Source organism: Lolium rigidum, chromosome 5 (genome assembly GCF_022539505.1).
Source record: "Lolium rigidum isolate FL_2022 chromosome 5, APGP_CSIRO_Lrig_0.1, whole genome shotgun sequence".
In the NCBI taxonomy this organism is placed as follows: Eukaryota; Viridiplantae; Streptophyta; class Magnoliopsida; order Poales; family Poaceae; genus Lolium; species Lolium rigidum.
In genome coordinates, this window is record NC_061512.1 from 205,551,651 (window position 1) to 205,695,829 (window position 144,179).

Consider the following 144,179-nt stretch of genomic DNA (forward strand, 5'->3'; position numbering starts at 1 on the left):
GTTTGATGTTTCTGCCAGTTTTCAGGGGGGCGGATATTCCGGCCTAAGTTTGGGGCGGATAATCCGCCCCCCCCCCCAAAAAAATCCGGTTTTTTGGAAAATCCGGCCAAATTTCCGGGCCCCATCCAGGGGCATGTTTCCTCATGTTCTTAGCCGATTTTCGGGGGCCGGATTTTTGAAATAATCCGGCCCCGGATAATCCGGCCTGGGAGGACCCAAACGGTCATATTTCGATGGGAGGGGGTATTTAAGACCCCCTTCTTCCTCCTTGGGCAGCTACCTCTTCCCCTTTGTGCTCTCCACCATTGTTGACCTTGAGAGCTTCCCTTTCCCTCTACTCCTCATATGCTTCTTGAATCTTTTTGAGGGAAAAGGAAGAGGAGATCTAGATCTACATTTCTACCAATCAAATCCCTCTCTTTGTGAGGGGAATCCACTAGATCTAGATCTTGGAGAAATTTGGTGTTCCTCCTCTTATTTGTTCTCACTCTCTTATTCCCCCAATAGCTTTTGTAGCTTTGTTGGAATTGAGAGAGAAGGACTTGAGAATCTTTGTGGTGTTCTTGCCATTGCATTATTTGGTGCATCGGTTTGAGTTGTCCACGGTGATTCGTGGAAGTGAAAGCAAGAAGGTTGTTTCTCTTGGGTCTTTGGACCCTAGACGGCTTAGTGGCCTTTGTGGCATCTTTATGGTGTTCTTGGGGCTCCAATTAAGTTGTGGGGAATCTTCAAGGGCAAGGCCTTTGTGGCATCTTAGTGGTGTTCTTGGGGACTCCAATTAAGTTGTCGAGATTCTTCAAGGGCAAGGCCTTTGTGGCAATTTTTTGGGAGCCTCCAATTAAGTTGTGGAGATAGCCCCAAGCTTTGTGCGGGTTCGGTAACCTCCCTAAGGTTGCATAGTGGTTCGAGGACATCCCTCTTGGTGGGAATTCTCGAGGAGAATACGGTGGCCCTCGTGCTTTTGGAGTGACTTGTCCTCCACACCGCTCCAACGGAGAGTAGCACTCGCAAGAGTGTGAACTTCGGGCTACATCGTCGTCTCCCGCGTGCCTCGGTTATCTCTATACCCGAGCTCCTTACTTATGCACTTTACCTTGTGATAGCCATCGTGCTTGAAGTTATATATCTTGCTATCACATAAGTTGCTTGTATTGCTTAGAATAAGTTGTTGGTACACATAGGTGAACCATACTATATAGGCTTTGGGCTTGACAAAGTAAACGCTAGTTTTATTCCGCATTTGTTAAGCACATCTCGTAAAAGTTTTAAACCGCCTATTCACCCCCCCTCTAGGCGACATCCGTGTCCTTTCAGGCATGCCAACAAAACAAAGTGGCACCTAGGTATCCAGTGTTGCAACTGAGGCTACCAAACGAAGTGCCAAAAGTGGCATTTGGCTCATTCCTGACGCGCAACAGACCATGGAGCCTGCCCTTACTGAACCCCAAAATAAGCCCAACCTACATGATGAGGACATCTCATCTATTGATACAACCGCTATACCTACAACCCCAAAAATACAAGGACCAATCACTCGAGCTCGTGCCAAACAACTTAACTATCATGTATTTTCGTTTCGTGGAACTATTTCTCACTTATATGAGAATATGATGCTGCCTAAATCAGATGTATTTGTTACTCTTAGAAATGATTGACCTAGCATGGATGAGAAGGACAAACATTGGAGCATGACCACACATGGAGAAGAAGGCAACAAGCATGTGAGGATTAAAGACAACGCCACACGTGGAGATTTCAAAACTTTGAAGCCACCATAACGATGACTGAAGACTTGAACGAAATACACAAGACTCCATAATTTCGTCCATAGCATAATATGGTACCATGTCACTTTTAGTTTTGGGCCAGGCCCATGTTATTTTCGCAAGAATTAAGTCAGCCACCGTTTAGAGTCCGTATTGAAGGGGGAAAGGCCGTCTAGGGTTTGGTTCGGCCACCATACGTATGGCTAGACGAAACCCTATTTTTTCCTCCTTTAAATACCCCCATAGGCGTCACGTTTAGACTTGGATTTTGATTAGACTAAAAGTTAGCCATTGCTGCAACTCTTCGTGTACTTCTTTTGAGGCCAACGTCTAGAACAAGACCGACTATTCGGAATCCCACTTTTTCAATAAAGCTTTCATCTATATCCGCAATAATTCAGATTGCATTATTAGTTCTCGATTTCAGATAGGAATTAAGACCTTTTGGTCAGGCTGATGGTCCATCCGCAAGATCAGTAAAGAGATTGTCCTAGCGATTGCATTGGTGCACGAGCTTTGCAAGTATAGTCGGATCGTCAAGCACGAACTCCACCAACAAATCGACGTATCAACCTCTCATTGAAAGATCGGCCACCTTTGCCCTATCAAGTGGTATCAGATTTCAGGTTGTTCGGTGAGATTTACAGTTTTCCTAGTGTACATTTTTCTTTACCCATAAACCACGAAAAAACAAAAAAAAAAACAGTTAGGATTTTAGATCATATCGTTCAATAAACCAGCTCGGGGCTTTGCATTGTATTTTCAGTTTTGCATAGTTGAACTTGTGTCTGCATCTTCGTGTCGAGTTGCTGGTTTTAGTGTCTAGTTCCTTTAGAGTTTCGAGTTCTGGTCTTATTAGTCACGTCGCCGCCGCACACTCGCATCGTTCGCAGATCATCGCCACCATCTACTTCCGCCACCGTGATGTACACCCACCTATATACTTCCGCCACTGCCATGAATCAGACTTGTCTCGCATGGTCGTGCCAAGAAAAGGGAAATGGATCAACATAACGGAGTTCCAACGGAACCTTGATGGACATACGATGGTAATAATACAAGTTTTGGCTCCAAGCTCTAGTGATTTCTTTATTAAAAAAAAATAGAAATCATCTTTACAAGTTTCGGAAACAACTCAAAAAATTCTAGAAGTTGTCGACGATGTATCCTATAAGCATGCAAAATCGCAATGCTGGATTTTTTAAATTCTAGGCTATACACAAAAACAATAGGTCTGATTAATTCTAGAGTTCTGAAAAACAATAACACTCTTCGCAATACTCAAATCCATACCTTTTTCAGATTGTTGTTTGGAATGCAAAGTATTTTAAATCGAGATTTTTCATGCAAGTACAGGAGTTGGTTCGAGTGAAATGAAGACAAGCCCTTTTGCATTTGTTCAGAAAAAATGTTAAGTTCTTTTCATGCATGGGAGTATCTTTCATCTACAGTGAGATTGGGCTAGCTGGTGAAATAATGCATGTGGTGAGTGTTTGGCCTGGTGGTGGTGGGACCAAAGAGTAACCAAATTAACGTACGTTTGTGTTACTATCAGGCCATCCGAATTTAGCTTCAAAAGGTCTGAGGTTTTTATTGCGCGACATCAACTGGTCAATTGAATAGACCGAAAGATAATCGCGGTTGATGGACACTGGCCACTCCAAAGTCCAAACTCCCAAATGGTCTATTCCCCAACAGGATCTGTCAATTTGATTATGTAATTTTCATTATTTTGGGGTTCTTGCACTACTGTTGAAGATTACGAATAAATTGGTGGACCTTTCACAAAAAGAAAAAAAAATCCAAGTACATAGTTTAAGCTTCTCAGTTCCCGCACGAGTAAAAAAAATCTTGCAAAAATGTACATGCTCGCTAACTTCCTATTTCTTTCGCTATATATGTTTTCATATTGTTTACAGGTGCTTCTTAATTACATACGTAGTATTTGCAACTGCAAGCAGGAAAATCTGACATGTAAGAAACCGAGTGAAGTTCATGCTCGGAACCAATCCAACCGAGAGCTTCTGATTCGGAAGCATCACGCATGGCGACCGGCCGGCACATGAACATGCACCGACGCACGCCACCCACCCCACACAGCTACACTAGCGAGTGTCCGGGGCCGGGCGCCGGGGCGCGACACGTCTACTCCTTGGCCACGGCGATGGAGTTCTTGCAGTGCGCGATGGCGGCCTGGATGGCGCTCTGCAGCTCCTCCATCGTGCTCTCCTCCGACGACGTCGACACCTTCACGGACCCGCCGACGGACAGGTGCCCGCTGTTCACCGGTGACGCGCGCAGCGACGCCGGCGCGGACGACAGCTGCCCGCGTCTCTGCCTCCACCGCTCCCGCTCCCTCGCGGCTGCCGCGGCGGCGCCCGGCCCGCTCCCCGAGAACGAGTGCGGCCTCCGCCGCTGCTCCCGCCGCTCCCTCTCGCCGAGCCGGGAGAAGGAGGCGAGCAGCTGCTCCACCAGGGACGCCATGTACTTCCTCACCCTCTGGCCCACCTCTAGCGGCCCTCTCTTCCCCTTCGCCTTCCTCCTGTCCTCGGCCGCGTCGTCTCTGCCCTCGCCTGATCTCCACGCGCCGCCAAAGCCGGAGAAGAAAGGCGAGGCCCTGTTCTTGGCCCTGTCCCTGTCCTTGAAGTCCTCGCTGCTGCTGGTGTGACTTGTGGTTTGATGACGGCGGTTCGCTTTGGCGTAGTTGTTGTGGCTGATGTCGCTGCCGACGCGGCCGATGGGTGTCCGGGACATGTCGGCGGCGGCGGCCGGAAGTGGAAGCGCGCGGAGGTGGACGTGGAAAGGAGGAGGCGGGGAAGGGAGCGGAGGGAAGGAGAAGGAGAAGTCGTGCGAGGGCGAGGGGAAGAACGGTGGCGGTGATGGTGGGGGAGAGGGAGGCGTGGTTGGCATGAACAGAGGTGGAGGTGACCGTGGCCGTGGTGCGTCCATGGCTTTGGGCGGTAGGGTTTGTGCGCGTCCTCGCGCGCGCGTGGATGGCAAGCAGGTTAGGTTGCCGGCAGCTGTTGTGGGGGACGCATGCTGGCGCGCGAGAGAGAAGATGAGAAGATTAGGAACGAGGCGGTTTGATCGAGGTGTAAAAGCCTGTAAGATGAAGAGGGTAATAAGTACTCCGGTAAGCAAGAAGTGAAGAGCTACTAGCATAAGTAGTGCTAAGAGCAAGCTGAGATGGAGTGAGAAATGTATCGAGTAAATTTATGAGAAGAAAGCTGCGTTAACAGGGACACGTTTGACGCGATGATCTAAGAAACTGTCAACGCATGATGAAATTTTGGTTTCCTGGACAGCGCTATGGCAGTATGGCCTATGATCATTGATCAATCGTTCAGTTGCTCGTTCTAGGAGGCGCCCCGCCTACCCATTCTCTGCATATTTTCACTTGCTCACGTTGTTAACGACATTTTGTATCTGGTGTTTGTAGTGACCTCATCTACTTCCTGACTGGTTGATGGTTTTGTTAATTTAAAGTTAAGCTCATCTTAAACGTATTGGTTATTTTCAATTACTGTATTCACACTTCTAATTTTATTTTTTCCTTGTTGACCAGGTAAATATTGCCCTTTGAGTCAAAGTTTCGGTAGTTCACTGGACCTACAAGATAACTGAAGCTATATCTACTAATCTACATATGCATACATAGCTATATCGAATAATTAACATGAAATTGTTCACCTCCATTCCACATTATCACATGCACTTTAGTTTTGATCAAATTCAAAATTTGTGACAAAGTATACGTGAAAAAAAACATCACATTTCCAGTAATACCAATTTGATACTGTGAATGTAACTTGTTGTCGTATTGTGCATGTTGATGTTATCTTTGTGCTCTCCACGGTGAACACTCGAAAAAATGTAACTTGTTTTCCACGTGTCAGTCAAACTTCTTGATTTTGACTTTCACCTTTTGTCAATCCGCTGCCTTAGGCTGGTGATAGTGCATAGTATCATATACTAGTATCATGCATATGATACTTGTCTATTATACTATCTCTATAGTGGGTGGTATTATAGAGTAGTATCATAAACTTCTAAATTTATTATTTTGTAGAATCTCAATGTAAATCTATGTACAAGATCAATTTGGCATTTACTTTTCTCAGTAACGTCATGCTTATGATACAGATGTCACTCTATGTTACTCTAATCCTATCTCTCCTCCTTAATTGCATGCCACATCATCATTTTTGTGGGCCTAGTATGCATGATACTACCTATGATACTAGCACTATAGGCAGCCTTAACTTTACTGCATGTACTTCATATCAACAGTAGACTGCCGCAATCTAGGATGGCACGCTATCATTTCGTGATAATTTGAAATGGCCCACGCTAATCGGTACAGCTCGATCGGTGGCGCGTTTAATGGGGTTCAATATATATCTTGACGTGGACATGCACCTGTAGCTCCATACGGACCATCATTACGCAATGCCCCCAGCCCAAAGCAACACTACATGATTAACGTACGAACCAACGGAAGTGTTGAAAGTATATAGTACTGTAGTACGTGAATTGGACTAATATATCCTTTACATAAATATATTCGGGCTTTCATTCTTGAAAAAAAAATTGAGGCTTTTGCTTATGTTGTTTAGTGCACCAAGTTTGGCAAGGAATCAGGGCTTAGGGTCTCGATTTTAAGTCATGCCCTATCGTCACATAAATATATACTCTCTCTCTGATCTAAATTAATTGACTCACCTTTTTCTAGATATTATACTAACCTTTTTTTTAATGCAGTTCCTCCATTTCTATTTAAAAAAGAATTAGATAGACAAGCGCTGGACTGTCAAGATTTGAGAGACTGGTCGTTGGTGCTACTGTTGATTAACCAGACATGCAGCATGCAGGGAGAGGTAGAGCCAAGAGGGCGCCTGCAATCAGAGTCCATCCAGGGATGTATGTCACATTGTCACTGTAGGGATATTTAGCGAGAAGCAGCTCACATGCATGCATATCGTGCATGGTTAAGACTGATGCTTTCGTCCGGATTTGCGTTTGATTGATCGGGACAAGAATGGTATCCGATCCGCCGGTGGGGGCCGTCCCCTTTTGGGTCCTTCTCCCTGTCCTCGCTCCCCGGCTAGCTTTCGACAACCTTCTCATCGCAATCACAGGTAGTAGCATAAGTAAGTACATAACATAACATCGCCAATAAAGCTATGTGCCGTACTATGGTCGTTTCTGATGTACGTATCGAAAAGGAGCAAGAGCTGTGACGCACTTCACCTCCTTAACTATGTTTACTTCGGTTGTTTAGCTTCCAATCATTTCCCACAGGGATTTCTCTCTACTGGGATATGGACTTACCGTGTCGAGCTCTTCGATCTAAACAAGCAGCGGAGTGATCCACACGTGGCGTGCATGGTTTTCGCCGGAGTGGCCAGCTCATGAGCACACTCGGCCGGCTCCACCATCTCATCAGTCATGGCTCTTTGCAGCACTGTATCAATTCCTAGTGTCGTCTTGTAATTGTAATTCTGTCTTCTATGAAAATATGATACGCCTTAGCTAGCGTAAGCTCGAGAAAAACCTATCTAGTGTCGCATTCACAGTTTGAACAGGACCGAGCCGAGCCGATCGAGCTTATAGCACCTAACCAGATGATCGATCTACAGATGCAGAGCACCAGGACCAGTAGCACCGTCTGATTTTGTTGGTAGTATATAGTTGGGTATAAAATTCGGCGTCTATATGCTGAGCTGAGGAGTCCCCCATCCATGTCAGGTGTGGCGTGCAAATCCCAGTAGGTGAGCTGTTGTATTGGCGGGTGCTGTAGCATGCATGCGGTTAGTTGCCCGGTCTTTGTGGCATGGTCACTGGCATAGTGGCATCCCTGGCTTTGACACGTCCATTTGCTGAAGAAGAGACACGGATGGACTTGCCAAGTGACAGTGCCTGAGATTCGTTATTTGTCTTCAGGGGCCCCTCATCCGCTCAGCCCATTCCGCTCCCGCCGTCCTTCCCAGCTCCGGCTCCCGGCGGCAACCACTGCTGGATCCAGCTACAACTTCTACCTCCTGTCCTAAGAGCATGTCTAACAGACCCCTTAAAAGGGGCAAATCCGTATAATAATCGTCGAAATACGGGTTTCGGCTCTACCCGGTCGTCTAGCACGTCCCGTAAAAACGGCTCCCGCATCGTTTTTTCCTGTTTTTGATTACGGGGCGGGTCGTCGCCCCCTACTCGTACGGGGTTGAAGCGGGGATAGAGGACCAAATCGGTATCGCCCACTCCACTGCGCGCGAAGGGTTTCGCTGAAGCCAACCGCCGCCGCCCGATCTCCTCCGCCGCGCCCTTCCCGGCCGGATCCCGCTGCCATGGATCATCCGCAAGAGCCGCCTACCGCCGGCGATGCATCTCCTTCGGCCGCGGTGGTCGATGTCCCCGTCGGAGGTCCGCCGAACGCCGGCGTCGTGTCGGCCATGATCTCCGTCACCATCCCGTCGAAGAGGAAGAGGTTTCCGAAGCAATTCTTCGAAGCTCTCGCGGCGGCCGCAGCCTTCGCCGGCCGAATCCCCGCCGGCCGCCAAGAAGGCGGGCCGGATGAAGACCAAGGCGGCCGGCCGAGGGCGCCGCGCCGGCCAAGGTGCGGACAAAGGCAACCGGCCGCATCGGCCTCGCGCCTCCACCGCCCTCCAAGGCCACGCCCTCTCCTCCCTCCGTTCCGTCCGATGCGCCGCCCGCGCCGCCGCCACCCACCATGGACGTAGACAAGGTGTTCGATCTTGAGTCCACAACATCCTACATGGACATGCTCAACAATTCCGCGGTGAATTTGGACACCGGTATCGATGCATTCGATGGGAAATGCAACGTCGAAGAGATTGATGACAAGGAGGAGGACGAGGGTGACGAGGAGGAGGACGAGGGTGACGAGGAGGAGGTGGTTGAGGTTGATCCGGCTGCCGCCGGTTCTTCGTCGACACCGAAGCCACGCACGGCGAACTACAGCGAGATCGAAGACGCCATCTTGGTCCGTGCTTGGAGCAAGGTGGGGATGGATGCGTGCACCGGAGTGGACCAAGGCGGCAAGCGCTATTGGCGGCGCATTGAGGATCTGTACCACCAGCTGAAGCCTCGCACGAAGAGCATGGCGGATAGATCCTACCGCTCCCTTGAAGGCCGATGGAACATCATCAAACCGGCTTGTTCTCGTTGGAGTGCTGTCATGGATCAAGTGGCCGACAACCCCCTAGTGGATGCGTGCCGAAGGACTATGTAAGTTTTCCTTGTGTTGATGATGTGGAAACATCACATGCTATCCATATTATGTGTTGATGATGTGGAAACATCACATACTATTGTTGTGCAGCCCAAGTATGCTCAAGCACGGCACAAGGACATGGCCGGCTCCAAGAACAAGGAATTTCAATTTCATCATTGCTTTTCCATCCTTCAACATCTTCCTAAGTGGAAGTTGAGGGACAACGAGCCAAAGTGCAAGAAGGAGGCACTGCTCACTATGGATGATGAAGCGGAGGACATGAGTGGGAGAAACACCGGCAAGCCCGAGGGCAACAAGAAGGCCAAGGAGAGGGTCAAGGTAGAAGGCGAAGCAGCTAGCTTCCGGGAGAAGTTGGATCAACTCATGAAGTCCAAGGAGGCATTGACGATGAAGACGTTGGAGACCAAGCTCCTCATCAACGAGAAGAAGAAGGAGGTGAAGCTTGCCAAGGTGCAAGCAAGGCGGGAAGATGCCAAGTTGAAGGCCGAGCTTGACATGAAGATGATCGCACTCAAAGAAGCCAAGGCCATGAAGGAGCTCTTGGCCGAGGAGAGGGATATCATGATGATGCGCACCGACGGCATGGACGAGGATCAGCTGGCGTGGTGGAACGAGACCAAGGCGGACATCATTGCGAGGAAGAAGGCTGCGCGTCAAGCTCGTGCTCAAGGTGAGTCTCCGGCGAGTGGTGGCGCTGGCGATGGACTCGTTGATGGTTGATCACATTTGGGAACTTCCGTGGCTTGAACATTGCCCATGATCGCGTTGTGATGTTAAAACTATGAATTATGCATCACATATTTTGGATGTGCTATGTTTGATTTGAACTTGTTATGCAAATTGATGTCTAAAACCCTGTTTTGAGGGGCCGGAAACTCGGACGAGCTAGCAGAACCCGTATCCCCACCCCGTAAAACAGTTCTGTTTTACGGGGTGGGGATACGGGTTCTGCTAGCTCGTCCGAGTTTTTGGCCCGTGAAAACAGGATACAGGGCCATCTACTCGCGTTTTAAGGGGCGGAAAAATACGGGGAATGTTAGAGCATGTCTAACAGGCCCCTTACTTTTCTGCCCCGTATAACGCTCGAATTTCGCCCCGTATAAAAAAAATGGTCGATCAGACACCGCTCCGTCTAGCAGAACCCGTATTTGACCCCGTATATTTGTAAATTTAAAACCCCGGGAAACTTTCATTCATAGTTCGTTGATCATACATAGAAATCGACGTACCTACATACATACAAAATGCGCGATCGGCTCGCGACTTCTAGTCGGAGAGGTAGACGATGGTCGCCGCCTGCGCCTCCCGCGCCTCCGCCTCCTGCACGGCGGCGATGGCCGCCGCCCTTTCTTCCTCCTCCGCCGCGTCCTTCTCGGCGGCGTCCTTGAGGGAGTCTTCAATCGCCTTCAAGAAGGCGGGGTCCTCGTCTTCCTCCTCCTCCCCGGCGAGCGGGGCACCTCCGCCGCTGGTGCTCCCGATGGTCGCCCTCCACGCCTCGCTCACCCGGCGTTGGCGCTCCCACTCGGCGAGCCACGCCGAGAACTTGGGCCCGCTCATCGGCTTGAGCAGCGGGTCCTCGTGGTACCAGCGTCCGCCCCGCGCGAAGTCGACGAGCTTGTCCGGGACGTACGCGGCGCCGTCGTACTTGCAGGCCGCGCGACGGCTACCGGCGGCGGATCTTTTGCGTAAAAGCCGCCACGCTTCCTCCACGGTGTCCGGCGAGCGGGATCGCCTCGATCCGCTCGCCGGCGAGGCGCTACTGCGGCGGCGGCAGTCCATGCAGGTGGCAGCGGGTGGAATGCGGCGCGGGGGAGCGGCTAATTGCTCGCCGGAGCAGGAGGAGGAGGCGGCGGCGCACGGCGGAGCTAGGGTTGTGTGGTGACCCGGCATACCACTGCATGGTGTAGTATGCAAGTCTGATATAACACCAATGAAACACCGTTCCACTAGTATTATATCGCTCAGAGTGGTACAACAGAAACATATGCGGGTCCAAGGCATGTCTATAGAATTACAACATTGACTCGTTACATAAGATCATCACAGCCTCCTACTTTACAATGAGGTAAAACTGCAAATAAACTCCAGGAAAACGACTCGTAGTCTAATCCTAACACGAACTCTATTTGTAGAGTATTTAACTAGCTACGAGAGGCTATGAATAGATTCTAGCTAAATAGGAGCTAAGTTTAGGAAGCTAGTTCCTTTCTATTGCTAATCTAGGTTTCTCCTTGTTGGATGTGGTATCTGACTCCTCTGGTAGGTCCTGTTTCTTGAAGTACTTGTTGACTCCTCGGCCTTCGAGTTGCACTGTAGATCTTCCTTCGTGGCCTCCATATCTAAGCGAGGGATTTAAGAGTGGGATGAGTACGAGCGTACTCAACAAGTTCATTATAGGAAAGAGGTGTTTAATGCACTAGCTATAGCATTAGACCGGAAAGTCTAATACCAATGCAGGTTTTCATAACCATTTCTTCAAGAGGTTGCTTTTATTCGAAGAACTATGTCCGTCGACCTTCACCGGTTTACTAGAACTTCATGGAGCTCCTTTCCGGCCGCGTTCGCAGCTTCCATATCCCGAACAGGGAGTGACAGGTCACGGTTCTTTACACTCTGCAGAGGTGTGTTGCTTTACCCATAAGAGATCTTAACCTTGGTGCCAACCGGGTGATCTTCCCGTCCACACTTCCTATGGTGTGAGGCCCGGTATAAGGTCTAGCCAATCATGTTCCTCCGCTACCTCGAACACCCACCCTTTGTTGCATACCCCGACCCTGGGTCCTTGTCGGTCCTCTTATACCACTTAAGGATGGACCCCGACCACGACAACAGTTTGGGACTCGTTAACCAAACTCCTTCGCCGGTAGCTGCAACCCATCATAGACCGCAATACCGTGGGGACTTTAGGCTTCCCCGACCCACCGCTTGCACTTCGAGCGACAAGTGTCTACGGACTATGCCGTGGGGACTTAAGGCTCCCCAGCCCACCGCTTGCCCTGACAGATACAAGTGTCTACGGTAAAGCGCATCCGTTGATGAACGAGAGGTGGAAACACTTTTGACTACTCCGTCCCACTCCGGATCTTATGGTTAACACGGATATTACGACACAAGAATCACTGGCGACATTTGTTGTTTAATCCTAGATGGATACAAGCCCGTGCAATGGAACCTCCACCATATCAACACAATCCATGGTTCCATTGCCCACCACTTAGTCATATTCATAGTTATGAAAGTAGTGGTTTTGATTTTTGTGCAATAGTGATAACCATAATACTTTGCAAGTAATTTGATAGAAATACTCAAATGACATGAGCAAGTGATGAACTTGCCTTTCTTGACTGCAAGATTATGCGGCAAGGTCTTCGATACGCAATAACTCCAAATTCTGAAATAGCATCATCGTCCGGTAAGGACGATGTTTAAAAGATTGGCAAGGATGCAATAATGCATAAATATGAGATGCAATCGCTCTAAGCGTGACCTAACCCCGATGATTTAGGATTAGTGAGTTATAATGATTAGTTCAAAGTGTGTTGCACTTTTAGAGTGATTCACAAACAAGGTTTTTATTCAATTGTGGTTACTTGGCATCATAAACAGGTAGATAACAAAGCATATTAATCAATTGAGCATACAAGGAATGATAATTGGCATAATGTTAACATATATAGAACAGCTTGTAAGTTTTAGTACTAGATGGCATGGTTAATGATTAATTATCATATACTTCAAAAGAATAACTTTTGAAGAACATGTTCTTTAATAAAGAACAAGTATGATAATTAGAGTTGTGGAGTTCTATAGTTTTCTATGGTTCTAATTGTTTTCTGGAGTAGGTAGTAGATGGATCACAACTTGGTTGGATTCATCAGCTACTAGACTTGTATGGTTTTACTTAAGCATGAGCAACTTAAGAAATTAATTATCCATGGTTGTTATCAAGGTTGATTCATCTTGCTGGTGATTGCTAGCTAAGGTTTATAGGTCCTTATAAGTAGGATTGATGATGATTATTTATTTACTTCAAAAGAATAACTTTTGAAGAACATACTTCTTAACTAATAAGAAGTATATCCATTAGGGTTGAGGTTGTCTAGGTTTTGTTATTGGATTCATTAAGTAAGGAATGGTGGTTTCCTAAATAAGATGTTTAATAATTATCTCACACTAATAGGGTTTAGTGTGTATGGGATGTGATGTCAATATTAGCATGGTTGCTATTGGAGTTCATCACAATGGTGTGATGCTAAATAGGAATGAATAAGGGTGATGGATTTGGGTAATAGGATCTAGGGTTTACACCTGGCTGACCCCACTTGATTATCTAGGTCTGATGAAGATGAACACATGGGGTTCACATATATTAGTGATAGGTCTTCTACATTTTATGTGGCTATGACAAGTATCTAGGTTCTAAATGGTTCTATGATTTAAAAGAAAATAGGATGATCACATGGTATAACCTAGGGTTTAGGTTAGTGGCACATTAGGGTTCAAATGGATTAGTGAAACTAAGGTTCCTAATGAATTAGGGTTTAAGAATTCCACATGAAATGATGAGGTTATCACTTTATTTATAATGGAGCTAGGGTTTCCTAATTACCCTATAATTATTGGATTAATAACTACTTCATTAATAAAGTTGAAGTTATTAATAACTTTGAAACAAAAATAACATTAAACTTTTCATTTTATTATTTTTAAGGAATTAATAATTAAGCTAATTATTAATTAGGGTTAAATCCTTCTAATAAGGATTTGTCAAATTGACAAATAAAGAAAATTAGTTTTAATGTTTTCTTTATTTATTTACTTTTTTTAATTTGATTTTGAAATTTTTCCTAATTATTGAATTTTAATTGAATTTAGAATTAATAAATAAGGCTTAATTCACAAGTATTAAATAATTGAATTATTATTAAAAACATAAATTTCATTTTATATTTTTATTAGATAGAGTTTTCTTTTCTAAGAATTTAATATCTTATTTATATTTTTCTGACTTAAATTGGATTTTCTAAATTATTTCAAAGTTTCAGTAATTAGTGAATTTTGAATTAAAACACAGGAAATGCTAAACCTACCCGGGCTGTCTACTCGCAGGGACACTGACCGGTGGGCCGGTGGCCGAGTTGGCTGCCACGCGGGCATCGACGAGTCAAAATTGATGAGGTGGCCAGGGAGCTTCTGGCCGGCGGTCAAACGGCGACGGCGCCGGAGTTAGGCTGCCCCCCAGGACGAGCGACTACGCCTAATCGAACCGCGGCACGATGGGGAACCTAATGATGGCGGCGCCGCTCTCTATTGGTCATCTGAAGGTGGCCGGCGGCGAGGCGAAGTGGCGGAGCTTGCAGGCGAACGACGCGGCGAAGCTACGGGGCAAGATCGAGCAAAGCGAGCTTACTGGGAGATTGAGGAGCTCACCAGGAACGTGTAGAGCTCGTTGGTGAGGTCTATGGCGGGCGGCATCACTGGAATTGGTCGCTCCCGTCGTCGGGGAAGACGACCAGGTGGGGTCGACCACGGGCGCGTTGGCTTGATTCCTCCTACCTGGTGATGATGTCGAGCATGGCGGTCACGTGGGTGGTCACGGCTTGGCCTGGGGATGTCTCCATCGACGGCGATGGCCGGCAGCTGGTCGCGCTAGGGTTTCATCTGGGATGAAATTTGGGCAGAAGAGGAAGAAATCGGAGACTAGGGTTCGTCGGGGAGCTTTTATACGGTGAGGGATGCGTGCCTCGTCACACCGTCGATCAAGGGGAGGTCGCCAGCGAGAGGGAAGAGGAGCACGCCGTCGTGCCGTCCTCCATGCGCACGAAGAGGATGAGGATGACACCTCCCTCTCGTTATTTTGGCGAAGGGGTATGGTGGGTTGGGCCGAGCCGCTGCCGGGGCTGCGTTGCCGGGCTCGACCGCTCGGGCTACTCGCTGGGCTGTGTCGAGCTGGTAAGGTCCGGGTAAGCCTCCTCTCCTTTATCTCTTTTATTTATTTTCTCGTTTTATTTCTTGTTTTGAATTCTGGTTTTAATTCAAATTTGAATTCTTGTCTGTTTTGCAGGTGTTTCACAATTTGGTTTTCATGAGGTCTAATACAAGGATCATTGTATTACTCGCATTGTTTTTGATTAAACATTAAATATATGTGAGCCTTGTTGCAATTTTTAGTTAGACATGAATTTAGGTATTCCTTTTAATTCCTTTTCTCATTTGTAATATAGCACCATGTTGGATAATTAGAGTTGATTATTCTTAGTCCAAATGTTTTAGAAGTTATTATGAGGACTTGACTTCATATTTAAGAAGTTGGTCAATTACATATGATTTTATGTGAGCACCAATGGATTAGGGTTTTTATAATTTCCATCATAACTCCCCTTTAAGGTTAATATTATCATTACCTTTGAAAGTATCTAAGTAGTTATGATTTCCATTATAGTTGATCTTGGTTACAAAGATAAATGGTTGATCACTACACATATGATTTTAATCATAAAATGTAGCACAAGATTTTCTTATATATGTTCATGAGTTGAAGCATAAGATATTAATGAGGATGCAATTCTGGTTATAGAGATGAGATGACACCATATTGCATTGACTAGGTTTACTCTCCACAATGCATGATAAAAATGGTTACTTGCTTAATATTTCATGTGCTTCTTTAGTTACTAAGGATCTGAGAATTGGTTTTATCTTCTACCAATATACTTCTTTTATTATCCTTAATTTATCATTTAGAGTAACTAAAATGTTTATGGTTCTTTTTATAGTTAACTTTGGTTATAAGGATGAATGGTTTCTCACACTACCTTAAATATTGGGTTTATCTTATGGCTTATTCTTCTATTTCCCCAAAGCATGGTCATGGCATCATCATGAGCAACTTATTCTTAATGTTTATCTTCTACTCCCAATTCTTATTTTGGAATGGATTATTCTAGGTTTCTACTCAAGGAATGATGATGTGGTTAACTAAATATGTGGTTTGCCTAAGAATTCTACCTTGCTAGCTTCTGTAGCTTGTTCTTCAGGAAATCTGCTAAACCTGCATCTTGTGGCATGCCTCCACCTCCTAGCTGCTTCATCTTGTTCCTAACTATTTTATGGAGTGTCTCAATGTGTTGGTCTTCTTGCATCATGGTGCAAGATGATGGAATGGATGAAGTGTGATGCTCCTTTTATAGGCTTGGGCATGCTCTAGTAACATGACACATGGGTGGATGACTCTTGCTTTAAATTGATGAATAAGGTGCTTGGTTGTCATGCTCTCATCCATAGCAATCCTTTAAGCATGAGGTGGCATAGCTTAGGATTCAAGCTATGTAGATATTTTCATCCTATGTGGCATTGAGATTATCCTCTCATGTGATTTATTTTTGGATAGCCAAATGGCTTTTGTTACTAAATATCTTGTGAATGATTTTATGCTTGTGGTTGAGTCACTAGATCATATGTGATTGTATTTATATTATTACTGGGATCAAAATATCAAAGATAAGGATTATAACCCAATTTTGAATGGTGATGTTTGATTTTACCAAGGCATGATCATATGAGTTTCAAAATACTCATAGTTTATTTTATTCAAATAGTTTGAACTATAATTCGTAATGTAAACGAATTTAGTTTTGTGATATTCCACATATTTAATAAGTTATGATTGAAATCAGAAGGTGTGGCTTTTATGCACTTAGGTCCTTGTGTTTTGCTATATTTGGTATTTAGTTTTAAAGTGAATTCAATTGTACCTCAAGGTAGTTGCTTAACTTCTAAATGTTAATACTTTAGAGTGTGCTTCTTATCTCTTTAATGGTTATATACCTCTCCCATCTCTAGGGTTTAATGATAAGCCTTTGTTGGGGTTAAGTTCAAGAGTTTAATTCAAGAAATACCATGAGGTTCATGGTAGGAATATTTATTTGTTAAAGACATGGAAAAGATAAGTGAAGAATGGTTTCTCCATTTATGGTTACTTGATTTCCAATTGAATAGATGTTCTTATGTTATGGCAAGGAATACCATGTTATGATCTTTTATGAGATCAAGCAATTGATCATTGCGTAAAGTGTTGTTGTGTTAATTTTAGTTCTATTTGATCTAACCTCTTAGTTCAAATCATCTTTTCCCAAAACAAGGTTTTAGCAAAGTCACATTGAGGTTTATAGCGCTTGACTTGATGAGCTACTTCAATTCCACCAAGGTCAAGTGAAACTTCAGTTACTCTGACTGTTTTACTTTAAAGCGCGAAAATTACCCAGATTTTCTATGCATGAATGCAATGCACACATCTGTTTCCTCTATTTTTGTAACCCCAATACCTGGGATATTACAGTCTCTACCCCTTAAACTAAACTTCGTCCTCGAAGTTTGATCTCTCTCACGTTTCCGGAGTGTGGTTCTGACTTATGCAGACTTAAACTTTTCTCGAACTCCGTATTGATCTTACTTGATATCATTGCTTATATCCCTTGTCCAGATTCTTCCTGGAATCCTTTAGTGTCTGTCTCTGAACTATGGCTTCTTACTTCAATTCCATGATTTCTTTCAGTATCATAATCTTATTTCCTTTCTCACTGAAGATTCAATGACTGGGACTTCTTCTGGTGCTGCTAGTCTTAACTGGAGACTTATTTGCTAACATATTCCTAGTTGGTAAATAGGTCTTTGTTTTTTTCCTTACTACCAAAGCTGCAATAATGGTACTTGGTAAGGTACTTACCATGGAAATGGTTGTGATGGTTTATTTTCCTAGGAATGGATTAGACTCATTTAGTCCATCCAATCATGGTTTATAAGTGATGCTTATAACTATTTTGGATTCTTTAGGTTCCATGAAAGGAATCATTCTATTCGTCTGTGGTTCTGGTATGGTCAATTTCCTTCGGTCTTTGGGTCTTCTTGAGCTTTATTTGGTCTCCTACAATCCTTCATCCAACTTCCTTAGCCTTAATTTACTTGGGCTATCGTACTTCTGAGTAAATATTACTCACTTTCTCCAGTTATAGACCACTTCTTACTTCCTCGAGGTATAAACCTTGGCTTCTGGTCTGATATCCTTCTGAAAGTAGTGTTTAATAATCTTATGAAAATAAGATCGACTACCTCTCAGTTCAGACCTTCTTCTTTTATCTTGTTCAAAGTATTGAATCATTGTACATCCAACTCAATATTTTACTCTACCCCTTAGAGTTTTCTTATGATCTTCAACTCCGTTTCTTCCAATCATTGGCATTATGGTTAGAATATTAATCTAGGTCTAGCTTATGGTTTGTATTCTTCTAAGATCTTGCGAAGAATATCAGTGGTGTATCCACTCAATTGTGGACATCCAATGTGATTCCTTCATCTAAATGATTATAGGTCAGTGTTATTTGGCTAACAAAAAATTTATTTGTTCACAAACTTTTGTTACAACTAATTAAATCGTGGACTATTAGTAATACCAACTGATACCAGCTGTGGTTATTATACCGACTGTGGCTATTTGATATCTAAAAAAATAATTCTATTTTAGGTTCTGATCAACTGGACGAGACATCTTCTACTCCATCTCGCAGTATTGATCTTATACCAATTGTGGTCTTCTGATATCGACTATGGTCTTCTTATGTCTGCTATGATTTCATATATCACCTTCCTTCATTCGGGGTTTATTTTGCAAGAAAACCACTAGCCGACACTATGATTATAGTATTCGAAGTGATTTCCCATGCATTCCCTCTTCTATGTTGACTATGGATCCGCTTGAGCTTCACCATAATCACCAGACTTTCTCACCTTCATGCTTCTTATGTACTAAAGTACTCCTCTGTTGAGGTAAAGCATGAGTTTAGGTTGGTACTTCCTTCGAGTATTGTGGTTGCTTCCCACAACTTTGTTTCCTTTGTCTGATGAACCTTCTTCTTGTCTTCATAATCTTCAGAAATCGTCACTTCCTCACACGTTTTCCATTACCCTCTAGATCTATAGCATCAAGTAAGAACTTGATATTGCAACATGCATTTGCATATCGAAGTCAAACTTCATGCATGGATCTAGTCAAACAATTAAAATCCAATAAAATCCAAGAAGATTCAGCTTTGTGTTTATAGTACACATCATCATAAGCCCGAATATGATTGTTGAGTAAGACATCTCTAAACATCAGGCTCTGATGTGTAGTATAGAACACCACATAATATAGGTTTATATCGTGATACTTAGCACGAATATAGGGAATTCTACTATTTGTCTCAACCTTTACCTTAATTGCACATTTGCAATGAGATAAACTTGAAACAAAGTGGTCTAGGATAGTTGTGGTTAACCTAATTTTCTTTGGAAGTACTAACAAAGTGTTATACAATATATAAGTGTTATTGAGGACTAGTTCCTATGATATGTCTAGGTTCTAACATTGCTACTCTAAACACATAACTATGAAAATATAGCTCTTATACTTCCAAGTGTTTATACTATCACGAGACTATGGACATGATGTGCTTGGCACACTTCCCATATTTTTGGAACATAATTCTTACACTATTGTTTAGCACTTGGCTTCTTATTGTACTCCTCCAAAATACTTATAATGTTCTATTCCATCACATAATGATTCTCAAGTGAATCATATATGATTAACAACTCTACCATGTAAGTAATCATATTTTATTCATATCTCTCTTCCTTATCTCCCATGATTGACTCATCATGGTCTATACTACCTCACATGACTCATAGTTCTCACTTGTTATTAATTGTTTTACAAGTTGAGATATTTTACTTACTCATTACTTAGCTTGGTCTACATTCTCTATTAGGGTATCTTAATTATCTACATCACTTGTTATTACTTCTAGTGCAGGTCTGAGTAATTCTTATTTAACTATAACATTTGTTGGTACACCTCTTCCAATAGGATATCTTCCTTATGGTTGTATCCTCTCTTTGGACTACCATGTATTGTATACCAACTGTGATCTACTCATATATTGTTTTAAGTACTTAATGGTGTGCTACATACTTGGTATTAACTAACTAACTTTACTTAGGAAAGTTAGGTAAGAAAGGTTGACTCAAGTGTGTCAGGATTATTCTCAATTGAATATCCATCTCAAGTCATAAGAATATTTGGTTTACCTAGGACAACTTCCCATAGACACTACCAATCCTATAGGTCTCCTTTAAAGGGTTTTAATCCTAGGGTCAAAGCATTTGCTCTGATACCAAGCCGTGGTGACCCGGCATACCACTCGCATGGTGTAGTATGCAAGTCCGATATAACACCAATGAAACACCGTTCCACTAGTATTATATCGCTCGAGTGGTACAACGAAACATATGCGGGTCCAAGGCATGTCTATAGAATTACAACATTGACTCTGTTACATAAGATCAAGCACAGACCTCCTACTTTACAATGAGGTAAAACCGCAAATAAACTCCAGGAAAACGACTCGTAGTCTAATCCTAACACGAACTCTATTTGTAGAGTATTTAACTAGCTACGGAGGCTATGAATAGATTCTAGCTAAATAGGAGCTAAGTTTAGGAAGCTAGTTCCTTTCTATTGCTAATCTAGGTTTCTCCTTGTTGGATGTGGTATCTGACTCCTCTGGTAGGTCCTGTTTCTTGAAGTACTTGTTGACTCCTCGGCCTTCGAGTTGCACTGTAGATCTTCCTTCGTGGCCTCCATATCTAAGCAGGGGATTTAAGAGTGGGATGAGTACGAGCGTACTCAACAAGTTCATTATAGGAAAGAGGTGTTTAATGCACTAGCTATAGCATTAGACCAGAAAGTCTAATACCAATGCAGGTTTTCATAACCATTTCTTCAAGAGGTTGCTTTTATTCAGAAGAACTATGTCCGTCAGCCTTCACCGGTTTACTAGAACTTCATGGAGCTCCTTTCCGGCCGCGTTCGCAGTTCCATATCCCGGAACAGGGAGTGACAGGTCACGGTTCTTTACACTCTGCAGAGGTGTGTTGCTTTACCCATAAGAGATCTTAACCTTGGTGCCAACCGGGTGATCTTCCCGTCCACACTTCCTATGGTGTGAGGCCCGGTATAAGGTCTAGCCAATCATGTTCCTCCGCTACCTCGAACACCCACCCTTTGTTGCATACCCCGACCCTGGGTCCTCGTCGGTCCTCTTATACCACTTAAGGATGGACCCCGACCACGACAACGGTTTGGGACTCGTTAACCAAACTCCTTCGCCGTAGCTGCAACCCATCATAGACCGCAATACCGTGGGGACTTTAGGCTTCCCCGGCCCACCGCTTGCACTTCGAGCGACAAGTGTCTACGGACTATGCCGTGGGGACTTAAGGCTTCCCCAGCCCACCGCTTGCCCCGACGGATACAAGTGTCTACGGTAAAGCGCATCCGTTGATGAACGAGAGGTGGAAACACTTTTGACTACTCCGTCCCACTCCGGATCTTATGGTTAACACGGATATTACGGCACAAGAATCACTGGCGACATTTGTTGTTTAATCCTAGATGGATACAAGCCCGTGCAATGGAACCTCCACCATATCAACACAATCCATGGTTCCATTGCCCACCACTTAGTCATATTCATAGTTATGAAAGTAGTGGTTTTGATTTTTGTGCAATAGTGATAACCATAATACTTTGCAAGTAATTTGATAGAAATACTCAAATGACATGAGCAAGTGATGAACTTGCCTTTCTTGACTGCAAGATTATGCGGGCAAGGTCTTCGATACGCAATAACTCCAAATTCTGAAATAGCATCATCGTCCGGTAGGGACGATGTTTAAAAGATTGGCAAGGATGCAATAATGCATAAATATGAGATGCAATCGCTCTAAGCGTGACCTAACCCCGATGATTTAGGATTAGTGAGTTATAATGATTAGTTCAAAGTGTGTTGCACTTTTAGAGTGATTCACAAACAAGGTTTTTATTCAATTGTGGTTACTTGGCATCATAAACAGGTAGATAACAAAGCATATTAATCAATTGAGCATACAAGGAATGATAATTGGCATAATGTTAACATATATAGAACGAGTTGTAAGTTTTAGTACTAGATGGCATGGTTAATGATTAATTATCATATACTTCAAAAGAATAACTTTTGAAGAACATGTTCTTTAATAAAGAACAAGTATGATAATTAGAGTTGTGGAGTTCTATAGTTTTCTATGGTTCTAATTGTTTTACGGAGTAGGTAGTAGATGGATCACAACTTGGTTGGATTCATCAGCTACTAGACTTGTATGGTTTTACTTAAGCATGAGCAACTTAAGAAATTAATTATCCATGGTTGTTATCAAGGTTGATTCATCTTGCTGGTGATTGCTAGCTAAGGTTTATAGGTCCTTATAAGTAGGATTGATGATGATTATTTATTTACTTCAAAAGAATAACTTTTGAAGAACATACTTCTTAACTAATAAGAAGTATATCCATTAGGGTTGAGGTTGTCTAGGTTTTGTTATTGGATTCATTAAGTAAGGAATGGTGGTTTCCTAAATAAGATGTTTAATAATTATCTCACACTAATAGGGTTTAGTGTGTATGGGATGTGATGTCAATATTAGCATGGTTGCTATTGGAGTTCATCACAATGGTGTGATGCTAAATAGGAATGAATAAGGGTGATGGATTTGGGTAATAGGATCTAGGGTTTACACCGGCTGACCCCACTTGATTATCTAGGTCGATGAAGATGAACACATGGGGTTCACATATATTAGTGATAGGTCTTCTACATTTTATGTGGCTATGACAAGTATCTAGGTTCTAAATGGTTCTATGATTTAAAAGAAAATAGGATGATCACATGGTATAACCTAGGGTTTAGGTTAGTGGCACATTAGGGTTCAAATGGATTAGTGAAACTAAGGTTCCTAATGAATTAGGGTTTAAGAATTCCACATGAAATGATGAGGTTATCACTTTATTTATAATGGAGCTAGGGTTTCCTAATTACCCTATAATTATTGGATTAATAACTACTTCATTAATAAAGTTGAAGTTATTAATAACTTTGAAACAAAAATAACATTAAACTTTTCATTTTATTATTTTTAAGGAATTAATAATTAAGCTAATTATTAATTAGGGTTAAATCCTTCTAATAAGGATTTGTCAAATTGACAAATAAAGAAAATTAGTTTTAATGTTTTCTTTATTTATTTACTTTTTTTTAATTTGATTTTGAAATTTTTCCTAATTATTGAATTTTAATTGAATTTAGAATTAATAAATAAGGCTTAATTCACAAGTATTAAATAATTGAATTATTATTAAAAACATAAATTTCATTTTATATTTTTATTAGATAGAGTTTTCTTTTCTAAGAATTTAATATCTTATTTATATTTTTCTGACTTAAATTGGATTTTCTAAATTATTTCAAAGTTTCAGTAATTAGTGAATTTTGAATTAAAACACAGGAAATGCTAAACCTACCCGAGTCTGTCTACTCGCGGGGACACCGGCCGGTGGGCCGGTGGCCAGGTTGGCTGCCACGCGGGCATTGACGAGTCAAAATAGATGAGGTGGCCAGGGAGCTTCTGGCCGGCGGTCAAACGGCGACGGCGCCGGAGCTAGGCTGCTCCCCAGGACGGGCGACTACACCTAATCAAACCGCGGCATGCTGGGGAACCTAATGATGGCGGCGCCGCTCTCTATTGGTCATCGGAAAGTGGCGGCGGCGAGGCGAAGTGGCGGAGCTTGCGGGCGAACGACGCGGCGAAGCTACGGGGCAAGATCGAGCAAAGCGAGCTTATCGGGAGATTGAGGAGCTCACCGAGAACGTGTAGAGCTCGTTGGTGAGGTCTATGGCGGGCGGCATCACCGGAATTGGTCGCTCCCGTCGTCGGGGAAGACGACCGAGGTGGGGTCGACCACGGGCGCGTTGGCTTGATTCCTCCTACCCGGTGATGATGTCGAGCATGGCGGTCACGTGGGTGGTCACGGCTTGGCACGGGGATGTCTCCATCGACGGCGATGGCCGGCAGTCGGTCGCGCTAGGGTTTCATCCGGGATGAAATTTGGGCAGAAGAGGAAGAAATCGGAGACTAGGGTTCGTCGGTGAGCTTTTATACGGTGAGGGATGCGTGCCTCGTCACACCGTCGATCAAGGGGAGGTCGCCAGCGAGAGGGGAAGAGGAGCACGCCGTCGTGCTTGTCCTCCATGCGCACGAAGAGGATGAGGATGACTCCTCCCTCTCGTTATTTTGGCGAAGGGGTATGGTGGGTTGGGCCGGTGCTGCTGCTGGGGCTGCGTTCTTCGGGCTCGACTGCTCGGGCTACTGCTTGGGCTGTGTCGAGTTGGTAAGGTCCAGGTAAGCCTCCTCTCCTTTATCTCTTTTATTTATTTTCTGTTTTATTTCTTGTTTTGAATTCTGGTTTTAATTCAAATTTGAATTCTTGTCTGTTTTGCGGGTGTTTCACAATTTGGTTTTCATGAGGTCTAATACAAGGATCATTGTATTACTCGCATTGTTTTTGATTAAACATTAAATATATGTGAGCCTTGTTGCAATTTTTAGTTAGACATGAATTTAGGTATTCCTTTTAATTCCTTTTCTCATTTGTAATATAGCACCATGTTGGATAATTAGAGTTGATTATTCTTAGTCCAAATGTTTTAGAAGTTATTATGAGGACTTGACTTCATATTTAAGAAGTTGGTCAATTGCATATGATTTTATGTGAGCACCAATGGATTAGGGTTTTTATAATTTCCATCATAACTCCCCTTTAAGGTTAATATTATCATTACCTTTGAAAGTATCTAAGTAGTTATGATTTCCATTATAGTTGATCTTGGTTACAAAGATAAATGGTTGATCACTACACATATGATTTTAATCATAAAATGTAGCACAAGATTTTCTTATATATGTTCATGAGTTGAAGCATAAGATATTAATGAGGATGCAATTCTGGTTATAGAGATGAGATGACACCATATTGCATTGACTAGGTTTACTCTCCACAATGCATGATAAAAATGGTTACTTGCTTAATATTTCATGTGCTTCTTTAGTTACTAAGGATCCGAGAATTGGTTTTATCTTCTACCAATATACTTCTTTTATTATCCTTAATTTATCATTTAGAGTAACTAAAATGTTTATGGTTCTTTTTATAGTTAACTTTGGTTATAAGGATGAATGGTTTCTCACACTACCTTAAATATTGGGTTTATCTTATGGCTTATTCTTCTATTTCCCCAAAGCATGGTCATGGCATCATCATGAGCAACTTATTCTTAATGTTTATCTTCTACTCCCAATTCTTATTTTGGAATGGATTATTCTAGGTTTCTACTCAAGGAATGATGATGTGGTTAACTAAATATGTGGTTTGCCTAAGAATTCTACCTTGCTAGCTTCTGTAGCTTGTTCTTCAGGAAATCTGCTAAACTCGCATCTTGTGGCATGCCTCCACCTCCTAGCTGCTTCATCTTGTTCCTAACTATTTTATGGAGTGTCTCAATGTGTTGGTCTTCTTGCATCATGGTGCAAGATGATGGAATGGATGAAGTGTGATGCTCCTTTTATAGGCTTGGGCATGCTCTAGTAACATGACACATGGGTGGATGACTCTTGCTTTAAATTGATGAATAAGGTGCTTGGTTGTCATGCTCTCATCCATAGCAATCCTTTAAGCATGAGGTGGCATAGCTTAGGATTCAAGCTATGTAGATATTTTCATCCTATGTGGCATTGAGATTATCCTCTCATGTGATTTATTTTTGGATAGCCAAATGGCTTTTGTTACTAAATATCTTGTGAATGATTTTATGCTTGTGGTTGAGTCACTAGATCATATGTGATTGTATTTATATTATTACTCGGGATCAAAATATCAAAGATAAGGATTATAACCCAATTTTGAATGGTGATGTTTGATTTTACCAAGGCATGATCATATGAGTTTCAAAATACTCATAGTTTATTTTATTCAAATAGTTTGAACTATAATTCGTAATGTAAACGAATTTAGTTTTGTGATATTCCACATATTTAATAAGTTATGATTGAAATCAGAAGGTGTGGCTTTTATGCACTTAGGTCCTTGTGTTTTGCTATATTTGGTATTTAGTTTTAAAGTGAATTCAATTGTACCTCAAGGTAGTTGCTTAACTTCTAAATGTTAATACTTTAGAGTGTGCTTCTTATCTCTTTAATGGTTATATACCTCTCCCATCTCTAGGGTTTAATGATAAGCCTTTGTTGGGGTTAAGTTCAAGAGTTTAATTCAAGAAATACCATGAGGTTCATGGTAGGAATATTTATTTGTTAAAGACATGGAAAAGATAAGTGAAGAATGGTTTCTCCATTTATGGTTACTTGATTTCCAATTGAATAGATGTTCTTATGTTATGGCAAGGAATACCATGTTATGATCTTTTATGAGATCAAGCAATTGATCATTGCGTAAAGTGTTGTTGTGTTAATTTTAGTTCTATTTGATCTAACCTCTTAGTTCAAATCATCTTTTCCCAAAACAAGGTTTTAGCAAAGTCACATTGAGGTTTATAGCGCTTGACTTGATGAGCTACTTCAATTCCACCAAGGTCAAGTGAAACTTCGATTACTCGATCGTTTTACTTTAAAGCGCGAAAATTATCCAGATTTTCTATGCATGAATGCAATGCACACATCTGTTTCCTCTATTTTTGTAACCCCAATACCTGGGATATTACAGGTTGCGAGTGAGGGGTTAACCCCTCACTCGCACCTGCGCCCACTATAAGTACGGGGCGACGGGGCCGATTTCCTGGGCCCCGTATTCCGCCGAAACGGGCCGGCCCGAATACGGGGCCTGCTAGACGCCCAAACTCGCGCCGGCCCCGTATCCCGCCGGAATTTTACGGGGTGAGCGGGTTATACGGGGCCTGTTAGACATGCTCTTAGACATGCTCTAACATCGTCCTCCCGAGTCCCGCCATTCCGTTAACCTGCCTTCTAGCTCCACCAACCTGACGTCCGCCGCACACATGAGTAACATAGATTTGTCTAGTCGATATGTTATGGAGACGTGTCTTCCATACCTTCAGTTGAAAAATGTTAAAGCAACTCCACGTTCCACTATCAATGGTAAGAATCTAGAACAGAAAGAAAGATATTGAGGAAAAGAATGCACACGTAAGCTTCAGGCATTCAAACAATCGCCAAACATTTTCCTCTTCTCAACCAACGTCACTGAACTCATCTACAAAAGAATATTAGTGATCCATTAGCCCCCCTATACAATCAAGCTATTCTAATGACTATGCTTTTCTCATTTGAACGACATGCATTTATCTATGTCGGTCCAACTGATCAATGAATCTCCCGCCTACTTGTCAAGAATACTTTCTATTGCTTGACTATAATGGTCAATTTATAAAAAGAATTGAGTGGTCAACTGACTAGCGATCCTGGTAACGAAAAAAATGAATATTTATCAAAGAATGGTTGCAGCAATCAGGCCCCTCTCACGTGACTGAAGGCATCTGCCGCCGATGGATCTGAACAAACAAATAAGCAACAAATAACAAGTTAGCAGTTTATACAAAGTAGAAATAAATATCTAGGTACTGGTAAACACACTGTATTCTAGATAACCAATGAGATCATCAATACCTATTGGACGTCGTTTACCCTCCATTGCCTCCTTCTTTTCATGACAGCTTCGGCAGAGGAAAGGACCTTGCCAACCTTGCATTTTTTCGTGTTGCAGTGGGTTAGCATGTATGGAAATCCCCTGACCATATGCTAGTCTTAACTGGCAAATTGCACAGCTGGAGGGTTCAAACATGCGCTGAAGTGCGTATCCTGTAGTAAGCCTGCAGTTAAGGAACAAGAGAAACATAAATCAAGATTAGGTTTACAAGAGTTCTTGCATGTTACACGTAAAAACATGCCCACATTTCAATAATAGAAACAAAATATCAGTTCAGTGAAACACTTAGGAATCAACTCCTAAGCTTCTGGAAAAAAATATGTTAGCTTCTAGTCCCCATAAATATTAACTATCTAGGAATAGTTACAAGTATACTGCTGGTCATTTCAGAGTTGAAGAGCTGCACTGTTTTGAAGTTATTAGTCTGAAAAAGGAGCTTCAAAGCTAACCATCCGTTCTATCACTCTGAAATTCAGTTGTAGCTTCAGTTCTAAGCTAGCACAAATAAATGGAAGGCTAGAAATCTCTAATTTGTTTATTTTGAAGAACTCCTTTTCATGATGCCGATTATATGTTTTTTAGGACATGCTACTGATAAATCCTGGTAAATGTGATTAATGCTACAGTATACTACTCAGACATCAACCATGTCTTGCTGGTCTTAAAAACATCCATCAATATGTAAATTAACAGAGCAAAGAAGAGAATCCGATGAAGTGGGAATTGGAAGAGGAATGAACAGACACATTGAACATGCAAAGGAACATAAATGGGGTGATGGCTGACACCATCAATCAGCAGTGCCAACTCCTTTAGCAGTAAGAAAGTTCTGCTTGTTGCCCATATGAGACAATCAAATACAATGCAACTAAAATCAAAGACTGATAGTCCTACATTAGCCGAAAATGTCTTTCATTAACATCTATTCTGTTAGAAATTGACAGTGGTATGTTACTCATCAAGACATCATTGTCGCATTGAGACAGTGATGATTAACTAAAAATATGATTTGCCTGAGCTAGTACTTGTTAGTTTCAAGTTGATTTATATCTACTAATGTACATATCTGTACAGCACAATGGAAACCCTGATACTGTACATTTGAACATTTAAATAATATTTCCTTAGAATTAGTACAGAGCTCCTAGCTAGCTCAGCAGTGTCCCAGGTGAAAAAAATAAAGGCCTAGAAGGTTGGTTATAAGTACCTTTTCGAGAGCATCGCCGATCCATCCTCAAACAGTTCTTCTACCACATCTGGCTCAGCGTATTCTGTATCTGTTTTAAAAGACATATCTGGATGTTTTCTACAGAACATTTTATTTACAATCTTCCCCTGCCACTTTGTTGGAGGACTAGGAGCTAGTTTTTCCGGAGGTAGTATGTCTACCACAATGCAGGTAGTATCATCTCTTAGTCCTCGAGGTAGGATTGCCTCCTACAGATAAGGAGAAAGTATATCACGAAATGAGGGGGTAGAAGTTTGAGTCGATCAACCAATGGAAATGATAGTAAAAGTTACATTAACAATTCGATTGGCAGCTATATCGGATGGGTATCCACGAGAACATTCAAGAGCCATTTCAAAACTCAGATCATCCCAAACGCCATCACTTGCAATAATAATTCTGCCTCCAGCATTAGATAGCTGTAACAAAAAAAGTTCAAATAGAAAATCAAAATAGTGTTACAGTGAACTGAGGTGTGCAGTGGTCTGACGTAAAAGCAGATCATATCATGAACTAATTATAGAGGCCATCTTGAATAAATATAAAAATCAATGTAGTATCTGCTGACGAATAGCCACTCACACACACATATTCAAACAAAAAATAAGAGATATGCAGAGGAAAAGTATTCTCGTAAGAGTAAACCTTCACTTGCTTCACATGAGGAACAGGAATGATACATTCACCAACATCTATGTCCCCGATTGATCTAGATAGGCACAAGCCACCTGGCCAGCATCTTAAAGGACCAACCTGAAAAGGGAAACATAAATGTATAGTACAGGGAAGATTGTAGCAAGCAAACAAATACTCCCTCCGGTTGGATAAAATTGACGCGGGGGTACAGAGGGAGTAGCCTACTTATGTACCTATGTTCCATCGACTAAAAATGGACAGAGGGAGTAGATTACACCATACTATCCAATAACAGAGTGAACTGAACACAATAAGTCAGGTAGAGATGCATGGACTTACAATAGTGGGAGATACCCTAAAAAATACAGTAATGGAGATAACATGAACATTCTATAAATCAAACAAATCTGGATTGCAAATACACTACAATTTTACATACATAGCAAAGCAATTGATCAATTGTACACGATAAACAGAGAATAATTCATCACAAACAAAACTGAGAATGATAACCATATCACAAGAAAAAGTCGAAGCCGTGCACCCAAAAATAGGAACTACGTTATGACTGGAAGAATCAAATGATAAGCTGAGACACTGTTTGATAGGAAGTTAACCATGCATCTACATTGCGTATCCCAAATCAAGAGCACATCGGATTCATAACGAAAGAGACGGACCTCTGGACCACCAACAACATTCAGTTGCCCAACCTTGCTTCCACATGCAGTGACGCGTTCTACCCTGTAAATGAACAGGTTATAAATTGAACAGCTCTCGATAAATAACATCTATTACAGAACTTACTCATCTCTGTTGGAGTCAAAGCGGTGATCAGCTGACAAATGGTATAGTGAACCGTCAGCGGACTCTAGTATGCAGCGTGAATCGCCAACTGATGCCACAGTTACAACCCACTCGTCTATGATCACAAATGTCACAGTTGTACCAGAAGTTTCAGCTGAAACAGCAAAAGGAATGTTTCAGAAAATAAGAATGGCACCACTCAACTTTACAGGTGTCAAAAGGGCAGACAAAAGCACAATTTGCACAATGCAACTACATTTTAGCATTACAACTAACTGATGAACACATCTGATGGTGTAACATCTAACTGAACCAACCGCAATGACAACAACAGGTTCATACAGCTCTACTTCGTCCGTAAAGACAAACAAAGTGCTAATTAAGACCCTGCTTTAGGGTACATGAACTCCACAGGAAACAGTTCGATTCCTGCAAGTATCAGGAAAATACTCCAAGTTCAAGTGAGGTAGCACCAAACAGTAACAGCATGTGCCTACTGGGATAAAAACTTGCCATCAATCAACATGGTAAACAAGGATATAAGGATAGAGGCATGATATACCTACTGCTTGCAGATCTTTATCCGTCTTGACAAACGCCGCGACAAGCGAACGTGGAAGCACCGCAAGCCACTCGTCCCTGGTCAGGCCCGAAGGAGTAGCGCGCAGGACATTGCTGAGCAGATTCTTCTTTGCGTATATGGCCGCTCCAGATCCGTTGTGCCCATCGAACAGCTACCGACAAGATATAACACAGTGATCAGTGATGAATCAGCAGGAACAAGTGAACAACAACACTCCCCATTAAGATAGTACCAGTCAGACACTAAATTGATTAGTTGATTAATTAGCGCTGGTCAACGTGGCGATACGATTAAGAGACGAGGACATGTTTGAACTCGATCTAGGCCTGATCATAAGTTGGCTCAAAAGGTATATTTCCCATATATTTGCAGGGGAAAAAAAATCTGAACCGAAAAAACCATGGCGGCTCTGCCGAACGCAACAGAGAAAACGTGGAGGGCGTCAATCATGTGGAGTACTACAGCCTACAGGACAAGAGGAGTGGCCCCCACGTCTCCGGCCGCGCGGCGCGCGATTTCCGGGCAGGCGATTCTAGAACCTTGTGGACATGAAAAGGGTAGGAGTAGAGGTGCAGGGTGCAATGCAGTACCGCGAAGACGGAGAAGGAGGTGGATGGGTCGCCGGCGACGCGGTGCGCGGCCTCGGCGAGGAGCAGCGTGAAGTCCTCGCCCTTGCGGCTGCGCGCGGCCTCCCCGCAGAGCACGTCCGGCCGCTCCATGCGCTCGCTCGTCACCTCCCGCCGCAGCAGCACGCCCAGCGGCACCGTCGCCGCCTCCGCCGCCATCGCCATGGCCTCCGCCAAAAACCCTCGCTGGATTAGCAACTCCCCCACGCCACGCCCGGAATGGAAAGAGCGGAGGATAATTCCACGCGGTGAGTGGACTGCGCGTGATCGTGGGCGCCACGCGGGGGCCGGCGTGGGCGACCCGGCGAGGCGATCGAGATGAGACGCAACTGACTGGGGAGAGAAGAGAAGATGATTTGGGGAGGGGAGAGGGAGATCGCTGGGGTGGGAAGTTACGATTTTATCGGGGGTGGAACAAAAACGAAACGCGCAATGCGGGGCTGATCCTGTTTTTGCGCGTGGCGATTTTCTGCTGCCTGTTCTTCCAGTCCAGGTGGCTGGGTGCATGTGAGCTGGAGACGGTGGGGCCTCTCGCTCGCTCGCGTTGGACAGGTGGGGCTCGCGGCGGCGGCGGCTGAGAACCCGAGAGGGAGGAGGAGGGAGGGCCGGCCCGGCCGGCCGGCGCTGTCGCTTGTTTGTTTGTTCGGGCCCTGACGGATATGATATGGTGGCGTGCGTTTGACGGGGTCGGGCGCACGACTACACGTGCGTGCCTGCGGAGCGGCGCCGGCGGCAGGGAAGTGGTGCTCGCCTAGGGATGTAAACGGATCGGATCGGATCGGATATTGCTCTTACCATATCCTTTACCATATTTTTGTAACGGATTCGGATCGGAGCGGATAATGGTCGGATGCGGATTCGGATGCGGATTATATCGGATTACGGATATGGAGCGGATTCGGACCGGACTCGGATCGGAAGCGGATTATTAAGAAAATATACACATAAAAAAATAAAAGTATGTTTTTTTATGTAAAATACGTTTGTAATTATAGACTATAGTTAAATGTACACACGTATTCATACAACAAAGCAAATTGCGTCCTAATAGCATACATATTTTGGCTGATGAACTAACTATATTGTCTAAATATTTAGGGTTGGGCTAATTTTCTCGGATTATCCTCTTTGTGGACCTCGGATAATCCGCAAAAAATGGCGGATAATCCTTATCCGTCGGATAGTATCAATACCATATCCTCTACCGTATCCGCCGGATATCCTCTTGATCACTATCCGCATCCGTATTCATATCCGGCGGATTTCTAAAAATGCATACCATATCCTCAAAAACGGATACGGATGCGGATTCGGAGCGGAAATTATCCGTACCATTTACATCCTCGCCAGCGCCACCTTCTCATTACACCGGATGGTGGGCCGGACCGGAGGTAAGCACATCTTGACCGGCCCAACAACAAATCAGACAATAAAAGGTCTCGTTTTGGGCCGCTTAGGTCATACTCCCTCCGATCCCTTTTTTTTTCAATTGACTCGATTTAGGGAGTACCATGGACACAAAACTGAATGTGGTCCATCCTTGTTTGTTTAGGGCATCTCCAGCGGCGCGATGCAAACGGACGCTGAGCGATCGTTTTCGTCCGCCGTGACCGGAAATGCGTCTGGCACCATCTCCAGTGGGACGACGCAAAGTGACCGGACCGTCCGCGGAGACGCAAACCTCAGGTTTGCGTCTCCGCGGACGCTCCGCGGTCGCGGAAATTGTCCGCATTGGGTGCATCCGGGCCCGGTCGGCATTGAGTAGGTAAGCAAAAGATTTTTTCATTATTATTGATTGGCTAAAAGGACCATCTTTACAGAGATGGTTAGTCGAGTTAAACTAAAACTGCAACGGCCGTACCTACTCGCCGTCGCGCGGCCTACACCTGCCTCTGCTACTCGCAGTCGCGCGGCCTACTACTGGCCGCCGGAAGGGCCGGCGCCGTCGTCGCAGCGAGAGCGCTTCGCGCACTTCGCGCGCCGCGCACGCCGCACATGGGACACCTCGTCCTGCCGCCTGCGGCGTTCGAGGGCCCTTCCGCGCGCTCTGCCGCCTCCGCCGCCGCCGCCTCCAGGTCCAGCTGCTGGGCCTCAACGCCGGCGGCGACTACCTCCTCCTCCTCCGGGTGGAGGTGGCGGCACATCTGAACAATGTGCTCCCAACTAAGGTTCTGTCCGGCCATGGATGGATTTAGCTTGAGGTGTGCCCGTCGCCCCCGCCGGTGTCCGCTAAAAAATGCGTCCGCACCGCTGGAGGTACCCCAGACGCAAACAGTCGCCCTGGGCCACATGGCGTCCGCGGGACGACGCAAACGGATATTTCGGACGTCCGAAATGCGTCGGCCCGCTGGAGATGCCCTTAGGGCATGTACAAAGGAAGAAACACCAAGTGGTCGCTTCACTGCAGCCACATCAGCACAAGCTCATGAGGCTATCGTAGTGTTACCTCTGCCCAATGCATCAGTCGCCTCATGATGTGAGCATAGAGCACATGGTGACTCACACCCGTCCACTCTTCTTCCAGCTTTTCTCTTCTTACTCTCACTTTTTCAATCTCCCACATGCTTTTTTGCTTACTTTTACATGAGGATCCTGCCTCCTCTGCAGGCAGCTACTTCTCCACTTGAACCACATTTTAGCCTACACGGTGGCATCCGGACCTAGGTGGATCGTTGGGGAAGTAAGTTGGGGCATACCATTGGTCATGCCCTTATTAGGTCAGGGCAGCCCATATTAGGTCAGGGCAGCCCAGCAGCCTGGCGCATAAGAAAGGAAAAAAAATCACCCATGGTCATGAACGGCGTTGTGAGTAATGCGGTGCCATGCGCGCTGTCGTTTCCCATGCACTATAACATCCCAAAATGGCCAAAGCCCAGACCATGCTGGCAGCAGCGGAGAAGCTGGAGGGGCCGGGGTGCATGCGCCCGCGGCCTACGCTTGGGAGGATGATGACAACATCAATGACACGTCCGATGTGAGCGACGTGCAGTGGACTCTGCTCGCGTTGTTCCTCACCGCCAACTGTGACGAGGCCGATCATGGCTGATGAGGAGCAAGCCGCCGTAGAATTGAGGGCGATCATGCGCAATGCTGCTCTGGGGTCCTTGGCGACAGACCCCAAATTTAATTAGACTTTGAATGAGTCGTTATTGATTCGTTGGTCCATTTACGTCGAACCTGTGGGCTGAGGTAGGCGTATAAGTGGACCGGATCGGATTGAATATTTTTATTTTCATATCTTTTATCATATTTTTTGGTAGATTCGTCGGAACAAAAATAATGGTCATATGTGGATTCGAATGTGAATTATATCGATCGTAGATACTGTGCGGATCCAAAGAGAACTCGGATCGGAAGCAGATATTTAATAAAATAAACACATAAAATCGAATATGATTATTATGTAAAATAGTAAGTAGAAAGAGTGTAACACTAGACTATATCCAAAGTTTTACACTTGTTTGTACTCCCTTGTTCCTTAAAAATCTTTTTAATTTTTTTTAGATACGTCTATATACCTCTGTATCTGGATAAAGTTGTGAAGCTTTTTAGTAAAGAAATGAGCAGAACAAATCAACTTGCGTGCTGACATAACATGCATAGTTAGTCCCATAGACTAATTGCACTGCCTACCTATTTAGGCTTAGACTAATTTTATCGGATTATTATCTTTGTTGACATCGGGTTATCCGTAAAAAGTGTTAGATAACCCGTATTCGTCGGATATTATCAATATCATATCCGTTACCGAATCTGACGTTGAATATCCACTTGACCAATATCTATATCCACATCCATATTCGATGAATTTCTAAAATATACCATACATAAAAAAGGATGCGGATATGAATGTCGATTAGAAATTATCTGTATGTTTACCTTCCTAGACCGAAATTCTGTATCATTTTATCCACGTGAACCAAAATGAATAGTCGCAATCCGCAATCAGTCTACCCCTACATGGAGCCACTCGATAGACCAAGACTAGCGCTTAGGCCCATTATGAATGAACACTACGGACAAGGATGAGGACATATCTAGTGACATCACACCTTATTTGATACTTTCTATAGTGCCTATAGATTTTTGGTATTTGTTTCAGAATATAAGCTTGTAGCTTGGCTTTTTGTCAATTACCCTCCCCGTTCAGCTCCCACACAACATGCGTGAGAAAAAATCCATACAAAATTGGAAACAATTAATTGAGATCCTAATGTATGGTCCAACGATTTATTAAAATTAGACAACAATGTTTTACTTTCTTTAATTGAACTTGGTTGCACATATATGGAGAATCAACAAGAGAGTTTTGTGGGATTTGTTATGGTAAGTTAGGAAGATATGGATTTCCCAAATTTTATGTCGATCTCAAATCGTTCAGCTAGGGGATCTTGTGTAAAAAATACTCTTGTGTTAATTTCCGTGCTAAAAAACTTTAGGCACTATAGTAAAAATGCCCGTGCGTTGCACCGGGACATAAAAAAATCACTTTTAGAATAAGATTTGGAACTAACAATTCTTAGTTTTATTAATCATGTAAGACAATCTACGTATCTAGATTTCTAAATAATTATATCAATAAACGATATTGGGAAAGTAATAACACAGATTCAATCATGCTTCATACAAATCTGGAACATATACAAAAGTTTCATTTTAGATCCAAACAAAAATCACACCTATTTTATAGAAAAATTTGGTCGGCAAGCCTATAACGTACGCAAGATACGCGACTCCTCAGCTATTGTCTGAGGTATCTGTGGGCTCTTACCAATTATGCAGTGGACCACATAGAGCATGGCGGCCTACGATAGTAAATGCGGTGGGTGGCGGTTGTTCAGAGCTATGACCCAACCAGCTTAGATGCAGTTAAACATAGGCAAGGTGTAAAACCAGTACGATCTGTTTACAAAGGTTACATGGGTGATCACCATATGGGACAAAAATATATATCAAGCAACTTTACATAAAGAACCCCGCAAGTACAATTACAATTTCACCTTTGGAGAATCTTGTGACTCGTCAAACCATTCTCTACTATGGTTCTCTGTCATCACCATGACAACGTGAGAGAAAGAGTTAGATTGCCGCCATATCCAGATATGAGAGAACGCATTTACATACAAGGATGCTTTTTGAGCCGATGAACCAAACGGCCGCAAGGACGAAACCGAGACTTTCTGGCATGTCGGCTAGATATTTTTCCCATGGTCACCAGATCCAACTTCATTTAATGTAACCGAAGTAGCTGAAGAAGACGAACATCGCCGTCTGCCACCATCCACGTGCCCAATAGCAAAACACCAACGCAACTACGGCAGCCCATGTGATCGTCACCCACGAGAGTGTTGAGCACCGACCACCAGACATAATTCTCAGTAGATCCACAGTCAGGATCTCACCAGTACAATCCGTTGTGTCTGGAGACGCAGGAGTTCTCCGACGCCTTGAACAGCGCCAATTTCCTGTCAAGTATTGTCAGGCCGGAGCAGGTGTACATCAGTACACGTATGACATGGTGTTTCTCCCTCTCGTGCGGAGATGCAAAACAATTGGATGCCGATCATGTATTGCTTAGGCATATCTTTTTCTCAAGAACTACATTGGCATGCGTAGTGTAGGTTGCACGCATGTCTGCAGCGACAAATCCAATATCCACAACAGACAACCCATGGACTCTAAACAATTTAATCATAAAACTGCAGAACGCAATTGATTACATAGAGATATGGTTCGTAGATCCCAACAATAAAACCATGTAACTGCAGTCTGCGGAACAAAACTCATTACTGAAAGCTATAGTTGGATTGGGGATCGATCATTCATACCTGCATGCATGCACGTCTCTTGCTAGTCATGGACGAAGCAGGTGATGAGGAGCCGCTCCTCCTCGGCGAGGATTGCCTGGTCCACCGCCCACATGGAGTGTTCCAAGTCGTCTTTTGGCTTGGATTCCTCGCCTCGCTCCCTATCTGTTGACACCGCGCTAGGATGAGCTTGCTTGCTTGCGGCTCCTCGATGGTCCGATCTTCCTCCTGGACACGTGCGCCCACGCCCGCGGTGGTTCGTCTAGGACTGATCCTTTGTACTCGGCTGTCGTCTACCTCTCCATGGCTCCATCCCCTCGACAACGTCATCCTGCCCCTGGCGGCGCACCGCACCATATATACCTTCCACCTCCTCTTTACACGCTCGTGATAACCGCTGCAGCCCAGATCAATCAAGGCCTCGGTCTCCAAATTTTAGCGCGTTCACCAGTCGGGCGTGAGGCCGGCCGACATGACCTTGCCTCGTCCTTGTCGTCGTATGACACGCGGTGCTGAGGACTGAAACGGGGGCACGTATCCTGGTCCTGGGATCGCCGCCGTGGAATCGGTACCGAGCGCCGGCGCTATCGTTCCCGCCGCCTCGGAGGCTAACAATGATCTTGATCGCTGCTTCTGGTGGGATTATAATGTATCATCTGTTTTGGATTTGGAAAGGAATTCATCAGGACAGGGAATCCCACTTCTATACGTTTTTGCTGCCGAAGGACTCTCCATTATTCTGTAGGAATCATGTTTGTATGATCTGCATCGGCTACAGGGACTCTGCTCGATGTTGATGAACGTGTACGCTGAGGCGGAGATCGAGGAAACAAACCAAATCAAGGAAGAAACGATGCCTTAGCCAACGCGAAGCGTACGAACGGGACCGTTATGGGTTCCTACCATGTATATGTTGGTAACGGGCCTGATATGGATTCCTAGGTTGGTTTGCACACGATCTCTCTTGATGGCATCAGGAGTTAGGGACAGGTCATACGATTGTTGGATGCGGTGACTTAGAAAGGCACACTTTTGGACGGACCAAAACGTATTTAGATGGACCAAACCACGGAAACACTTCTCCCTTTATTATTAGGTAGGTATAGAGGTATAGATATAGATAGAATGAAACGGAGGGAGTACTATAATACCACTCTTCAAAATTTAAATTTTAAATGTCAAAAATTTCAAAACCAAAATTTTTGGTGTTCACAAGATGCATGTCTGCCTGCCCTGTAACTTCAATAACCAAATTCAAAATACCCTAAGAGAAACAAAAATTAGAAATCAAGCATGAATAGTATCACATAACGACTACTTCAAAAAAAAACTATGACATAACGACAAAAACACAAAATGCCACTATTCACATAACATTTGTCTTTTTTGTTTATCTTGCTGTATTTTAAACTTGGCTATGAAAAGTCTAGATAATGTAAACACACATCTTGTCAACAGCCACAAACTTGTTTCGAAATTTTTTGACACTTAGAATTCGAATTTTGTGAAGTGCTATTATGGTATCATGTAAGGCCGTGGAGGTATCGATCACTAGATATTTTCCCGGACAAGGACCCGAGTCATGACATGTTGTCGTTGTGTGGTACCACAAAGTAGTTTCATGATTTGGTTAATTGCTGTCGATCATAGTTGAATGTTTTTAAGTCTGTCATAATCTTACGTTGGATAATGTGAGAAGGTTGGTCTATTAAGCTGAGAGGAAATTCAAAGCTTGGAGAGCCGATAACAGCCTCCAAATGGAAGGACAGTGCAATTGTTTGAGTGGGTACACAATAAGCTTGAGATAGCGAGGTACAACTACCATCACGAAACCACAACCAACGTAGTAGCATCACTTATAGGATTTTCTATCAACTATAAATAAGCATCACAAATCAACAACCAATGTAAGTAGCATCGCTTAATTATGAACATGTTTGCTTGCCCTCCATACCGTGCCACACTTTCGTGCACTCACGCATCCGCTCGCTCCCGGCCACCTTTCGCTCGCCCAGACTTGCTTTTCTGCTAGCGCTACTGTGATCCACATCCATCCCAGCACGCGCACGTTGTTGCTAGTTTTCTTTGGCCCACAAATTGCTATAAATTGCTTTTATATGTGATCTCTCTTTCTGTAAGGACTTCTTTGATTCATATATAGAAATTGTGTAGGATTTAGATTCTATAAAAAAAAATACATATGTTGTTCGATTCATAGGAATATATCTTATAAAAATCAATTCTACAAAAATCTTGTAGTGCAAATTTTATAGAAAAAAATATTACTAGATTATAGCCTGTGAAAAATTATTTTCCTACAGTCAAACATAGTTTATCTTTCCATAAGATTCAAGTAGAAATAACATCTTAGTTCTATGTTTTTCTATTCCTATCCTTTTTCTATAGCTTCAATCAAAGATCCATGATTATTTGCCTACTAATTATAAATAGTCTTTTTTTCCCTTTATTTTCATGAACTGCTGTTTGCTTTATTAATGATTCTGACCAGCACTGATGCCACGGTCAATGATGCTTCCAAACATTCGAATTAGAGCACAACATAATAGTGACATTTTCATCTTTGGAATATTGGGTAGAGATGGACCACTCAAGATTTATGTGCATGATGCCCAACTTACATGACTATCCTCGCTAGGGAAAGATTTTCATATTCCGTAGGCGAGATGGCAGGTCGATCTCCAACAACGAGTAACCACAGCATTGTGTGTGCATATCCTTCGTCTCCAAGTCAAAGACGGTAACCATATTGTAATAACCTGGCCCAGGCACACGGAGCAACACCACGTTGTCGCCACTCCAATTTTCAGGGCCACCGAAGACAACAAGTTCACCTGGACGGATGGTAGGGATATTTGGGTGCAGCAACCGTAACTTCTCCTCCATGTCGATCACAGTCTCCAGCGACCAACCATTGCCAGCTGATGGTGAGATTGGGAGTTGTAGCCACACCGACATCATGAACCCATCGATGACGAGCAGTTTTAGCAGTTTCCCGTCCGACGATGTCGTCAAGTGGAGCCGGTTGTTATCGCAATTGGTGTGCGGGAGCTTAATCGTGCGTTGCTTCCGTTCGTCCAAGTCGTAGCTTAGGATTTGATTGTCATCCACCAGCCAATTGATGATGATGCCGCCATGGAGGACGACGGGATCGCGGCGCCGTTCGACCGATCCCGACAGGGAGGCCTTGTCGATCACATGCGTCACAGGCCGCCATGTACCACGCGATGAGGTGGTCTGGATTTTGATGCTACATCTGTCCATATTGGCGACGAGCACCTGGAAGGAGCAGTTGATGCCATCGGCGGCTGTGAGCAGGACATAGCTACGGGAGGAGTAGATCGAGTTGCTCAGGACGTCCGACGGACAAGGGAGAAAGGTGCGGGCGCCGCTCATAGGATCGTACACACATAGGTCGGACCATCGCTCGGAGTTCGGTCGGTTAACGATGGAGTAGCTTCGATTTCCGATGTCTATGCGGCGCAGAAGAATGAGGCCGCCCCTCGACGTCTCGACGCTGTATTTGTCGAAGAGGCCAGCAGCACGGCGCAGGAAAAAAGGAAAGAGGTGGTCGTAGCAGAGGAATGCAGCGGCAGGGGTGGCCGGATGGACGAGGGCAAAGGGCTTGTCGTCATCGGTGAGGTAGGCGAGGACGCATGGAGCCGCCCGGCGGCTGACGCGGCGGATGAAAGACGAGCTGAGGATGTCGTGGCGCAGGAGCTTGCAAACGGCGGCGCAACGGACGATGACGACGAGGTCGCAGAGCCCGATGATCTCCAGCATGAGATCAGTCGGCAGCGTGGCCGTCTCAATCTCCGGCGCGGCCGCGGACGTGTTTCCTCGTCGGCGTTTCGCCCGTGGAGCCATCGACGGTGTGTGACCGGCACCTACTTATAAATAGTCTACGGGGAGCACGTCGCAACATGTATGGTATCGTCCCAATTTTATGTTAGTGTAGGTAGGCAACAACCGAGTTCGGTTGGTTTCAGAATCCGTCACCGGATTGTACACGGACCGGGATGCAAAATCATGTAGCACAACATAACGGACATGTACCAAGTACCAACTCCCTCCAGTGACATGTGGTGTATACATATATACATGACGATCGTGACCCCAACGACTATACTAAATACTTTCACAAGATTGATATAAATGCGGCAAGCTTTAAAATAGTGGTAGGAAGCAGCTTTGGTGCACATGAACACCAGTGTTTTTGGTTTTCAAAATATTTAAAATTGTATGTTTGCGTTTTAAAAAATCGTCACATTTATTTCATAAATACATACATATGTTCTGAATACTCGTGCAAAATTTCGGTAGAAATTGAATTATATTTTGAGCTACAGGAAAAAAAATTGTGGCTACATATAGGGGCAGATATTTGTCTTTTTGGTATAGCTCAAAATACAACATATTTTTCTCCCAAATTCATACCCTATCTTTAGAAGGTTCATATGTATGTGGATATTTAATTTCATTTTTTTAAAATTCAAAAAATATGATTTTTAAAAAGTAGGAGTGTGATACGTCTTCGACGTATCGATAATTTCTTATGTTTCATGCCACATTATTGATGATATCTACATGTTTTATGCACACTTTATGTCATATTCGTGCATTTTCTGGAACTAACCTATTAACAAGATGCCGAAGAGCCGATTCGTTGTTTTACTGCTATTTTTGGTTTCAGAAATCCTAGTAACGAAATATTCTCGGAATTGGACGAAATCAACGCCCGGGGTCCTATTTTGCCACGAAGCTTCCGGAAGACCGAAGAGGAGTCGAAGTGAGGCCACGAGGCGCCGCCACACTAGGGCGGCGCGGCCCGGGCCCCGGCCGCGCCGACCTATGGTGTGGGGCCCTCGTGTGGCCCCCGCGTTGCCCTTCCGCCTACTTAAAGCCTCCGTCGCGAAACCCCCGCATCGAGAGCCACGATACGGAAAACCTTCCGGAGACGCCGCCGCCGCCAATCCCATCTCGGGGATTCGGAGATCTCCTCCGGCACCCTGCCGGAGAGGGGATTCATCTCCCGGAGGACTCTTCACCGCCATGGTCGCCTCCGGAGTGATGAGTGAGTAGTTCACCCCTGGACTATGGGTCCATAACGGTAGCTAGATGGTTGTCTTCTCCTCATTGTGCTTCATTGTTGGATCTTGTGAGCTGCCTAACATGATCAAGATCATCTATCCGTAATACTATATGTTGTGTTTGTCGGGATCCGATGGATAGAGAATACTATGTTATGTTAATTATCAAGTTATTACCTATGTGTTGTTTATGATCTTGCATGCTCTCCGTTATTAGTAGAGGCTCTGGCCAAGTTTTTGCTCTTAACTCGAAGAGGGAATATTTATGCTCGATAGTGGGTTCATGCCTCCATTGATATCTGGGACGAGTGATGAGAAAGTTCTAAGGTTGTGGATGTGCTTGTTGCCACTAGGGATAAAACATTGATGCTATGTCTAAGGATGTAGTTGTTGATTACATTACGCACCATACTTAATGCAATTGTCCGTTGTTTTGCAACTTAATACCGGAAGGGGTTCGGATGATAACTCGAAGGTGGACTTTTTAGGCATAGATGCATGCTCGGATAGCGGTCTATGTACTTTGTCGTAATGCCCAATTAAATCTCACTATATTTATCATGACATGTATGTGCATTGTTATGCCCTCTCTATTTGTCAATTGCCCGACTGTAATTTGTTCACCCAACATGCTTTTATCTTATGGGAGAGACACCTCTAGTGAATTGTGGACCCCGGTCCATTCTTTTATACTTGAAATACAAATCTGATGCAATACTTGTTCTTTACTTGTTTTCTCGCAAACAATCATCTTCCACACAATACGGTTAATCCTTTGTTACGGCAAGCCGGTGAGATTGACAACCTCACCTTGTTTCGTTGGGGCAAAGTACTTTGGTTGTGTTGTGCGGGTTCCACGTTGGCGCCGGAATCTCTGGTGTTGCGTCGCACTACATCCCGCCGCCATCAACCTTCAACGTGCTTCTTGGCTCCTCCTGGTTCGATAAACCTTGGTTTCTTTCTGAGGGAAAACTTGCTGCTGTGCGCATCATACCTTCCTCTTGGGGTTCCCAACGAACGTGTGAGTTACACGCCATCAGAGTGCCAAATACACTTTACACATAGAAACATAGGGAGTACTATAAAAAACATTTGCAAGGTGAAAAATTCAACAGAGTGCCTGGTTATCCGCGCAGCTAATTTCAGAAAAAACTGATAAATCTATTTAAATGTTTTAGAAAAGTTTGAAATTATTCACGCGTGTATATGTCACCTTGATACTTGCCCGTGCAAATTTTTAAGGAAAAATATGACCACATGTGACCTACACAATAAAAGAAAATATAGCTGAAATTCAATTCGGCACATGGGAGCATATACTCCAATGTGATAAATGCATGCTTGAGTAGTGTGCCCCGTATGAGCAGATCTTTGGCTCTCGATGCGCCAGAACCTGCCTTCAACAATAAAATTAAATCAAGTACTAATACTAAACTAGTTGAATGCCCGTGCGTTGCTACTGACCCTCAAATTTGTTGAAGATTGCTATTATATCAATACTAGTGTAATGCCCGTGCGTTGCTACGGACCCTTAGGGTTGTTTTCCTCGTAGTTATTTCCTTCGTAATCACCTAGTAGCCACCCTACTACAATATGTCATTCAGCATTGAGCGCCAGTGTTTACTGCAATTTTGGCACATCTTTTTTCGACAACTCATGACTTCAAAGTTGCATGAGATAACATAACCAAATACAGAAGCAACATTGATGTCAAGCACCCCTATCTCCTATTTTTTTATAATGTGTTGGTAAATGTACAAATCAAATCTGATTTGTAATTAGGGTCATAACCTTGCCTTTTAGTTATAGTGCTCAACTACATGCAACCTAATGTGTGCCAATCTTAAATCATGACAACTCTGTATGTGAGGATGAGAAAAATAAATTGTTGTGCAGAAGCATGTCATACCATTTTGCATAAAAATGGATATGCAATTCGTAACCTTGCACTTTGAGTCATAGTACTGAATTACAAGCAAACTGGATTCTACGTAAACTGTAATGTTTTCCTGATAGCCCCAATGTTATGATAAGTTATTCCCTGAATTTGATCGAATAAACAAAACAATGTCAGAAGCAATTAAGAGATTATGTAAGGTTCAAACAAAATGAAGAGATGACGTCAAATAAAATTCAGCAAATAAACATAAATTAGAGAATACAACCTGATTGTGTCATATAAAAGGCCTTCCTATCTCTTCCTCAGAGCAGTAAAAGAATAGCTCAAACTCGTGAAATATTTTTCTCTTCAACACAGTGATAAGTTAAAGTTTTGTAGCTTAGTTTCAAAAGTAAAAGGAAAACGTCAAAATGCCACATGATTTTTAACTTTGGGGCTCCATTATTTATAGAAAATATGGAACAAAGTGAGCTTACAATGTTCTCAAATGCAGCACCTTATTTTGCATTTAGTGGAAATTTATCAATTAGATAGAAAGCTGCCATTTTCACTTTTTTATCATACTTTCTTACAAGAGTTGTGTGGTTTATCTCAGATGCAACAATTTCCCCTTCATTTACCAAGTTGTCGATCATTGCTCGGTAACAAAATAAGGTGAAAAATAGTCAAGTAATCGTTAAGTTGAATCATAAGGAACATAGCGTGGGCAAGTGGATTTATTACCGATTCTCAGAATCAGACTTGATTCGTAACATGAGCATAACGATGCCCGATGCCTGATGATGCCGGATGCCTGGTGACGTAGTGATACATGAAGCAAGAAACCATGAACTAAAAGCTGCATAGATATTGACCTGAAGTTCATTTTATGCTTTGAAAAAGAAGTTGGAAACATTACTTAAGAATACAAAAGTTATCTAGAATGATACAACATCAACTTTCTTGCCAACCAACATGTTCTCAGTGACATTCTACAATCCAAACAGACCGGTAACTGGAAAGATAACACTGAAATGGAAACAAAATTTATTAGAACACAGGGTACAGAGAATGAGTAGCATAAGTGCCATGTGTAGTACTATAGTTTCAAACAAAAACGTAATGGGATACATGGATTCCGTATGTCCATGAAGTAGCCAGAGAAAATAATTTAAAATCATTAATTCCAACTAACAAACAGTCACTGAAACTGGAATCGGGTCATGCTTTTGTATGCTTCTTCTGGACCATCTTCTTCCTCCTGTTACTCGCAAAAAAATCAATAACCAATTAGGCACGACCCGTATTGATATTTACATTGACAGAACAAATAATGAAAAGTTCGTGAATTCTAATTCTGGAAAAATGAAAATAAAATGCAAACAATCTTGATGTTATGCCCACCCATCTTCTGCAAAGAACTCGCCTGCTGACAACTTCAAGTTGCGACCACGTCTGATGGTGGCGCGAGGTCGTTGAGCACCATCACGTCGCGACGACGATGGGGCAAGGTGGCGTTAGGGGAGACCTGCGCCATGAGAGAGGGTACCAGCCGTTGTGTCTCGAGTGCCCGTACCAGTACTGGGGCTCTCATCTTCCTCCTCTGGATCCCATCTCGCACGTTCTCTTCTTCCCTATCGATCTCCTTCTCGGCCCTTCATGGTACTCCTGGATCTCATTGGCAGCGGCAAACCAAGGACACTATCAGCGCTCCATTACTGCTAGCTGACAACCGAACGACCACAGAGACATGCGTTGAGCAGAGATGGGGTTGGAGCCGTGGATGCGAAGGCGGTGCGACAGCGAGACCAGGGCGCTGGGAAGATCGAGGGTGCGACAAAGGAAGATGCGAACACGAGAGCATTTACCAGCCAGCGTGCGCTGCTACAAATCGTTGGCTCACCTTAAAATGGGTAAAGATTTGTGATCACTGCACATGCAAGATTTCGGGAGTGACATGCACGGAAAGGAATATTTAATTTGTAGTGTTGATGATACGAATTGATATCACAATTAGCGGCAAAAGTGGAGCAACAACGACTTACCATGAAATATGATCGGACAATGTGTGCTGAATTTTGGGATCTGATTGGACGGCTTGGATGATCCCAATCTCCTTCACCAAACATGTTGTACGACCTACGACCAACTCCAATATAATAGTAAAGATATAATAAGAAAAATATGGTATAAATCATGTATAGATAATCTATTAGGTATGTGCATGTCAAATTTGAACCAAAAATATAAAAATATGTAACCTACACAAAAAATATTAAATTTTACTATTCACAATATAAGAAGTACATTGTGAAGATGGTGTTTTGGATGCTCCCAGTTTTTAAATTTCATTTTAAATACATTTTCAGAATGTTGAAAAGTTCTGACACAAAAAAAGAAAAAAATGGTGCGAAAAAAGATTGTGAACATGACTTTTTTTTTGCCTTTTTCACTCAAGTTACAAAAAATGCCGTTTTTTCGCAAAACTGGAAGTTCCCACGTAGAATGTTGATACGTAAGCACGGAAATTTGTGTTCGATTTTTTTTTTTTGATATTTCAAAATGTTTTTTTTCAGTGGCACCCGACAGATCCACAATATACTTCATTGGCGCCATTGGATCTTCAAAACAGAAGTCTCCCTCCGTCCAACCAAAAGTGGTTCAATTTTATTACAGTATCTAGATATATCTAAATTTTGATAAATTTAAGATACTTTTGATGGGACTCGGAGGGTTAAAACACATTTGGTCAACCTTCTCGGCAGCCGCAGCTAATTCGCGTGTGGCGCCGTTGGATCACCCCATTCGCGTCCGTCCACACTGCTCACGGAGCGTGCGTCACCTTCCAAAATCCAAACCCGATCACCAACAAATCAAATCAAACGGAGCCAAGCCGGCCTTGTCCCCACTCCAAGCTCTCATCTCGGTAGCTCCGCATCCGGCAGCGGCAGGCCGGCCGGCCAACCTCTTCCTACCCGCCCCGCGCCCCTCACCCGCTCGCCTTCTCCCGTCGCGACCCCGCGCCTCAAGCTAGTCACGCGCTCTCTCCGCCCCGCGCCGGCGAGATGGAGCTGAAGCCCGGCATGTCGGTCCTCGTCACCGGCGGCGCCTCCGGCATCGGTAAGGGACGCCCTCCCTCTCCCCTCTTCCCGTCCGCGGGTGGGCGCGCGCCGATTCGCCAAGTTTCCAGCCCTGACGAGCCTCACTGCGGCTCTGCGCGCGTGTATACGTGCGACTGCTTCGGGTTTGACTTGCGAGCTTGATGTGGGAACTGGGTAGGTAGGACTAGGAGTGGGCTAATTACGACGGGTAGTAGTACTCCTACTTTACTTGAACTGGTGGCTGTTCAAACAGCATCGGAAATTAGTTGCCACATTATTGCCCTTGTGCAAATGAACGAGCGTGGGTGACATTCAGTTGTAAATCTCTACTAGTTAATTGTAACAATAGATTAATTGTCCTGTTGACCGGAGCGAAAAGTGGACTATGAACTTGACACCAGCAAAAATAAACTGGGTATGATTTGTGCCCCCACGCTCTACAAGTAACTGAAGATCTTTCTCTACTATATAAAAACTGATAGACATGTACCTTCCATAGTTCTCTAATATATGGTGTCCAATTGTCCATGGAACTGCAATAACGGAGCATATTATCACCTTCTTGTTGCTGAACTTTTGTGTAGTGAAGGATTAAATGTAAATAAGTCCCTGTTCTCTGTTCAGTGCTTTGTAAAGGTTCCCAGTTAAGTGTTTTATGAAATTGTGTCAGCTCTGATCCCTTTATAACATCGGGGGCCCTGTAAGATTAAGCCAGCGCTCGTAAAGTTTGTTCCAGCATAGATGCAAAATACTACAACCACAAGTTCATTCGTTAACAATCTAACCGATTCCGTGCAGCACAATGATTTTAATTGACTGCTTTTAATATATTGACATTTCATCCTGTTCTATTTTTTTCAAGGGAAAGCGCTTTGCCTCGCTTTTGCACAAAAGGGTCTGTTTGTGACTGTGGTCGATTTTTCTGAAGAAAATGGAAGAGAAGTTGCTTCGCTAGTTCAAAAAGAACACAAAAAGTTCCATGGAGATCTCGGTGTACCGCCTGCCATATTCATCAAGTGTGATGTTTCTAATTCAGGTAAGTGTTTTTGAGGTGAAGTAAGCAAGGTTAGTTGATGTTCAACTTTTGGAAACAAGAGTGCATAACACTAGAACTGAACTAATTGAGTGTCAGATCTCAGAAGACTGGCAAAGTACGATAAGCCAACTGTAACTTCAGTTATAGTATACTATAGTAATCAGGCACAAGCATTCTCAATAATATGTAATGCAAGGCAGTACCAATTCCATTACAGAGATCATGTATGTTGGCGTTACATCTAACCTTTTCACCTCTGTACTATCTGAAAATACTGTGAAACAAAGCTAGTAATCCTGCTATATCTCAGAAATGTTCTAACACGTACCTAGGTTTTAATACCTAATGCATCAATATGGTATCTATTTCTTGCATTTGCTTCAATGAAGCATCAACTCTCTTTTAACAGGGCTTTGTTCATTCTTTTCTTTGCTCTAAAACTCAGATCATTTTCTTGTTTTAGTTATAATATTGTGATTGTTGTTGTCACTGGATAAGTGGATAAGTGGATGTAGCAAGGTTTCAACTTTTAAATAAAAGCACAATTTTGCTTGTGCTTCAGGTTTGCCATGATCTTGAAGTTACTCTTATTTAATATGCAGATGATCTTGCTGCTGCTTTTGAGAAACATGTACTCACATATGGTGGACTAGATATCTGCATCAATTGTGCTGGAATTGCCAACATGACATTAGTTTATGATGACATATCTGATGGAATTCGCACATGGAGACATGCCATAAATGTGAACCTTGTTGCTGTTATTGATGGTACTCGCATTGCAGTAAGTCTTATCATTGACTAATGGCTATTAGAATAGAAGTGCCATATTTATTTGTTCAATAACTTGAACTGGTAATCTGTGGTAACACTGATTTTTATGCATGCTCGACATATTAATACAATCCAGAAATTCGCATAGGCTTCATTGTCTGTTCATCCAGTAATTTCAGAGAAAATTAGGTAGTGGATTTCTATTTCTGTGTTCTCATTAATGTTGTTGGAGGGAGTTAAGAGGTAATGGTTTTGTCGTAATGTGGCTTGTCTGTTTTCCTTGGGAGCAAGAAAATGATGACATTTTGAATCAACAGAAGTTATTGGAATATGAATTCTTCATTTGTGCAATAATTCGAATGACTTTCAGTTGTCTAACATGTTACCTTACTTCATGCAAATGCCATATGCACAAAACTTATGGTTGTTTATTGATATTCACCAGAGTCAAACAATGCGATCCCTGAAGAAGCCTGGTGTCATAATTAATATTGGTTCAGCTGCTGGCCTTTATCCCATGTACGCTGATCCCATATATTCTGGGACGAAAGGTTCATACACCACCCCATAAACTCTTCTTCTACTTTTTTTTCTTCTAGGGCAGCAGATTGCAGTGCTGATGGGTGGCCATTTTGAACTCTTAACTATGATTGTTGATTTAGTAGAAAATAATATGTTTGTTAATTGTTTTTCTACATCGTTAAGATACATGCCAGCACAAACTGTACAGAAGTTCACATTTAGTCATATAGAATGTTCAATACTGCTGCCAGCTGCACTTTTCAATCTTAACTTTCTACTCCATTATGTTTTATACTTTTATGATATGTTTGAAGCATCTGTACACTATGCGATAACTTCATTTTTGGCAGGTGGTGTTGTTATGTTTACAAGATCACTTGCTCCATTGAAACGCCATGGTGTCCGTGTCAATGTGCTCTGCCCCGAGGTATTAAACGAGTTGAATGATGTGAATTATTATTATTATTTATTTCTACTGTGTTTGCTCGCTGTAGTAGTTTAGCTGTGGCTTTTGTCCTAATGTTGTGAGAGTCTGCTAATAGGTTTGATAGTCTGTCAAGTTAACTTGAGAACGGAACACCATACTGCCATATTTTCTCCAAAAAGTCACCAGATTGACCAGATAGTGTGATCACTGGTTCTCAAATACCAGCGGCGGATATCTTTTTAGGGACACCATGCACACATGAAAGACTGGTTTATAGATGTATTTGAGCTAAATTGCAAAATCAACTGAACAGGCCAAATGCCCAAATTAATCGGTAATTTGATCTTAGAAAAAAAAGATTTCGCAATTTGATGCGATTTGCAGGGATTTGAGTATACTTTGGAATGCATGTTCTTATTTGAGACAGATTGGCATGTCTTTCATTAGTCACTATCAATAACTGGAAGGTACAAATGCAATTATGATCTTTTGTATGTGTTATTTGTGGGCTTGTGTATGCAGTTTGTTCAAACTAACATGGCTGAGCAAATAAATCGGAAAATAGTAGATGCAACTGGTGGTTTTCTGAAGATGGAGGAAATTATTGATGGTATATCATCTCTCATCTTTTAAAGCTGTAATTAAGTTTGTTGCCGACCTTCAGTTTCTTTACTGTAATTTATGTATCACGATTACTGCAGGTTACTTTTGGGTATTTGATGAATTGTTTGAGTGTTTATTTGATATGGGTTGTTTTAAATGGTAAAAAAATAACATGGAAAATTTCCCACATGTATTGTGTGTAAAACATGAGTTTATTATTACAAATTGAATAATTACATGTTCACTTGGTTCGTCAAAGTTGAAAATTTTAGTTCTAGGTCCTTCATTTTGTATGAGTGATGGCAGGCCATAACTTAGTCCACAGAGATGGTTGACATAGCAGTAGAAACCTACCATCTCTTGCATATGATGTTTACTCTCTTTCTCTTTTAATGTTATCTGAAAAGGACCCTTTATGTTTCGGTAGGTGCATTTGAACTTATACAAGATGAGAGCAAGGCTGGCGCTTGCCTTTGGATAACTAAACGAAGAGGGCAAGAATACTGGCCAACATCTGAGGAACAAAGAAAATATCTGTTGAAGTATACCAAGTCAAAAAGAACAGTAACAAACAATGTATTCCCTAGCATCCAAACACCTGAATTTTTTGAGAAGATGTAAGTAATCCTGCAGCCCTGCTATTTTTATATTTTTATATTTCTAAGCACTTATGTAACTTTTCGAGTACAGAACAACTTCCTACTCCCAAAAGCTTTATTAGTTCTTTCTGGTACGAACCCTTCCTAAAATGGTTGAAATCACTGATTCAATCCCTTAAACTGAAGTTGCATAACTTCTAGGCACATCATCTTCATAGCGCTACAGTATACTCTTAAACAAAGAATGTGTGTATACACCTGCAGACATATTTACTGTGCCTCCGTAGTCTGTATTCTCTAGAGAAGTACTTTAGATTATTGTACTGTAAGAACTATTTTGCTATTTCCATGCACGGATTGTGGGTTGAAGTCAAATCTCTTATATTTTTTGTTTCTGTTCTGGTGCTGTTTCCCAAGTTCGTTAATTCTCGGTACTTGCATTTGTTAGTGTAGCTGACCAATAGCTGAGCTTTGACTGTATGCTACTTCCATTTGTCATATTGGAGTGTTCAAGCTTTCTTGATTGATGACACGAAGAAAATACCCTCAATTTTTTTTTGTCTTGAAACACTCTCTCCAATTGTGCAGTAGTACTAATCTGTTACATGTAATAATGGATAGTTGGAAGGTGATCTTGATTACACTATCAGAATTTCCACGAAAAGCTGTTTCTTACAAGTTATATGAATGCTGGTTTCTGAAATCTATGTTGTAAGTCATGTGTGATTATCCAGACATTTTTTAACACTATATGAGATCTCAACACTATATTGCTTGTCAGTCAAGTTTCCCACACAAAATTCCCCTAATAGGAATATTGTGCAAGTTAGTTTCACGTACTGAAAATTCTTGGCGACATTCGCTTTGATTTATTGATGCTTGTCTCCATGATTTTGTAGAGTTGTTCACACTCTCAGCCATAATTTCCGCAATGCTACAAGACTTGATCATGTGCGATTGAGATTGCCCATTGAACCACAAAATGTGCTTGTTAAAATAATATACGCTGGTGTAAATGCTAGTGATGTAAGTCCTTGGATTTGTGTTTCCTAATTCCTTTTCTTTGATTCCCTGTGGACTAACTTTTGGAAGCTTTTATTGGTGTCTTGCAGGTAAACTACAGCTCTGGGCGCTATTTCAGTGGTAGTGCTAAAGAAACTGCTGCACGCCTTCCATTTGATGCTGGTTTTGAGGTGATCGACGTTCTTACATGCTATGTTAATGCCATACTCAATTTTGAATACTTCTTAACATGTTGTTCTGTCAAAATTTCTGGTAACACAGCATATGTTTTCATCTTTTGATTCGTAAATTTGATGGGACATAGATATGATATAAAAAACAGGCTATTTTTTAAAGAAGATTTTGTTGCTCTTCAGGCCTCTCAATAAATTGGCTATTAAACTCTAAATGGATTGTCCATACATCTGTATCCTCAACATACTGAAACAATAGCTATTCGCACAAGCTAAATTTTTAAACCAATGGTGGGGAAATATTGATTTTTATTTGTGTATTAAGAGTTCACAATCTTTTTTCATGAGAATTGTAATATATCCAGGCTGTCGGAATCGTTGCTTCTGTTGGAGATGCAGTGAGGCATATCAAAGTTGGCAGTCCTGTGGCCCTTATGACTTTTGGGAGCTATGCTGAATTTACCATGGTACTGCGATCTACATCCACGTCCATTTGTTACACAATAAATTATCAACTAACCCTTGTCATCCTTTCAGTGAAACCATCTTCAACCTTTTTAGCTTTTAGTTCTACATATTATTACTTCTGTTTGTGAGTTACAGTTTCTGTCTTTACATCTTCCTGATGAAAGGTTCCAGCCAAACATCTTCTTCCAGTGCCAAGACCAGATCCTGAGGTCGTTGCTATGCTAACGTCAGGATTGACTGCTTCAATTTCTCTTGAAAAGGTTATCTTGATACACAGTTCTTTTCTGATTGTATACCATGTGGCTTTAACCTCATATTTGCTGAACTAAATCTAAGTTCAGCTCTAGAATGTATCTCCCTTCCTGTTCTGATCTAAGTTGATTTCTGTTGCCTTTAGGCAGGTCAAATGACATCTGGGCAAGTTGTTTTAGTTACAGCAGCTGCTGGTGGAACAGGACAGTTTGCTGTTCAGGTTAGCTGATGCTATTTTCATACTGTTAATATGAGTATATGACTTCTATTGTTTGATTTATTGCTCAATTGCTCATCTATCTCAACATTTGATCTATGACGAATAAATACGATGATTGAATTTGCTGCATGAAACTTGCACAGGATAACTATTTTATGCAGCTGGAACATCTATACTTGCCTGCATAGTTAACTACCATTTGGGGCCATGTTTTGGTCAATCATTCCTTATGATATTTCTAGGATTTTTTTCTCAAATATGTGTGGAAATGGGTCATTTTCATTAAGAAAGTGCTTAGATAGTGCGAGCCGCCAATATTTACAAGGATATGCCAAGAACACTGCACCCCCCACAGCGAGGACATCAAAAAGGGAAAAGAAAAAGAAAAAGAAAACACGACCATCCTCACTAAAAGACCTACAGGAGACAAAAGACCTCCTAGGAAAAACAAACTGCCTATGCAAGTAGATCTCCAGCCAGCCCAGGATCAAAGCATTGAGGAGATGCTGCCAATCCTCAAACTGCAAAGACACAAGACTGGTGTTGCCCAACCTCCAGCCAAGGATGGTGAAGAAGCGCAGCACTGGACCTCAAGATTGCTTGATGGCAGTTGTCTGGCACCTCAAAATATGACCATGACTCCAGGATTGCCCCAGCCAACTCCCAACATTGTGCCTAAGGAGGATCTGAAAGCAGACCAACACGCAGAGACCGCCTCCTCGCGCAGCCTCCACAAGTTAACAAGACGGCCATCAGCTAAGAAGTGGCTGAGAGGGGCATAGAACGGGAAGCAACTTGCTGAGGTTGCTCACCACCGCAAAGAGATCACCATGCCATTGCTGACAAAAACAGTGGAAGCACCCGTCGGATCACCACTCATATGGCGGCGCCATCCAGCGTAGTCAGTTATGCCGGAAGTCCACCACCACCAAGCAGCCACTGGCAGCCACCACGGCCAGAGCACACCGGCACCAGATCAGGTGAAGACCAGATCTAGAAAACTGGTGCCAGCAACCCAACCACACCATGCCTCCATCAGCCGTGCTGCTTCTAGGGGCTCGTCACAGGGAGCAGCCATCGAGCAAGAGGGAGCTGAGCGGCCGTCACAGTCGGAACTCACCGCCTCTGGGAGAACACTGTGGGGGAAGCTGCGATGCCAGGAGACCCCACATTGACCACCTGTCAGGGAAAGCCCCATCCATGGCAGCAGCCAGCGGTGATGGTGGCACAGGAAGTCGCCCATTGCGAGGCATACAGCATTTGTTCTTTTTTTCCGGGAGCATTTTCAGAATGTTGACTTCTCATTTATAGGAATTCACAATGTTCTCTCTTGTGTCGATGTGTTATTATTTTTGAAAAGTAACTGTTGTTGAATTTTTTTACTGAACCATATCCTTACGTTCTGAATGTTTTTTCTGTCAATTCTCTAGCTCGCAAAACTAGCAGGCAACAAGGTTGTTGCCACATGCGGTGGTGAAAGTAAAGCTGCACTTCTGGCTTCCTTAGGAGTTGACCGAGTTATCAACTACCAAAATGAAAAGATCAAAGAAGTGAGCTTTCTTCTGGCTCTACATTTGCATCAAATGCAATTTGAATAATTTGTCATCTGTGTGTTACGTGTTTACTTTATCTCCTTATCTGGTACACTAACAAAAGTGTGCCAGATATATTTTCTAGCCCATCTACCCTTTGTATCCTACCTCAACACACCAGGATAGATCATTCCAAGAAATATAATTCTTACATATGTGCAACCTTTCACGTGCCGCCGATGATGCAGAATATTGGTCAGGAATGCTTGAATTACATGTATGCTGTAATATCTCCACAGAGAATGTCTAGAATAACTAGTATGGTGAAGGAATGATCAGTTTGAACCTTCAAGCGGCCATAATTTATTTATAACTTTCCCTTATTTATTCTTCACACTATGTTCAGTAATTTCTGATTGTTTGAATGCTTGATTCCAGGTTCTTAAAAAAGAGTTTCCAAGAGGTGTAGATATCATATATGAATCTGTAGGTGGGGAAATGTTTGATCTGTGCCTGAATGCACTTGCAGTTCATGGACATCTTGTTGTAATTGGTATGATCTCTCAGGTAAGATCGTCAGCCTATGATATTTTTTTGAATTGTACTATGTGCTGTTAATATGGAAATATTGGTGGAAAGCTTATCTGCACAGCACAGGCCATTGGTCACTAGAGCTGCAGTTGCTTTATGAATTTTTTGATTCATTTAGTTGAGTGAAGAAGCGCTAATATAATTTGGCCATCATCTTTCTGCATCTAAAATTGATCTGGGAGTGTACCTAGGAAAATCGTTGATCTATCATAGTTTTTATAAACCATGTAATCTGAATTAGTATCAGCTATTCCATGTACCTTTTCTTAGTATCATATCCCATGTACCTTTTCTATTAGAATATCATGCCTTATGGCTGAACTGGTACCAAATGATAGTGAACAATCTTTGATGTTTTCAGTATCAAGGAGAGGTTGGATGGAAGCCTAAGAATTACACTGGACTATGTGAGAAGATTCTTGCTAAAAGCCAAACTGTGGTACGTGTATGCAGAAGAACACCTGAACTTCTTAGTTCCATGTACTGTATTCATTATTCATTAAGTAAATTGACCAGGAAATCTGTGATACTAAGAAATTTGATACTGAAATTTGGATTCTCATAGATCCATATCATCAACTAAATTTCACCAGTCGGATCTGATTTCAAAGAAAGAATACCATCTGTTTTTTGAATTCATGTGCTATATGGTAGTTCCCTCAGTAATGTGTCGGGCATCCTATTGGCAAAAGTTTATGTTCATTTAGCCCATCGGAAATATCAGAGCAAGCATGGTATTGAGTCTGTTTTTTTGGCTAGTACATTCGAACTTATGGAATCTGTAGCTATGAATGGAATCTTGATCAAGGTTTAGTAGCGAATACCAAACCTTTATATGTTCTCTTTGGAACTTTGAGCTCCATCTCTTTTTAAAAAACTATGAACTCCTTCCTTTCCGATTTCAGGCTGGATTTTTCCTGGTTCAGCATGCTCACCTGTGGCAAGATCATCTTGACAAACTATTTGAATTGTATGCCTCTGGAAAGCTGAAGGTATGTTTCACCATATATGTTTGCTATTTGCTACTTGTTTTATAGTAGTTGAGAAATAATTGTGGGTGCTTGGAACTTCGGATGCCTACCCTAATTCACCCAGCCAGTTATTGGTCACGATTGAAGTATGTGCACGAGTCAAACAATTGCCAAAATGCGAGGAAGCAAAGGTTGTGTCACGGGTTGGGGGTAGATTGGATCGAAGGTTGTAGTTGTGATCGGTTGGAGGCTTAGGGCGATAGTCCCGTCGACCTATGATCGGAGGAGGTGAGGAGGGGCGCCGGGGCGCAGGAGCAAGAGTTGAGAGATTGGATTAATTTCTGCTTGCTTTATTACTCAACGTGGGATGTACTTATATAGTCCAGTTACAACTTATAGTCTAAGAAACAAACTCTAATTATTTGGAAGTAGTAGGAGAACCTTCTACGGGACAAAACCTTTCCACTTTCCAAAACCTGACACTAATAAAGGGAAGCAAGCAATACGTATCTAAATTCTAAACTCCTGGTGCATCACGTCTTGGAGCTAGAACCTGTGGGTCTGGTGCAGACTTCCTCCTTCGCTGAAACATCTTACCCCACATGACATCTCCCCCTCCATTCTGAAACAGCTTGTCCTCAAGCTGGAAGCCTGGATACCGGTGGCGGAAGGCTGTGACATCTTCCCATGAGGCTGCAGACGCTGGTTGTCCTTCCCATTGAATGAGTACCTGCTGCACACCGCGAGCAATCCGTGCACGCAATGCCTGTACCGGAGTCGGGTGAACTCGACCCTGAAATAGTGGAGGAAGCATCGGGGAACCTTCAGGAAGCGGACCATGGTACTTCTTGAGGACTCCAACATGAAACACATTATGAATACGGGCTTGAGGCGGTAACTCCAGTTGATATGCAACCGAATCAATTTGAGCGAGGACTTTGAAAGGCCCATAATACTTGGGTGCCAATTTTCCTTTCGCTCCTGCTCCCAAGAATGCCGCTGGCCGGTGCTGCAGACGGAGCCAAGCCCACTCTCCCACGTCGAAGGAAAGAGTCCTATGCTTGACATCATAGAAGTGCTTGTACTTCTGAGCTGCTTGAAGGAGACGCTCACGGACGTCCAGCAAGAATTGGTCTCTGTCAAGAACTTGTTGTTCCACCGCCTGATTACGAATCTCGCCCGGAGTATAGTCACGAAGAGACGGGGGATCACGGCCATAAACAACCCGAAAAGGGGTGTCCTTCAGTGCTGAATGATATGAGGTGTTGTAGCAATACTCTGCCCATGGTAACCAATGGAGCCACTGTCGTGGTCGATCCCCAGTGATGCATCGGAGGTACATAGTGATGACCTTATTTACTGCCTCGGATTGGCCATCTGATTGTGGATGGAAAGCGGAACTCATATGTAATCGTGTACCCGCAGCCGCAAACAAGGCCTTCCAAAATCCTGAAGTGAATACCACATCTCTGTCTGACACGATGGATGTAGGAAAACCATGGAGAAGGACGATGTTGGAGAAAAATGCCTTGGGACTCAGCAGTATATGGATGTGCCAAAGGAATAAAGTGTGCGTACTTGGAAAAACGATCTACCACTGTAAGGATAACACTTTTACCGCCCACCTTCGGCAATGCCTCAATGAAATCCATGGAAATGTCTTCCCAGACACGAGATGGTACTGTCAAGGGTTGTAACAGGCCAGCCGGATGAAGCTGCTCCGTCTTATTGGGTTGACAAACTGTACAAGCACGTATGTACTGCTGTAGAGCTGCTCGTGCTTGAGGCAAATGGAAATCCCGGCGGAGTCGATGCAACGATTTTTGTATGCCTTCATGGCCATCATCGTGGGCCACCGCCAAGACCTCTGCTACGAGCTGTGATGCAGGAGGCACATAAGCCCGCTGCTGAAAAGTAACAATGCCATCGACAAGTGCCCAGGGCTGGCCCAACTCGCGGATTCCAGCTGTTCCCGAAATGTGACCAGCGCCGGGTCCGTGTGTGTGGCCTGACGAAGAGCTTCAAAGAGATCAAAAGAAGTCCCCGTGATGGCGCACACATGTCCTGCAGGAACATCACGGCAAGAGAGAGCATCCGCGACATTGTTTTGGCGGCCTGGTTTATATTCCACGGTAAAATCAAAGCCTAAAAGCTTGCCTACCCAATGATGCTGCGGAATTGTGGCAAGGCGTTGGTCCAGCAAAAACTTGAGGCTGTAATGATCCGTTTTGACGACAAAGGCGCGCCCCCGGAGATATGGCCGCCAATGACGCACGGCTTGAACCGGACCAATAAGTTCCCGCTCATACGCGGCTAGAGAGGCATGCCTCGGAGCTATGGTTTTATCGAAATAGGCAATTGGCCCTCCTCGATGCGGCACGGCACCGAATCCGGATCCCGAGGCATCACACTCCACAATAAACGAACCGAAAAATCTGGCAACCGTAGCACGGTGTAGTAGTAAGTGCACCCTTAAGAGCTTCGAACGCGGCTGCCGCTTGATCGATCCAAAGAAACCCATCTTTCTTGAGTAGGGTCTGTGAGCGGGGCGGCAATGGTGCCGAAACCCTTGATGAACTTGCGGTAGTAACCGGCCAAACCCAAGAATCCGCGTACGGCTCGGACGATGCGTGGCACCGGCCAATCCACCACTGCAAGGACCTTATCACCATCCATGGCAACCCCTTCTACTGAGATGACGTGTCCAAGGTAAGCCATGGATTCTTCGCCAAACGAGCACTTGGAGCGTTTAAGGAAGAGCTTGTGTGTGCGCATAGCTCCCAAGACGAGCTTGACATGACGAAGATGGTCCGACCAAGATGAGCTGTAAATCAAAATATCATCAAAGAAAACCAGCACAAAACGACGAAGGAAAGGCCTGAGTACGTCATTCATGAGCGCTTGGAACGTCGCGGGTGCATTGGTCAAACCAAACGCCATGACCACAAACTCAAATAGATCCTCATGAGTGCGAAATGCCGTCTTGTGAATATCTTCAGGAGCCATCCGAACTTGGTGGTAGCCCGAGCGGAGATCCAGCTTGGTGAAAAAACGGGCTCCTTTCAACTCATCGAGCAGCTCATCAACGACCGGGATCGGAAACTTGTCCTTGATGGTGACCGAGGTTGAGTCCACGATAGTCAATGCAAAAACGCCATGTGCCATCATGCTTTCGGACGAGGAGCACGGGTGACGAGAACGCCGACGAGCTACCGCGAATAAGGCCCCGAGCAAGCATCTCAGCACATTGTCGCTCTAGTTCATCCTTCTGAATAGTCGGGTACCGGTAAGGCCGTATGGCCACAGGCTGAGTCCCCGGTATAAGGTGAATATGATGGTCATGGGCTCGTGGCGGCGGAAGACCCTGGGGGTCGGCGAAGATGTCCGAGAACGCGGCAAGGAGGCTGTCTAGGAGGTCCTTGCCATCGCAGACATGTACGTGGGCCGGCCGTTCCCGGTGAACTAAGACCTGTCCACTCCACTTGGTGGTCCATGTGCCAAAACGACATCCACTGAGCCGAGAAATCCCACAGTATTGGCCCTAGGGTTTTGAGGAAACGTGTGCCGAGAACAACATCAAATCCGCCCAGAGGTATGGCATGCAAGTCGACAATGAAGCTCTCCTTGCCAATTGTGATAGCAGCATGTTTGAGGAGCCCACGGCAAGTGACTCGATCACCATTAGCAACGGTGACCCCGAGGCGCCGATCGGAGGAGAAGGGCACTCCCACGACGGTGGCCAGCTCCTCGTGGATGAAGTTGTGCGTGCTGCCAGAGTCAAGCCAGGCGACAAGATCACGATCCCCAACACGAAGCGAAACCTGCATGGTGTCGGCCGGTGGGAATTCTCGTGACGAGCAAGGAGCGAAATTTTGGCCTCTTGGGCATCCGTGACGAGCTCCTCATCGTCGGCTGATCTGGATGTAGAAAAGCCGTTTGCGGCGATGGCCCCGAACGAACTTCTCATCACAATTGAAACGAGAGGCCTTTCGCGCGCCGGTCATCCATCTCAGCAGGTGTTAGTTTTTTGAAAACGAGTGCTGGCTGTGAACCGGAGGACTCCTGGACTGCTGCACTAGGGCTGGTCACAGACCGTGGTGGGCGGCTCGACCGAGCGGCAGCTGAGGCTCCACTGACGGTATTCAGGTGCTCGAAGGAGATTGCCAAGTCCATAGCAGCATCCAGCGTGGCCGGTTTAAGCATCTCGACTTGCGTCTTCATGGGCTCGCCCAGGTTATTCGTGAAGATATCCCGTTCCTCGGCATCAGAAATTGGATGCACCTGAGAGAGATTCTCGAGAAAACGCTTGGAGTATTCCGCCACCGTGCTAGAGCGGCGCGTCGAGATCAGCTCGCCAAAGGGGTTGGCGCGTGTCGGCGGTCCGAAGTGGTTGGAGATGAGAGTCTGGAACTCTCCCCAAGACGGCCGCTGGCCCAATTTTGCCTCGAGGTGGCCATACCATAAGGCAGCGACGTCGGTGAGGTGGTAGGAGGCGAGCCACGTCTTATCGGAATCCTGTGTCCGCTGACCAACGAAGAACAGGTTGCAGCATGTCAACCATGGATGTGGGTCGCTTGCCCCGTCAAAGAGGAGTCGCGGTGCACGACCGGATGGATCGGACACGGCAGCCAAGTCCCCGGCTCTGGATGCAGCCGCAGGTGGCGGCATGAGCCCGAGGCCACCAAGTTGAGGTGTGCCCTTCCCTTCAAGCCGGAGGAGGGCCAGATTCTGCGCGCGCTGTTGCTGGGACGTATCAGCGAGCTGGCCCTGGAGCTTTTGGAGCGTCTCAGCGATGGTCTTGAGGGTGGCGCGGTCCTCGGCGCGTTCAGCCCTCGCGGTTTGATTTTCATCGGAGAGGCTGGTGAGAGTCGCGACCACGGCGTCATGGTCCTCCTGCTGTTTGGTGGCGAGTTCTTCTAGGGTTTGCGGAAGGGGCGGAGCGGACATGGCAGCCGCCGGGATCGAAGATGAATCTGATACCAAGTTGTCACGGGTTGGGGGTAGATTGGATCGAAGGTTGTAGTTGTGATCGGTTGGAGGCTTAGGGCGATAGTCCCGTCGACCTATGATCGGAGAAGGAGGTGAGGAGGGGCGCCGGGGCGCAGGAGCAAGAGTTGAGAGATTGGATTAATTTCTGCTTGCTTTATTACTCAACGTGGGGTGGACTTATATAGTCCAGTTACAACTTGTAGTCTAAGAAACAAACTCTAATTATTTGGAAGTAGTAGGAGAACCTTCTACGGGACAAAACCTTTCCACTTTCCAAAACCTGGCACTAATAAAGGGAAGCAAGCAATACGTATCTAAATTCTAAACTCCCGGTGCATCACGTCTTGGAGCTAGAACCTGTGGGTCTGGTGCAGACTTCCTCCTTCGCTGAAACATCTAAACATCTTACCCCACATGACAGGTTGCTGGTCCAGCATGTTATAAAGAGAGAAGTGGTAGATTACCTTACCAAGATTTTTGTGACCAAATTTTCCACCAATGGTTCGCTGGGCTTGTAACCAAATGTTCCTTCAGTTAACAGGGCAAAAATCTCACCGATCTATGCAGAGCATTAAACCATATCTTATCTTTTACCATCGCGTGCTACTCTTCGTATAGTCTACACGTGAAAATATTTATGCACAATATCATTTTTAAACAAGGAGGAAATCACAGGGTAGCCTACCCGAACTTGCTTGGGAAAAAGGATTTGGTGTTGTTGTTGTTGTTGGGGGAAGCACAGGGCCCCTCAATTTATCTGAGCTGAGAACCACTATAAACTAGCACCAGCCTGTTCTTCCCTAATGAGGAGTTCATTGTGGACTAGTTCATTCTTATTGTATCATAATAAACAAACCATGCCCCTACGTAATACTTAGCAAAGAAATATCAAGAAAAGTTCCTTTCTGCACATTAAAATTGTTGTCATTGCTCCTCTGCTATTTGCTACCTAGTTTCTCCTCATTTCTTTATTATTTAGTTTATTTTATATTCACATGAAGAAAAATGATATTGTGTCTCATTTCCTACTTAGCTTCCCATTAGGCCATTAGATTATCCTAGCATGGGAATAGCTATTTTTCATATTATCTCTCCCCAGATCCATGAACGACCCATTGATTCACCGGATAATATTAAACATGTGTGCGACTAGTTCTAACTTAGCTTTACCTGTCACACCACATACAACAGGTGTCCCTTGACCCTAAGAAATTCATGGGTGTTGCTTCCGCGGTGGATGCGGTAGAGTATCTTCATTCTGGCAAGAGTGTTGGCAAGGTACTACAATCTCTATATGGCAGACTCATTCTCCTCTACTCTAATGCAGCTCACAAATTTTCATGTGCTATCTTCTCAGGTCGTTGTCTGCATTGACCCAGCATACAGCCAGACGCTTGCTAAGCTGTAGTCTGTACTTCTGCAGACATGAGATGCATCGTCTTTCATCGTCACGAAGTATGACACGGCGAATGTAACATATGAAAAATGCACACATTATAGCCTTATAGGTGCACATACAGCATACAATGTTGAGCTGAGAAACTGAGTAATTGCATAAAACCACCATGTAGCTCAGTTATCTGATTAGCTAGCTTGCAGTAGACAGTACCATATCAGAGGGCAAGCCTTCTACTATAGAATTTAAATAAGTTTGTAGTCCCGCAAACTAGAATTCTGTATAAATAAATTACTCCGTCCTTTATGTTCAGTGCCAAACTTAGTACTCCCTCCGTTCAGAAATGTAAGACGTTTTAGCTTTTTTCCGACCAGGTGAAAAACGTGCAAAATTACATCGCTGCCCCTGTCTAAATCTGAATCGCGATCTCGTCTTCGTCTTCCAGCTCCGCCCCGAGCGTCTTCTTCTTCCAGATCCGCGCATACCTAGCGACTCCTCCGTCCCAACACCTCCGCCCCAATCATCCAGAGCCCCAGGTCGCCTGATCGTCCAGGCACTCGATCAGCACTCGATCACCAGCTAGCGCCCGAGGTCTCCCAGGCCAGAGTGGATGGGCAGGAGCAGGGAACGGTGGAGGCGGGGGTGAGGGCATGGGCCCTCGACGGCAGCGGGGAACGGGCGGTGGCGCCGGTGGCGGTGGCGGTAGCCTTGCTGTGATTCTCCGTTTCTCCTCCGGTCCTGCAACACTGGTGACCCACCGCATTAATATGGTACTCCAGACTCACCGGCTTCTCCTCGCCACACCAGCAGCAATTTCTCCACTGCCCATCAGCAGCAACTTCTCTCCTGCCCATCAGCAGGAGCAGCTTCTCCTCTGGCCCATCAGTAGCAGCTTGTCCTCGGCCCCAACAGTTCTCCGGTGCCCCAACATTAATTTGTCAGAAGAAATGGTCCTGCCAGACCTCAACTGTGCTCCTCTGGAAGAAGAAAATGGCCCTCCTAAAGAACACAATGGGAACATACCTAAAGACAATGAATATATGTATTGTGCAGCCTAAATTGTGACCACAACTGTAATTGTGCAGCCTAATTCAACACTACTAGTAACTTCTCGAGGACTTCCATGGTCATGATAACAAGCAATGCAAGTTTCAGCATTGTTAACAAGCAGTTTACTCCACTTCATGAACCCAAATAAGTTTAAATTCAGTGACATGTCCTGTTTCCATGACTTAAATTTGATGAGAGACACTGAATCCAAATCAGTTTAAACTTCAGTTTAGCCTCCAAGATTGTACCTTGTTCAGGATAAATCCAAATCAGTTGAAATTTCCTTGTTCACCAGTTCATTTTGAGTTGATTGCAACTAACAAACCAAGTGGTAGCAGCAAATTAAACGAAAACATTTCATTACTTCTAGCAAAAACAGTGCAATTAGTTCAGTGTCGAGTCAATCAAATAGGGAATAGAAATAATTTATCTGCATATCACTTGATTACTTCTACCACAAACAGTTAAAATCAGTAAGCCGTCATATATGATAAAGACGGATTTGTTGCATGACTACATGGTTGACAAGCACACTGTAGGAGAGTGCATGATTTAAACCTATTAACAAGTTCACATAGATCCCATCTCTAAAAGTACTGAAATTATAAAGAAGGATTTCACTGAGTTGGCATTTACCACATCCAATTCTGGCTCCTGCACTTACTGTTGAGTTCATGTCCAATTGTCCACCTCCAACATATCAAATGAACTTTGTCAGGGGCAAACAAGGTAAATGCACATTCAAAGTGCAGCAGAGCATATGTAAGCTTGGAAAGAGTACAGTGGGAACCATTTGATCCAACATTGCATGCATCATACTAGTTTTACAAAGATCAAAGAGTACAAAAACGACGTCAAATATACAAGAAAATCAACCATGTAGTATGACATGCATACAACAACCCACACAACTTCCACAATAAGGCAGTAGACCATGAACTACTCCTGTGAAGAACAACTGTGTCTCTCCTGTGAGTGTTGAAGATTTCATCTTGTGGGGCATGGGAAAGCTAGATAATTACAGTTCACATACATAATTATTCTTCATCTGGATACTAAGTCTAATACAGTCAGACAAGTCAGACATATGAAATCACACACTGCAGATGCTCAAATTAGCAAGGCATGTGACACAGTGATATTGAAAACAACTTTGCATAATGCATTTCAGACTAAAAAACTTTGAGAAACAGTAAAAGTAAGGATGGAACGTACATTGTTTGCATGGGATCTAGCCCCTGCAATTCCATTTGCTTCTTCTACAACAGCACTACCAGCTGAAGGTGATGAAACATCATCTCCAGCCTCTTTTTTCTCCTAAAAAAAAGAAATATTGATGCTTACTGAGTATTGACTGGATTTATTTTCCGAAACTTAAAGGTTGGCTAGGATCCTATATCTGAAAGAGTGACCTAATTTGAGAGTGTAAGAGTAAATAGTACTAGCACCAAATCAAGTTTCAGAAAAGTTCTTACAGATGATTTGTGTGATCAGTGCCAAATTATGAGGAACTATGATAGGTGACCAGAGCGAATTGGCCTCAAATTTTTTTGCAGCAGATGAAGCACTAAAAACAACAGTACTGATTTCTGCATTCAAGGTATGGTACAGTACTACAACTAAAGTAGCAACACTAAGTTGTGCATCCTGAATTATTTAGCAAATGGATCATGCTTGACGATGTAGTCGATCACTAGTATAAGCATTTAACCAAAATTTTAACTGTACCGGAGGCGGAGGACGTTGTGGTGCCAGAATCGGGTGACAGCGCGCCCCTGGGCCTCAAAGTCCTTGAGCTTGTCGGTGCCGCCACTAGCCGATGTGCCAGACGTACATGAGATGAAACAACGTGTTCAAGCAAATCAAGCAAGCAAAATTTAGTTATGGGACATGTATCTATGTGAGGCTCAGCTCGATTAGGAAGAAGGACAGGAGCTCCAGCTGATGATTTAAAATATGGCACACGTCACTGGTGTGAACATACATCTTCAGCAGAGTATGTAACCTAGGTAATTCAGACATTCATAATCAGACTGGTCGCATGCAAGATTCATAGGTTTGGCCGAACTTTGAGCAGCAACGAAACAACTTGTTGGTGATTTCGGTTTTCAGCTACGGTTTTCGGCCCACATTTGTAGTTTCCGGTGGTTCGTTTGCCTGGATGGATAAAGGAAGCAACAGCTGATAGCTAAGTAAGCGTTGAGCTAGAGCTCCCATCTTCTTTTGGGGTACTTAAACAGAGTACTGATATTATGAGGGAATTTAATCCTTAAACGGCTTTGATGCTCGGCCTCTACATATATGCAGTCAGTGACAATTAAGACAGGATTTTCTAGTTGAAGGTGGGCAGTTCCCTTCGTCTGCTCTTCCCAAACTCCTGATGCCTCTCCTTGAGTCACCGCCAAGCCTTTCCTCCTTAATCCCTAGCTTCAGTTAAACACTCACTTGACTCGCTCCCGCCTCGTCTATTCATTGTTGGTGGACTTCGATCTGGAACCAACGCAGCTGGACCAAAAATGAAGGGAAGAGGAGTGAGAGATCTTACATTTTTATCGTGAATTTACAGACCGAGGAACTTTTATAATCTTCCGTGTCGGCTGAGCAATGTTGATGCATCAGACACGGAGGAAAAACTGACAGAGCTGTAGAGCACCGCAGCCGGTCTGCAGCAACAACCCTGCAGAAACTGGCAAATACAACCCGTTCTTCAAACTTGGAAAAGAAATGATCCTATAAAAAAAAATCAACCAAATCTGGCGCATTTGCAGCGCCCAAATGAAGGCTAAAATTCTTAAGACCCTCAAGGTGGTGTTGGTCCAAAAGGGTGGGATTTGTTTAATCACGTATCATTTTGCTTCAAAATTTCAAAAGTATGTGAATTGACAAATTGGTCATCTATTGAAAGTTCAGCTACAAATAACTAACCCGAAACCTTAACCAAAATTAATCATTTTAATCTGCGACAACCTCTGCAATGGTGAACTTGTCTAGGTTAGCTTTAGGTTTCTCAGCGCCAAAGACTACGGCGATGAACCGCCAAGGCAGTGAATTAGGTTGGCCACACGCTCTTTGGACTCGAGTTGTCAAAGCTCATCGTCACATTTTTGTAGAGTTGGCTCTGGATTGTTGTTTCTTTCGTAAAATCACTTTAGAGCCTGTTAAATTGTTAGGCGTTTCAAAATTCAGAAATAAGGAAAATGTAGGATTATAATCTCATGTCTATTCTCTTTCAAAGAGTTTTGAGTGAATGCAAAAGTTTCTGTCGAATGCATCAGAAAGGAATCCTTAAGAAAACAATGCTACGAATCGAACAACCAACACGGGAAGAATTCCTGAGGATTCTAATCCTCTAAAATTGCTATAAAAATCCTTTCAATCAAAGAGGCCATAAATTTTTTCGATCCCAAGGCATCTAGAGTTGACCTGGCTAATTTCAGCAACATGAGTACTGAACTGTTCGGGCCTCTTTGGCTAAATAGAGAAGAGGGGAAACACCAAATAAATAGAAATTTTTTCCTGTGATGTCATTATTCATCCGTTTGGTTCAAAGGGATATAGCAGATAAAAAACATAGTAACAAAATCCTTCAATCTCAGTTTAAAGGAATAAATGTAGCAATTTTATAATCCACTTGGACCTCCTTTTCAAATTTCTGCACTTGAAGAACGAGACCCCTGTCTTTAGTGGCTCAATAAAATCCTAACAGTACCCATGTGGTTTGACTTTGATTTGACCATGTTTATTAGCATTCACGTGTCTTTCTTGTTCTTGCAAATCAAACAGCCAAGTTTAAAAAATTCTTAGAGCCTCTTTGATTCATAGGATTTGTGTAGGATTTGGATCCTAGGATTTGGATCCTATAAGACTACACAAGTTGTTTGATTCAAGAGCTATGTTACGGTGATTGGCGAGTACTTTTGAGTACTACCCAGTACTACTGGTTGAATTAATTCTGTCCGTCCGATCTCGTCAGTTAATTATAGATTTTAAATGAAATAATCAGGACTATTGTGGTAACTACTGAGCCTAACCCACCCCGCACGACCGGGCACTGGCGAGCACGATCTGAGTCCCACGCTGAAATTCTCTGTCCTTCAACGCCGCCGCTCGCCGGACGCGTCGCCGAATCATATCTCCGCCTCCGCATTCCACTTTTGCACCGCCCCCGTGGCCCCGCCTGACTCGCCTCACCAAGGAGCTCACCCGCCTGCAAGTTTGCCAGCCTCGCCCACGAGCTGGAGGGCGGGCGCGGGAGGAGCTTGAACGGCGGAACTGATCGTGAAGTCACTATCTATGATCCTGGCAAGTTGGTTTGCTTCTTTCCTTTTTCTTTTAGTTCAAGGATCTGAAAGCAGTTGTGTGGTACTTTTAGTTCAAGATGGTATGCTAAGTATCCCTAACTTTCTTCGTCTATTGAATGGTGAAGGAAATATTCATTGTTATTGCCGCAGGCTAAAACTTGGCTGGGTGCTTAGAGACAAATTCCTAAAAGAACAACACTCCCGCTTCAGTGAGGCTAGCCGTTCACATTGCCAAAGCAAGCACAACTTTCGCGACTATTGCTAGGGATGTTATTACAAAAAAAAAAAAAAAAAAGGTAGTTAGCTTGTTGTTGAGGTGAAAAGAGATTTGAACATTCTGAGAACAGATCCTTGTATTTCCAATGATAAGTCCATTTTGAGACAGCTTGTTCCAAGAATCATTTACTCCATTTTCTTCTTTTCATTTTGATTTCTGGTCGTTTCAATAGTTTTACCAAGAAGTCGTGGAGTCTGAACTTTATATGAACATGGGATATTTAAGCAGATGAGTTCTTGTTGTAAAAGGCTGAAGCCTAAACGTCCTGCGTGCACAATAAGTTGAGAACTTTTACCAGAATCTAGCACTCAAAGAGCATGCCACCAATTGCAAGAAGGTTTCGAGTGTAGATAGACACCAACGCAGTAGTCTCCTCCAACACTTACTCCGTTTTCTTTGATGTGGCGCTGATCTCTACCCCCATGTGTTTGCTGAAATCTCGTCTGCTACTGCTATGTGTTCTTTCACAACCTCACACTGCAGAACAGAAGAAGAGCTCTTGAAGATACATTAAGCAGTCATTATGATTCTGTTCAGGACAGAAGAAGAGCTCTTGAAGATACATTGTCGAGGACTAAGGGTTCAGTGAAAAATTATGCATTTTCTTCATAACTTCGATTTTTTTATTAGTAGTTACGTACTTGCATCGGAGTAGAACAATGTTGACTTGAGACCATAAGCACAAATGTGTAAAAAAATATCACATATCTTACATTTTATCAAAATGATACTATTTTAGAAGTCAACCTATCATCAGGCTAAGTGCGCTGCAACAAATATGAAAAGTAATAGTGCCATGCATAGAAGTGTCAAGAGGAGAACTCGTCAGAATACTACTACCTCACAGCTCGGGGTTTTATACAAAATTTTACAGCTCAGAAAACTCTTTTCGAAAATAGAAGCTCAAAGAATTATGTACTTCTGTATAAAGGAAGTATGATTTATTAACTTTTTAGTAGTATATCCTTGAGCATGTATGTCAGCGACCCTGTACCTGCTGCTGATCATGCATGCATGTCTGGTCTTTGTATTATTGTAGACTAACTTGTCAATGTTATTTTTCCTAGGGATTGATCATGTGAACCACTTATTAGAACATCCAACATTAACAGCGGGGACGCTAGGGAAGGTTGGAATCTGAGTTCTTGGTTGGTAATTTTGGTAGTTTACTTCCGTTATTATCTATAACCTATATGCATTGTTCCTTATGCAAGAGATTAACACTTGGAACCCTGCCATAGCAATGCCATTCATGCTTTACTATGTTTCTGCCTATTTGATATGCTTGTCTTGGAGCAACTGCGAATGTGATTTGAACCTGACATTTGGTCATTCTTAATGCCAGTTTACTTTATGTGGAAAAACCTTGGCATTACCCTACTCTAAATCTGAATGTCTGAAATTCGTATCTCATGCAAAGCAACATCTAGTTGATTTTAATCTGATATCTGGTAAATATTGGCTTATTCATTTGGCAGCTCAAGTTTTTTGTTATTTGAAACCAACTGACTTGGTCTTAAATGTGATATCTAAACACAGATTAAGGACAATGGAGCAGGAGGATTAGCATTTCACTTGATGGCTGAACCTAAAATAACAGGCATGTCGACCACGACTAGTGCACGCAAGAGAAGGACCTGCAGCGAGCCAGTATGTGCTTAGTACATGTATCATATCTTATCTTGTGCTTATTTCTGCTACATGCTGTTATCTGATCTCTACATTGCATAATACATGTTTGAATAGTTAATTGTTGTAACTATGTTTGCAATATTACCAGAATGCAGTTTTAATGAAGTAGTCATCATTACAAGATAGTCGCCAAAAAAGGATCTGTAGCGACCCTGTGCAACATTATGATGTAAGTCTGTGCTTAGTACAAGTTCCATACATTGTCTTATTTATGCAACTTGTTATTATCTTATATCTACATTGCATAATAAATGTTTGAATAGTTCACTGTTGTAACTATGTTTGCAATATTACTAGAATGCAGTTGTAATGAAGAAGTCCTTAGTAGAAGATAGAGGGCAAAAAATGTTCCGGGGTGAGCCTATGCAACGATATAATGTAAGTCTGTGCTTAGTACCTATGACTATCTCATATCGACAATGCTTAATACATGTTTGCATAGTTCATCGTTTAACTCTTTTTGCATTATTATCAGAATGCAGTTGTGATGAAGCAATCTTCATCAGAAGAGAGGCCCACAAAAAGTTCTGATCTTTCTTCTGATGCATCATCTCATAGCCGTCAACCTAGACCATTCCTTTCATCAAACAGTAAATATCTCAAGGCTGTACTTTATGAAAGACATGGTATTGCTGCTTTAAGATCTGTAGCTGATATGTTGACAAAGAGTACACAAGATTCAATCAAGGCGATTGCCAAATGTCAATGTGTTATTGATGATGCTAATAGAAGTCCTCCATGATTATATGTAATTTTTTTATTTGGGCACATTAATTGCCTTGTAATTTTCGTAGTTATTTTATTTGTGTCTGTAATTGTGTGTATCATTGATATCAGATTTTAGGCTCATGAAATTTAATGCAAGTTGACTAGTCAAACAACCAGGGCCCTACAACAGATTGGACCGGCCCACTTACAGTAGTGTGGGACCCACTTTCATTTTGGGCCGACCCACTTACTTATTGGGCCAGCCCAATTGCTTTAAGTGGACCCCACTCACTAGCTGGGCCGGCCCGGTAACAGGAAAGTGGGATCCACCTACTTATTGGGGCAACCCGATGGGTCCCACAGGCTACTTGGGCCGGCCCGTTAACACGATAGTGGGCCCCACTTTTATTATTGGGCCGGCCCGCCAACCTGTTGGGCCAGCCCACTTGCGTTATGGTGGACCCCACTTACTAACTGGGCCGGCCCGGTTACACGAAAGTGGGCCCCACCTGCTTATTGGGCCGGCCCTGACAAAGGATTAACTTGTCAATGCCTATGGATTATAGGCTAGGGTTTAGTTAGAAGTAGAGGGCAAGTAGATCTCGAAGGTTTCAGCCGAAAAGTACTCGACGAATATGAAAACTAGGGTTTGCGGTACAATGATTCGATGATCTCTTCGTCCCTCGACTCCCCCTTTATATAAGAGGTGGAGCCGAGGGTTTCGTTTTGTACAAGTTACAGAGTTCGGGACGGTTTCTAACTCATCTCGCCAGATTACAAATAACACTTCCTATTACAACTCTATCTTTTCCTTTAACACATCTTGGGCTTCCGAATCTTCTTATCCTTCGGGTAGTGGGCCTTCAATAAACCCCGGGTACTATATTCGGCGGGCCTATTTGGGATGCCTATGTCGGTAGCCCCGAGATTTTGCTTGAATCGTAGAATCAGGGAAAATCTCTACTGTTTATTTTTACTCGAAAGCTCTAACTTTCATACTTTTTCTTATAAAATTCTATATTGTACAGGGATATTGGTAGTTGGGGCTAGTTCATCTGACGGATCAGGTACTAGTTAACCGCTCTAGTGGCAATCCGCAACAACCTACTTCAAAATCACGTCCCTGGACATGATCTCGGGATACTGGTGTAAACTTCGACAGGTGCCGCTTAAGGTCTTACCATTCTGTCGAGTCCCAGTCGAATTTATCGAGTACCTAACGCGTCCGTTAGGATTTTTCTTCGTATCTGTTGATACGGATAAAAGTAGCGAGCGCAGTCTTTGGCGATGCCACGCCCAGCGAGAATAGTTCGGGGTCTTACCTTCGCAAATTTGCGGCATTCAGAAATTGATCGCAACTTTAGCGTTCTGAGAATATATTGTCGAGTGCTTTTCCGGCTGTTGGAATGGCACATTTTATCGAGTCAAATATGACTTATATTGCTCTCCCGATGGGAGTATATGTAGAGTTAATTATAACTCGAAATATACTCTCTTGCTCGTTCTATTTTTCCTTTTGTTAATTTCATCGGGCACGCGAACAGCGTTCCCGATGGGAGTAGCCCCCGAGGCTACAGCCAAGAACTTGTGCTTGGTTGTAGGCTCAACATTTTAGTCCACCTTGTCGCTATATTGCCATTATCTCCCGATATTCTTTCTTCTTCTCTCTTTCTTTTTTCTCTTTTTTTTTTTTTTTTTTCTCGGGTGCGCGAACAGCGCTCCCGATGGGAGTAGCCCCCGAGGCTACAGCCAAGAACTTGTGCTTGACTGTAGGCTCAACATTTTCTATATTTGCCATAGTCGAAATTTTACTTTTTTCGAAGTAGCCCCGAGCATTTGGGCAAAAACTTGTTTCTGACCAAAAGCTCCCGAAGTATGCAAATAAGTTATCCTGTCGCCATTCTCCTTTTATTTTTCTTGTCGACACATTCTCCCTTGGCAAATTTTCTTCAACTCCATCAATGGCCGAGATTTTTCTGTTTTGTGGGTCCATCGTTTCCACCACGTTGACACGTCGGGCAAGTGGGGGACACACGTCCTCCGCTTTTTCTGGCGCACGTACTGTAACGCCTATCCCAGTAAAAATACTTTTTTGCCCTTGTGTCTAGAAGATCTATTCTCACCACACGATTTCCTCATCCGACGGCTTTCGACGACACCCAATTCTTATATAAACCTGTCTTCAACCTCCGTTCATCCCCTCGCTTGCGCCGCTCACCTGTTCCTCTTCGCAAAAACTTCCCCGGCGCTCGAGTCTCTCTGATTTTTCCACACTTGCATATATTGCTCCGCCCATTGCCGTTGATGCCACCGCGCGCGCGCCTAACTCGCCACAGCACTCCAGAATCCAAGATGGCCGCTGAGGATCTTGAGTGGGAGAGATCGAAAATCTCCAACCAAGATTCCAACATGCTGAAGAGGCTCGGCCTTATGAAGAAGGAGGACGCCATCCGCTTTCCTAGCGAAGAAAGCTATCCCAATCCTCCAATGGAGTACCGGGTTAGTTTTGTTGACCATCTGATCCGCGGCCTTTCGCCTCCAATTCATGATTTCCTCCGCGGCCTTCTTTTCGTTTATGGGATTCAGCTGCATCATCTTACCCCCAATTCCATCCTTCACATTTCTATTTTTATCACCCTTTGCGAATGCTTCCTTGGAGTCGCTCCTAATTGGGCTCTTTGGAAACGCATTTTCTGCATCCGCCGCAATGGCTCCCACAACGTCACTTATAACATAGGTGGCGTTGTTATCCGTGTTCGTACCGATGTCGATTATTTCGACGTCAAGTTTCTCGATTCTGTCCAAGGATGGCGCAAGAGGTGGCTTTATATTCACGAAGAAAGCGCCAACTCCGTTGAGCACAACATAATTCCCTTCGACGGGAATGCCAAAATTCAGCGCCGTCGCTCCTGGGATGCCGAAGCTTCTGAGGAAGAGAAAAAGGCGACAGAGGCGCTCATGTCTCGCATTCGTCAGCTTCAAAACACTCGAGGCAAGGAGCTATCTGGTGTTCAAATCACTGCCTACTTCCTTAGGATTAGAGTGCAGCCTCTTCAGGCTCGCAAAAATCCCCTCTGGACGTACTCTGGTGAAAATGACGCCAACAGAATCTCCGGTGACCTTTCCACCAAAGACTTGGAGAAGTTGGTTCGAAGACTTTCTCGCCTAGGCAAAGACCCAGTTCCTTCTTCTTGTCGCGTGGAACCATACAGCTCCACCAATCCACTCCCCAAGGTATTTTGTCTTTCCGCATTTTTATCTTGTTGCGCCCTTTTTCCTGCATCTCATTGTATTATCATCTCTTTACTTTTCCTTTGGTTTCTATTTTTTCAGGACCATCCTAGTATGAATTCCCTTCCTCCTCTTCCTGAAGGTGGAGAGGTCGAAGAAATGGCCATCGTTGCCGACGATACTCAGGGCTCTTCTGTTCCTGAAAGTGAAGTTGCGGGTTCTCACAAATCTGCGGCTTCGCATGAGAAAGAAGGTGAGTCTGAGGCCAGTGAATCGACTGAATCCCTTCCTCCTGCTGTTTCTCCAAGGAACAAAAGGAAAAGGACCGATGCCGAAGATTCTGGCATTTCTAAGGCTGAAGAAGTTGTTCCTTCTCATCCGAAGGCAGCTTACGATCCTTATGTTGAATCCCTCATCAGCTCGTAAGTCGACTTTTATCTCTTCTCCCCTTTTTTTATGTACTCGAAAGATTTATCTTGTCTTGCTTTTTATACTGTCGATTTTTGTTCACTAGTGATGAGGAAGAAGTGCCAGTTACTGACGTAGCTCCTCGGACCAGCACGTCACGTACTGTGCTTGTTTCAGACACGCTAGTTGAAGGAGATGAAACATCGCCTCCCCAACAAAACGTCGTCACCACTACTCCACCATCGAGCCCCCTTGTCCCTTCGCCAAAAAGGGCAAGGGTTGAAATGATCGTTGAGCCTCCTCCTCAATTGAGCAGCTCTTCGTCGCAACTCTTGGATGATGTAAGTTTATCGAGATCTATCTTTCCTCTATTTTGCTTTTGTGGACCCTTACTTTTTGTAATGCCGAAGTTTTTCCCCTTCTTTCTTTTTTCTTTGACAGCCTATGATCAAGGATCTTATCCGCATCGGGTCCCAATTTATTGGGTACCGCGAGTATGCCAGCAGAGCCGAAGGTAACGACTTTTATACTTGCTGTTTTTCCTTAGATTTTTACTCCTGCTGCTTGTCGCTATTTTTAATCTTTCTTCTCTTTCTTTTCCTTTCTCAACAGAAAAACTTGCAGAGGCTAACAATCGTGCCAAGACACTTTCTCGAAAACTCGAGCAAAGTGAGACGGCTCGTAAGAAAGCTGAGCTTGCCGCCAGCGAAGCTAGAGCTGAAGCTGATGATGCCAAAGCAAAGGCTGCTAGTGTCGAAGAATTGCAGCAGAGGCTCAAAGATGCTGAATCTGCTTTACACGAGCAAAAATCTGCACAGGCTGCACGTGAGCAAGGGATCATCAAGCGTTTGAAGTCGCAAAGTCGACGTACGCTGAGTAATATCCTCAATTTCTTCTATTTTGTTGCATTTCCTGTATCTTGGTTGTCGACTAATGTTTTGTCTCGCGTGGCAGCCCAAACAGACCGGGATTTTGATCTGGAAAATCCCGTCAATGACCCTCTCCTTGATGCACTCTCTCTTTGGAATTGCATGGGCGTGAAATTCGTGAAGGCGTGGCCAATGCCAGTGCGGTTTTGTCGGCGTTGTTCCCCTATTTCTTCCCGAAGAAAGAGGAACCTTCAACTTTCCTTGACCTCGCCAAGATGTTCAATACATCGGAGGACCTTGGACTGAAAGTACGCCAAGAAAATATGAAGGTTGCTTTGTTGAAAACACTTGTCGCGTTGGTTGTCGATAGTGGACGGGCTATTGATCTGGATGAAGGTTGGCGACACCGAGCAAATTGAGCAATCAAAATGGCGATCGCTGATGAAGGCAGCCAAGCCCAACACGAAGAAGATCTTGGCTTATCTTGGGATCAAACCAGCGTCGACTCCTAGTTCGTCAAGGCCGGAGGTCTAGTTGCGTGCCTCTGTTTTTCTTTTTGCTTCTTTACTCTTGTCGCCAAGGTAGTCATTTGGCGACACGTATTTCCTTAGCTGCACTGTAATGCCCTTGTAATTATTCCCAAGAGATTAATGAAGAGCTCTATCTTTGCCTGTTATTTGATGTTGTCCTGTTTGAATTTCAGTTGATATTTGATAACTATACTCCAACTTCCGATCCTTCCAATGTTTCGCCTTCTTCCCGCGCAAGAGAAGCTGCTATCGATGCTGCGCCTGTCGATGATACCTTGTCGCAAGAATTGGATGAGCTTCGACAACAACTTCAGCATGCGAAGAAGCAAACACTTGTGATGATGGAGCAATCTCGTAAGTCATCTGAAGGAGAAAAACTTGCTCTTCAGCAAACCGAAGAAGCTGTGGCTGCTAGAGAGATTGCTGCTTCGGAGGCTGAAAAGGCAGTCACTCGAGAAAATTTCATGCTCGAATTGATGAATGAAGCCAGTGCGGATATGTCGGGTATGTTTGTCTCATCCTGTAATATCTTTCATCTTCATGCTATTGTCTCTTAGAGGTTTTCCTTTCGTTGTTTTGAATAGGTGCCTTTATCGATGCTGTCTGCCGAGGAAGAGAGGGTAAACGCTAGGACAAACCTCCTTGTTAATCTTTCCTTGGACCATGGTTCTTTGTTTTGGGCTACTCCGCAGAGGACTCGCCGGATTACCAGATTTCAAGATCGCACCTCTCGGACCCGTGATTTCCTTCACTTCGTACCAAATCCTTATCCATGGTTTACAATTCCATGTTTCCTCGGAATGTCCAACCAAAAACTCTTCCGGAATTGATGGAAAAGTTCAAGGATGCTCGCGAGTATCCATGACTTTGTCAAAGCACAACTAGTAGCCGGTGCCGATTTGCTCTTATCATGCTCCAAATCTGCCACTCGAAACTTGACCTTACCCAGGTTGTTGAGAAGGTTCACCAAAAGGTAAAACGTCGGAGAGTTGGTGTTGATAGGATTAACACGAAGGTTACGCCTGTAGCCGAAGAAATGATTGAGGACCTGCTTCGGATGGATGCCGACTTTTTTGTCGATGGCCATTATGCCGATTTTCTTGGTGCTGCTCCTGAGGAGGACAGAGTTACTCTTGATGACATACTAAATCAAGACTAGTTTTTTTTTCTTATTGTAGATATTTCTTCTTTGTAATCCATGACTATATTGTAAAGCAACCATTATATTTCTATGTTTGTCTAGCCCCCGAGTGTCTCGGTGGCTCTGTACTATATTTGTATATTTGCGAGGTTGTGAACCAAGGCATTTATATATTTGAGGCAAATATGAGCCCCCGAGCTTTTGTTGAGTACTATTTTGTATTTTTATTGACTCACGAGGTTTTTGAATACCAAGGTGAGGTTTTCCTTTTGTCGATGAACTATATTGGAATTCGTCGGGGCAATGACTTTGGTCATGTTGATAAAGAAGAAAGGTAATATGGCCACTATCTTTATTATATTGCAGCACCGCGAGCCCGCCTCATTAAAAACCTTCTCCGGCCCCACTCGGTGCCCCGAAAAAGGAAAAGAGTGCGTCTGAAAACTCGCGGGCGTTTCGAGTACATTGAAGTTTTACAAGGACTATATTTCGACTCTAGGCGTAGAACCGCCCGAGTTGCGCCACGTTCCGGGGGTTTGGCTCCTCCACCCCTGTCTTCTTGTCCTTTATCCTGTATGCTCCTCCTCCGATTACTTCCGTGACGATGTAAGGGCCAAGCCATGGTGATTCGAGTTTTTCATGACTTTTTTGCGTGAGCCGAAGAACTAAGTCCCCCACTTGAAAGGACCTTGGCCGCAAACGTCGACTGTGGTAATTCTTCAAGTCCTGTTGATATTTGGTTACGCGAGATAGTGCTTCGTCTCGAGCTTCGTCGAGTGCGTCTACATCGTCTTCCAATGCTGTCTTTGAAGCTTCTTCATCATATGCTGTGACTCTAGGGGAGTCGTGCTCTATTTCTATTGGAAGTACGCCTCCGCGCCATGGACCGGAAAAAACGGGGTTTCTTGTGTCGCCGTATTTGGTGTTGTTCGGATGCTCCATAGCACACTTGGTAATTCTTCGGGCCGGGTATGTCGAGCTTTTTCTAAAGGTCTCAACGGACGTTTCTTGATGCCATTGCGGATGATGCCATTGGCTTTCTCGACTTGCCCATTGGTTTGAGGATGTGCAACTGACGCAAAATTCAGCTTGATACCCACCTCTTTGCAATAGTCTTTGAATTCATTGGATGTGAAGTTGCTGCCGTTGTCTGTGACGATGCTGTGGGGCACTCCAAACCTGAAGACGAGGCCTTGTATGAATTTTACTGCCGATGCTCCGTCTGGTGAATTTATCGGCTTCGCTTCTATCCACTTTGTAAATTTGTCGACAACTACTAGCATGTACTCCTTTCCTCCTGGCCATGATTTGTGTAACTTGCCCACCATATCGAGTCCCCATTGTGCAAAGGGCCACGACAAAGGTATTGGTGCTAGCTCTGCTGCTGGAGAGTGAGGTTTTGCGGCAAACCTTTGACACGCGTCGCAAGTTCGTACTATGTCCTTAGCATCCTCGATTGTTGTTAACCAGTAGAATCCTGCCCGAAAAACCTTGGCTGCGATAGCTCGACTACTTGCGTGGTGGCCACATATTCCTTCGTGTACGTCCTTCAGAATTATTCTTCCTTCTTCATGTGTGACGCACCTTTGCAAGACGCCTGAAATACTTCTCTTATATAATTCTCCCTTAACCACTGTGAAAGCTTTGGATCGTCGAATTACTCGCCTTGCCTCGACTGGATCATCGGGTATTTCTTTCCTGAGTATATATGATATGTATGGCTGCATCCATGGTATTTGTATTACCATGACCAGGTCTTGCTCTTCTTCTTCTTCCTCTTGCTTCTCCTTGGTAGCCCCCGAGGGTTTCTTCTCCTTCTTTTTTAATTTTGTCGACTCGGTGGATCTCTCTCGTTATCTCTTCCCAAAATACACCCGGCGGGACTGCAAGGCACTGCGACCCGATGTTTGCCAGAACGTCGGCTTCGTCGTTGCTCAATCTACTAATATGATTTACTTTGCATCCATCGAACAACTTCTCGAGCTCATTGTACACCTCCTTGTATGCCATCATGCTGTCATTGACTCGCGTCACATTGGTTCATAACTTGCTGAGCTACCAACTGTGAATCGCCAAAGATTTTTAATCGAGTTGCTCCGCAGGCTTTCGCCATCTTCATCCCGTGTATGAGAGCCTCATATTCCGCTTCATTGTTAGACGCGTTAGGGAACGTCATCCGAAGGATGTACTTCAATTTGTCGCCTTCAGGTGATATGAGTACTACTCCTGCGCCAGCCCCTTCTAGTCTCTTGGACCCATCAAAGTTCATAGTCCAGGTTCTCGATAAATCTGGGGGTCCTGTATTTTGCAACTCCATCCACTCTGCGATGAAGTCCGGTAGTATTTGCGACTTTATTGCTTTTCTTTTTCATACGTGATGTCCCGAGGGGAAAGTTCTATTCCCCAAAGGGAGACACGACCCGTAGCTTCCGGGTTGTTCGAGTATATTTGACAAAGGAGCTTCATTGACCACTATGATCGGGTGTGCCGAAAAATAGTGGCGCAATTTTCGTGCTGTCGTGAACACTCCATATGCTAGCTTTTGGTACTGAGGGTACCTTTGCTTTGAGGGAGACAAGACTTCGCTCACGAAGTATACTGGTCGCTGTACTCCATGGATTTTCCCTTCTTCTTCTCTTTCGACAACTAACACCGTGCTAACCACTTGGGGTGTGGCTGCAATATACAGCAGGAGCGGTTCCTTTTCTTTTGGAGCCACCAGGATTGGTGGTGTCGATATTTTTCGCTTCAGATCCTCGAAAGCTCTATCGGCTTCTTCGTTCCACTGGAATTTATCTCCTTGTTTGATCAGCGCATAAAATGGTAACGCTTTTTCTCCTAACCCGGCGACGAATCCGCTCAAAGCTGCGACTCGCCCGGCTAGCTGCTCGTATTTCTTTCAACTTTGTTGGCTTCCTCATTGTTACTATGGCTTGTATTTTGTCGGGATTTGCTTCAATCCCTCTTGCTGAAACTAGAAACCCCGAAGTTCTCCCGCTGGGACGCCAAAAGAACACTTCGTCGGGTTCAGCTTGAGGCAGAATTTGTCGAGGTTGTCAAAAGTTTCTTTGAGATCCTCGATCAGCGTTGTCCCCTTTTTTGATGTTATGACGACATCATCGATGTATACTTGCACATTTTTCCCGATTTGTGTTGCTAAACACTTCTGCATCATCCTCTGATATGTTGCTCCCGCGTTTTTTAGACCAAAGGGCATTGTCTTGTAACAAAACACGCCGTAAGGTGTAATAAACGCTGTTTTGGCTTCATCCTCTTCTTTTAATCTGATCTGGTTATAACCAGAGTATGCATCCAAAAAGGAAAGACGTTCACAGCCTGCCGTGGAGTCGATAATTTGATCGATCCTTGGGAGGGGAAAGTGATCCTTAGGGCAATGTTTGTTGAGACACGTAAAGTCGACGCACATGCGAAGGACCGTCGTGTTTTTCTTCGGCACCATCACCGGGTTAGCTACCCATGTGGCTTCGTAGATATTTCTCCGATAAAACCAGCTTCCTCTAGTCGATTTATTTCGATAGCATGGATTTGCGGTTTGGTTCCGAAAAACGCCGCAAAGGTTGTCCGATTGGTTTCGTCTGTTGGATCCAAATTTAGGTGGTGCTCGGCAAGTTCCCCGGGTACTCCCGGCATGTCAGCTGGACACCATGCGAAGATTTTCCAGCTCTCACGGAGGAACTCGACGAGCGCGCTTTCCTATGCGATATCCATGTTGTTTGCAATGGATGTCGTCTTTTTTGGATCCGTCGGGTGAATCCGCACCTCCTTAGAATTTTTCTCTCGTGTTGAAAGTTGATTCTTTGTTTGGTCTTCCAACGTCCGGCAGCACGTCGTAATCAGTCATGCTTTTCGACGCCAAGTATTCAGCTCTGCATCCCGAAGGTTTCGATAACCGATGGAAATCCTTGTCGCATTTATCGCCTAAGGCGAAACTCCCTTTGACCGTAATTGGTCCCTTGGGTCCAGGTAATCTCCATAACAGGTATGTATAGTGTGGTACTGCCATAAACCTAGCATATGCTGGTCGTCCCAATAAGGCGTGGTATTGCGATGGAAAATCCACGACTTCAAACTCCAATTTCTCGATTCTATAATTTTCTCGGGTTCCAAACCGAACGTCGAGGTTGATCTTTCCCAATGGATAGCTTGGTTTTTCCGGTGTGATACCGTGGAACCTTGTGTCCGTTGGCTTCGAGTTTGCTAAGGATATGTTCATCTTCCTCAATGTATCTGCATACATGAGGTTTAAGCTGCTGCCACCATCTATGAATACTCGAGAAACGTCAAATCCTGCGATAACCGCTGGCAGTATAAGTGCTGACTGCCCTGGTCGAGGAACCTGTTGCGGGTGGTCTGCTATGGTGAAACCGATGTCTTGCCCTGACCAATTGAGGTACTCAACTGTTGGTGGAGGCATTTTCTCTGCCATGAACACCTGTCGCGAGATTACTTTTGAGCTCTATTGGACGGCCTTCCCTTCCGGATCATCGACATCTGCTCCGTTGGAGTTAGGATCAACATAGGGTGGTGGTGCAGGTGCTGCCGCTATTCTGAGCCGGTGTTGATTGCCTTCGTAATCGCGGGAGGTGGTGGTAGATGAACTTCGCTCCTAGGCTCCCGAGGGTTTCTCCGTGCTGCTCGTGCGTGAGCGTTTCCGCACATCCGAACATTGCTTGAAAATTTCGACAATCTTTCTGTAGATGCCCTGACTGTCTTTTCCCATTGCCGTCGAGGAAGAAGTGCATCTGGCACGGTCCGTTCAGCATTTCTTCGGGAGACACAAAAGGTCGTGGAAACCTTGGCCCACTATTTTGCCTGTTGCGGGAGTCGTCCCTATTATCGCTTCGCTGCTCATTGCTTCTCCGATAATCGTCTCTCGTTGCTTCCTCCTCGTATTTGCCCGAAATCCCGCCGAAATTTGCCCCGGGGCGTCATAATTCGGATACCGCCGAGGAAATCGTCGCCTCGCCCGATAATTTCGACTACGGTCCTCTTCCGCGACCTGTGTCGTTTATTGTGGACAGCGTCTTCTCCGTCTGCCCATCTATTTGCTATCTCCATCAACGCGGATACTCGTTTTTGGATTGGTCCTTCCCAAATCCTCGACAAAATCTCCACGCCCGATTCCTGCGACAAACGCATCTATTGCTCTCTCGTCGATATATTTTCCGCCGAATTTTTTATGATGTTCCACCTTTGGATGTATTTTCTCATTGACTCATCCGGCTTTTGTCGACACGCCCTTAGCTCTTCTAACGACGCAGGCTTCTTGCATGTGGACTCGAAGTTCTTGACGAATACGTCCTCGAAACTTTCCCAATCGTCGATGGATCCTGGCGGGAGTTTTTTGATCCAAGATCGTGCGGCTCCACTTAAGTGCACCTGAATACTTTGCATTGCTGTTGCTCTAGTTCCTCCAGTTAGCTTCACCGTCTCGAGGTAATCAATTAACCAGTCCTCCGGATCTTGCGAGCCGTCGAACTTTTTGAAGTGATCGGGTAACTTGAATCTCGAGGGGACTCGAGTTTTTCGGACTCTTCTCGTGAAGCACGGTAGACCGCACATATCCTCGTCATTAAGCTCCGGGACCGCCGATGATCTCTTCTCGCTTTGCCTTGCTCTATCGACCCTCGCTTGTACTCCCGTGTCTCTTGCTCCACTTGGTCCTTCCGGAGCTGCCGCCGTTGCTGCCGCAGGTCGTGGACTATTTTGCCTTGCTCGCTCCTTCGGGAGGCGTTGCTACGAACGCCTGTCCCCATAGCTCCAACCCCCGCCAATGCCATGTTGTATAATGTTTCCCTTGGATCTCCCGGGGTGGCCCGGATGCGAGGATGTAAGCTTGTGTCGCCATATACCCAGCTTCGGTGTCTTAGGGATAATATTTCCCCTTGTATCTATCGACATAAAAGACATGTCGAGGTTTTGAACCAAGAACTCTCTTTCGCTTCGGGTATGTGTTGTAACCTTGATCTTCCTCTCGTTCCGAGCCTCCCTATGGCTATCACCCGAAACTCTAGATTGTCCACTTAGATCCGCCCTTCTCCTCGCTGGATGCGTAGCTCGCTTCCTTTCTCCCGTTCAACTCAGCATGTCTGTTTTTCTATTTCTCGGGCGGTTCGTGCGAGCATATATTGATAAGCTTGCAGTTCTTGAGCTGTAGTCGTCGTCGTCATTGGTTCCGAACCATCTATGGCTTTTGCCGCTCCGTCCCGTGCTGCCTGTGGAAGTTGAACTCTGACGCGTGGTGTGGGCCCGACATATTTAGTGCCCATACCTCTCCTTAGATCTGAGGGATCGACAAAAGGATTTCCCAACTCGTCGAAAGCCTCGGATGTTTCCTCTTGATTTTCTATAGCATAAATCTGATGATGTTTTGTACTCGGATCTATGTTGGGTTCGGTGACATCATTGTTGAGATTGATGAAGACCTTGCCCATCGTGAGAGATTTGTCGACGAAGTCGTAACTCGTCGACATCGCTTGAGCCATCGCTTATATATGAGTCCGCGAGATGACTCAAACGATGCGTTGTCGAAGATCTTGGCGAGTTTCTCTCTTGCTCTTATGCTGACGTAACGTGTTGCCGAAGTTTCTTCTTCTGACTCGCTTGACGATGCATAGCTTGAAAAATCAGAATCGACCGCCGACGATCCCGACGAAATCGGAATTTCGACACGATACGATCCTTCCTTCTCGACGCGAAAGTGGAATCTTCCGAACGTCATCTCCAAGGGCTCCGCCAGATACGCATATGCATCCAAACGGGAGGGTGGGTGAGGAACAAAATCAACAAGACCAGCAGCGATCCGTTTACCTCGATCCATAGTATTGCTTCCGGTTGACGATGTCGAAGATCTTGAACGTGCCATCGAGATCAGCTCCTTACGCCTCTAATCCCCACAGACGGCGCCAATTGACAAAGGATTAACTTGTCAATGCCTATGGATTATAGGCTAGGGTTTAGTTAGAAGTAGAGGGCAAGTAGATCTCGAAGGTTTCAGCCGAAAAGTACTCGACGAATATGAAAACTAGGGTTTGCATACAATGATTCGATGATCTCTTCGTCCCTCGACTCCCCTTTATATAAGAGGTGGAGCCGAGGGTTTCGTTTTGTACAAGTTACGCAGTTCGGGACGGTTTCTAACTCATCTCGCCAGATTACAAATAACACTTCCTATTACAACTCTATCTTTTCCTTTAACACATCTTGGGCTTCCGAATCTTCTTATCCTTCGGGTAGTGGGCCTTCAATAAACCCCGGGTACTATATTCGGCAGGCCTATTTGGGATGCCTATGTCAGGCCCACTTGCTATATGGTGGACCCCACATACTAAATGGGCCGGCCCTTTAACAGGAAAGTGGGACCCACCTGTGTTTTTTGGGCCGGCCCACTAGCTTGTTGGGCCAGCCCACTTGATCTATGGTGGACCCCACTTACTAAATGGGCCGACCCGATAGCAGGAAAGTGGGACCCACATGCTAATTGGGCCGGTCCAATAACTTCTTGGGCCGGCCCAATTGCTTTATGGTGGACCCCACTTGTTAAATGCCCCGATAACAGGAAAGTGAGCCCCACATGTCTTGTGGGCCGGCCCTTTTGCCTGTTGACCGGTCAAACGAGTGCATTCGGCCCGGCCCACATGCTTAGTGGGCCAGCCCATTTAAGTTTTGACCAGTCAACCTTAGAGGTTAGGCCCGGCCCACGTAACTAATGGACCAGCCATGCTATATAGTTGACCGGTCAAACTAAGTCAGCTGGCCCAGCCCGCAAACTCAATGGGCCGGCCCGCTTAAGGCGTGGTAGGCCTCGTGTGGACCTACCATCTACCACAGTTAACGGCGTCTGCCACGTGTCAGTTTGCATGACGTCAGCAGTCAACGGGCTCCCGAAAACACTTCTGCAACGGTCCGATTTTCCGTGGCGGAAGGGGGCCCGAGCGCGACGGACCGAAAAAAACGTCGTAGGACTTTGCCTGACGTAGTTTCGACCACAGAACCCATATCGTCGGGTTAGGCCCATAGGCGACGAAAAATGGCCGTTAGTGGACGCTTTTGGGACGTTGTCTATTTGAACTTTTCTTGTAGTGCTTCTTCAAGCCGTGTTCATCCAGTTTTTCACTTCTCACAGCTCAAACCCTGCCTGGGTCCTGGACAGCAGGTTCTTCCAAAGCTTCCTTCTGCTAACGATATGTTTCAGGTACCAGTTCAAGTTCTACAACGCCGAGTTCGTCAAGAAGGCCTCCGTACGATCGTCCAAGGCTTGGTGCAATGGAGTGGCAGCCCTGAGTCCATGGCCACGTGGGAAGATCTCGAGTCGCTTCATCAGAGGTTTCATCTTGCCTCTGCTTGGGGACAAGCAGAATTCCAAGGAAGGGGGAATGTCAGCGACCATGTACCTGCTGCTGATGACGCACCGGAGACAAGGCCCCGGAGGCGGACACGCCAGCCTGATTGGCTCGAGGACTACCAGTTCGGCCGCAAGAAGCCCATGTAATAGGCTAGCCCGGCTTGGCCGATAAATGCCCTGTGTGTACCGTGTTTGAGACTTGGCCAGGATTCGGATGGAACGGCAGTGCCGTGGTGTAATGAACTAGCTCGGGGGAGGTTGGGAGGAGACCTATGAACCCTAAATTCCTGTCTTCCTCTGTGATCTGCTCGAATTCCTCTAGGAATCCGTAGGGATCTCACAATGTAGTACTCTGTTGATGATATTTACATCAATATTTATGTACACATATCTTAAACGATGGTAAACGTACAAGTCGCTAATGACTGTTGATGGATTTACTTTGCACCGGTTACTGGCTAAATTTATTTCAATCCATGAGAGGAAAAGAACTAACATACTGGGCTACCTAGCACTCACTATTGATTGTTTCTCACCCTTCATCAACGAGCCACCATTGCAATATGCACTCAGCACCCGGATGAATGTAACACTGTCAGGCTTAGCTTTGCTTCTTTCCATATCTATCCTAAATAGCCAAGAACTACATCAATATTCATCTTCCTAGCTTTAGCAAACTAGTGGATCCATTCACCTTGGCTAAGCAAGCAATCTTATTGTACTACATGCCCATCACTGCATTTGCAACTGGGGTTGAACCCCAGTAAAATGCTGCAGTGGACCGGACGCACATCAGCACATGACGTAGCACCTGATCATCATGTTCAACACCACCAATGCCCTGTGTTGCATTTCGTCGAACAGAATCCATGCCCAGCGTGGTGTGTACATGTCCATCGGCAAGCTCACGGTCTACGCTTCCCACCACCCCTGGGCAGCCGTGCCACGCCTAGACGCCGTCACGGATGTGCTCTGCCTCCGACACATCGCTCCGGTCTCTGGTCACGCGACAGGCCCGGCCACCCACAGCTTCGACGCCGCACTTCGAGGCTACCGACGGCTCCACCTCCTCTGCATCGGCCAGGTGCTCCACTGGGGGTGGCCTGGAGGTCGCTGGAGAGCTCCATGTCACTGTCAGGGATGGTGGCGAGGGAGGAAAGGTAGCGATCGGCGCCGAGTGCGGCCTCCATGAAGATGGCGTCCAACATGACAGGAGACAGGCGCCGTGGCGGAGAGAGCACGCAGCAGCCGTGAAAACATCTGCTGAAGCCGGACGAAGGAAATTGACTACGCCGGTGCGTCGGCGGCGGCCGGAAACCTAGCAGAGAGGGGAAACGGACGGGTCGGAGAGAGTCAGATGAGAGAGAGAATGACGGGCGAAACTACACATCTACCCGCAGTAAATAAAAATAAAAGTTTAGTACTTTTCAGTACTTATTTTCCAGTACTTTTCAGTACTTCTATTTTTTTCATCGGTAGATTGACTAGCTTGGACGGTTCCTAAAATCCCCAACCATCGTAAAACTTGTATTGATTCAAATGAACATATCCTATAGGAACTAATCTTATAGAAATCTTGTAGTGCAAATCATATAAGAAAAAAAATTAGGCCATACCTAATGAAAAATTCCTTTGCTACAATCGAACACACTCCATCTTCCAGTAGGATTCAAGTATGCATGACACCTCAATCCTATGCTTTTTTCTATTGCTATACTTTTTCCTATCGTACGAATCAGTGTATTTCAGTCTTCCTTTTGCGCATGCATTCCTATCTTACATGTTTTTCTGTAATTCTATGAACCAAACAAGCCTTAAATGTATTAGGCTTTCTTTGGATTGCAGGAATCTTTTGTGTTTTTTTTGTATGATTTCAATGATACAACCAACTATTATTTAGATTTGTATATTTTTTAATCCTGTAGGATTTGATACAATTCTATATTTTCCATTTCTGCTTTTGTGTTTGTCGATCCTGCGATGCAAAGAGCCCTTTATACAAGGACTAATTTTGGCTGAACTTTAAAGAAATTCAATTCCCACCACAAGCTGGCGGCGCATCGTCTCGCCGTACAAACCAAACGGAAAGAAAGCAGAGCGAGGCATGGCGAGATTAACAAGGGAAAGTGGGCGAGTGCGCCACCGCCGCCGCGTGCCTGGCTGCCACCTTCCCTCGTTGCCGCCGCCTGCCCCCCTCTCGTCAGCTCCGCCGGCCGGGCGAGTCGTATACTCCAGCACCTTCCCGGTTCCGCCCTCTCGCCCACTCCGTGTCTTCCTCGCCTTCTTCTCCGCTGCGACTCCCAGCCAAAACCTCACCGGTCTCCCCGCTGCGCCGGCGCGATGAAGCTGAAGCCTGGCATGTCGGCCCTCGTCACCGGCGGCGGCTCCGGCATTGGTAACGATCGAGCAACCCTGTCTCTCTCCTTGTGCTGTTCTCTTCATGCTCCACCTCAGCCCTCTGCCTAAGAGTCACAATTGATTTTTTTTTTTTCGGAATACAATTGAATCGATTTTTTCTAGGAAGAGAGTTTTTACTACATATTGCACGCACGGTCTAACAATTCTTATTTATTTTCAAAGGGGAAGCGCTTTGCATTGCTCTTGCACAGAAGGGTCTATTTGTGACCATTGTGGATTTCTCTGAAGAAAATGGGGGACCAGTTGCTTCCTTAGTTCAAAAGGAAGGCAACCAGTTCCATGGAGATTCTGAAGTTCCATCTGCTATATTCATCAAGTGCGATGTTACTGATGCAGGTAATAGCAATTAGTTTGCTTGCGGTCCTACATAACTTTTCATACCAAAGTTATAGCTTGTTTATACTAGAGCTTGGAGGCACCCGTAAAAATAACATATTACCATCATAGCTAAAGTATATGTAGCATTAGGCTTGTGAAATTTAATTAATTTCATTCAATAAATTTGTTAGGCATAATTCATACAGTATAGTTCACTGACATGATGTTAAAACCATAACATTTGCTTCAAGCACTATATACTGTTGGAATGGCATTTGTTTCAGAATAATTATGTAGATTTTCATTGCTTTTAAAGAGGTGATTTTTTTTTTTCGTTGGACTTCTGATTACCTGCCTTATGCTTTCAACATTTGACTGAAATTTTAATTACTCTTGCACTCCATGTTTGCCAATTGCCATGATCTTAAAGTCACACTGATTTCATGTGTAGATGCTCTTGCTGCTGCTTTTGGGAAACATGTACACATGTATGGTGGATTAGATGTCTGCATCAACTGTGCTGGATTTATCAGCAAATCCTTAGTTTATGATGATACATCCAACGGAATTAACACATGGCGGCGTTCTATAAATGTTAACCTTGTTGCTGTTGTTGATGGTACTCGCATCGCGGTAAGTCTGCCATTGACTATTGGAGTACTTTTTCGCCAAGTTAATTTATTTAGTAGCTTGAATTATTTGCAGTAACAGACTGCTGGTACTGTATTGCCGTTTATTAACTTAGGTAAATCATTACAGAGATGCACATGGCTTCAATTTCTGCTGATACATTATCCTAAAAATAGTTATTTAGAGAGAACAAAAACTATTTTTTTTACAATAGGGAGAAGAAAGTATTTGGCTTCCCCCCTATGGCCCTATTTTTGCATTATTGGAGGATACTAAGACATATTACTCTTTCTGTCACCATATAGCATGTCCATAAGGTTTCCTATAGAGCAAGAAGTAAGATATAAGTATAACTTTTGATCAATGAAGACTGAACAATGAGGCTTGCATTATTCATGGAGTTTCAACTCTTTGTTTGTGAAATAACTTGAAAGACAATACCAATTGCTATTGCCAGAATGGTTATGTATATTTTGCTCCCTGCAAATGGCATGTGAGCACTAGTTTTTGTCTGATTTTATGCTTACTGCAGACCCAAATAATGCGAGCACAGAAGAAGCCTGGTGCCATACTAAATATCGGTTCAGTTGCTGGCTTATATCCTATGCACTACGAGCCCATGTATAGTGGGACAAAAGGTTCGATCTCTTTTCCATTTAGTAGTAAACTTTAAACGATGTTTTCTTAATGTGTCAATTGTGATGTGGTAAGTGCCAAGTCTAGTGATTCTCTTATTAAAGTAAAATCAAGATAAATACTTACTTGGGCTACTATTCTAATGACACTCCTGAAAGATAGTAATCAGCTGACTTAGAAGTCGTCACGAAAATAAATATGTTGTAACCTCTGTAAAAGAGACAAAATTCAAATGGTATCATGTCATCCTTGTAAATTTGTTCTTGCTCTTTGGTGCCATTGTTGTGTACTCTCGACTGGCATGTTATTTGTGTTGTCTGTGTATCTTGGTTTTGTGCCTTCCTTTTCTGGACCAACGTAACGAGAAGGTAATGATCAAAATTGTCCTACAAACTTGGGAATGGCCTTCTAGAAAGCAAAAATATCGCCTGAACTTTTGTTTTACTTTATCTTCCACAGTTGTCTACTAAATCCACTTCTTAGAGCACCGGTAATCTGCCAACTTTTTGTTATATATATTATGTAGGAGTTCATTGTATTTTTCAGCCATGCTTACATGCATGCATGTACATGGATGTCTACACTTCTAAATGGACCGCAGATTTTTTCGATAAAGGGAATATATTAATATCAATAGATACCAATTACACCCAGCCTCTGCAACAACGCCCCACTCTAATGGCAGTACGGATGCACACAGCCAAAAAAGAGAAAAGAAAACTAAAAAATAAAAGTCCCGCTACAGCCTTCTAGACCTAGCAACAGCAATACAACCACCACCGTGACAACACCTGAAGTACAGCCTTCTACACTTGGGAATGGACCGCAGATAGTTGATCTACTGTTTTCTTTCTTTCAGAGATTGGTAACCGATAAAAAAAAGTGTCTGCTTTATAGGCAGACTTTAATTGCTTTTGCAGTTAGACATATATTGTCATTCACAAGTCAAATCTTGCACATAAGTTCATTTTGGCCAAATAAAATGCTCAATGTCTGTTGTACTTCTCTACATGCTGTGTGTTCGTTCTATATATTGTAAGATCTATTTTAAGCGTAGTGTACACAATATGACCTCAAACTTCGTCTTATGTAGGTGGTGTGGTTATGTTTACAAGATCACTTGCTCCATTAAAACGCCATGGCATTCGTGTCAATGTTCTTTGCCCTGAGGTACTAAAAATTTGCATGAGCCCAGGAACATATCTTACTTACTCATTTGCGGACTTAGTTTATTGTACCTACATTCATATTGTGTCTTTTTTTCCTAAACCGGTGAACATTTTGTGATTGATTTTGTACTATGTCATGATAGACAATGGTAGCGTACAAGCTAAATTAAATTGAATATCCAATGTGAATGCTCACTATTTTAATTCGTTTTTTTGTTCCTTCTGTGTTGTATCGCCTCTTAGGAGGCATGTAACCGTAAACCTTCTATCTATCCAATGAAATGAAACACAAAGGATTTTTGCGTTTTCTCGAAAAAAAGTGCAGAAGAGCTTTTAGGCCCCTGATGTCAGCTCTCTTAGGGTGACCGGTGCACAACTAAAATATTATATGGTTTTCTTTCTTTAGCCAAGTTAAATTTGTATGGGCACATGGTTCCATTTTGTTTAGCAAGCAGCATGCCTGTATGGACCAATCTTATCTATTGTTCCATCTGAGGGAATTAGTAAATGTCACCGAGAGTTGATATTCCACATTTCTTAGTTGATTGCTGCTGGAGCATATTATTAGACTTTAGATTTGTCGTAAACATACTAGGTTATCATTTTATTTCATGGTTAATAGCTAAAAGGGACAAAGACAAGAGTGATATTCCATCTGTGTTACTTATCCTGACAAATATTTGGGACTGTTGTATGCAGTTTGTCGAAACTAATATGGGAGGACAAGTAAGTCGCGTATTAATAGATGCACTGGGTGGGTTTTTGAAGATGGAGGATGTTGTTACTGGTACACTGTTTCTCACATAGTTAAGCTGTAACTAAATTTCTAATTTGTTCACCAACTTTCCGATCATAATCTGTTGTCTCAGGATTACAGGTTACAGTTGAGCCTTAGAAGAGTCATTCTGGCGCTCAATTGATATCGGGTGTTCTAATTGATGAAAATGAATATGGATGTTGTTTTTCTATGTGAAACATGTGCATCTACTATTACAAATTGACTAAACTATGTCTCCAGACGTGAGTTCTTGTTTAGTTTTCAGATATCAATAGGTTAAAGCTCTCAGTATTAAATTATACATCTGTTCTTAGGCTATGCTAGCCATCTGTGCTGGTAGGTACTAGGTATGGATTTCCTGCCTTGGTTACCTGCTACCAATGCAGCCTCAAGTTCCTGTCTCAAGTGGCACACAGCTGTGCAAGCTCAGGGACCTATTTTGTACTTCACTATTTTTATATCTAGCGAGCTACTGATATGTCATAGATGTATATCTCTTGCCTATGATGTTTTGTCTTTCTTTTGATGTTATCTGAAAGGGAAATTACCCCTTCTGTTTGGGTTAGGTGCATTTGAGCTTATAGAAGATGTGAGCAAGGCTGGTGCTTGCCTTTGGATATCTAAAAGAAGAGGGATGGTATACTGGCCAACATCAGAGGAAGAAAAAAGTTATTTGGTTTATTCCTCGAAGTCAAAAAAGACATTAACAAAGAATGTATTTCCTAGCATCCAAACACCTGAATTCTTCGAGAAGATGTAAGTATAAGTGGTTCTGCTATATTATATACATATTTTTCTAAGGACTTGTGGAATATTTTCATAAATAGGAAACCAACGTCTCTGTAGTATTTCTTTTATTGTTGGAGTCCCTCCCTAAAATGGTTAAAGCCACTGGTTTGATCCCTTAAGTAGACAATTATACGGTTTTTGGGTGCATTATTGCACAGAACTTCCGCGGTATATTAATTTTTATGATTTTATCATATGTATTCTCTCTTGATACAAAGTTATTGGTCATTGTGTCCTAGTCATGCTGAAATATTTTGGTCAAAACAATGCCTGTCAGTTCTTACCATGCTGATTTTTATGGATATTCAGAAGTGTGTCTATTTTACTAATAGGTGTTTGTATTTCATGATGATTCTGTAGAGTTGCTCATACACTCAGCCATAATTTCCGCAATGCTACAAGAATTGATCGTGTGCGACTGAGATTGCCCATGAAACCGCATAGTGCTCTTGTTAAAATAATATATGCTGGTGTAAATGCTAGCGATGTAAGTCCTTTTATTTGTATTTTGAATTGCTTTTACTTTGGGTTACATTTGTTAACCTTCAAAAAATGTTAATGATGTGTTCCAGGTGAACTTCACTTCCGGTCGTTATTTCAGTGGCAATGCTAAAGAAGCTTCTGCACACCTTCCATTTGATGTTGGTTTTGAGGTAGCTGATACTCCCACATCCTGTTCTGTATAAAACACACACACACACACACCGTCTTTTTGATTTCCTAAATTCCCAAGCATTGTAATGCATCTGATAGTTTTACGGTGCTAGCATAGCAAAGAAGTTTCTACTAAGAGCCGATTTATCAGCCTTTTATTATAAAATATTCAACTTGTTGCGAAAAATAAATCGTGTTCATAACTTCTCGGGGCCGAGCTAACTGCATCATCGGTTCATCGCACAAATTATGGTTTATCCGTTATTGCTATATGCTTGCTTGAGTAAGGGACTGAAGGGCAAGGGTAGCATGCTCGCTCTTGATCGACTAGCTGTACACTCTTTCTCCTGGTGTAGATACTCTGAGGCTGCTTCTGGAGAAAAATGGGAGGCGAGGGCTCCTTTTCTTTCGTGCTAGTGTAATCACAAAAACATGGAAACTCCTTGTGAGGAGTTAATATCAATAGAATCATAGACCAGAGCTTGTAGGCCTAACTAAGTTAGCCTTGTAGAGTTTTTGTGTATGCTCCCGTCTTCTCAACGGGTTCTTCTAATATATAATGACGCATGCTTTGGCATGAGTTCGAGAAAAAATATCAATAGAATCTAATAATATGGGAACCACCTGGATATTTGAAGTAAACATAGAACTCAATAGCATACCGATTCAAAATGCATCCATCAAATCATCTTGTACTTTTAATGATTTGATATGGCATTTCTACATAAGTCCTTAGTCCTTACATTTTGACTGAAGATATTAATATATTTTATTTATGAAAAACCACTATGTGCAGGCTGTGGGAATTGTTGCTTCTGTTGGAGATTCAGTGAAACATATCAAAGTTGGCACTGCTGTGGCCCTTATGACCTTTGGGGGCTATGCTGAATTTACACTGGTACTGCAATGAAAGTGTATTTTTATTACTGAACAAATCACCAACTAACTGTGCCCGCTTTTAAATGAAATCATATAGGAGTAGAACCTTTTTGACTTTTTACGTTTCAATAAAGTTACCTCTGTCTGGCTGTTACAGTTTTTGTGCTTACATTTCCTACTAAAAGGTTCCAGCCAAAAATCTACTTCCGGTGCCAAGACCGGACCCTGAGGTCGTCGCTATGCTGACATCAGGATTAACTGCTTCAATTTCTCTCGAAAAGGTTATCTTGCTACACCATGTGTGATTTTGAGCTCATTTTCGGTCAACCAGATTTTTAGTTCGCTTCTGGAATATAACTTACTTCCTCGTTTGGTCTGGGTTGATTTCTGCTGCCTTTAGTCTGGTCAAATGACATCTGGGCAAGTTGTTTTAGTCACAGCAGCTGCTGGTGGAACAGGACAATTTGCTGTTCAGGTCAGTTGATGGAATTTGGACTTTTGATGCCATCATTGTGGCTTTATTCATGTTTGATGCTATTCTCAGTTGCTCATCTACTTCTGTAGTTATCTAGGGGAACAAATATAATGCCTGATTATTTTGTTTTTGAAATTTGAACAAGATAACCGTGTCATGCAGTCGGAACAACGTAGAGTTTGTCTTTCATTATTAACTAGCACCTGGGCCATGTTTTGGCCCCTTACATGTACATTTCATGCATTGAATCTGATATTTCTAGGAAATGGGCAATACCATCATGTTTATTCTTTTTTTTGTCCTGTTAACATATTTTGTTATTATGAACAATATCCATATGTTCTGAATATTTTTTTCCGTCACTTCACTAGCTTGCAAAACTAGCGGGTAACAAGGTTGTTGCTACATGTGGTGGCGCAAGTAAAGCTGCACTTCTGGCTTCATTAGGAGTTGATCGAGTCATCAACTACCAACATGAAAAGATCAAAGATGTATGTAATGTCTCTAGTCAATGTTTATTGTCATAGTAGTGTCGCTGATATGAGTAGCTTGAACTTAATGAACCTTCATTTATTACACCCATCCTTTGTTTTTTCTTGTCGAACTTTAGGAATTGATTTCTGTCAAAAAATAAAATTTAGGAACAAATGACTGTTTGACTGTTTGGTTCAGGTTCTGAAAAAGGAGTTTCCGAGAGGTGCAGATATAATATATGAATCTGTAGGTGGCGATATGTTTGACCTATGTTTGAATGCACTCGCGGTCCATGGACGCCTCATTGTGATTGGCATGATCTCCCAGGTATATTTTTGGCAGACTCCGAACCTGCAGTTACCCATTTCCACTCTGATGGTAACTTCAGTGGGATAAATAGAATATGGTTAGTTTGTTCCATGTTTCACCCAATACAATATTTCATGGATTTTGAAACAAATGAGCAGTTGAGGACTGGTTTGCAAAGCTCATTAATGAAGTAAAGAAACACCCTCTGGGAATATTTTGAATTGTCGCCCCAAACTGATTGTTAAATTAATCCATTATGCATCTGCACTAACTGTCGGGTAAGTGTTGGTCTGCTATGATTCTTTTGATACATATCTGATTCTTTTTGTCCTTATACTTGGTTTTAGTATGAAGTTTTAGCTTTCCCGCAAAAAAAAGTATGAAGTTTTAGCTTATCCCTGTAATGTATTGATATCACTATAGTAGGAATCTTTGATATTTTCAGTATCAAGCAGACGATGGATGGACGCCACGGAATTACAATGGGTTATGTGAGAAGATTCTTGGAAAGAGTCAAACTGTGGTATGTATGCACAGCAGAATACTGGAAATTCTCAGTTTGCATGCACAACATGATATTTCCCTTTTTAATAACTGTTCATGACAAAGCAAGAGTTTTACTAAAGTTGAAGCTGAATGAGCGAAAATACCAAACGGAACCTGGGTACACGCGCACCCAGTTATGAAAAACTCAAAAAAATACTATTTAAAAGTTTCAAAAAAATGTGAAGTAAATTTTTGCATGTTCACATTATGTTGATACTTACCCGTGTGTGTTTTCACGAAAAAATACCATTGTATGTGGCCTACACAAAAATGACAAAATGCAAATTTCGGATCTTGTGAATAGTACAGATTCCTATTCACTATTGTCATTTGGACATTTTGTCATTTTTGTGTAGACCACATACAATGGTATTTTTTCGTGAAAACGCACACAAATATGTATCAACATAATATGTACATGCAAAATTTTACTACATATTTTTTTGAAACTTTGAAATAGCGTTTTTCCATTTTTTGGAAAACTGGGTGCGCCCGCACCCAGGTTCCATTCGTGCATGAATGAGCCACAATATTAGTACAAAAAATGGTGCTCCATTGGACGTGTTGGATCCACCTTTCTGGTTAGCTGTTAGTAGCATGTGTGGAACTGCAAATTCAGGATATACATCAACAGATGCAGCAACATAATTCAACTTTGAATAGTCATATACGGCTCCTACTGTCCCACCTGCCCCAAACTTTACTATGTGTACTCAGAAACTTATGGGGCAGATGTTGAATCATACGTATTGAAGTTGCATCCAATGTGCTCTTAATTTCCTTTCCGATTTCAGGCTGGATTTTTCCTGATTCAGTATGCTGACCTGTGGCAAAAACATCTTGACAAGCTTTTTGACCTGTATGCTTCTAGGAAGTTAAAGGTATGCCAATGTGTTTTTTCTGTTTGGTACTCTCTTTAGTGACGTCAGTCCATAAAATGGCACTAACTAGACAGTTATTTCGAGATTGAATATTTCAACTAGGATCTGCATTTGTCTATTCAGAAGAAATCTCAACAAGCTAGGCAAATAACAGGTCGTTGTTAAAAAAGTTCCCTGCAATCTTAGTTTAAGCAATGGAGAAAGTGCATACTTTCACAGCTTCAAGTTGTCCTTTCTCCTACTTTTAACAAAGTGGATGCTCAATTTAAAGTTGTTCTTGGGTAAATTATCAATTAATACTGGATGTCTCTTCCTCCATTCGATAGTAACTGTAATTTTCTTCTTCAAACTTAATTTATTATGCGCCACACACTGCAGGTTTCCCTTGACCCCAAGAAATTCATCGGTGTTGCTTCTGTGGCGGATGCGGTAGAATATCTCCATTCTGGCAAAAGTGTTGGCAAGGTAGCACCGTGGCCATAAACCCATGACAACAGAAATGCCTGTCTTGTATATTGTATTCCACCTTACATATTTTTAATGTGGGACTTCTTCAGGTCGTTGTCTGCATCGATCCGGCATACAGTCAGACACTTGCTAAGCTGTAGTCTGTACACATCCAGATCTCAGAGTATGATACAGGCAGGATATGTAGAGCGTATTGTGATAAAATTCGTAGGTTAAAGGTACAGACAGCCTTGGGTTCTTCCATTATGTTTCTTGTCTATTTGGGTTAGCCAAACAAATAACTACACTAGTAGTAATTTGTTTCCTTGGCGCTGCAAGGCCTAGGTTTACAGCAGTATAAGCAAGAAAAGAGTATATGAAAGAGCAAAGCATTGACATGGAAATCAACAAGCTTTTAATCTGGGAGCAATGGTGTAATGTTGTCGTATTTTGTTATCTGAATAAAATATCGCGCGGTCCAGTATTGTGATGTATGAATAAGCCGTGGTGGCGCTATTTGTTGGAATAAGTTGTGTTCAATGGTGCAACTTAATGAATGAAAAAAAATATGTGAAAAACTAGGATTATTTGCTGACTCCTCCAGCTGACGACCTGACATGCCCTACAGGCAGAAAGATACGAGGGGCAATCTTCTCTGACATTTGAACACAAACATTTCACAAAATGAAACGCTTTTGCCGCCTCACAGGTTCATAGATGGAACGGGAAAGAAGACAATCTACACAGTAAACGACACATTTTGTACTCTTTCTTTCATGAGACCAACATACGACAAGTCGACAAGGAGTTAAAGCACGTAGTACCACTAAGTTACAACTGAATTCCACACCTAGAAAAGGAAGTTACAAGTGAAACATCCACTGACTTACACGGTGAGCTTTTACACATGATTAGGCGTCTGGTAAGCATAATTACAGCTAAAGCACCACATGGTAGCTACGTACAAAAGAATGATTAAAAGGGTGCCTCTGGCATTTGACTGGCTGTTGCGGCATCCTACAGCCTTACCCGGACCCACTCGTACCGCCCATCCATGGGAGCGTCTTTGACGACGTCATAGTTGTACCTTCACCAAAAGCACAAGATCCAAACGTTACAAAACTGGTCACTGACAATTTAATCTGTTTATTTTTTTTCAAATAATTGCTTGAGCTGAGTTGACAAAAACAAAATTTTAGTTGAAACCTTTTTCCCCCTTTGCCATAAAAAGTTTGGGCCACTAGCTTGGAGTAGAAAGTAGAAACCTCATGGGTGCATGCGGACGTTCGGATTACGAACTACACATAACCCCCTTTTTAAACTATTCGAAAACTGCAATTTGAAGTTTCAAAAAAAACGAGAAAAAATTCTAGATGTAGAAAATAATATACTTTACACACCTAGAAAAACCTCAACTCGAAATACCCCATATTTCAAGCTGCACAGAAATAAATAAAAAATCTGACATCTAAAGTGGTGAACGGTGCAACTCGTCCTCCAAAACCGTTCAGACTTTTCATTTTTGGTAATCCTGGAATATAAGTTTACTACATATTTTGGATTGAGATTTTGTATGTTTGTAAAATCCATATTTACCTACCTCTATGATTTTTTTTAAAAGTGTGAATTGCGTTGTCTTTTTTAAGTTTTGAAAAAACTGTGAATTGAGTTTCTAAAATTTTGTAAAAAAGCGAGTTGCATGCCCCAGCCGGGTTTTTTTTTTCAATAAAAGCCACTCCCCTAAAATTTATCCGGGTGGTGATTTTGTTCAAATTCATACGCTAGCACCAGCAGATGGCCTTTTGAAGCCAATAAAAAAAACACGGCGAAAGAGAATCGCAGGGCAGGCACATGCAGACATGCCGCTCTAGTGGCTTGGCGTTTTTACTGTCTGCGACGGCTGCGAGTGTCAGTGCAACACCACACTGACAACCGAGATCTTCTGCAGCAGCAGCAGCAGTCTCGTGTTAGTTGAGCAGAGAATTTACAGGCCCACTGCTGCTGCTGCTGCTGCTAGTGCATGGTAGCTCTATAAATCCTCAGCCCGAGCCTCGCAGTTTTCTCCGAGGAGGAACTGGGAAGCTAGAGCTGAGATGATGGGCTTGTGATGTGCAGTTTGCGCCGTATACTCACTTGGCCGCGAAGCTCCGCGCCACGCCGCTCTCCGCCGCGGCAAAGAAGGCCTCCATCTCCTCCTCCGGCGGCGGCGTCCTCCCCTTCTTCTTCGCCTTCTTGGGCCTGCACGCGCGGCAAGGAAGAGAGAGGAGAGAGAAGTCAGCCAAGGCGTGCGCGGAATTGAGCTCCACGGAAGGAGCGCAGTCAGTTTCTTTGTGACGAAGAGAAGAAGCCAGGAAGAGAGGGACTGACAAGTCTGCGCCAGCGGCAATGCTGCTCTCGCGCTTGCTGCAGCTCGAAGAGACCGCCGTCACGGCTGCGGCGGCGGCCGTGGCGGCCATGAATTTTTCTTTCTTGGCTCGCTAGCTAGCTAGCTTTCTCTCACTCTTTTCTCCGGCTAGCTCTCTCTCTCTGTTCCGTTGGACGTTGGGTGTTACGGGGGCCGGGCTGGGTGGGATGGGAATAGGGAGGAGATAACGATAGGATTAGGTGGGAAACAGTGGAGTGGAGGCCGCGCTTATGGGTGGTGGACGGAGGCGAGACTGGAGATTCCGATGGAGCAGTAATTAAGGGCAGCTAGCCAGTAGCCTCCGCCTAGCTTACGCATGCAGGTGAAGGAAAGAACGGGGAAGATGATTGGGATCGGACGGGAAAGGGAGCGGGACGGACGTACGTGTCGCGCGGGGGCAAGGTGCTGGTGTACTTGCCATGGCCGCGCGCGCGGTGGTGGGGCGCCAGTGCGCACTGTGGCCGCATGCGCGCGCCAGGCTGCCACCGCCAATGCGGAGCGGCCGAGCGTGGCGGAGTGCGCTGGGACGGGGAGTGCGCCCGCTCAACTCAACTGGGGTGGAAGGCGCGCGGAGCACTTTCTTCCCGGACGGTAATCTACCGTAGTAGATGCGTGCGCCATGGAGGGAAGGGATCATGCATGGTTGGGTGTCGTGGTGCGGTGGGGGTTCCGCGCGCGGGAAGATGCGCGAGAGATGCCGTCGTCATGTGGGGGCGGGGCGGCGAGTTGGTTGGTGCGGTGGGTCTCGGCGGCGAGTGATCGGCCGGTCACGTGCCGATGTAGCCGTCGCATGGGGTGACCGGTTGGCGGTTGCCAAGGACAAACCGCCGGGCTTGGACCTACGCGCGCGCACACAGGAGCTACCGCCGCATTGCCCAAACTGGCAGCTTCATTTCTGATTTTTAACCTTGCGCACGACAATCCTACTGTTGTATGTTCACGGGACAAAAGTTTACAACTGTCTTAGCATCTCCAACACATAATGTAGATGTAAAAAAAATGGTCGTATACATCACATTGGCACAAACTTTTTTTTAGCCCGAACAGATGATGTTATGTAAAGAAAAAGACCATCGCGATGCAAAATGTACAACAGGCGATACAAATATACAATATACATCACACGTATCGTAGAAAAAAGGTCACGCGAGGCCACCAACTGCCACTTTGTCGTTTCCCCGCTCGCTACACACGTGAGCTTACTGCTATCTCGTCGGCCGAATCCTAGCCATGGAGCCCTCCTACAGCCACTCCCAAGCCCCGCCGGTCCCTTCCGGCCTCCCACTGCCAGCGCCTAGTTCTCGCCGAAATCGAGTGCTGATGCGGCCGCGGCAAATGCAAACACTAGAGCCTCCCTCCCCTGGCCGATCTTCGCGGCACCACGCCCAAGCATCGCGCCGAGCACATCCGTTGTTGCGCCGTCAATGACGAATGGACCACGAGCCGAAGTGAAGCCGAAGGCGACTGGCTCCAAGAAGCCAACGCTTGCTACGTCCGCATCGTGCCCACCGTGCCCAGTCCCCAATGAAGCAAGAAGAAGGCAACAGGCGGGCCTAGGAAGAATTCGACGGCTTCTGTTAACATCACCGTCCAGATCGTGGTCCTGCCACCGCCCCCGCATGCCGTGGAGCAGCCGGCGTTCTCATAAGCGCCGCCGACCGGTCGCAACATGGCCGGTGAAATGACCCAAAGGTATAAAATTTTCAAGTTTTCCCTTCTTTAGTTAAACAAAATCAAATTCATGAGTGGTGTTGGAAGACACCAAAAGAAGATGCTATTGTCTATGTGTGTTTATCAAACTATGTTGTTTGCCTACGTGTCTTTTTTTTACAATCGATGCCACATATATTTATATTTAAAAAAATAATACATGGTAGAGATACACGAGCTAACTCCAATAATTATAAAATAAAATCTAAAAGATACTAACAAATCTTCGAGGTCTTCAAATTATTTCTTCTTCCAGGGGACAATCTTGTACTCTTATGAAGACAGCCAACAATAGATAACGAATCTTGGACCTATAAATACCGATGAAGGTTCTCCCATAATTTTAATTTGAGCCGCAATACCAAGGCTGCATGTACACGCGCAACCATTAAAGACAATCAAGATCGGCAGGAGAACCAACACTAGTATCTCAGGGATTAACAACCGACCAGCCTTATCGACGTCACTAGAGATCCGAGAGTACGAATCACCATTGTCGAGGATGTAGCAGCCGGGACAAAAACTGTGAGGATAATCCTCCTCGCGGCAACCATGGAAAGGATCCAAAATTGATCTGGCGAAGCAAGATCTGAAGGTCCATACTTAGAAAATTGTAATATTTCAACACCACAATTGACGTCGGGAAGGAGATCTCGTCGTTGAACGAAAGGCCGAAGATCACTTATTGCGTATGATACCATCTCCATTGAGAGGAAACCAACAAGAAGAAGGCTACCAAAAATCTAACATAATCTATTGAAAATACTGCTTTTATTAGAAACTCCATGCATAGATCGGGTTCTCCACTCCTCCCGACGCTAGCGAAGCCGACCGAAGGAGGGGGAATCGATCTATAGAGGAGGCTGAAGTGGAGACGGCTAGGTTTCCGAGCGATTGTCTTCTTCCGTGGAGAAGATGGGATAATCAAATCTGGGACTTATGCACGGATCCGTTTGTCTATGTGTGTTTGTCGAACTTCACGTATGTTTGTGTCTATATATGGTGAACCATGCTATCTTGTTGAATGATACGTTGCAAACGTTTCTATAATTTTTGATGCGTCATGCTTGTTTTACACCAATTCCTATGTGTTTTGCTCATATTTCGTTGCACTTTTATATATTTTTCGGCACCAACCTATTAACAAGATGACACAGTGCCAGTTCCCTGTTTTTTGCTATTTTGTATTTCAGAAAAGTTGTACAGGAAATATTCTTGGAATTGAACGAAACAAAAACAGAAGTCAATATTTTACCGTAACGAAGACATAGTCCAGAGGGGGGGTCGAAGAGGCGCCACAGGGAGGCCAGACCACCCCATGCCGCGGCCAAGGGTGGGCCCGCACCAAGGGGTGGTGTGGGCCCCCCAGGCAACCACCGACCTCGCCCTTCTGCCTATTTATTCACGATCTCGGGAAAAACCTAAACACCCAAGCCTCCATCCACGAAAAGTTCCGTCGCGGCCTCCATCGCAGACCCTAGCTTGGGAGGGTTATGAAACTCTTTCCGGCACCTTGTCGGAGGGGGAGATCATCACCGGAGGCCTCTACATCGCCATGCCCGCCTTCGAAGTGATGCGTGAGTAGTTCATTCCTAGACTATGGGTCCATAGCAGTAGCTAGATGGTTGTCTTCTCCAATTTGTGCCTCATGTTTAGATCTTGTGATCTGCCTATCATGATCAAGATCATCTTTATGTAAACATGTTATGTTTGCTGGGATCCGATGAATATTGAATACTATGTTGAGATCGATTATATATACTTGTCATATGTTATTTGTGATCGTGCATGCTCTCCGTTGCTAGTAGATACTCTAGCCAAGTAAATGTTTGTGAATCCAAGAGGGAGTATTTATGCTCGATAGTAGGTTCATGTCTCTAGTTTTCTGGAAGAGTGACAATAACTTCTAAGATTGTAGATGTGCTGTTGCTACTAGGGAGAAAATAACAATGTTTTATCCAGGGGTAATTTTATTGTTTACTTTACACACATTGCTTAATGCGATGATCTGTTGCTTGCAATTTAATACTGGAAGGGGTTCAGACGATAATCGGAAGGTGGATTATTAGTCATAGACGCAGTTGGATTACGGCCTATGTGTTATGTTGTAATGTCCAAACGAATCTCATAGTAATCATCTTGTCATGTATGATCGGTATTATGTTAATTTCTCAGCTGTAATTTTTTCACCCAACATGTTATTTATCTTTATGGAGAGACACCTCTAGTGAACTGTGGACCCCGTTCCTTTGTTTTACACTGATAAATTCATCTAGTGCAATCTTGTTCTGGTTACTTTCTGCAAGCACTGTTCTCTTTAATTCCACTGCAAACATCTTTTTTTCACGTGATACGTTTAATCCTTTGTGTTCAGCAAAACCGGTGAGATTGACAACCTCACTGTAAGTTGGGGCAAAGTATTTTGGTTGTGTTGTGTGCAGGTTCCACGTTGTTGCTGACGCCGATAGTGCGCCTACCACATGTCAGCTCGCAACACCTTCAGAAATCACGCCTTTCTCCTACTAGTCGATTAAACCTTCGTTTTTTTACTGAGGGAAAACTTGCTGTTGTGATCATCATACCTTTCTCTTGGGGATTCCCCAACGATGTGAAGTCTACGCTAAGATAAACACCATCATTGAACTAGATGAAATGTATTTCATAATAGTCATCATATATGTTTGCAATTCTGAAATATACATCACCCCGATGGTGATGTAAAATACATCATCTGTTAGAGCACATGTGATGTATTTTACATCATCAATTTTCAGGTGAGCAAAATTGGAAAAAGAGCAAAAACAGGTAGCATATAATTGGTTTGGTAATGTTAATATACATCATCTGCTGAACATGCTCTTACATAATTATAAATCTACTACTTCCTCCTTTTTTTATTAGCACGTGTTGTGGGTTCAGTGAGAGTCAAAGTTTGATCAAACAATATAATATCTATAGTACCAAATCTATAATACAAAAGTGTATTTTATGATGAATGTAAAATATTGATATTGCATTCGTTCGGTCGTTGGCTGCAAGTTTCTTTTTGTGAATCAATAGCTTCCATTCATTAATCATCGGACTTACAATCTTTTTGTAGGCTATCAGCTAAAAACCTAGCTAGGAACATAATTGATCCATAAACATATCCTTCTATTAAATGTAGCCTGCTTAATTAGCTCATAGGTGCGCTGCTTCATTTGCCTCCCACCCAATTAAAGATTGAAAGAATTGGTGGAATCTCTAATCCTCCCTCGTTCCTGCCTCTTCATAGCTTGACGGCCTCATTTGCATCCGTTGCCTGCAAGTTGTTCATCTCTAGTACCGACACCGTCGTCCTAGGCACCGGCAAGCTCACTAGCTTGTCTCTGACACCGGTAAATTTACCCCCTAGGCAGCTTATTTATCCATGTCATTCTTCGGCACCGGTGAATTTACTTATCTCCACCATTCTCTGATAAATTTACTCATCTCCACCATTCTATTTGTCCCTTTTTTTTGGTTAATTAGATATATGCCATTGCAATTTTCAGCTATTTGAGAAACGCCACTGTAATTTTCGTCTTTTGAAGAACGCCACTATAATTTTCTGTACATTCTATAGGCGCCATTTTGCATATTTAATCATGCATACTAACCAAAATATACTTGTATTTTGTTCGAAATACATATACGGGTGGGGGCCATTCACTTTAGCTTGCCGCTGGACTGGCTCCACTCTTATTTTTTTGACATGGCGACAAGCTCCATCTGAAACAAAAAATGGAGATTTGCATCTTGCTACCCCGTATCGTGGCCAGTCCAGACCGGAACTCTAGAACACCGGTGACGGAAGACGACCTTGCTCCTCCTATAATTGAATGTATTTTCTTCTTGGTAGGTGTAACGGGAGCTCAACCGATTTGAAGTCTCCGCAACTCAGGTTGCTAGTTTCAAGCTAGCCAAATGGTAGATGCCTAGGATAAAAACAAATTATGTAGATGCTGGCCGCTAACGCGAATATGATTTAGCTGACCCAATTGATAATGGAAAGAAATACATTACAATTGACGATGAGAACATGTATGAGATGTTGAACATAGATCTTCAACGTACATATTTAAGACTTCACATTATTTTGTTCAATTTTATTTTCAAAATTTTATTGCATTTATTTTTTAATTTTATTGTTACCTTCCTATGCTGTTTGGGGTGCGGCCCACCATGTATATGTATGTACGCTAGAAATATAAGTGTATATTAGTTGGTATAAGTGTTTAAATAGATGTAAGGGCATTTATGGAATGTATATAGAATTGTAGTGGCATTTTTCGAAAGACGAAAGTTGTAGTGGCGTTTCTCAAATAGCCGAAAATTGCAGTGGCATCTATCTAATTAATCTTTTTTTTGTTTGATACACTAGTACAGAACCACCACCCCGGAAGGATGGGCGGTCACACATGGCTGGAAAAAACCGGTTGCCATGTGAACTAATACGCACATGTTTAAAAAGAGTGAAACGAGAGAGGAAAGTGATTTAGGGTTTAATCTGTGTTAGGGCGCCCACCTGTCAGATCCGACATGACACCATGACATGCCAGACAAATTTAGGCTATTGGACTTGGGAGGCCGGCTGGTTGATATTTTTGGGCCCGTTTGGTAGGTTTTGCGTCCTTGGCTCGTATCGGGCCAACACCACTTCTTAAACACCCTCGGGTCAGGCCTTAGAACAACGCTCGAATCGGCCGCTTCCAGCGGCGTAGGCACCTTCTCTTTAGTTGGGCGCTCGATGGATGCAACCTTGGTAGGTGAAAAGCTTTCCCCCACTCTCCCTTAAACTACTCCGCACCCTCTCTTCAAATCAACATAAACATACTCTAAATCAAAAGAGACGTATATGAAAAAGATGTGTGTCGATGATACGAAACAATTCCAACAATCGGTTTCGAGTTTCGTCAGTCGTAAATCATCAATTTTGTGTATGAAGTTTAAGCGAATTTTTCCAAATTCATCACACACGCTTAACTGTTTGAAATTTCCTTCAAGGAGTAGGTTCACCTCACCATTCCGCATGACTTTCTTGTTGAAAGTTTCTTTTTTGTTTCGGTGGAAATAGATGGATAGATAAATAGATGACTCTAGTATACTATAATTCGTACATATGTGTGAGTATGTTTTGGAGTACTTTTGCTCAACTTCTCACTTGTCATCTTCGTGATCGACGACGTGGTGATGCTTGTGACCGGTGGTATCATGGTGGTATTCAGCTTCGTGGTCGACGACATGGTGATGCTTGTGGCGGGCGTGAACGGCGGTGTCATGGTGGTGTTCGTCTTCGTGGTCGGCGACGTGGTGATGCTTGTGACCGGCGTGACCAACGAAGTCATGGTGGTGTTCGTCTTCGTGGTCGACGACGTGGTGATGCTTGTGACGGGAGTGAACAACGGTGTCATGGTGGTCTTCATCTTTATGGTCGGTGACTTGGTGATGCTTGTGACCAGCGTGAACGGCGGTGCCATGGTGGTCTTCATCTTCGTGGTAGGCGACGTGTCCATGCTTGTGACCGACAGTGTCATGGTGTTCTTCGTCTTTGTGGTCAGCGATATGGTTATGCTTGTGACCGGCGTGACCGACGGTGCCATGGTGGTTGCTTGCTTCGTGGTTGGTGACGTGCTCATGCTTGTGATGGATGAGGTAAGGTTACTATGTTGCCATATAGGTGAGACTAGGGAAAGCCTGCGAGTAACCAACAATGAAAGCTCGCTTCCCTACCCAGTGCAGAAATAAGCGGCTCAGACCACCAAACAACATAACTTTCCTAGCCCATTCTCGAATGATGCAAGTGTTTTCTTCCCACTAACACAGTGATGCAAAATATTGGCTCAGGCTACCAAAGGGACCCTTTGTATCCTACTACAACTCACTAGCCCTACTGGGGATCGGATGGAGTGCGTCCAGTTTGGCCACGCAGGCCACACTGCCCACACAGCACTATAACGGTTATGCCTCGCAAGTGAAATCGAACACAAGCAATCACAAAGATAGACGGCCCGAGCGCGGGTACCACAACATGTCGACAGTGCTGCTGTGCTAACCAGTAACCAGCAACCAACAGCAACTAAGAAGCCACCGCACAAAAATATGAAAGGCACAATAGCAGCAGATGATGAGGGAACGGGCAAACAAAAAATATGTTTCCACTTATCCTTCGCTAGTACATAGTTTCGATACGCTTGAATTCTCAAATGGGGCGATCAAATCAGAATATGTTAGCAATGCTAACTAGGTTACAAGGACGAAAACTGGTGTATATGATGTAAAGATCATTTCGTTGGTCCATCACAGCTTGTAAACTGGTGTGATCCCGAGCAGATGGAAGCACTGACGCATGACAACCGCAGTCGCTTCGCAGAGCAGCAGACGGCTTGGCTCCTCCGGTGATCCTACCACCTGCAGAATTAACAAAGACGGTAGTTAAATCACATGAGCTAGGCTGCTGACAGGCTTAGCGCCTGGTAGGTGGAAGGTACTACGATGGAAACAGAGAGATGTGTACCTGACAATTGGTGTAGAACCTTGTGAACATTTCAGACAAGTTGTATAGGTATTCACACAGAACATTGGGAAGGAGATGAGTGCATGCGTCTTCAACAACCTGATACAGATATCAGCACATAAATAAATACAATAGGAGAACAAGATCCCTCCCAATTAAGCCATACTCTTCACTGACTTATTAAGTATTGATGATGTATAGTGGCATACAGGAATTGTCTTCAGAATACATTAAATGCCACAATACTCTACTAGTTGACTCATGGGAGCAGCAGGTTGCACGGTTAACAAATGAAAATGTAGGACTTATTTGTTTTGTTTATAAATTTGCCCGTGTCATCTCCCAGGCACACCTACCCAGAATGGGAGGGGGGCCAATGGATGGCAGCATTGCTCTGGTCCAGATAAACAAGAGGACGCCATGGATAGCACACTGGTGCTTCTGCTGAGGACCAAGAAGGGCACAGCGTTCTGGTACTGGAAAAAATTGGAACCAGGGTAGTGAGGCACACACATCAATGTAGCGACGAAGGAGATCGACAAGCCAAGCTCCAGCAAGCAGCCTATGCTGTGTCTGCCTATTAAGGCCTCAACGGTGGAGATTGCAGAATGTGAGGTGAGGGATCATGATGCTGGAGGACTTCCACAGGGCTGTGAGGAAGGAGAACGACATGCCAAGCTCCAGCAAGCAGCTTACGATTGGGAGGAGCTCGCTGGCGAATGCAGCCTCTCAGTTATCTCATACCACAGCCCCCTCCTGCTTGACTGCTCCCCCACGCCGGCGATACACCGCCGTTTTCATTCGAGGAGTTCTAGATACGCCTTGCTGGCTTCCAGGATACGGTGGCCGAGGCTTGGGGCTCGGTGAACAGCGCTGATCCGTTCGAGCGCTTGATGCTGCGCCTTCAGGCGGAGCTATTATGCCATTTTTTTAACTTAGCTCGCTAGGATCATTCCAAGATCCGGATTCTATGGATATTAACCCAGGTACCGCGGCCTACAAAAGTGGTAGACAGGGAAGATATGGCGCGCGCAAGTGTATTCTTAAATGTTATTCACCTGACCCCCATCTTGTGACTTGCTTTCTTCAGTAGAGGTGTAGGCGCTTTCTAGAAGTAGAGTATGCAGATGTGGATTCATTAGCCGATGCGGGGCACAAGTCAGGAGACTACGAGACTACGTAGAACGAGAATCCGGTGATGGGTATGGAAATCGCCTAAGCCACCAAGTCTGTTGGAAACGTGCGCCACAAGCTGGCCATATGCAGAGAGCTCATCCTCAGGTTCGACAAGGCCCGCGAGGAGCGCACGCTGACGCCATACGAAGCCTGGCTGCACAATGCGCTAAACTTATCCCACCTGGGTTACGCGTCGCTTGAGCGCACGATCGCTCGGCAGCGGGCTAGGATCACTAACCTAAAGAATGGCGACACCAATACGGCGCTTTTCCACCAGCAGTGCTCCTACCGCCGGCAGAAGAATCGGATCCACAGCTTCATGGTGGGTGATCAGGTCATCGACCAGCCCACAAAAATGGCAAAGGCAACCTTCGCCCACTTCGACGCCCTGTTTGGCACGGCGGTCAAGCTCAACGAGCTGTTCGCTGAAGTGCCAAGACCTGACGGATTCGCTGCGGAGTTCCTCCAGGCCTGCTGGCCCTTGGTGAAGCATGATGTGCTCGCAGTTTTCCAGCAGCTCAATGACATCCGGGGTAGAGATTTCCACAAGCTCAACCAGGCCTTGCTCACCTTGCTGCTCAAGCGCCCATACGTCGCGACTCTCGGCGATTACCGGCCCATTAGCCTGGTGCACCTCATTGGCAAGGTCGCGGCGAAGGTGCTCTCACTGCGCTTGGCGCCCAAGCTGGATCGCCTCGTCAGCAAGAGCCAAAACGCGTTCATCAGAGGACGGAGCCTCCATGATAACTTCATCCTCGTCCGACAGTCCATGCGCTAGCTGCACTAGCTGCGTGTGCCAAGAGTTCTACTAAAACTCGACCTAGCCAAGGCTTTCGACACCATCTCCTCGGCCTTTTTGTTTGAGGTCCTCAGACGGTACGGGTTCGGCGCCAAGTTTTTGGACTGGCTGGCGATCCTCCTCTCCTCGGCGAGCACACGCATTCTGTTGAACGGAAGCCCTAGATCTCCAATTTGGCACCGCCGAATATTGCGCCAAGGGGATCCCCTATCGCCGCAGTTGTTCGTGCTGGCGGTCGATGCCCTCGAGCGCATGATTAGGCATGTTGTTGACGCCGGTATCCTGGCTGCACCCGACGAAGGCCATCCCGGTGGTTTCCCTAGCCGATGACGTGGTCATATTCTGCCACCCCACCAGGGCCGACACCGCCGCCGTCAGGTCGATTTTCCACCTTTTTGGCAGAGCCTCGTGGCTATTGGTGAACTACGGCAAAAGCTCCGCAACAACGCTCAATTGCGAGCCTGAGGACAATGTTGTAGTCACGGTAGAGCTTGGTTGCTAACTCGCGGAGCTGCCGCTGACCTACCTGGGCATACCACTCACGCTCCGACACCCGACGAGAGCGCAGATGCAGCCTTAGGTGAATAAAGCAGCGGCCAAGCTGCCAACTTGGAAGTCTAGGCTTATGGATCGTTCTGGAAGGCTTGTCCTTGTTAAATCTGTGTTGGCAGCGACCCCCTTCACCAGATCCTCGTGCTACAGCCACCCAAATGCATCCTCAAGCTTCTCGAGAAGATCCAGAGGTGTTTTCTGTGGGACGGCCGCGCCGAAGCCACTGCCACGTGAATTGGCGTACTTGAGCTGGCCGCTATCTCTTGGCGGCCTCGGTGTTCACGACATGGAGAGGGCTGGGCTGGCTCTACGGATGCGCTGGTTGTGGTACGAGGGCATGGACCGGCTTGGAGCTACAATTCTTGCGGCAAGAACAGAGCATGTTCTTCGCCTCGACACACATGCTCGCTGGCGATGGGCGCATGGGTAGGTTCTAGGAGGACCAATGGATCGACGGCCAGTCCGTTAGTCAAATCGCCCCTCAGCTATACGCTTGCATCCCTAAGAGGCGACGAAGGGCAACTACGATCACAGATGGGCTGCTTGGCCACAGATGGGCGCGTGACATCCACAAGCTGGGTCAGACCTTCTGCTCTAAAGAAAGGTGGAGCCAACCATCCTCACAGACCAGCCCGATCAGCTCAGCTGGCGCTGGAGCATGAATGGTGTGTATTCCACAAAATCCTGCTACCTAAGCATGTTCCAGGCCTCTACCTCTTGCCGCTCTTGGAAGCTCATCTGGAAAACTTGGGCGCCCCCACGCGTCAAGTTCTTCCAATTGCTTGGCTGACAGCGGAACGGCTACGGCGGCATGGACTGCAGCATAGCACCACCCTCGGTGAGCCGGAGTCGATGCATCACCTCATCCTGGCCTGACCCTTCTCGCGACAGGTCTGGTATGACACCTTGTCTTGGCTGCGACTCTCCCCTAGACCACCTGACAATGACCCCTGCCTCAATGACGGGTGGGTGGCCACAAGATAGGACACGCCAAACCCAATGCGCAAGGGACTGTCAAGCGCAACGCGGCTTGTGCCTTGGCTGATCTGGAAGCACCGTAATTCCCGTGTCTTTGACGGGGAACAACAACCTTCGGTCCAGAACGTGAATGAGAAGATTAGAGCAAAGGCAAGGCTTTGGGCCAGAGCTAGGGCACTCGGCCTTCGTGCCATCTTGCTTGCAGATTGGGATGTACACTAATTTCTTCTAGCACCAACCTGTTATCCACCCTCACTGGAGGCGTGATCCTGTAACAAACTCTCCTTCTTTGCAATGAGAAGAAACACAATATCATTGCGTTTTCTCGAAAAATATTGTGTCTGTCTATTAAGGCCTCGACGGTGGAGATTGGAGAACGTGAGGTGAAGGATCATGGTACTGGGGGACTTCCACAGGGCTAGCGGTACAAAGACGAACAGGGGTGTCTCGTCTTGAAGCTGGACCTTGGAAATATTGACCTAGAGAGCTCTCTCCCTACTAAGGGATGCACACCAACAAGCGACGTGCTCGGTGCGTCACTCTGCACACTTGATGTGGAGGGACATGACGCACTGCCATGCTCACCATAGATGCCTTCGGCGATGCACATGTCTCTGTCACCACTTCACCAATCCACTCATTGAGCATGTTGGTGAAGTTGTGGGAAACGGGGATGGGGAGGTAGGCGAACTACATGTCATGGAGCTCGAGAGAGTTGGTTAAGTGGAGACTTCACATGCCAAACGTCATCACCGCAGGGACAATGGGGCAAGGGAACCTATCTCGCACCGCAGGGGGTTACCACCTCGTTGGAGCACAGGATCGGACGGACAGAAGAGAAATAGAGGGAATAGATGTGGGGCCTGAAACTTTTGTTGACTGGTAGCTATGTCGGCCAAAAAGTTGCCATTGTGGTCAAAATACCTTCTCCTAACCTAGGACAGGTGAAGCAGCACAATGTTGCTACAACGTGGACAACATAAATGTTGAAGGAACCGCTTCAACGTGCTGCGCTAGATATCGTTCTAGGGACGTAAGCTAAATATCGCTCTAGGTGCAAGGGCTGTCAAGAATTTAGTCTAAAACTCTCAACACACAAGATCTAGTCCAAGATCTAAAACAAGAACACAAAGTTCTCTTTATTGATATGTAGTGGGTACATAGTCCGATTACATAGGTAGAGGTTGGTCCTATATTTATGGGCTACATGAGCCTTCACTACTTAGCTTTACTTACAACTAGAGTGTTCTAGAGAACACTACATAAGCTAGGGAAAGAACTACAAATATTATAGTTACAACTTATACTACAATACTATGGAAACCACTACAACACATGTAACTAGAGGACCATATTACCTAGAATGTAGAAGTGTGTAGAAGCTAGTACTAGATTAGTTCAGTTTACTTTATTTTATTTTCTCTTTTGTCCCTCATCATCCTCCCCTGGTTGTTTAGAACTCGAACTTGAGTTATCTTCATAGAATCCTTGTTCTGGATGATAGAGCTAAGTCTGCCTTATTAAATGTGTTGGAGATTCCCATCTCAGTTGAAAGATCTATCACATAAGCATTATCATTTATCTTCCTTAGAATAGAGAAGGATCCATATTTCCGCCGTCTAAGTTTCCCTTTAATGTCTAAGGGCGGTCTTTCTTTACGGAGGTATATCATCACCTTATCACCAACTTGGAATGATTTTAGCCTCCGTTTGTAGTCACTTTTCTCCTTAGCCTTGGAGCTATTACGTTTTGATTGGTTTGGTAGAATGATGATCTTCCGCTTGTTCCAAGTGAAAGAGTAAGAATTTTCCTTCCCTTTGTGTGTTGTATCCACATCAAATTGCCAAGGTCACCCGAGAAGAACATGGCTGGCATCCATATCAACATCACATAACACACTTGAATGATAGCACTTGCCCAAAGAGAGTGGCAGGTTGCATTGTTTGCTGACCCTCATATCCACTCATTTCTTGATCCATCCAATAGTGTAGGGGTTTGGATGATCATGTGTCTCAAGCTTTAAATGGTTCACCAAATTCTGCAACTATTGATCACTAATTTGCATACCTTACCATTCACCGAGCATTTGCTCTCAAATATTTTCTTCCGATGTGTTATCAGGCTGTGGTGTTGAGCGCACGAGGGGCTAAATCATGCATATCACCTCTTCTCCCTCCTCTTCACAAACATCTTGTCCTTCTACATCTTCAGATTCATATTTTTCGTCGTCTTTGCCATCATGGGTTGTTGTGTTGACAAATTTTCTCAATGGGCTGGGCAGTTGCTAGATACGTGTCCCTCTTCACCTCATTTGTATCATTTCATCACCAGCTTGCTTTGGGACAGGTTGTTTTGCCTTAGGTTGGACTTCCTTTTCTTTAACACCATGGGAGTAATTCCTTCTGTATGAGGGTATGGAGTCTTACTTGCCCTTCTTGTCCACACAAACCTTTCAGCCTTTAAGGCTAGAGCTTGTGCTTGATCAACGGACCAAATTTATTGCATCATCAAATGGTCCTAAATAGCATCATTGAGACCATTGACATACCTTGCAACTTGTTGATCTTCGGTTTCAGCAAGGTTGCACCTCACTTGTTGCCTTAGATATTCTTTTGTACATTTTGAAACAGTTCTATTACCTTCGGCACAATTCTGAAACTGAATGCATAGGATCTGATCATAATCTGCAAAAACCTCACTTTCAAAAGGTTCTTCATTTGCCGCCAAGATCGCACACGAGGTTTTCCTCTTAGTCAGCGGTCTTCTTGTAGGCGATGCCACCATGCACCAGCTCCCCTTTCAGCTTTTATGCAACCAAAGAAACTGTACGATCATCTGAAATATTCATTACCTCAAAGAAAGTCTCCACCTCATACAACCAATCAAGGCACCCTCAATATCAACATTTTTCCATTAGAAGTGGGGATCTCAGCTCTCACCTTGTATGTATCACTCGCATATGTAGAGTTGTGTATATGTATAGAGATTTGGTTCTTCAAGACCCTCGTCATATTCGTCAACTTCAGAAGCTTCAACATACATTGGCCTCCTTGAAGTACGCTAAACAACATGTGGATGAGGTGTTTTTGCTTCAAGATGACCCCCATTCTTCGACGCCTATCATCTGCCTCCTTTGCTGATTCTTCATTGGCAACGAGAGGAACACCCTTTCTTACCATCTCAACTAGCTAACCAAATCTGCGGTTAAGATCTTCGCGGAGCGCATGGATTTGTTGATCTACATCATCCACTATTTTTCCCAATTCCTCCATTTCTTAGTGCAGCTCTCAATGAGGAGACCAACAGCTGAAGCAATACAATGTTGACGGAACCGCTTCAACGTCCTACGCTAGATATCGCTCTAGGAGCGTAAGCTAGATATCGCTCTAGGGGTGGGGACTCTCAACACACAAGATCTAATCCAAGATCTAAAACAAGAACACAAAGTTCTCTTTATTGATATGTAGTGGGTACATAGTCCGATTACATAGGTAGAGGTTGAACCTATATTTATAGGCTTGTTAGGCAAACCGAATATGCTAGGTATAAGTAGGCAAACCGAATATGCCCAGCATATACGTAGCATATTCTGTTTATACCCTACCATATTTAGTGCTTGATATTTGGCCATTATGGTTAGGATTGGTATCCATGTATATCTTGTGTAAATGCCTATATATATGAGATACGTGAAAGACCACAATGTGTGGCAAATCATTCTCCTTTTCTAATTCTATCATGGTATCAGACAAACGATCTCACGCCTCTGCCCCTTCTTCTACCGCCGCCGCCCCACCTCGCCGCGCCGCCTCTCCCATGGCCGCAGCCGCCGAGCTCCGCCTCCCCTCACCGCTACACACCACCACGCCGCGCTCTCGGGCTCAAGCCACGGCGATCCGAGCATCAAGTCTCTCATCCCCGTCACCCTCGACCTCAAGGCCTCCAACTTCACCAAGTGGCGCAATTTCTTGCAGGTTGCCGTCACCCAGTACGCCCTCGCCGACCACCTCGTCTCCGCCGCCCCCTCGACAAGAGCGTCAGCCAGTCCTCGGGGTCGGTGGCGAGGGGGGCGGCGGAGACGAGGTGGTCGGCAAGGGCGTACTGGGTGACGGCAACCTGCAAGAAATTGCGCCACTTGGTGAAGTTGGAGGCCTTGAGGTCGAGGGTGACGGGGATGAGAGACTTGATGCTCTGGATCGCCGTGGCTTGAGCCCAGAGCGCGGCGTGGTGGTGTGTAGCGGGGGGAGGGGGAAGGGGGAGCTCGGCGGCTGCGGCCATGGGAGAGGCGGCGCGGCGAGGTGGGGCGGCTACCCTAGGGCGGCGGCGGTAGAAGAAGGGGGCGGAGGCGTGAGATCGTTTGTCTGATACCATGATAGAATAAGAAAAGGAGAATGATTTGCCACACATTGTGGTCTTTCACGTATCTCATATATATAGGCATTTACACAAGATATACATGGATACCAATCCTAACCATAATGGCCAAATATCAAGCACTAAATATGGCAGGGTATAAACCGAATATGCTAGGTATATGCTGGGCATATTCGGTTTGCCTAACAAGGCTACATGAGCCTTCATTACTTAGGCTGCATTCGGAACAAAGGAAACTCAAAGAAATTTTGGAGGATTGTTTTCCTCTGGAATTTTTTCCTCTAGGAGCGTTCGAAACGAAGGAAAGAACCTTCCCGATTCCTTTGGAAAGGTAGCCTTTCCTGCGATTTTACGGGAAACGAAATATCTGCCCCGAGCCAATTTTTTGCGTGGAAGCCCGAGGCAAAGCAAAGGAAAAGGCAGCTCAACCATGCATATTGGGACCCATACACGGAAGAATCCAAGCTTGATAGTATTTAAAGAATCACTACATAGGACCCATCGGTGTTGATTTCCTGTGGTTTTTTCTCAAGCATTCCGAACACCTAGCGTGTGATTGGATACATTGTTTTGTATTCCTATGTTTTGCACCTCTCTTCCTTTTACTTTCCTATGTTTTCTTTCAGACCTCTGGTTTCTCTTCCTTTGTTCCGAAAGGACCCTTAGCTTTACTTACAACTAGAGTGTTCTAGAGAACACTACATAAGCTAGGGAAAAACTACAAATATTCTAGTTACAACTTATACTAGAATACTATGGAAACCACTACAACACATGTAACTAGAGGACCATATTACCTAGAATATAGTAGAAGTGTGTAGAAGCTAGTACTAGATATTATTTCGGTTTACTTTATTTTATTTTCTCTTTTGTCCCTCATCAACAGGGGTTTAAAATAAAAGGTCCTGATATTTGAGAGGGATGTGAAACATCAGGAGAGAGAGGGGGTGAATTGGATTTATATCTCAAGTTTGGTGACACCTAACTTGAATACAAACAGCATCATATCAAGTGACATACACCTTATTAGAACCCAGAAAGATACTCAATCCTAGCACACAACCAAAATGTTTAATAATCTCTATGGTAGTATGGTCACTCACTGCTCAACAATATATGGGATCAAAGTTTTCAGTTGATTCTGGGTAAGTCGATCGAATGAATAAGTTTAGTTAATGGTGCCAACCATACCTCTGCAAAACGGATAAGATACAGTCCCAAGACACGCTCATCTGGATGGGCAAGAGAAATCTTCCCATTCTGAGAACAAAAAAAGTAACAATTTAATCTGTGTCTGGTGGCCAAAATTATTTCATGGTGAAAATTTATAGAATTTAGAGGATTAGCACATAAATTTAACAACTATTACTGTACCATCTTTAGCTCTTCTACATCCATGTTAGATTTCCGTATGATGGAGCAAATACGAGCATGAGCATATTGAAGATAGACAGCAGTATTTCCCTGTTCACAAAGAAAATTGGGATGTTAATCAGTACAAGATTTAATACAGAACAGTGTATACAAATGCAGTATTTCAGCAGTTGAGAACAAATAAATGGTGAAGAATGCCAAGATTGCCAAATAATTGATCAAGTAAATACTGGAGTTTGGAACTACCTTATCACTGAGCATCTGATCAAAGCTAAAGGTGTAATTAGTCAGTCTATTGTTCTTCAGATCTGCGTACCTATATTGAAGGTACAAACACGTGTGAATACTGATCAGATAAGGATTTAAAAAGCTTTGTTATTTAATCTCAGTCCAACAAGCTTTTCTTTAAGGAAGAGAAGTCGATACATACTTGACAGCACCATATCCTACTGCCTTTGAAGTTTCCTCTAGTTCCTCATCAGTCCAATCAACAATTTTACCTGAACAAACACATGATCATATTTAACCAGGAAGGTTATTAAAAGAAGCAAACGAAATTCCATAATTATACCACATACCATTATCAGTGAGACGCTGTTTAAGTTCTGATTTACTTCGAGCTTTAGCCTCATCAAGTAGGTCTCCCAACCTAACAACCTCCGTACTACGAGTTCGGAAGCGCTTGCCATCTGCCCCAAGAACAAGGCCAAACCCAACATGACTTGTTTTCGGGAACTTCTTCTCATTTGGATCGGGGAGCCAACCAGCCATCCTAGCAGCCTGCAACAGAAGACAATATGAAATCCCACCATAGCAATAAAGATCTAAAATGGTTGAACTAGTATCAATATTACAATAACATGTTTCAGGCATATAAATGATACTATGCTCTTGCCTTGAAAAACATATCAAAGTGCTGCTGTTGACCAACATCTGTTACATATATTATCCATTCTGCTTTCTCAACATTAAGTCGGTACCTTCAGTAAGGCAAAGAAAAAAAAAAGTAAGTTCACAATCTATGTGAGTGCAACAAACCAGACTATATTAAATATGAAATGTGTTGACTTAGATTACAGAAAAAAAAACCCAGAAAGATGAGATATAGAAAAGACAAGTCAATTCTTATTCAGTAACTAACCAAAGAGCAGCTAAGTCTGTTGAGGCATAGTTGAAGCCACCATCTCTTTTAACCACAATCAAAGGTATTTTATGACCTTCAATGAAAATTACGCGAGCACCCTCACTTTCCTTGATAAAACCTTGGTTACTCAATCCCTCCAAAACTTGTGGAATATAAGGATTATAAAAACTCTCCCCCTGAAAGGTGAGTAATTAGCTTTGATTATCACCACAAACATAAACCAATAACCTTCTTGGGTTTCTTCCAGGGAAAAGACAGATAACATGTATATAAGTATTCAATGGCAAGTGATTGAACACAGGGAGATACAGATGCTTTGATCAGAATGATTTCTGATGAACTACAACAGATTTAAAAAATGACTTCGACAAAGAAAATATTTCTGAAGCCTTGCAAATATCTCCACACACATTCGTGGTAATATGAAAAGCACAATACATCAAGAGTTCAATATATTTCTCTGGCAAACTGATGCGTACCACTTAATAAGTGAAGCTCATAGTAAATCTTTGGTGGCAGTTGTAATATGTCTGACAGAATCTTCTTCAATATGGTTCAAACGAGAGAAAGAAACTACTAAATCTTTGAGGGAAATTTTCTAGTCAACAAATATTGCACAGATTTTAGTTTTACAAAGTACAATAATTCATTTTGCATAGGGCAAGAGGCAAACATTCTAGAAAAAGATGTGTTTGCATTCATCTGAAGTCCAATTAACATAATTCGTTTCAAATTGCAGCTATATTCTGTTGATAGTTTTGCTGGTAACTTCTTAGAATAGTAAGTCAAATATCAGTAGAAAGTACCTTTTCCTCAAGTTGTACATCTAAGAGCTTGTAAACCTGGTCAAATTCGTTCCTGCTGATTTCACATATCTTTTTCCAAGCAGAGCGATATTTCTCCTCCCCTCCCTACATAGTATATATTGCTTAGAAGAGAATGAGAAGACCACGATCTTCCCAGACTCCACATATAAGAAAGGTCAACTTACCTGTAACCGAACGACAGCCTGTTGAGCCCTATCTTTAAATTCGGCATCATTATCGAATTTTTCTTTGGATGCTTTATAGAAAAGCTGCAGAAAATAACCAAATGAAACGTGATCATTTTTTTACCAAATCAGAAAGTCTTAACACAAAGCACAACAAGCACCTCTTTCGACCTTCGCAAGATAAGCATGAGCATGCATGCACATGTAGAGGCAATCAGGCAACACATATCTAAATAGTATGCGCTTCAGATTATTCACAGTTATTTCATCCTGACTGTATGCTAATGAAAACCAATTCAGATTTTATGCTCTGCACAGCTTCATGGGCTCCAATTATTAAAAATTTAAGAAATGTAATTTGAAGGATTTTGAGGAAGGTTAGCAGATAACTGGATAGTAGCTGAGAACAAGCAACCAGATGAAAATCCAATATGCAGCGATATGAAATCAAACACCATGGCCCTTACCCTCTCAAGCTAAGCGATACAAAAAGGCAATCCAATTAAACATAGCATTCAAAACAATAGCATCACATGCCTGCCTAATATGTTACTGGAATTGGTTAAGGCATAAACCAATACAGTGATAATACTGATGCATAGATTAAGCAAACCATTACAGCGAACTAGGCAGCCTTTTATGCCACATTATGGGGCTGTTTGGTTTAGGGGGTATCCACCAGGGGATGAGGGTATCCCCAACCACATGGTTAGGGATAGCCAATTTTTTTGTTTGGTTGAGTGTGAGGGATGAGCCAATTTTTTGTTTGGTTGGAAAAACAAAATGTGGTCGGGGATCTGCTAATACTCTGCAAAATACACAAGAAATTCTAATTCTCCTCGCTAGGTAGCTGATCTGTACTCCTCTGTAGATTAAAGAGAGCAATGTGAGAAAGGACATACAGGAAATGAAACATAGAAATCGTCGCCAATCCCAGGCACTGCATGCCACTGACCCATCGATCTCACCATGGCCACTGCCTCCCATGACATCTCCCTCGTCGGCCAACCCAGGCACCCAGCCTCTCCATGGCCATACCCCGTCACCCATCCCATATCAGGATGCCTTCTACCAACCAAGGAGAACTGCCGGCGTCGCGCGTCTTCAGTCTGGTCTTCCAGCACCCTCACGTCTTCGGTGTATTGTCACCAGCTCATCTCGTCGTTCTCCCAAGTCCCACCCACTTGAGACAGAGACAAGCGAGCAGCCCCGCCACCGCCCAAGATAGAGAGAGCAGGACTGCAGAGCTAACTGTGAACCGCCGACGCCGCCCCTGGTCGATCCAGCGCCACCCAAGGTCAGCCCGCCGCGTTTCTGTCAATCAATTTGGCTGCGCCGCCTCACTCATAGGAGTTTAACGGGTCATTCTACGCGCGAGCCAAAAGTGGTTGGCGTCGTCCACCACTTTTAGCCGGATGGGCTCAACCACCGTTTTGGAGGTATATTCTCAGAATCTGGTTATCCCCAATCCTTCTTATCCTCTGAACCAAACGAGTGGCAACCATTTTTTCAGTGGCTGCCCCTAGCCACTTGAGGATATCCCCTAAACCAAACAGCCCCTATACTATAATAGTACCAACAATGCATGGAAAAACACCTTACCTGGAGGTCACCAATGGCCTGGCTGCCAAGTTCCTCCCATTCCGGAAACTTTTCAAACAGAAATTCAATGAGCATTCCAAACTGCATGAACAAAGGCGAGCATAGTTTAGTACGGAAAGCTACTAATCCATTTAACTTATAAGGCCTCCATATCGGCAAGCATTTAAGCAGTTACTAGTGCCTACAGAACAAGCAGAAGTAGACATTTCTGCTATTGCAATATACCAAGGCAGTAATTTCTCCAGCACAGCAAAAGTACACTTCCAATTTTTCCTATATAAAATAGTACTCAGGAAAGCCTAGATACTAATAGTATAATATAACTACGAGGTTATGAGAAACGGTCAAAGAGATGATAGTGACTGGAAAAACAAATTATATTGGATTGTGAAGTGGAAACAAGCTCTATTTTATCAGACTATCAAAGTACAGAAAACAGTGCAATAAAGCAAATCATAGGGTACTAGGTAGGATGTTCAGAATTCATGCAAAATAGAATCATTAGATCCTGTCACAAAGAAGCACACGAGCTGAACCTTTTAGTGCATTAATGTGTCCCAAAAAGGAAGGTACATGAATTTGGTAAGTGATACAGGCCAAAAAAAAAAAGGACAATCTCACCGAGGAAAAAAGAAGTATGAGTTGGTATGTATAACCACATGCTCCATGAACCAAAATGGGCATGCAGATTAAACGACCATACATCTATACTAGCAATTTTCAGCTGCGAGAAGCATCAACTAGTCTGTTACCTGTGTACCCCAGTCTCCCACATGATTGCGTCGGAGAACGTCGACATTTGAGAACTCAAACATGCGTGCTAGGGTGTCTCCAATGATTGTTGACCTTAGATGCCCAACATGCATTTCCTTTGCAATATTAGGGGATGAAAAATCAACCACTAGTCTCTTAACGGGCAGAATTGGTGCCCATGTTTTAATACCATTTACAAGCATATCTTGTATCCTCTGCAACAATGTAGTTTATTGGTGCTTAGCATGAAAGAATTATAGTGCCAATAGATGCAAAGCTTGCAGGTAAAACATGTAAAGCAGACCTTTGCAACCCAGCTGTTGGATAATACAATATTGACAAAACCAGGACCAGCAACAGAGGTTGATTCGATAACATCACCAGCAGGCAGGTTCTTGGCAATGGCCTGTGAAAAAATCAGCATCCATGAGAAAGGAAAATAATTAACGAACAAGGAAATAATGGCAGTGGCACCGATCAAAGAGCACTACAAAAGGATAGGATCGTTCAGACCTGTCCAATTGCATTTGGGTTTTTGAAACTTGTCCCAGATCCTTTAACTTTTGACCACAATCCCATTGCGTTATTGCTGCATATGGCAATCACTTGATGAGCACATTGAAGGGATGCTAAGATGGAGCAGGCACGGCAAGGAACCAATAACATACATACCACTGGTAGTCACCAAATTTTGTCGTGCAAACTTCAACCGTCGGTTCTACATCCACTTCAGGCACCGTCGCACGGAGTGACAAAGCCACTAAGTTGGAGACCTGCTGCTTGACACTCCCAGCTCCCTGCGCGGCACAGGCGCATAGCGATATGTTTGAGTCGTCACAATCTCAATCAAGTGGGTACGGGCAAAACACACAATCCGATACTCACCGATTCCTGCACCTGCGCAGAGGCGGAAGTGGAGGTCTCGTCTTCCATTGTGGTGGAAGCGTAGCAGGAGCTCCTCAGTAGCCTTGAGGCGGAAGATGCTCTACAATAACCTAGCTAGATAGGCAGCAACAAAAATGAGAAAGCATGCCTAAATTCAGGCTCTATTTTTTTCGAGAATACAACAAAAAGGCTCTACGATTTCTAGCCACGAATCCAATAGCTACAACATAAATCCTAGCAGGTTCATATGTTCAGTTGAGCAAAGTGGCCCCAATTCCAAAATCTGTGCATACATTCCTAGTGCTCAACTTGAACTACTGCGAACGTATTGCCGCTGGCAAGTAGATTCGCGCAGAACAAATTTGGTTTAGAGGTGAAACTATACTCGAGCAGCATCCTAAACGAATCCCGCACTAAGTCCAGTAGATAATCTACCATTTCCGCTAAATCTCCTGCGAACATAGGCACAAACTCTGAACCCCATAAAACCCCGAATCCCTGCGGCCAAACGGGACCTCGCAACTCTGGGGGACACGGCGGCGCCGCGGCGGCAGGGACAGCCGAAGCGGAGGCGGAACCGGGCGGGTTTGGGGGGTGGAGGAGAGGTCGACGACTCACCGAATCGCGGGGCGGCGCGGCGGGCGGAGACGAGGAGGAGTCGCGCGGGGGTAGGCGCCGCCACTGCTGCTGCTGCTGCCGCCGTGAGTGCCCGCATATCGCCTCGTTCGCGAATAAATACTCCCCCACGCCGCCTGCAAGGAAAGGGCCAGGGTTTTCTTATCGTTTTTTTTTTCTCTTTTGAGCCCTTCTGTCCGAGCGAGACTAGCGGGTAGGGTTACCGCTCGGTCGCCGCCGCCGCCCTCCTTCCCGGACCCCGCCGTCGGTCGCCGACCTTGCCGCGTGGGTTACCTCTGTACCCGAATCGGCTCGCCGCCTCCCTCTTCTCCGGTAGCCGCCCGACCAAGCCTCCCGGTCGACGCCGCCTTCGGTCCTCGCCGCCCGGATCCACTCCGGCCTCCAGGGCCGGCACACATCGATCAGCTCAGGCCCTCGTGCACCTGCTGCCCCGCCACCCCAATCCACTCCCCTCCAGCTCCTGCAGCAAGCAAGGTATATATGCTCTGAAACCTGAGTGCTATTGTGAGGAATGCTCCGAAATCTGAACGAAATTGCTTACTGCGTATTGCCAAATCATGTGCAATGTGAAATGGTTATGCTGTTGTGAGGATGATAGTTTTGTTCCTATGATCTTTGTGCCATGTATGTGAGCTGATGCTGCTGTATTTGCGCTGCTGCTATATGTTGCACCTTTTTTGTTTGTACAATTACTTGGCGACAACACCATTGCAATTGTGACGGGGTTGCAATTTCAGCTGACAAAGGCCACGTGAACACCACGCGGCAGCATTGCTAACTCTTTGATTGCCGTGCGACAAAGATAGATAGTCTAGTATGCGTACGAACATGGTGAAATGTGTGCTTTATGGTGAAATAATTTGTTTGTTGCTTTATGTGTTTTACGTTTTGTGACAAAATGCTAGTTAAAGATCATGCGTGTGTGTACGTTTACATTCCCAACATAATCATGTTTGTCAGCCCTTTGTGCAAAAAAAAAACGTTTAATCATTTTAGTTAGCATTTTGAAAAAAGTTAAAGAAATTATTACATTAATATACGCAAAATCTTTATTGTCAATCAATTTTGCATTACAACATCCGATTTAACTTAGAAACAGAAAATTATAGATGTCTCAGCATGCTAGGGGCATTTTAGACGTTTTCTCAGCTCAAAGGGAGCCCACGGCTATGTTGCCAAACGACCAACCTTCATCACAGCCTCTTCCCCAGCACAGCTGCTCCCTCACCACGGCCAGCCCATAGCTGCTCCACCCACAGCCTCAGCCCAAACAAACAGAGCCTTAGTAATCTGGCTAAGTCATACAGGAAGCGCACAACCGAGGCCGAGTTGACGAGATGCAGCGACCACTACAGCAGAAAGCCAAAAACCCTAGGTTACTGTTGGCGCAGTTGGGTGGTAGCTGGCTGGGACGGTGATCGCCTTGAGCTGCATGCAGCTGTAGGATTTCGTCGTGGACTGCTTGCAGGTCCTGGAGGCAGCTTCTCGGATCTTTCATTAGTCGGGTAATCTGGTATGCCTTGAACAATGTAATTATTGGTGCTGATGGTCCCCATAGGCAGATTTACAAGTAGCGTCTACTGCACAAATTTGTTCAACCAATCTGTCCTTCTGCAATCTGCTGTAGAGATACAGGAGAACTTTTGGCATCACTACGTTTGAAAATCAAAATTATTATTACTGAAATCTGTGTTCAGAAAAAGGGGGACGAATTTTCCCTCCCGAACCGAGATAAATAATAAACTTTATGGGTTTTAATCACAACCTGAAATTTATGGTTTAGTTGAGGTGATTGTACACAAATCATCAATTCATTTTGGAATTGGATTTGTTAGGATTCGTTTGTAGGAAGTAGCAAGGGCATTATTTCTAGACAATTTTGTGATAGAACCCACCGCCATCTTTCTTCATTTAATTATGCTATTGATCTGGTGAGGGGCCTTCAAGCAGCGTTTAGAAGTTGCTGATTTTGGGATGGTCTCTGTTTCTTAAGGATCAACATTTATCAAATATGACATCTGTATAGAGCTTCGAAAGTCAGCTCAGAAATTCAGTCTGAAGCTTTATTCTTGATAATAAGGTTGTTTCAAACATTGCATAATTTTAAGAGATGTAACATTTTTGGAGTGAGTTTTGTTTTTCTCTATAGAAATCAAAGTTATATGGTATATATTATTCTGCTTTGCCTTACAATTACTTTTTGATAAAGTCGCTTGCATTAGATTGCATATTTCTCTATTTTGTTTTGCTGAACCCCATTTTTTCTTATCCAGTCTAGTGACAGTTACACAGCTTTTGCAAATGCTTCAAGACAGCTACATTTCCAACCAGAAGACCTTATATGAAGTTCTATCTGTGAGTGAAGATGCTACATATGACGAAATCCGTGTGGCATACAAGTCTGCTGCTTTAAGTACACATCCTGACAAGGCACGGACAATTCTGAAGTCATTTGAATCTTCGAGTGAGCAGCATGGGTTTTTCGGTGTGCAGGAAGCATGGGAAATCCTACGACATCCTAAATCTCGAGGAGAGTATGATAAACAGCTGCAATCATCCAGACAGAGTATTGAAATTATTGCATCTGATATCGAGATTGATGATATGACTGTTGAAAATTCCGCGGATGGTGTGGAGCTATTGTACGCTTGTAGGTGTGGTGATTATTTTTCGATCACTTCTTGTGAACTTGGTGAGATGGGAATTTTGGTGGGTGAAGATGGTGAGATAGAACTGCAGGCACCTGATTCTGTGTCGACGTCTGTTGTTTTGGGCTGTGGCTCGTGTTCTCTTAAAGCACGGTTGGTTATAAACAAAACTTGAATGCTCGTATTTACCTCTGGCTGTATGTTGGTTAACAAATATTGTTTTAAACAAGTTACATCCTCTCTTTTTTGTTTTGGAAGAATACAGCTCTGTCCAACCTCAACGTAGCTTGTACTGTTAGCTTAGTCATTCTTTCTTTTGCATGTGAGCACCTGATGGTTGTGATGAAATAAATGTTGTGTTTGACCGTTGTGCTCGGGTTTGTCCATTCTAACCACTTGGAAATTAAGGTGTGTATATGGGTTATTATATGTATGTTTTCTTGCGTTGATGCTGCTTATTGGACTTGATGCTCTCACAGTCGCTTGTTCTGATGTTCACCTGTAACAGCCCTACAGTATGCGTTGAGGACAAGTGAATGCTTACTACTCATTTTTTTGACCTGGATGGTTTCTGTTCTCCAGTCCCTGAAGTCCTGGACAGCAACATAAAACTCGTTGTTGTATTTAATATTCTAACAGTACTGGATCCACAAATGGAAAGCGACAGATTTTTTGGTCCGCATTGGCCAACCGACGGCTATCGCGCACCGCCGGCAACCTTCCATGACTAAGCTATTTGTCTTTGGCTGACTGAGCAGTAGGGTTGAATGAGCGAAATGTTTTGGAACATGGGAGCATATGCTCCCTTTAATTTAAAATGCATCTTACACATATTTTGAATTTTAAGAAAATTGAAACGAAAAATTCGCACGTACATCTTCACGTGCTATACGCTTACAAAGTTGTTTCATAAAAATTCGACTTGTCATGTGACGTGTGTAAAAAAGACAAAACTCAGTGCTAGAAATAATGCTTTTTACAAGATAAAATTTCTCTTTTTTACATAGTCCACAAAAAAATGTTGGTTTTTCTTGAAACTTGGCGAAAGCACATATATTATGAAGATGTACATGTATAATTTTTTGTCAATTTTTTTTGACACTTTGAAATAAGATTTTTTGGTAGAGGGAGCATACGCACCCGGGAGCCGAATTGAATTTCTGGTCGAAGGCCAAATCTATTTTGAAGAGCATGAGATAATCAGTAAGCAACTACCTCAAGGCCCAAGTGGTCGGGTCTCTTTCACGATAGAAACAGTAGTGTGACACAAATTTTCAAACATCTCGCGTACATAGACTGAATTTTCTGCAGTTTCTACAGTACAACTTCTATAATCTCAAATGTTGACCAGGATGCACAACTTATTTAAGCAGAAATAGGCCATAGAGCTGCATAACCAGAGCTTGAGAGACACCAAACACTCCCAAATCAGTAGTTACAAATGGAGATTTTCCTTTCATCGGTGCTCGGTGAACTCGCTACAAGATCCATGAGTCTCTTCATCAGCAAATACTCCAAGCAGCCCGTGCAGGCAATGGAGGTTAGCCTGGAGAGGATCCTACTCCGAGCGCAGGTCATCGTCGACGAGGCCGAGGGGCGGCACATCACAAACCAAGGGATGCTACGGCAGCTGGGCATGCTGAGGGATGCCATGTACCAAGGTTTCTATGTGCTCGACACACTCAGATACAAACATTTTGAAGAAGATGACGCTGGTGATCGCAAGGTCGAGAGTCGTTCCTGGGCTCTATCCAATTTCAGTTCTGCAAAGCGTCTCTGTCTATCTAGCAGTAGCAGCAGCACAAAAGATTCGCAAGACCTTGAAGTTGAAGATGTCCTTGACAGGTTGAGAAACATGATTATTGATGTCAGTGAGTCCGTGATGTTCTTGACATCATATCCTCGCCTGCACAGCCAGCCCTACAGTATGCATCTTTTGATGGAAAACTGCATGTTTGGCCGCCAGATGGAGATGGAACTTGTCCGCAACTTCTTGTTGCAAACACCACCTTGCAGGAGTAGACTTGACAGGTTTGATGTCCTCCCAATTGTTGGTCCAGTGAGAGTTGGAAAGAGTACCCTTGTTGCTCATGTCTGCAACGAAGAAAGGGTCCGTGATCATTTCTCACAGATTGCGTTCTTTAGACATGGTACATTCAGAGATGAAGATATGGCCATTTTGACAGACAGGTGTACAATGAGACACGCGCAGACCAGGAAACTGTTGATTGTTTTTGAGGTAGTTGGGGAAATCGACGATAATCTGTGGGAAAGGCTGTATTCTCTCTGTACAAGTTGCACTACAAGTGGTAGTAAGATCATAATCACGAGCCGATCTGACAAGATCACAAAGCTTGGGACAACGCAGACTATAACTCTGAAGCGTCTGCCTCTTGAGGTGTACTGGTATTTCTTCAAGGTGATTACGTTTGGATGCACTGACCCTGCCATGCACCCGAAACTAACATATTTGGCAATGGAGATATCAAAGATGCTGAATGGATGTCTGGTTGCTGCAAACATCATGGCTCGCGTACTTCAAGCTAATTTTAGCATCCAGTATTGGTGCAAGATTCTGAAATTCGTGAGAGCGACCGCAGAGAAATATGTATCTATGTTTGGTGAGCACCCTTGTGATCTATTGGAAGGAAGAAAACATGCATATGTTCGAAGACTGGGTAGTACTGGTGATGATGTTTTTATTTCTGGTCTGTCCCAAACATGCTCTTCTCAAGAGGAGCTTCCGGAGATAACAGTGCAAAATCTGATTTATGGAGGCGTCAAACCTCCATACCTGGGTAGAAAATTTAAGATCCTTGCATGGAAGTCCCTGTTACCTCCTTACCACTGCTACATCCAGACCTGTGAGATTCAGCGTCTGCAAACTAGAGTTGTCAAGAAGAGGGGATCACTGAATAATAGTGCTATTAGACGTGTTTAATGCTGTAGGTGCAAGTCTGGTATAGTGCTGTAATATCATATGGTTATATATAAATCGATGTTTCGACTGAAATAAGAGATAATCTTTGTGGCAGTGCTGTTTTCTTTTAACAAGTGCATTTTTATGGGCTATCGACTGTGTACTTAGATAACTGGTAAGGAGAGATTGTTCAATAAGGTGTATTAGTTGAGTTTTTTTTTGTGCATGTAGTATCGTTTCAATGAACTCTTCCGCTTCAGCTTCAGTACACCCCCCCAAACACATCAATGATCGAGATTGCTACGTGCCCTTTTATAACTAGCACTCCCTCTGTTTTTGCTTGGTGAAGAAACCTAGTGAACTTGTGTTTGCGCTGCTGACGCATTGACAAAATTTCCGTCCTTCTTGGAAATAAACACGCCATTTTTCAGTAGACTAATACGATGGTGTACTATCCGGATTAAAACTCTCGGCATGGACTGTCGAGCTCGAATGATTCAGCTGTTACTTAGCCTTGAACCCAAAGGATTATGAACTCTCCAGCTACGCACGGCATTTTTCATGCGCGTCTAGGCTCAAATCAAACCCATTCGCCGGCATGGCCACAGGGGCAATATCCTATTTATACACTACACACGGCTCCATCCATCACCGATTGCACAGCAAATCGATCGATTGAACTTTTGATGTTAAGCTTAATCGGAGCAATGCCTTGCTTGGCGCAAGTACCACCAGCCCAGGCTCCCAGCCACTAACTACTGCAAGTGGCGGAGATAGGAAATTTTCTGTGGGTGTGACACACTTAATTTTTTTTTCCGGGATCATATATAATACACAATCTTAGCACTGTTTTCTCTTTATTTTTGATGATTCTGTAACAAAAGTAACATCTAACTAGAGTGAAAAACCAGAGCATATTGCAATTTTTCAAATATCCAACAGGCTAACAGTACAGAACAGTGTACAGGATAAATAAAAAAACTAGTGCGTTGCTGCTCCTGCTCAATGTGATTGTGATGCCGATTCTTACTCTTACCTAGGCTAGACCGGCCGCCGGCATGCTGATTCTCCTGCTCAGCTGGTGCTCGCCCAACCTTGCTGCGCGCTGCGTCGCTGCCGCCGTCCCGACGCCCGGCGCCGCTCCACGCCTCGAAACCGCCCGAAGTTCTCAACGCCTCCGCGCGGGCTCGCCCGGTTACCTCTGCTTCCTCACGGCTTCCTGACTTCCTCTCCCGCCGCGCCGCCGGCCACCGAGTTTGAGACTTGATTTGGGAATTACCGAATCGGGAAGTACGGATTTCAGAGCTGAGACAGAGAAACCCCCGAGCGAGGTCGAGGAAGCCCCCGATCCGGAGCAGCTTAGAGCTCCAGTCGCGTCCCCAAAGCATCCCCGAACCGCGCTGGATTGAGCGTTTAGGAAATGTGTTTTGTTCGTGTCGCCTTTGGGAACGTCGCTCCCCAACCGCGTCCCCCAAACGCCTCCCCCAAACATTTAAAATACTTTTTTTTGGCTTTTTTATTTCAATTTCCACAAACTAATACATAATTTGGACGTGGTTTACACGAAAACACAGTTTGGAACGTGGTTTTCCACAAACTAATACATAGTTTGAACCGTCGTGGACACAAATATAAAATTTTGCAAAAAAAAACTAAACCTAACTAGGCCGTGCATCGAAGGTTTCCTGTGTTCACTGCTAAGAAAGAACACTCGAGGCACACCCAGTCACCTAAACTGGAAAATCCAGCGGGAGAATGGTGCCCTTGTTGGTTCTACCGATGAGGCGAACAGGCAGAAACCTCCGTGCACGTGTTCGCTGCGAAGAAAGAACACTCAGTCGTCCTCCTCGTCGGTGTTGTCGCCGTGGTAGTCCCGGCGGCACCGCGTCTCGTCGAAGACCTTGACGCTCATGTCCCTGTCGCCGAAGTAGGAGAACAGGAGGATGAAGCCGGCTTGGAGGCCGTGGTGCCGCGCGAACTTCTCCCGGCCCGATGTTGAGGTACATCTTGCCGCGCGCGTCGTAGATCACGTCGATGATCCACCGGTAGTAGCTGCACGCAGCCTCCCGCAGATGCATCGTGCGCGGGAGATCGTCGCCGGCGACGTAGTCGGCGAAGGAGTCCGGCAGCCTCTGGATGCCGCGCGGGTCGCCCTTGAGGACGAGGACGAACTCAAACCGCACGTCCGGCTCCACGTCCATCTCCGACGATGATGAAGCCGGCGGCGTGGAAGGCGACGGCGAGCGTTCGGCTCGCCGCGGTCACGACCACGACCACGACCACGGCCGCGAGGTCGGCCTCCGCCTCTCGGACATAGCGTCGAATCTTGTTGAGATGGTGGCGGCTAGGGTTTGGGAGAGAGGCGCTAGGGTTTGTGTGTGAGAGGGACGATGAGAGGCGGCCCTTTTATAGGCCGGAGGGAGGCGGGGAGCGGTGGCGCGCATTAACGCCGGCACGCGGAGCTAGGCGCGACGGGACGCGTCGGCTGCGTCGCTGCGGGAACCGCACCGTCGGCCGCGTCGCTACGGGAACCGCACCGCCAATAACTTCCGTCGCGAGGTAGGCGACGGTTAGGTTAAAAATTTATTGTGCCGGCGACGAGTCGGCCCCGCCACTCCCCGTCTCGCTTTCGTTGTGTCCGGCGTCCCCGGTGCGTCCCCTGTGGGACGGGGACGGGCTCGGGGCGCCGGACACCGTATGGGGGCGCGCCGGACAAAAATGGGCTTTGGGGGACGCGGCTGGAACGCATTTTCTGTCCGGTGCGCCCCAAATCCCTTTGGGGGACGCTTTGGAGAACGCGAGTGGAGATGCTCTTAGGCCTTATGGGCTTTATCAACTAATGGGCCATGGTCAATTCAGCTTCTTTCTGAACTTCTCTTTTTTCATTTAAGTGAAATTTTGTTTTTTAAATGGCTGCATCCTGACGGCTTGCACTGCTGAACTAATCCCAATTTTGTCACCCCAGCCGGATCACCATCTCGAAGCTGCTCATAGAAAAAGCGCAGTAAAAAAATGGGCCGGCACTCCAGCTCAGCGGTCCGATGCACAGTGATCGGGTTGTCAGGCGAGACGCAAACAATGCCCAAATTTTTGTCGTGAATGTGTCCGCACGGACGCTGCGGGGACGCAGCGTGTGACCGCTCCCTTCTGCTCCGGCCCGCATGGCAGTGAACATGGCCTAAACTCCGTTATGCGAACCAGCGTGCTTCGACTTCGCCGTCGGTTGGGCTTCTACGTCGGGCACGGCAATTAATTGTCGGTGGTTTGAGACCCATGTCAGAAACTGGAAGCCCACCCACGGGCGGTCCTTTTTAATCGCAATGCCACATTTGCCCAAGAACTTCCTATCCAGAGGCAACTTTCAGAAGGCGCCATGGGGAAATATCGTTTCCATGAAGGATGCCGAAGAAGGACGACGAAGACGGGCCTCCTTGTCCAAGCCGAAGAAGTGTCGCCGTGGCCGCGGGAGGAGCCGCCAAAGCCCGAGAGGGAGCTCTTCTTCGGCAAGGACATCTCGTGCAAGGAAACGCGGGATGACATGGACGACTACTTGGGCTACCTCGCTACATGGCCAAGGTGGCCAAGGAGGAGGAAACTGTGGACTAGCTCCCAATCCAGCCGGACGACATCAACGATGAGGAGGGAGGCTCGCACTCCTCGTGTGACAATTGTCGGAGCCGCCGCGGCCACAGCCCAGCTACGCCAGTGCGGTAATGCTGGCATACGTCTCTGAGGATGAAGCTGTTTTTTTTTTCGAAGGAGGATGAAGCTCTTAGGATGGCCATGGAGGCCTCAGCCCCACCGCCCGCTGTCATGCCTGCTGCTGCCGCTCCTCCTCATGCATCTGTGATTCACCATGGAGAAGTAGGCGCTCAACTGGCCATGGGAGATGCCCGTGTTCATCGACCTAACCTAGCAACCGGACGATGACGAGTAGAGGGTTAAGGTTTGAAGTAGTTCGAGCATCTTGTGTTTTCCTTTTTTTTATCTATGTAAATTACTTTTTTTTCGAGTACTTCCTATGTAAAATATGTGATAAAGACTACGTACTCCGTACAATTTTGCGTCGGGTCACTAGGACGACCCCAGACCCAAACAGACGCATCACCGAAACAGCCCAATTTCACTTTGGGTAAAAAAGTATGGCCAGTTGATGATAATATTTTGTGTTGATGGTACCGCACGTGCAAGTGATACTGGACGAGATGACGAACCGGGAGACCGAGAAGCGGTTGTCCAGGTGCAGCGTGGACTCCGGAACTCCTTTGTCTGGTCGTTCACTACACTCGATCCGAGGAGTGGTCAGACGGGTGTCCTGGTGGAGGAGGAGAGGGAATAGTTGGAGACGAGAGCGAGGTGTTCTTCTCGGTGAAGAGCTTCCCCACGAGCCGTTCGGCGACCGTGGGAGTGCTTCCGGTGACTGCTAGCCGTTCGGGTTTACTGTGCCCAACACGGCGGCCGACTCGTGGAAATGGCGCAACCGGAGCAGCGGCAGCGACCTCGCCGCGAGCCAGGCTCCTGCTTACAATCACAACTCACAAAGTCACAAGATCACTGCTAGCACTACTATCAGTTACTGACAACACAAGCACTACAAACAGAAGAACTTCAATTTCTCAACAAAAAAATGAAGTAAACCCCCAAATCCTGGTATACAACAGGTGAAAGAAACTAGCTGCAGGGGAAGTAAAAAAGAAGACAGTGGGAAAGAAGAAGGGGACGGGGAGCGCGCGCGCGTCAGATCAGCCGCGGGCGTCGCCGTCGCGGCGGCCGAAGAGGAGCGCGGCGAAGCTGGCGGCGGCGCAGACCGCGGCGACGGCGTTGCCCTCGCAGAGCAGCACGCGGAGCGCGAGGCGCGCGATGTCGGCGGTGGCGCGGCGGCCCTCGGCGACCAGCGACCGGCGCGGCTTCCCGGCGAAGGCGAGCAGCACGAGCACGGTGATCCAGGTGACCAGCATGGCCGGCGCGGCGACGGCCAGCGCGGCGCCCATGGACAGCAGCCCGAACACGGCGCCGTACATCACGGACGCGTACAGCGCGGCCGGCCACACCCCGGCCGGGGCCGCGGCGGCGGCCGTGTAGTACCAGGCGCGCACGGACCCCAGCAGGCTCCAGGAGGAGGAGAGCAGGCCGGCGTAGACAGCCAGGAAGAGCGCCGCCCAGGTCCGGCGCTTGCTCATGGCCCGCAGCAGGAGGGACGTCCAGGGGGGCCACGCCGGCGGGCCCGGCTCGGCCGCGTCCTGATCCGCCATGGGTCGAGCTCGGATTCTTGCTCTGCTCGATTCCGCGGTGGTGATTTGGGGGCTTTGCCGGTGGGATGTGCTCTGGGTTTACTTGCCTGCTCGGGGAAGGCAAGCCTGGGATGCCGAATCGCTTCTTTGCTTTCTCTGCTGCTCATCTCCTTTTTTTTTTCAGTGAGAACTTTTACAGGTGGTGCTCGTCCTCTTTCATTTCTTTACTACCTCGGGTTTGTTTTTTCGGGAAAGTACGAAGTTCTGGAACGGGTTGGGCCAGCACGACACGAGCCCGTTGTTCCTCGGGCCGCGTCGGGATAAGGCCAGCCGGCCGGGCGCCGGCATGGATTCCTCTCCTTTATTTTTATTTTTTTGGCATTAGATACCTCCCCTCCATCTTCATGGATCGATTCTTAAACGATGATGACGATTCATGTTCAATTGTGGTTCCGGCAGCAGACGCACTCTTTTCCTTCTAGGTATCGAATGGGAATAAAAGGTTTTTAACGAATCGGCTTGCTTGTCTAATATATTATACATTTTCAAAAAAAATATGTTCATATTCTATGCAAGCAAAAAAAAAAAGCACAATCAGGAATTATTAAGCTCCATCTGGAGATTTTTTTTGGTAAGTTTGATTATTTCTTAATCGATTGAGAACTAACTTGCATATTATTAAATATCACTTGCAACTAATGACCTACACAAATCACGAAACATATCTAATGGTCTGAAGATTTTTTTTCTTACTTGCATCCGCACTTGCAACTGAAAAAATTCAGTTGCAACCCAACTTTCAACTTATGTACACGAGAAGCAAAAGCAACCAAACGGTGACTTCGCACGAATCTGAGAACTAATAAATCTCTTTTCTATTTGAAATCTAAAACTGAATGTTTCCAAAGGGAGAGAAAATAGTTGTTCTTTCATGGTACTGCCAATTGAGCACTTTGGAAGGATGTATATTTGCCAGCCTAGGTTGCATCACTCGAGCCAAAAGCATCCCGGTGATTGGTTGGCTGCAAGCAAGCCCAAATGGCTATAGCAATGGTACATTGGTTGTTTGGTAGCATCCAAATACCAGTTGCGATCACATCTTCTCTCTACTGATGATGTTACCATACTACACCACCGTGGCACACAAGAATCTATCATGAGTTCATCTAGAGATACTATGGGTACTTAATTGAATCTAGTCCCTAGCTAATATGAGTGATAGTTCATCAGTGTAGTTCCCAACTACTAAGAATGAAGGTTAGTTATTACAGTCTGGTGGTAATCAGCGGGGGAGTTCTGTTATCACCAGAATTTGACCGGATTAGAGGTGGGCCGCGATTAAGATGGGCTTGAAGGATATACATGGAAGATATACATGAATCGGCCTTGTATACAAAGTTTGGGCTAGTTTGCCCGTGTATCTGTAAATATAGTAGGATACGTGTCGGTTAGATAGAATTTGGCTCGTGCACGGTTGGGATTATTCCCACGTTAGAAAGTCTACGGACTATAAATATGTATCTAGGGTTATTGAGAAAGACAACAATCACGTTCATCACAAACCAATCTAGGCGCATCGCCAACTCCCTTGTTTCGAGGGTTTCTTCGGGTAAGCATCATGCTTGCCTAGATCGCATCTTGCGATCTAGGCGATATCTGTTATTCGTTGTTCATGCGTTGCTCGTCTTGAAGCCTTGTTGATGGCGAGCAACGTAGTTATCATAGATGTGTTAGGGTTAGCATTGTTTCATCGTATCATATGCTTTCGTCCGTGCAACCCTTAGACGTCTAGCCGCCCTTACACCTATCTTAGGTGTAAGGGCGGCACCTCGCTTGATCTTTATTTAGTAGATCCGATCCGTTATGATTGCTCCTTACGTGCTACTGGATCCTTCAACCCGTTTGCAAGGCCTAACTATGCAGATATTAAACTAATCCTTGAAGAACAAGGAGCAATCATAACGGATCGGATCTACTAAATAAAGATCAAGCGAGGTGCCGCCCTTACACCTAAGATAGGTGTAAGGGCGGCTAGACGTCTAAGGGTTGCACGGACGAAAGCATATGATACGATGAAACAATGCTAACCCTAACACATCTATGATAACTACGTTGCTCGCCATCAACAAGGCTTCGGCACCAGCAACGCATGAACAACGAATAAACGTGTCTTGCCTAGATCGCAAGATGCGATCTAGGCAGCATGATGCTTACCCGAAGAAACCCTCGAAACAAGGAGTTGGCGATGCGCCTAGATTGGTTTGTGATGAACGTGATTGTTGTCTTTCTCAATAACCCTAGATACATATTTATAGTCCGTAGACTTTCTAACGTGGGAATAATCCCAACCGTGCACGAGCCAAATTCTATCTAGCCGACACGTATCCTACTATATTTACAGATACACGGGCAAACTAGCCCAAACTTTGTATACAAGGCCGATTCATGTATATCTTCCATGTATATTCTTCAAGCCCATCTTAATCGCGGCCCACCTCTCGATCCGGTCAAATTACGGTGATAACACATGCCCCCCTGGTTTTGGAAATGACAATTCCAAAATCACTCTGCTTTTTCTTCGTCGGGCCATGTCGTGGCAGAGCAGAACCGTCGCAGTGTCCTCCATCATGATGCCTTGCCTCATCAACTTCTCTGCAAGATTTGATAGCTTTAACATCACTTCCTTGGAAACCGTAGTGGCATTAAATCTCCACTATACCCCCTTTATTTAACTGTGCCGAACGGCTCGCCTCTTCATCCCCTTGTTCTGTTCCAACCATCGGCACCAAGAAAACCCTCTTTCCCTGTAGCAATGTCTTCCTCTTCCTCCGTCTCATCGGGCCTCTCTTTCCAATCTTCTTCCTCGAGCGAGCAAGAGTGGGACTTTGACTATGTGCCAGATGGCCCACCCGAGGCCCTCGTCGGGTCAGATGGTGACTTACCCCTGACCGATGGGGAGGACGACCTCCAGTTCCTCATCGAAGGGGAGCTGGAGAGCGAGAGCAAAGACGACCTCCACTCCTGGGCGAATTCCACTTCCTCCGACGAGGAGGAGGAAGAAGAAGAAGAGGAGGAAGAGGAGGAAGAGGAGGAGGATGATTCCTCCTCCTCCGCTGGGTATCCGCCGGCGAAGCGCTTCCGTGCTTGGGCGGACAGCGAAGACGATGATGATGACGAGGAAGAAGAGGCCCCGGCCGAGGGCTGGAGCAGCAGCGACGAGGAACTATCCGGAAGCAGCGCCGACGGCAGCTACGATGCCGACGACGAGGCCAGCGAGGATTAGTAGTGCAGGATTAGTAGCTCCTGACAAATCGGCTCTTCTTTTGTTCTTCCTTTCTTGAGCAATCGGCTCTTCATTGTAAAAACCCCTATTATTAATGAAGAAGTGTTTCCAGTTAATTTTGCCGATAGTCAAAGTCAACCAATCCCCCAAAAGAGCCGATGGCATCGCATCGGCCTTTACCATAAAACACGAGTAATGCCAACCTAATTGCCCCTCCAAACGGTAACCTGCGACCTCCGTCTGAGAAAGCAACCTCAGATCCCCAAATCGCCGCCCAAGCAGCTCCACGAATCTCAGATCTCAACCGCGCCGTCCCAACTCCACAGCGCACCAAATGGCGGAATCACCCAACGCCAACGCCATGGTTTCCGGTCTGAAGGTAATCCTTAACCGCTTCTTCGCCATTCGAATCAATGTTAGGATTAAACAGCAAACACCTGAATTAATGTCCTATTCCGTTATTAATTTTAGGTTTCAGACATCCTGCTGCCGCATCCTTCTCTCCAAAACTCTATGTGTCTTGGCCCCCGTTCTTCCGAGAGTCCCGCTCACTTAATCTCATGCGAGGCCAATAGAATCCCCTTCGTGAACCGGAATTTAGATCCGACTTCTCGGCCGACCTGCCTGCGAGCCCGGCCTAATCCTCCCGAAGGTTGGGTGGCATGGTACGATGAGAGTGTCTAAAACCCATTATGCCACCCGGGAAACGATAGGGATAGCCGATGCTTTGTCATTATCATTGTCTCCTCTTGAAAAGAATGAGAACATTCGAAAACCATCGGCTACTTTTGGTCCGATGCACCGAATTGCTTCATGTTCGGCCATGGCCCCATGACACCAACTCTGCTGGACGTGGCCATGATCACGGGCCCGGACATTGCATCCTCAAGCCCCTCTCGCCTTTAAATTGCCAAAGGTCCCTTTCACCCTTTCCTCTAAAACAGAGTGTACAAGGCGGGGCGCCTACCTCAGGCGTTATATGAAAACCAAAGGCCCTGTGACAGAGAGAGAGCACACGGCCTTCTTGAACTTCTGGCTGGAGCACTTCATATTCTGTGGTCCTTCACTCGCCCCAACCAAGAATTACCTTTCCCTGGCCTATGAGCTCGCCAAAGGTACTCAACTTGGCCTCGGCAAACTGCTCCTTGGAGAGGTCTATCGATCTCTTCAACTGATGTCTGTCAAACTGTTCTCCCAAAAGACAGATAAAACAGGAGGCCCCTGGTGGTTTATTCAGTTATGGGCTCAGCTGTACTTTCAAAACCAGATCCCAAACTTCCCACCTTTGGCCACCTGCACCTTCCCAGATGCTAATGGGAAGGAGATCCGATGCACTAGCTATGGCCAAGCTCTGTATAGTCTCCCGGGCAACAGGCTGATCCCCAAGGAAGCAACAGAGTGGTTCAAGATTTTCTTCCAAGGCTTGGACAACCCCCTGTTCTTTCCTTACACTGAATCGGAGAACTTTGAGAATCCAGTCTCCTTCCGATTAGACAGCTTTGCCAATGACGCTAGCACCCGGCACTTGTACTCTATCATGATCCGTCCTTGCTTTCTCCCGGTTGGCATGAGTACCTCAAACAGGATTATCAAGCCTGGCTATGAGTCTTACCAACCGGTGGTAGTATCCCGGCAGCTTGGTCTCGGGCAAGTGTCCCCACACTTCTTTCTCCACCACTCGACGGCAAGCGAGCTGAACCGCCGACATTCTTGCGGCCAAAGGTGCTATACCTTCTTTGACGCTCCGGCCATTCCAATTCCTCATAACCTCTTGTTTCACCATCACTACCGATGGTTTCGAGACTTGGTGGTCCATGTGGAAGACCCACGCCTTCGGAAGAGCTCTAGGACCGTTGCTTGAAGCAACTTGATGCCGAATATGACGTTCCGCACACCAGGTACCATTACATATAAATTTCTTGTAATGGCTCGTGATGATTGTCTGTAACCTGACTCTATTTCTTGGCAGCAACAGGATGGCCCAGAGCCCACGCAAGCCGATGGCTCCCCCTTCAAGTTCCTTCCACCAGCCCCGGTGGTTCTCTTCGCGCGAGCTCGCCACCTTTGAAGAAGGTCATAATGCGAGCCGGCCGATTTCACCGAAATCGGCTCCCAAGAGTAAAGCATCCTCGGGGCCGGTTGCCCCCGAGCCTCAATCCAAGCGAGGAAGGCAGTGAGGAAAGTAGCTGCCAGAAAGACCCTGAAGCGCAAAGCTCCTGTCCAAGCAAGCTTGCATGTAAGCTGACTCGTGCCTTGACTAAATTCATCTGTCTTCCCAGTCTTTTTGTAAGATGCTTGTACTTCTTTTTACAGACTTCCACTGAAGAGAACTCCAGCGGGGAGGCACAGTCCAGCCCAAGGGACTCGACCCCGGGCGACTCCGGGAGATCCACCACACAGAGCCAGACGGACTCGCCAGCGTCGGCTTCTAGGAAAAGGTCGACTCCCGAGCCTGTTGCCCTTCAAGCTCCGATCAAAACAGGGTCACGCGTGAAGCGTCGATGCGTCAAAAGGGCTCGCAAAGACCCACGAGTTTCCTCGCCAAGCCAGGAGGTTTCAAATGTAATTACTTCACCAGTTCATATTCCATGCCGTCCTGTTGCTACTTGGATCGGCTCACCATTTCTTTTGCATACTAATGGGACCTCTAGCGGGGACGTTGAAGAGGTACTGATGCCATCCGCCACGCTAGACCTAGCCACCTCGACGAGCGCGGCTGACCAAGTGGCTACCCTAGCCAAGTCCACCGAAAAGCCGATTATCACAACATCGGCTGCTCCTCCTACTTTGGGAGAGGTACGCTCCACTCCCTCGGCTCTACCCTTTTCTTTGTTGTATACTAATACTGCTCTTGTTCGTCTGTCAGGGTTGTGATCTTTCAAGCTTGCTGACGTTCGATCCTGAATCCATCGAGCCAACTACTTCCAAGGCAGGTGAAGAGCCAAGCCCTAGCACGGTCCATGGTCCACTCCAGCGTCTCAAGGCTTTGCTCTCCTCCTCAGTTGAGACCCTGGTCGAAAACCCCGAGGCAGTCAAGGGCATCCTCGAAGACATCCAGCCCCATCTCCCGGTGACACTGCAGGTTAAGCTTTGGCCAGCCGTGACTCTGTCGGTCTTCAGGTCAAGGGTGCAGTCGGCTCGTCAAAGAATTACCCTTCGTCGCGCCCAGCTTCCGTTGAGAGCCGATATTGCAGACAAGTGTCAACGGCTCAACGAGAAGAAGGCTGCTTTAGACGCCAAAACCGACACTTCTGCCAATAGTGCCGAACTCGAGACCCTGCGCAGGGAACTGGAGAACCTTGAAGAGAGGGTCAGGAAGACCAAGCAACTTATCAAAGACAAGGAAACCCTCATTGCCCGCTCTCAAGAGGAAGCAAAAGGCCTCACGGCCCGATCCGAAGACCGATCCGGCTGAAATTCGTGCCCCTGAGCGAGTCGGCGGTGACGGGCAAAGACGAGGACAACGAGGCTGAGATCGCCGAGGTGGATCGTATCCGTGCCGACGCCCTTCACGCCCTCAACGCGTTTCTTCAGTAGAGCCTCTCTGTGTAAACTGATAAATGTTTTGCTGAACTTGTCTAAAGTCGATGGCCGTGCATCGGCTTTTTACATTCTGAAGTCGATGTCTGTGCATCGGCTGTGACTTGCATACTGTTGTCTTCGCATCTTTTCTCAAGTCGATGTCTGTGCATCGGCTGTGATTTGCATGTACACACTTTTTTTTACTGGCCGATTTTTCTATTGGCCCCCAATATTTCACTGCACATGTATCGCACATGTTCATCTGATTAGGTGCCCCCCGAGCCGAATCTGCCAGGTAACTGCAGATATCGGCTGTGTAGTTAGCCGAGGCACTGTACTTGAACATCGGCTCCGTTAGGACCAATGTTGACTTCTTCCAGCTCATCAGCCGACGTAAACCCATACCCTAGCTTTCCGTCACCTGTGAGATCGACACTGAATACAGGGAAGACGTATGGTAAGGGTAATACGGGCCGATTGCTGGAATCGGCCTTCATTTTGATTGTAACCAAGATTTTTGGGAAGTGCCGGAGCCGATCGCGTGGAATGGCTTCCTCTTTGTCCTTGTTATGAGAGCAGCTGCCCTCGCCTCTGTCCTTACCAGGGTGGTGCCCAGGTCCTACCATGTTGATGTTGAACGAGACTCTTGGCTGGCACCTCCCAGGGTAAGTGCATTCCACCATGTTAACGGCGGGGAAGGGGTGTGTGTCGACTTTCATGGCGTACTGGCTGAAAATTAGACGCCCTTGTTCTATCGCCATTTGGATCTGCTGACGCCACACCCTGCAGTCGTTGGTGGCATGGGTGAACGTGTTATGCCACTTGTAGTATGGCTTTCCGTTCAGCTCTGCGCGCCGTGGGGATCTTGTGGCCTTCGGGTACCTTTAGCTGCTTCTCTTTAAGTAAGAGGTCGAACATTTGCTCAGCCTTGGTCACGTCGAAGTCAAACCCTCTTGGAGGACCTTGTGGCTTAACCCATTTGCAGGACACGGGGCTTGCCCCCCAAGTCCATTCAGCCACTGCTACCTCTTGATCTCCCGCGAGCCTTCATCTTCATCCGCCTCAACCGGGACCACCGCACGCTTGAATTTATCCTCGGTACACCTCCGGGTGGCTCCGTTCATATAATGACAGCCTCGCACCATATGCGCCGGTGAAGGATAGTACGCTTGGGAGGCCACATCCTTGATCGGTGATGCGAGACCCACCACCGCCAACTCGATCGCTTCTTTTCGGTCACACGAGCCGAATAGCATCGGTTCCTAACGGTCTCGAAGTCGCTGGATGTATTCGACACTCGTTTCTCCGCGCTTCCGTCGTACTTGTGCTAGATCGGCAATGCCGGCCTCGGAAGCCTCCGAGTGATACTCGCATGTGGAACTGTTCTTCCAACTCGCTTCCAAGTCCGGATTGAATCCGGTGGCAGCAATGTGTACCACCCGAAAGCCGATCCTGTGAGGGACCGTGCGAAGAACCTCACACGTAGTTCATCCGATGCTGAGATCGTGCCCAGCTGTGCCAAATATCGGCTCACATGCTCGATTGAGCTGGAGCCATCCGATCCACTAAACTTGGAGAATTCGAGGAGCCGATATTTGGGTGGTAGTGGGATCAACTCGTACTCGTTGGGGTACGGCTTGGAATAGCCGATTGCCCTCCTTTTCGGCACCATGCCGAACTGGTCTCTCAAGATTGTACTGATCGATCCGTGGTGCTCGGCTGCGGAGTCGAACTCGAAGATTCGCTGGAGTGGCATACTTAGCCAGCCACGCTTGCTTTTCAATCTACGAGCCAAGCTGCAGGAGTTGAGCTGCGGAGATTCGTCGGAGTGGCATACTTAGCTAGCCACGTACGCTTCTCAAGATGCTGTTCCCGAAGTTCCTCCTGCTGTTCCGAAGTCCCTGCTGTCGCGGTCCGGTTCGTGAGTGCCCGATTCTTGCGGTCGGCACGTATGTGCACGTGTATCCGTGAGGGATCTCCTTAGGCGCCTCATACAAGAACTGGTAATCACTAGGGTCACCACCGATCTTGTAGACGACGTATGCCGGTGAACTCGGCACTTCTGGTGCTGCCAACGCGAACGGCAGCGGTGGTCGGGACCGGAGTGGTATCTCTCCTTGGTGAGTCCCTAGAGCTGGTCCCGACGGAGAGTGCGATGCCTCATGATTTCCTGGATCACCCGAAGGGCGACACGCTCCAGAGTGTTCACCAGGCTCTCAGAATGGCGGTGCAGCGAATGAGCCACCATGAAATTAATCTCCTGACGCAGAGACCTGGTGCGTTCTTCTGATGGGGCAGACAGGTCCACTCCATCGAGCGTGCCTTCGGGTGAGAACCCTTTCCATCTAATGCCGTGTCAGCGGGTTCTCTGGAAAGAGCCGATGAGGTCGGCTTCGAGGATAGCTTTGAGCTCGTCATACTTCTTCTTGAGCTCCTCAGTCAGATCTTCGTACGTGACTGGAGTTCCTTCCGCCATCTCAGATGTAGATGGCGATGCAGTTGATGTCGAAAACTGTCCCACCGGGCGTGCCAGAATGTGTTGCGGTCAGAAATCCACCGGCGAGCAGCGACGGGCAACACAGTAGAGCCGGGAGGCTCCCAGGACTGCGGCTGGCCCTGGTCCCTCGAGCGACGGCCCGCAAAGCCTCGGCACGCACGTCCGATGCTTGGTGCAAGGGCGTGCCACCGACCTATACCTGGTCGGGAAGGTGATGGATTTGCTTCGCTTAGTTTCCTGCATGGCATACACGTAAACATTAAATACGAGCCTCGATCGGCTCTCGAGGTTGTCCTGTGAATCGGCTCAAGGAGCCGATCCACCCATGATTCGTATGAGGTATACGATCACATGGTGGTCCCGCTTGATCAATATAAAGCTAAAACGACCTACGACGATTTAGGGTTTTCACCACATAATCGGAACATCCTACGCGTGATTGAGCCTGGCAGCCACGCACGGTGATCATAAACCGACCCTAGACAAGGCCTAAAAACCAACATGAAGTTGATCCCGGAACATCTTGTCTAGGGCTAGCAAACTACACCCTACGTGCTACTTTGGATCCTTCAACCCGTTTGCAAGGCCTAACTATGCGAGATATTAAACTAATCCTTGAAGAACAAGGAGCAATCATAACGGATCGGATCTACTAAATAAAGATCAAGCGAGGTGCCGCCCTTACACCTAAGATAGGTGTAAGGGTGGCTAGACGTCTAAGGGTTGCACGGACGAAAGCATATGATACGATGAAACAATGCTAACCCTAACACATCTATGATAACTACTTTGCTCGCCATCAACAAGGCTTCAGCACGAGCAACGCATGAACAACGAATAAACGTGTAATGCCTAGATCGCAAGATGCGATCTAGGCAGCATGATGCTTACCCGGAAGAAACCCTCGAAACAAGGGAGTTGGCGATGCGCCTAGATTGGTTTGTGATGAACGTGATTGTTGTTTTTCTCAATAACCCTAGATACATATTTATAGTCCGTAGACTTTCTAACGTGGGAATAATCCCAACCGTGCACGAGCTAAATTCTATCTAACCGACACGTATCCTACTATATTTACAGATACACGGGCAAACTAGCCCAAACTTTGTATACAAGGCCGATTCATGTATATCTTCCATGTATATTCTTCAAGCCCATCTTAATCGCGGCCCACCTCT

The 144,179-nt window shown here is 44.9% G+C and overlaps 6 protein-coding genes and 2 long non-coding RNA genes across 9 annotated transcripts; 3 read left to right on the top strand and 5 right to left on the bottom strand.

Annotated features, from left to right (window-relative positions):
* Positions 1-27,170: 27,170 nt before the first annotated feature.
* LOC124653266 (probable protein phosphatase 2C 69) lies at positions 27,171-31,706 on the bottom strand. Its single transcript, XM_047192335.1, has 9 exons — positions 31,506-31,706; positions 30,895-31,066; positions 30,333-30,486; positions 30,206-30,269; positions 29,535-29,642; positions 29,183-29,308; positions 28,869-29,098; positions 27,622-27,824; positions 27,171-27,506 (listed from the first exon to the last, which is right to left on the bottom strand). The coding sequence occupies exons 1-9, from the start codon at positions 31,704-31,706 to the stop codon at positions 27,463-27,465; spliced, it is 1,302 nt and encodes a 433-aa protein (XP_047048291.1). The 3' UTR covers positions 27,171-27,462.
* A 15,620-nt stretch (positions 31,707-47,326) lies between these two features.
* Positions 47,327-63,339, top strand: LOC124657371 (prostaglandin reductase-3-like). The gene is made up of 18 exons (XM_047195935.1): positions 47,327-47,455; positions 48,299-48,472; positions 49,075-49,256; positions 49,692-49,797; positions 50,119-50,195; positions 50,718-50,805; positions 51,226-51,415; positions 52,297-52,423; positions 52,510-52,590; positions 52,959-53,060; positions 53,226-53,321; positions 53,459-53,533; positions 54,964-55,083; positions 55,504-55,632; positions 56,018-56,095; positions 56,562-56,648; positions 62,808-62,894; positions 62,974-63,339. Exons 1-18 carry the CDS (start codon positions 47,401-47,403, stop codon positions 63,022-63,024), a joined length of 1,905 nt encoding a protein of 634 aa, XP_047051891.1. The 5' UTR covers positions 47,327-47,400; the 3' UTR covers positions 63,025-63,339.
* A 296-nt stretch (positions 63,340-63,635) lies between these two features.
* LOC124658286 lies at positions 63,636-65,818 on the bottom strand. Its single transcript, XR_006989109.1, has 3 exons — positions 65,278-65,818; positions 64,699-64,752; positions 63,636-64,011 (listed from the first exon to the last, which is right to left on the bottom strand). It is a non-coding gene; the product is annotated as an uncharacterized LOC124658286 (long non-coding RNA).
* A 22,106-nt stretch (positions 65,819-87,924) lies between these two features.
* LOC124655264 (prostaglandin reductase-3-like) lies at positions 87,925-97,414 on the top strand. Its single transcript, XM_047194186.1, has 18 exons — positions 87,925-87,979; positions 88,165-88,338; positions 88,772-88,953; positions 89,483-89,588; positions 90,680-90,756; positions 91,455-91,542; positions 92,100-92,289; positions 92,683-92,809; positions 92,895-92,975; positions 93,773-93,874; positions 94,041-94,136; positions 94,256-94,330; positions 94,702-94,821; positions 95,003-95,131; positions 95,559-95,636; positions 96,454-96,540; positions 96,919-97,005; positions 97,098-97,414. The coding sequence occupies exons 1-18, from the start codon at positions 87,925-87,927 to the stop codon at positions 97,146-97,148; spliced, it is 1,905 nt and encodes a 634-aa protein (XP_047050142.1). The 3' UTR covers positions 97,149-97,414.
* A 315-nt stretch (positions 97,415-97,729) lies between these two features.
* LOC124651220 lies at positions 97,730-99,225 on the bottom strand. The gene is made up of 2 exons (XR_006987317.1): positions 99,121-99,225; positions 97,730-98,074 (listed from the first exon to the last, which is right to left on the bottom strand). It is a non-coding gene; the product is annotated as an uncharacterized LOC124651220 (long non-coding RNA).
* Positions 99,226-107,247: 8,022 nt separating this feature from the next.
* On the bottom strand, positions 107,248-122,998 carry LOC124651782 (arginine--tRNA ligase, cytoplasmic-like). Of its 2 annotated transcripts, none has more exons than XM_047190816.1 (18): positions 122,883-122,998; positions 122,265-122,374; positions 122,052-122,176; positions 121,893-121,968; positions 121,684-121,785; positions 121,379-121,594; positions 120,627-120,707; positions 119,025-119,108; positions 118,840-118,944; positions 118,031-118,209; positions 117,785-117,869; positions 117,468-117,669; positions 117,320-117,389; positions 117,136-117,205; positions 116,890-116,979; positions 116,707-116,775; positions 107,637-107,735; positions 107,248-107,530 (listed from the first exon to the last, which is right to left on the bottom strand). In XM_047190816.1, exons 1-18 carry the CDS (start codon positions 122,977-122,979, stop codon positions 107,420-107,422), a joined length of 1,971 nt encoding a protein of 656 aa, XP_047046772.1. In that variant the 5' UTR covers positions 122,980-122,998; the 3' UTR covers positions 107,248-107,419. The 2 variants fall into 2 exon arrangements, with proteins under 2 accessions (XP_047046772.1, XP_047046773.1); XM_047190817.1 differs by having other exon boundaries at positions 122,265-122,378; positions 122,883-122,948.
* A 2,095-nt stretch (positions 122,999-125,093) lies between these two features.
* LOC124651783 (DPH4 homolog) lies at positions 125,094-125,833 on the top strand. Its single transcript, XM_047190818.1, has one exon. The coding sequence runs from the start codon at positions 125,202-125,204 to the stop codon at positions 125,721-125,723; it is 522 nt and encodes a 173-aa protein (XP_047046774.1). The 5' UTR covers positions 125,094-125,201; the 3' UTR covers positions 125,724-125,833.
* A 7,377-nt stretch (positions 125,834-133,210) lies between these two features.
* LOC124656979 lies at positions 133,211-133,871 on the bottom strand. Its single transcript, XM_047195624.1, has one exon. It carries the CDS (start codon positions 133,718-133,720, stop codon positions 133,211-133,213), a length of 510 nt encoding a protein of 169 aa, XP_047051580.1. The 5' UTR covers positions 133,721-133,871.
* Between the last annotated feature and the right edge of the window lie 10,308 nt (positions 133,872-144,179).

Bases quoted from the DNA above. Each gene is read 5' to 3' on its own strand.
- LOC124653266 (XM_047192335.1), bottom strand. From the start codon at position 31,706: ATGGCGATGGCGGCGGAGGCGGCGACGGTGCCGCTGGGCGTGCTGCTG. The intron at 29,099-29,182 runs GTAACTTTTACT...CCTTATCTGTAG, and splicing joins CTGCCAATCGAATTGTTAAT to GAGGCAATCCTACCTCGAGG. The intron at 27,825-28,868 runs GTACTTATAACC...CCTTAACTGCAG, and splicing joins TCGGCGATGCTCTCGAAAAG to GCTTACTACAGGATACGCAC.
- LOC124657371 (XM_047195935.1), top strand. From the start codon at position 47,401: ATGGAGCTGAAGCCCGGCATGTCGGTCCTCGTCACCGGCGGCGCCTCC. The intron at 55,084-55,503 runs GTGAGCTTTCTT...GCTTGATTCCAG, and splicing joins AAAATGAAAAGATCAAAGAA to GTTCTTAAAAAAGAGTTTCC. The intron at 55,633-56,017 runs GTAAGATCGTCA...TGATGTTTTCAG, and splicing joins TAATTGGTATGATCTCTCAG to TATCAAGGAGAGGTTGGATG.
- LOC124655264 (XM_047194186.1), top strand. From the start codon at position 87,925: ATGAAGCTGAAGCCTGGCATGTCGGCCCTCGTCACCGGCGGCGGCTCC. The intron at 90,757-91,454 runs GTACTAAAAATT...TGTTGTATGCAG, and splicing joins TCAATGTTCTTTGCCCTGAG to TTTGTCGAAACTAATATGGG. The intron at 97,006-97,097 runs GTAGCACCGTGG...GGACTTCTTCAG, and splicing joins CTGGCAAAAGTGTTGGCAAG to GTCGTTGTCTGCATCGATCC.
- LOC124651782 (XM_047190816.1), bottom strand. From the start codon at position 122,979: ATGCGGGCACTCACGGCGGCAGCAGCAGCAGCAGTGGCGGCGCCTACC. The intron at 122,177-122,264 runs GTGAGTATCGGA...TGTGCCGCGCAG, and splicing joins CTGCGCAGGTGCAGGAATCG to GGAGCTGGGAGTGTCAAGCA. The intron at 117,390-117,467 runs GTATGTGGTATA...GTGTTTGTTCAG, and splicing joins ACAGCGTCTCACTGATAATG to GTAAAATTGTTGATTGGACT.
- LOC124651783 (XM_047190818.1), top strand. From the start codon at position 125,202: ATGCTTCAAGACAGCTACATTTCCAACCAGAAGACCTTATATGAAGTT.
- LOC124656979 (XM_047195624.1), bottom strand. From the start codon at position 133,720: ATGGCGGATCAGGACGCGGCCGAGCCGGGCCCGCCGGCGTGGCCCCCC.